The sequence below is a fragment of the Salvelinus namaycush genome, chromosome 25 (assembly GCF_016432855.1).
Source record: "Salvelinus namaycush isolate Seneca chromosome 25, SaNama_1.0, whole genome shotgun sequence".
NCBI classification, from domain to species: Eukaryota; Metazoa; Chordata; class Actinopteri; order Salmoniformes; family Salmonidae; genus Salvelinus; species Salvelinus namaycush.
In genome coordinates, this window is record NC_052331.1 from 40,065,040 (window position 1) to 40,201,436 (window position 136,397).

The 136,397-nt window shown below is 42.7% G+C and overlaps 5 protein-coding genes across 8 annotated transcripts; 3 read left to right on the plus strand and 2 right to left on the minus strand.

Moving 5' to 3' along the window:
• Window positions 1-2,524: 2,524 nt before the first annotated feature.
• On the plus strand, window positions 2,525-31,956 carry LOC120020727 (ATP-dependent zinc metalloprotease YME1L1-like). 2 transcript variants are annotated; one of them, XM_038964457.1, is made up of 18 exons: window positions 2,525-2,687; window positions 14,494-14,622; window positions 16,707-16,887; window positions 18,936-19,034; window positions 19,397-19,503; window positions 19,742-19,892; window positions 20,260-20,343; window positions 20,883-21,056; window positions 21,589-21,741; window positions 21,931-22,063; window positions 22,491-22,553; window positions 22,712-22,824; window positions 23,323-23,478; window positions 24,417-24,568; window positions 27,763-27,889; window positions 30,921-30,994; window positions 31,258-31,344; window positions 31,591-31,956. In XM_038964457.1, exons 1-18 carry the CDS (start codon window positions 2,655-2,657, stop codon window positions 31,732-31,734), a joined length of 2,160 nt encoding a protein of 719 aa, XP_038820385.1. In that variant the 5' UTR covers window positions 2,525-2,654; the 3' UTR covers window positions 31,735-31,956. The 2 variants fall into 2 exon arrangements, with proteins under 2 accessions (XP_038820385.1, XP_038820386.1); XM_038964458.1 differs by having other exon boundaries at window positions 20,904-21,056.
• LOC120020726 (serine/arginine repetitive matrix protein 2-like) lies at window positions 5,135-13,422 on the minus strand. 2 transcript variants are annotated; one of them, XM_038964456.1, is made up of 3 exons: window positions 13,293-13,422; window positions 7,607-8,662; window positions 5,135-7,501 (listed from the first exon to the last, which is right to left on the minus strand). In XM_038964456.1, exons 2-3 carry the CDS (start codon window positions 8,625-8,627, stop codon window positions 5,298-5,300), a joined length of 3,225 nt encoding a protein of 1,074 aa, XP_038820384.1. In that variant the 5' UTR covers window positions 8,628-8,662; window positions 13,293-13,422; the 3' UTR covers window positions 5,135-5,297. The 2 variants fall into 2 exon arrangements, with proteins under 2 accessions (XP_038820384.1, XP_038820383.1); XM_038964455.1 differs by having other exon boundaries at window positions 5,135-8,662.
• Window positions 31,957-44,245: 12,289 nt separating the features above from the next.
• On the plus strand, window positions 44,246-66,562 carry gk5 (glycerol kinase 5). Of its 2 annotated transcripts, XM_038964460.1 has the most exons (16): window positions 44,263-45,090; window positions 45,267-45,360; window positions 47,184-47,259; window positions 47,588-47,681; window positions 47,980-48,111; window positions 48,928-49,003; window positions 50,687-50,748; window positions 50,902-50,975; window positions 51,806-51,866; window positions 55,808-55,934; window positions 57,217-57,321; window positions 57,697-57,791; window positions 59,009-59,112; window positions 60,325-60,384; window positions 62,493-62,626; window positions 66,217-66,562. In XM_038964460.1, exons 1-16 carry the CDS (start codon window positions 44,965-44,967, stop codon window positions 66,387-66,389), a joined length of 1,593 nt encoding a protein of 530 aa, XP_038820388.1. In that variant the 5' UTR covers window positions 44,263-44,964; the 3' UTR covers window positions 66,390-66,562. The 2 variants fall into 2 exon arrangements, with proteins under 2 accessions (XP_038820389.1, XP_038820388.1); XM_038964461.1 differs by lacking the exon at window positions 62,493-62,626 and having other exon boundaries at window positions 44,246-45,090; window positions 66,217-66,372.
• Window positions 66,563-77,057: 10,495 nt separating this feature from the next.
• Window positions 77,058-91,484, plus strand: LOC120020730 (sodium/potassium-transporting ATPase subunit beta-3-like). The gene is made up of 7 exons (XM_038964462.1): window positions 77,058-77,376; window positions 82,876-83,004; window positions 84,384-84,482; window positions 84,943-85,136; window positions 85,962-86,012; window positions 87,903-87,989; window positions 89,296-91,484. The coding sequence occupies exons 1-7, from the start codon at window positions 77,259-77,261 to the stop codon at window positions 89,461-89,463; spliced, it is 846 nt and encodes a 281-aa protein (XP_038820390.1). The 5' UTR covers window positions 77,058-77,258; the 3' UTR covers window positions 89,464-91,484.
• A 13,617-nt stretch (window positions 91,485-105,101) lies between these two features.
• Window positions 105,102-113,284, minus strand: LOC120020070 (rhodopsin kinase grk7a-like). Its single transcript, XM_038963508.1, has 4 exons — window positions 112,688-113,284; window positions 111,718-112,161; window positions 106,920-107,200; window positions 105,102-106,360 (listed from the first exon to the last, which is right to left on the minus strand). The coding sequence occupies exons 1-4, from the start codon at window positions 113,282-113,284 to the stop codon at window positions 106,021-106,023; spliced, it is 1,662 nt and encodes a 553-aa protein (XP_038819436.1). The 3' UTR covers window positions 105,102-106,020.
• Between the last annotated feature and the right edge of the window lie 23,113 nt (window positions 113,285-136,397).

Here is a 136,397-nt window from a genome sequence, read left to right on the forward strand (position 1 = left end):
ATATATATATATATATATATATATATATCACATTTACATAAATATTCAGACCCTTTACTCAGTACTTTGTTGAAGCACCTTTGGCAGTGATTACAGCTTTGAGTCTTCTTGAGTATAATGCTACAAGCTTGGCACACCTATATTTGGGGAGTTACTCCCATTCTTCTCTGCAGATCCTCTCAAGCTCTGTCAGGTTGGATGGGGAGCGTTGCTGCACAGCTATTTTCAGGTCTCTCCAGAGATGTTGAATATGGTTGAAGTCTGGGCTCTGGCTGGGCCAATCAAGGACATTCAAAGACTTATCCCGAAACCACTCCTGCGTTGTCTTGGCTGTGTGCTTAGGGTTGTTGTCCCTTTGGAAGGTGAACCTTCGCCCCAGTCTGAGGTCCTGAGCGCTCTGGAGCTTCACCGTAGGGATGGTGCCAGGTTTCCTCCAGACGTGACGCTTGGCATTCAGGCCAAAGAGTTCAAACATGGTTTCATCAGACCAGAGATTCTTGTTTCTCACAGTCTGAGAGTCTTTAGGTGCCTTTTGGCAAATGCCAAGCGGGCTGTCATGTGCCTTTTACTGAGGAGTCATTTCCATCTGGCCACTCTACCATAAAGGCCTGATTGGTGGAGTGCTGCAGAGATGGTTGTCCTTCTGGAAGGTTCTCCCATCTCCACAGAAGAACTCTAGAGCTCTGTCAGAGTGACCATCAGGTTCTTTATCACCTCCCTGTCAAGGCCCTTCTCCCCCGATTGCTCAGTTTGGCCGGGCGGCCAGCTCTAGGAAGAGTCTAGGTGGTTCTAACCTTCTTCCAATTAAGAATGATGGAAGCCACAGTGTTCTTGGGGACCTTCAATGCTGCAGACATTTTTGGTACCCTTCCCCAGATCTGTGCCTCGACACAATCCTGTCTCTGAGCTCTACGGACAATTCCTTCGACATCATGGCTTGGTTTTTGCTCTGACATGCACAGCCAACTGTGAGACCTTACATAGACAAGTGTGTGCCTTTCCAAATCATGTACAATCAATTGAATTTACCACAGGCGGATTCCAATCAAGTTGTAGAAACATCTCAAGGATGATCAATGGCAACAGGATGCACCTGAGCTCAATTTTAAGTCTCATAGCAAAGGGGCTGAATACTTATGTAAATAAGGTATTTCAGTTTTTTTTTTAATTTTTATTTTACAAACATTTCTAAAAACCTGTTTTCACTTTGTCATTATGGGGTATTGTGTGTACATTGAGGATTTTTATTTATATTTAATCAATTTTAGAATAATGCTAACTTACATTTTTTTGAAAAAGTCAAGGGGTCTGAATACTTTCCAAAGGCACTGTATTTAATAGCAATTAACACGTAGGAGTGACAGACAGACAGAGTGATAACAGACGAACACAAGGAGAATAAGCAAAGACAGTGACAGAGACAGACAGACAGACAGACAGACATTGTCAGCAGAGAAGATGCAGAGACAGACTGCACAACAGGAAGGCAACAGAGGCCCAGTTAGTGGTAAGTTGTATCGCCAGTGGTGCTTTTACATGTTGTATTTGTCTTAAACATGAGCTGGTTAAAAAAGGAGTGTTTCACCGTCACTGGTACAGTACAAGTTGAGAAACGCTGTACTATAGTTGCCTATGTTGTGTCAGTAGCATTACAGTCTTGTGTGAGGGGGGTGTACCTGCACGATTGTACCTGCTCATTAAAACCGAAAAATAGGAACAAGTTCAGTAATTGGCATAAGGTCAATTTGAGGTCTACCGTTTTTTAGTTCCTATTGTTAGCAGGGATATGAATTTACAGAAAGTGCGACATTAGATTCAAGAGGCATTCCCATTCATTGAGGACGAGATCTTTTTTACCTTTACTAAACTAGGCAAGTCAGTAAAGAACAAATTCTTACTTAAAATGACAGCCTAGGAACTGTGGGTTAACTGCCTTGTTCAGGGGAAGAACACAGATTTTTACCTTATCAGCTCGGGGATTCGATCTTGCGGCTTTTTGGTTACTTGCCCAATGCTCTAACCACTAGGCTACCTGCCGCACCAAAAACTTCTAGCATGTTGATACAAATCTATCAGGAGCATGAATACATTTTGAGGGATTTTTTTTAAAGGAAAGAATATTACTCTGTGTATAGTTTCCAAATGAAATGTGCTTTTGCAAGAGCCTGTGGGGACCAAAAGGTTTATATGGACAGGTCAAATATTATTATTAATATTTAGTCATATTTAGTGAGATTTATATTTTCCACAAATGTTGTGATAAGCCTAATTTGTATTTCGGCTACTATATCATTTGGATTGGTATGTCATTGATATGCAATCTTGCCCTTTTTAGATGTAGCATGCATTGGCCTAAATAATAATATAAATGATCCATTGATTCAGGCTAGCTATATAGCTTCAAAATATGATGTCTATCTCATGGAATCATTGCATTCATACGTACAGCTAAGCATTTACCCCGGTTGTCAATGTAAAATATCCGGTTGACCTTTATAATTAGCCGCTTTCATTTCGTGAACTTCACGAGCAAACTGAGTGGATGGCTGGACCGCACACTGGACAGGAGTTTCAGTGAAGGAACGAGAAACAAGGGCATATCGGAAAGGATCCTCTAAACACATTGTTGGCCTGTCTAGAGAGCGATATTGGGAATGTTTTCCTTGTCAACAACAGTCCAACCACAGGTAAAAAAAATAAAGTAGCTAGCTAGCTTACTTCAATGTGTCAGCTAGCTAGCCATTAACAGTAGTCAAGTGTTGTTTACCAGTTAGCATAACTATGGCTAGCTATTTACTGTAATGTTAAGTTAATCTTAGCTAGCTGTCAATCTTTTCTTCGCAAGTAGTGATGTCTATGTAACGGTGGGTAGTGCTGTTGAACCTAAAATATAGTTATTGTGCAGTTTGGGGGATATCTTGTACATTTCAAACGGTTTTAAAATATACTTTCACCTGCCCACGGCCGTTGCTAGCTTGATGAGTTAACGTTATCTAGCTAATGTGTGTTACTGCACAAAACTCGATGTTAAAATACTGCGTCAGTTAGTGTGGCACTAACGTTACCCAGGGTTTAATGGTCTCCTTGTGTAGTTGCAGCAATCTAGCTAATTCTCACAGCTAAATTAGCTATTTTAACGTTACGTCAAGCCAACTGCTGGCTAACGTTACTTCACAACTGAGAAGGAACTCCTGAAATGTAGCTAGCTAGTTTATTACGGAATGTCAGGTGGACAGCATGCTACATTGCAGCGAGGTCTGGACCCGACATGGATCAAGATGGAGAGGCAGCCAGGGGTCTGCAGAATAGTATCCCAAGAGCCTTTATTTTAGTGCAGTAGTGCTGTAGGGGAGGCTATAGCTAGCTGGCTGAACTTGATGACTGATTTGTGAAATAATGTAGCTAGACAGTTGTTGGTTTTGCGGCACATGTGCAGTCTGTTATGTTTTGATCCTCATGAGTAGACAGACTGTCACCTAGAGGGCTGCTGGTGTCAAATCCCAGGTACCGTCTCCTGCTGGTGTGCCCTTGAGCAAAGTATTTTACTCATACACAGCTCCAGGGGCGGCTGGATGAGCTGATATTAGCCAACTGACCACAATCTGATTTTCAAACATGTTTGATACACTCGAAAGCCATGTACTGAATAAGAACAGAAGAATGGACCTTTTTGCTTTTTATTGAGATTTAAAAACCATCAAATGTAATACGTCTGACATTTTACTGCAGTAAACTTACACAAATTAGTCACTGAAAACAACTCATTCATACTGCCCTCAGACATTAAAATATCACCGACAGACGATAACATGATTGTAGAACATTTTGACTAAAATGGTGAAGACTCAATTGAGACTAACCTAGAAAAATCTCACACAAGCTGCCCCGTTTGAAATGTTACTCCTCTGGGTCCAGTTTTCCAAAAGCATTTCAAGGCTACGTTCATGAGAACCATAGGATCCTATGGCTCTAACTATGAACTTAGAACCTTCCCAAAAGCATCTTAATAAGGCTATCAAAAAGTAGGTTTTTGACTAACAGCCAACAAAATACAGAAGTCTAAATCCTAAAGATCTGAGTAATGTTGATAAGAAAACTACAAGGATAATATTAGTGAACAAAACCCTCAAAGTGAATATCTGTATGTCTTAATGGATACATTTTTAGGGATGTTGAATTGAAAGTTGCACAGTCCAGATAACAATAACCATTTTAACCCCATAAAAAGGGGAATGCAATATCTACACTGAACAAAAAATAAAAATTCAACAAGAGGTACAGTTAATATAAGGAAATTAGTCCAATTGAAATAAATGAATTAGACCTTTTTTATCTATGGATTTCACATGACTAGGAATAGAAATGCATCTTTTGGTCACAGATACCTTTAAAAAAAAAAAAAAGCAGGGGTGTGGCTCAGAACCAGTCAGTATTTGTCTCATGCAGCGTGACATCTCCTTCGTATAGAGTTGATCAGGCTGTTGATTGTGGCCTGTGGAATGTTGTCCCACTCCTCTTCAATGGCTGTGTGAAGTTGCTGGATATTGGCGGGACCTGGAACATGCTGTTGATCCAGAGGATCCCAAATGTGCTCAATGGGTGACATGTCTGGTGAGTATGCCGGCCATGGAATAACTGGTACAGTTACAGCTTCCAGGAATTGTGTACAGTTCTTTGCGACTTGGGGCTGTGCATTTTCATGCTGAAACATGAGGTGATGGCGGCAGATAAATGGCACGACAATGGGCCTCAGGATGTTGTCACACTATCTCTGTGCATTCAAATTACCATCGATAAAATTAAATTGTGGCAATAGCTCTGGTGAACATTGCTGCAGTCAACATGCCAATTGCACACTCAACTTGTGTGACAAAACCGCACATTTTAGTGGCCTTTTATGTCCCCAGCACAAGGTGCACCTGTGTAATGACCATGCTGTTTAATCAGCTTCTTGATATGGCACACCTGTCTGGTGGATGAATTCATCTTAGCAAAGGAGAAATGCTCACTAACAGGAATGTAAGCACACCTTTTGCACAATTTGAGTTGCTTTTTACGCGTATTTAAAATGTCTGGGATCTTTTATTTCAGCTCATGAAACATGGGACCAACACTTTACATGCTGCGTTGTATATCTTTTTTCTGTGTATGTTCATGACAGTGATCACCCTAATAGGCCACCCTCATCTGATCATGTAGTTTTCTATAAAAAATTAGGCTATATTGGCACACGCATCTTTACAAACTAGATAAAGGGGTACCGTCGCTGGCTGGGCTGTCGCCAAACATCATCCTGCTTATGGCACCGATAAAGCTATTACAGTCACTGGGGGTAACTGGCTTCTTGGTGACTTCTCTATATTCTTCCCTGTTTCATTTTCTTCATCCACCCTCCCCGTTTCATCTTCCTGATCACTTTCTTCTACTGGTGGAAATCCTGCTTCCTCTGTTTTTTCTTTGGAGTGGAAGGAGCGTTTGACTGGAGGTTCACTGTTGGCCTTATCCTGCTCTGCCTTCCTCTTAACTTTGTTTGCTGCACCAGGGGGACGGCCCCTTTTCCGTGGGGGACCATCATAAATGAGGGGCTTGGTGGCATCCTCCGTCTTGCGTGGGCGACCTCTTCCCCTAGGTTCAGTGACTGGAGGATCATCGCGTGTATAGATACGTGGCCTTCCGAGTGGCCGCCTTGGTTGGCTTTCCAGTTTCTTTCTATCCTCTTCCTCCTTGGGTGTTAGGATTTTCCTTATCGATTCAACTTTACTGGGCCGGCCACGCAGTGGCTTCCTCATCACCTTCAGCATCTTGGGTTGTGTAAACACTGATCCTTTAGGCCAACCTCCCTTAGGTGTTATGTGGCTAACGCCTAACTTGGAAACGGATCCTTTCGGCCTACCTCTGTTAGGTGTTATGGGGTTAGCCAGTAACTTGGAGACCGATCCTTTAGGCCTACCTCTGTTAGGTGTTATGGGGCTAGCCAGTAACTTGGAGACCGATCCTTTAGGGCTAGGTGTTATGTGGCTAGCCAGTAACTTGGAGACCGATCCTTTAGGCCTACCTCTCTTAGGTGTTATGTGGCTAGCCCAGAGAAAGCTAGTGGGGTCACTGGGGGTAACTGGCTTCTTGGGGTCTTCTCTATATTCCACCTTCCACTTTTCACTTTCTTGATCCACCCACCCGGTTTCATCTTCCTGATCACTTTCTTCCACTGGTGGAAATCCTGCTTCCTTGCTTTTTTCTTTGGTGTGGAAGGAGCGTTTGACTGGAGGTTCACTGTTGGCCTTATCCTGCTCTGCCTTCCTCTTAACTTTGTTTGCTGCACCAGGGGGACGGCCCCTTTTCCGTGGGGGACCATCATAGATGGGGGACTTGGTGGCAGCCTCAGTCTTGCGTGGGCGACCTCTTCCCCTGGGTTCAGTGACTGGAGAGTCCTTGCGTGGATAGATACGCGGCCTTCCGAGTGGCCTTAGTTGGCTTTCCAGTTTCTTTAGCTCTTCTTCCTCATCTGGTGTTAGTATCTTCTTTGGCCTACCCCTTTTCAATTGAACTATACTGGGCCGGCCATGCTTATCAAGGGAGAGGTCAACCACTTCTCGAGGTCGGCCTCGCAGCTGCTTGCCCGTCTCCTTCAGCATCTTGAGTTGCGTAAACACGGATCCTTTCGGCCGACCTCTCTTAGGTGTTGTGGGGCTATCCCCTAACTTGGAGACCGATCCTTTAGGCCTACCTCTGTTAGCTGTTATGGGGCTATCCCCTAACTTGGAGACCGATCCTTTAGGCCTACCTCTGTTAGCTGTTATGGGGCTATCCCCTAACTTGGAGACCGATCCTTTAGGCCTACCTCTGTTAGCTGTTATGGGGCTATCCCCTAACTTGGAGACCGATCCTTTAGGCCTACCTCTGTTTGGTGTTATGGGGCTAGCCAGTAACTTGGAGACCGATCCTTTAGGCCTACCTCTATTAGGTGTTATGGGGCTACCCAGTAACTTGGAGACCGATCCTTTAGGCCTACCTCTGTTTGGTGTTATGGGGCTACCCAGTAACTTGGAGACCGATCCTTTAGGCCTACCTCTGTTTGGTGTTATGGGGCTACCCAGTAACTTGGAGACCGATCCTTTAGGCCTACCTCTGTTGGGTGTTATGGGGCTACCCAGTAACTTGGAGACCGATCCTTTAGGCCTACCTCTGTTTGGTGTTATGGGGCTACCCAGTAACTTGGAGACCGATCCTTTAGGCCTACCTCTGTTTGGTGTTATGGGGCTACCCAGTAACTTGGAGACCGATCCTTTAGGCCTACCTCTCTTAGGTGTTATGGGGCTAGCCAGTAACTTGGAGACCGATCCTTTAGGCCTACCTCTCTTAGGTGTTATAGGGCTACCCAGTAACTTGGAGACCGATCCTTTAGGCCTACCTCTCTTAGGTGTTATGGGGCTACCCACTAACTTGGAGACCGATCCTTTAGGGCTAGGTGTTATGTGGCTAGCCAGTAACTTGGAGACCGATCCTTTAGGCCTACCTCTCTTAGGTGTTATGGGGCTACCCAGTAACTTGGAAACCGATCCTTTAGGGCTAGGTGTTATGTGGCTAGCCAGTAACTTGGAGACCGATCCTTTAGGCCTACCTCTCTTAGGTGTTATGTGGCTAGCCCAGAGAAAGCTAGTGGGGTCACTGGGGGTAACTGGCTTCTTGGGGTCTTCTCTATATTCCACCTTCCACTTTTCACTTTCTTGATCCACCCACCCGGTTTCATCTTCCTGATCACTTTCTTCCACTGGTGGAAATCCTGCTTCCTTGCTTTTTTCTTTGGCGTGGAAGGAGCGTTTGACTGGAGGTTCACTGTTGGCCTTATCCTGCTCTGCCTTCCTCTTAACTTTGTTTGCTGCACCAGGGGGACGGCCCCTTTTCCGTGGGGGACCATCATAGATGGGGGACTTGGTGGCAGCCTCAGTCTTGCGTGGGCGACCTCTTCCCCTGGGTTCAGTGACTGGAGAATCCTTGCGTGGATAGATACGCGGCCTTCCGAGTGGCCTTAGTTGGCTTTCCAGTTTCTTTAGCTCTTCTTCCTCATCTGGTGTTAGTATCTTCCTTATCGATTCAACTTTACTGGGCCGGCCACGCTTCTTTGGGGAGGGGTCAACTGGTTTTCGGGGTAGGCAAGCCGCTGCGAGGCCGATCACCTTCAGCATCTTGGTTTTCATAAACACTGATCCTTTAGGCCTACCTCTCTTAGGTGTTACGGGGTTACAATTAGACAAAGCATTATCTGACTTGGAGACAGATCCAATTTTGGGCGGCCTACCCCTTCCCCTTTTAGGTGTTACGGGGTTACCATTAGACAAGGATTTATCTGACTTGGAGACTGATCCCTTTTTGGGCGGCCTACCCCTTCCCCTTTTAGGTGTTACGGGGTTACCATTAGACAAGGATTTATCTGACTTGGAGACTGATCCCTTTTTGGGCGGCCTACCCCTTCCCCTTTTAGGTGTTGGGGGGTTACTATTGGACAAGGCTTTATCTGACTCCTCTTCACTGCCAGCAACATCTACCTGCACTTCAGAATTGGTTGCCTCTTCTTCCACTTCCATTTTAATCTCCATTCCTTCTATTATTTCATCCTGGTTCAGTGCCATTCTCCGATAGACCTGTGATCTTCAGGTGCAATCCACTGTAAAAGACATTGACATGGTTACTTATAAATAAAAAGATGTAAATTGCCCTGAAACGAAAGACAAATCTACCCAAAGATTTTTTTCTTCTCTGATTCCATGCAATTCTATTAGGACAGCAATAACATCAGTGATTTGAAATCGGATATCATTAAGATGGTCGACCGATACGGTTTGTGGTAAAGGCTTACCTAACCATAGTTAGGTTAAATAACTACACTTTTTATAGGGTTAGGGTTCCCACACGGCCATATTTCCATGTTACAGAGCTTGTTTGCGGAAAACAGGCAGACATGTACCTGTGCTAATTGGCTATCTACGTCTCCGAACACCTGTGTGTAAATGGAAGACTGATGCCACAATCGTGTTGTCACTGAAAAATGTGTTAACAGTGTACAGTAACTGTATATTTAGCATTTGATTATTTTGTGGTATGAAAATAGAGGGCTTTATTTCTAGAACCGTACCGCAATTGAGAATCGATTCACGTTTAGATGGGAGTATTTGGTTGTTTTGGCTGCCAGAGCTAATTTGCCTCTAAACAGAACGTGTAAGGTGTTTGGACTATAAGGTGTAATGTTCAGGGTGGACTCAGCTCCCCCGAATGCAACAAAAGTCAAACTTGAGGGGGCTCTAAATAATGCTAATTTTAACCATTCTACTTGTTTAAAATAGTGGTAAATGTTTGCTGTAAATATGGAGAGGGGGGGGGGGAACTGGTTTTAAACCATTTATATCCACGTGGCTGCACAAAGTCTTCCTGTCCATGAATGGTACTGTAGAATTCTATCGCTGGCTAGAAAGCGGCACTGTCCACTTGGCGCTGAGTTTCAGCCCAAGCTGAGCTCCTTTTAAAAACGCATAGATTTTCCTTTACTTCCTAATTTACCATTTGTTTGCCATGCGTCACTGATTTAAAAAAATTTAAAAAAAAGTTTATTCCAATGCATTAGATTAATCCGTTGATTCATCATTGTTTGCTTTTGTCAGTCAGCTGTTTTAGAGCACTCATTGCTTTGTTATTCAGGTGCTCCATGGATATTAATGTTCAGAAGTAGATATTTAGACAACTAGACTCCCAACGCTGATCCAATCCATTCAACAAGTATATGTTAATGACAGTAGGCCTATAGTAGGTGACTCTTTCTGTTAGAACCATTCGATTTTGCAATGGCAAGGCCTTCATTATTTTGGATGATGAAATGTTACATGGGTATAGTTACACAGTGCACTTTCCGAGATCTCCAAGATCCAGAATTTGTACAGGGTTTAAGTTCAGTTGTTAAATGCTTAATAATGACATAACACTCATTAATGTAAGGAAACAAAGGTAGCATTCAATGAATGAATTATGGACAACTTATGAACTAGGGTGTAAACTTGTTTTTATTCAACTGTTGTAGGCCTTTTATATTGAATGTAGGCTACCGGTTTGTGTAAAATTGTCTAGTCTGAGGGTAGGCAGTGGGTGTAGGACTAGTGGAGGGTAAACTCCATTTACCCACCTTTTTCAGAAAAATGCATTGAAAGTATAGGGAGTGTTACTTTTTCCCCCCACCACGACCAGTATTCAGTTTACCCACCAATGTTCCCTCATTTTTTCCGGCACTGAGCAAATTTCAGGTCTGCTGAGAGCAAACCTGAACATTGAAAATTCTGCACATTTTACTGTGAACAACTGAGGTTGTACCCGCGTTAAGTTACAACTAACAGTGGCCAAGTAGGCTACTGTGGCTATTTGATCGTAATGTAGGCCTACCATCAAAAACAATGGAGAAAAATGCATCCCATAACATTTTAACATAGAACAGCTATTTATCATTCAGCCTACAGTAGCAGCCAATGTGTGGTGTTCAATGAGGCCTACATTACATGAGACTGAAATTAACATTTTAAAAAAACATGCAGGGCTTGACATTAATCCTTCAGACAAGGTGACTGAAAATGTTGTTAAGATGCAAGAAACTACTTTACATATTAAAATGCATTTAGTATTCCTATACCATTAGAGAATCAGACAAATTATGCTACCCTCTGTCTATTGGCTACTTAGCTTATTCAAGCATGTCTCAAAATTCAAAACTGCCCCTTTTTAAGACAAAAGTATTTTATCTGACTCGATTTTTCAAAGATGTCTTAATGTATAGGTTTTGTGCACTTGTAAGAAGCAATCACTGCCCTATTGCTGACTACAAATGATCGTTAACTGGGCTAATAACTCACCAACTAGCAAAGGATATGAACAAAATGTGCACACATGGCTACATGCAGATCTCACTTTGATCTCAAAACAAGTGCATCTACTCACGACCGCTCATGCTGTAAACCCAGTCCAGTTCAATGCAAATGGCACAGACCCATATGGCTATGGTCTATTTGCAAATAGGCCTACTGCAGCTCTGGTGGTTTTTGCCGCACCAGTCTACGGGCTAGTCGTGCATATCAATGCAATAGAATCATACTCCGATATGTTCTGCCAACAACATCTCTTGCATAGTTTTGTTTCAGTCTGTTGCATTGAAAGTGGCTAATATTGCGTTGATTCGACAGGGAAAACTCTAGAAAAGTGGTCACCGACCTTTGAGTTAAGATCACGGAGTCAAAATGCAAGCCAAGATCTACCCCTCAGATTTTCTTTTAAACATTACTTAATGTAAGCCCATGCAACATTAACCAATTAAAAATAATACTGTATCAGGGCCTCCCGGGTCGCCCCACCAGAGACTCTGGGTTCGAGCCCAGGCTCTGTCGCAGCCGGCCGCGACCGGGAGGTCCATGGGGCGACGCACAATTGGCCTAGCGTCGTCCGGGTTAGGGAGGGTTTGGCCGGTAGGGATATCCTTGTCACCTCAACCTCCCTTACCAAAAAGGGACACATCTTCCAGATGGCGACACTCGAGTCGCACAGCATTATGTCTGCCTCATGCACAAATTAATCTTGTTACTCCTATGAACCAAGAAAGTGAAATATATATCCTCTTAAAAAACACCCAAGCCGCTAATAATAACAGAAGCATATAAATATACTTTTCTACTCATTCATTACTGCTGCACTGCTTGTTGTAGAGCTGAATGGAAATAGGAAGAACGCAACTTGTGGCTTATAAAAGTGTTGAATACAATGTTGACAGTGCTGAGTAAGAACTTAAACATGAACTCACTCAAACAGCACACCTTTGCTGTATTCGTTGAGTCTCTAGTCATAGTTTTGAAATCCCACAGTATCAACTTTGCCTTAGCTTTCTTTTATGCCTGCTACGTTACTGCAGACACTCATCTGAGCCATCCGTTTGGCCAGCGGTAGGCCTATAGTGCATCTGATTTGCTCTCTGGGCCCACCGGGAAGGCAGAGTTTGTACCTTCAGACACATGAAATGTTTCAAAATGGCAACAGTTCGCTGAATCGGATGCACCTACCGAAAACAGCCCGAGATGAATAAAATAAGTAAATAGGAACAAGGCTTTATCGGCTGTTTTTTACAGAAATGTTTGGCAATCGATTAGGAATGCATTGGAGATCGACCGCTGCTCTGAGTGAAGTTACATCTTCGTGTTTCTCTGCGGGATAATATTCGTGCGCGGCAGTCCCGGGGCTACAGTTTAGAAATTGTTACCCACCAAAAAAAAAACGTTTAACCACTACGTCACCTTCTACCAGTAGGCATGTTTGACGTTCATGGTAATACACATTATAATCTAGTCTAATACATTTTCCCGGGACAGTTTCAGTCCCATTTCAGGTCGCCCGACTTTACAAGTAACATTTGTAAACAAAACTGATCCATTGATGTAGACTTAAACAATATGAGCATAATCAATGGCAATCGCCGAGAATGTCATTGGGGACACTTCTTTGTGTTTTGTAAACAGATGTCTTTCTATTCATATGAAATGGCGCGAATATACATACAATGCACTGATTTGATGCTGGGGTTATTTGAGTGGACGAACATGCAGTTAGTTTACTTTAAGTGTTTTGTTTGACAAACATTAAAGAAGACTGGTTGTGTTTATGCCATTTTTTTTATATATAAAGTAATTGTTGACGTCTTTTATTATTAGGCCCATGAGATCACGAATTGCACGATGTAATTCGCACTGAACATTAGCATGATAGCTAACGTTACACCATGTTGACGTTAATTATGATTTCAAATGCCTTTGCATGGCATAAATGTCCACATTGTGTTATTCTACCCATACAACACACGTATTCCACAAGCAACAAAGCAGTATGATGAGAAAAGGCTTATGCATAAGCCCGGTTTGCCAAACGTAAGTTTCTCCAACGTTAACGCTACTGATGTTAGCGAGCAGCTAACGTTCGCTAGCAAGACCACATATGCAAGGGGAAACATATGTGACCGACGTTAGCAGGCTAGCCAGCTCGTAGCGTTTTTAACCTCAGTGCCGCCAGAATTGTAGGTTACACAAAAGTGTATGGTAGTAAAGCTAGCTGTAGTCAGGTTGGATAATCAATTATGCTAGCTTGCGTTAGCTAGCTGGCTACGTTTGCTAGTAACACGTTAGTTACATTAACTCCTTGATTGCAATTTTTTTTGTAACCTTTATTTAGCTCCTTGATTGCTAACGTTAGTTGAGTAAAAATACACGGCATTCATGCATTACCTTGGGAAAATCCTTCGTTTCACCACACGAAGCTCTATAAATGGTTCTCTGTCGTTGTTGTTAGCTACCACGTCTGAGGGAAAATATAGCCTAAAAAATCTTTACAACCGTATTTGAATTTGCAACCGCTTCCGGTCCACCCAAGGTTCATTGAACTAAGTGCAAATTATACATTTTTTTCCATTTCCGATTCTACTACAGACAAAAGGGGTTCGTTATCAGTATCTTTGCTGCTACTTTGTTCTTCTGTGGGGTTTCATGACGATTGGCGTGATTTTGTTCTGCTCACAGTATTTACTATAGGATACTGGCCATTATTACTTTATATGAGATATATATACCATAATCACTGATGGGAAAAGTACCCAATTGTCTGAAATTGTCATACTTGAGTAAAAGTAATGATACCTTAATAGAAAATGACTCAAGTGAAAGTCACCCAGAAAGGTACTACTTGAGAAAAGTCTAAAATTATTTGGTTTTAAATATACTTTAGTATCAAAAGTATACATCATTTTAAATTCCTTATATGAAGCAAACCAGAAGGCACCATTTTCAAAACTTAAAAAAAAAATGTACGGCTAGTCGGGGCACATTCCAACACTTTGACATAATTTACAAATGAAGCATTTGTGTTTAGTGAGCCCGCCAGATCAGAGGCAGTAGGGATGACCAGGGGATGTTATCTTGATAATAAGTGCATGAATTGGACCATATTCCTGTCCTCCTAAGCCTTCGAAATGTAACAAGTACTTTTGAGTGTCAGGGAAAATGTATGGAGTAAAAAAAAAAAAAAAAATGTTTAGGAATGTAGTGAAGTAATAGTTTTCAACAATATAAATAGTAAAGTACAGATTCCAAATCTGTGACTTATGTAGTACTTTGAAGTATTTTTACTTAAGTACTTTACACCACTGACCATAATTTAAAAAAAACATGTATTTTCATAAATAACTTGTCGATGCTTTCTGCTTATTCAACCTAATATGTAAGCTATGTGTCCTTACTTCTCCCTTTTTTCCTTCCTTACTTCCATCCTTACTTGTTTCCCTACTTTCCTACAATAAGATACTTTGGGAGAGTCCCACCATTGCATGAATGTGTGTTGTGGGACACCGTTTTAAATTGGTCTTGTAGTTTCATACTAAACAGCAAATAGCGTGTTTGAGCTGATGTCTTCCTGTTGTGTGTTGCCTGGCAGGTCACTGTCCCCCTGAGTCACCTGATCAATGCCCTCCAATACCTGAAGACCGCAGTGGGCAGCAGCAGTGCCGCTGCTAAACCTCAGCATAGAGAGCATGCCTCGGAACAGGACTTGCAGAGCACAGAGGTAAATGCACATGTACACGGCCTACAGCTTGCAGATCTGCAAAGCAGCTGGCAATACTGTTCTCTTCAACTGTCATGGGCAGCCTAGCTATATGGAAAACAAGTGGATTTCTGTATCCATAAGTGGCCATATACAGTGCTTTCGGGAAGTATTCAGACCTCTTGACTATTCCACATTTTGTTACGTTACAGCCTTATTCTAAAATTGATCAAATATTTTTTTCCCTCAATCGACACACAATACCCCAGAATGACGAATCCAAGCAGGTTTTTAGACATTTTTGCTAATTTATTACAAATAAAAAAAGCAAATGCCTTATTTACATAAGTATTCAGACCCTTTGCTATGAGACTCGAAATTGAGCTCAGGTGCATCCTTGAGTTGTTTCTACAACTTGGAGTCCACCAGGAGTCCAATTAAATTGATTGGACATGATTTGGAAAGGTACGCATCTGTCTATATAATGTCCCACAGTTGACAGTGCATGTCAGAGCAAAAACCAAGCCATGAGGTCAAAGGAATTTTCCGTAGAGCTCCAAGACAGGATTGTGTTGAGGCACAGATCTGGGGAAGGGTACCAAAACATTTCTGCAGCATTGAAGGTCCCCAAGAACACAGTGACCTCCATCATTCTTAAATGGAAGAAATTTGGAACCACCAAGACTCTTCCAAGAACTGGCCGGCCAGCCAAACTGAGCAATCGGGGGAGAAGGGCCTTGGTTGGGGAGGTGATCAAGAACCTGATGGTCACTCTAACAGAGCTCTAGTGTTCCTCTGGTGGAGTGCTGCAGAGATGGTTGTCCTTCTGGAAGGTTCTCCCATCTCCACAATCAGGTCTTTATGGTAGAGTGACCAGATGGAATCCATACCTCAGTAAAAGGCACATGACAGCCCCCTTGGAGTTTGCCAAAAGGCACCTGAAGACTCTCAGACGATGAGAAACAAGATTCTCTGGTCTGATGAAACCCAGATTGAACTCTTTGCCATGAATGCCAAGCGTCGCATCTGGAGGAAACCTGGCACCATCCCTACAGTGAAGCTTGGTGGCATCATGCTGTGGGGATGTTTTTCAGGGACTGGGAGACTAGTCGGGATCGAGGGAAAGATGAACGGAGCAAAGTACAGAGATCCTTGATGCAAACCTGCTCCAGAGCACTCAAACTTGGGCGAAGGAAACTCCCCAAATACAGGTGTGCCAAGCTTGTAGCGTCATACCCAAGAAGACTTGAGGCTGTAATCGCTGCCAAAGGTGCTTTAACAAGGTACTGAGTGAAGGGTCTGAATACTTACATAGATGTGATATTTCAGTGTTTTATTTGTAGTAAATTTGCTAAAATTTACTACAACTATTTAAACTATTTAATCCATTTTCGAATAAGGCTAACGTAACAAAATGTGTTAAAAATCAAGGGGTCCGAATGCACTGTGTCTGTAACCTTTGAAATGTTTGAATCCTTTTAAAATGTAATATCATTTGTGGATTCAAATAAAGCATTTTAAAGTGTGTTCCTGTATTTTATATATACCAGTACTATATTGTTATCCTTTTGTGTATATATATATATTTTTGACCTTTTATTTAACTTGGCAGGTCAGTTAAGAACAAATTCTTATTTTCAATGACGGCCTAGGAACAGTGGGTTAACTGCCTTGTTCAGGGGCAGAACGACAGATTTTTGCTTCAACTCGGGGATTCGATCTTGCAACCTTTCAGTTACTAGTCCAACACTCTAACCACTAGGCTACCTGCCGTGTGTGTGTGTGTGTGCGTGTGTGCGTGCGTGCGTGCGTGCGTGCGTGCGTGCGTGCGTCCGTCCGTCCGTCCGTGCGTGCGTGCGTGCGTCCGTCCGTCCGTCCGTCCGTGTGTACCTGTACTTTATATATACCAGTACTATACTGGTACCCTGTGTGTGTATATAGCCAAGTTATCATGTGGATTTATTCCTTATTATTTTTCTATTATTTCAACAAACAAAAAAAATCTCTACATTGTTGGAAAGGACTCATAAGTAAATATTTCACGGTTAGTCTACACCTGTTGTTTATGAAGCATGTGACAAATAACATTTGATTTGTATGCGTAGCCCACGTGGAGCCTGAGGGACCTGGGCCTGTCTGACCTGGGCGTGGGGCAGCTGGACGAGCTTATAAGCGCTATATTACCACGTCTGAGTCAACAGGGGGCGCTGTCCTCATCCAGCCCCAGCCAACAGGCCTGGAGGACCTCTCACCTCTCCTCACATTCCTTCTTCCACAACAAGCATGGTGAGGCGAAGGACACTTCTACAGTTGAAGTCGGAAGTTTACATACACTTTGGTTGGAGTCATTAAATCTCGTTTTTCAACCACTCCACAAATTTCTTGTTAACAAACTATAGTTTGGCAAGTCGGTTAGGACATCTACTTTGTGCATGACACAAGTAATTTTTCCAACAATTGTTTAGACAGATTATTTCACTTATAATTCACTGTATCACAATTCCAGTGGGTCAGAAGTTTACATACACTAAGTTGACTGTGCCTGTAACAGCTTGGAAAATTCCAGAAAATTATGTCATGGCTTTAGAAGCTTCTGATAGGCTAATTGACATAATTTGAGTCAATTGGAGGTGTACCTGTGGATGTATTTCAAGGCCTACCTTCAAACTCAGTGCCTCTTTGCTTAACATCATGGGAAAATCAAAAGAAATCAGCCAAGACCTCAGAAAATAAAAATGTAGACCTCCACAAGTCTGGTTCATCCATGGGAGCAATTTCCAAACGCCTGAAGGTACCACGTTCATCTGTACAAGCAATAGTACGCAAGTATGTACACCATGGGACCACGCAGCTGTCATACTGCTCAGGAAGGAGATGCATTCTGTCTCCTAGAGATGAACGTACTTTGGTGGGAGAAGTGCAAATCAATCCCAGAACAACAGCAAAGGACCTTGTGAAGATGCTGGAGGAAATGGGTACAAAAGTGTCTTATCTACATAACCTGAAAGGCCGCTCAGCAAGGAAGAAGCCACTGCTCTAAAACCACCATACAAAAGCCAGACTACGGTTTGCAACTGCACATGGGGACAAAGATCGTACTTTTTGGAGAAATGTCCTCTGGTCTAATGAAATAGAACTGTTTGGCCATAAGGACCATTGTTATGTTTGGAGGAAAAAGGGGGATGCTTGCAAGCTGAAGAACACTATCCCAACCGTGAAGCACGGGGGTGGCAGCATTATGTTGTGGGGGTGCTTTGCTTCAGGAGGGACTAGTACACTTCACAAAATAGATGGCTTCATGAGGGAGGAAAATGATATGGATATATTGAAGCAACATCTCACGACATCAGTCAGGAAGTTAAAGCTTGGTCGCAAATGGGTCTTCCAAATGGACAATGACCCCAAGCATACTTCCAAAGTTGTGGCAAAATGGCTTAAGGACAACAAAGTCAAGGTGTTGGAGTGGCCATCACAAAGCCCTGACCTCAATCCTATAGAAAATCTGTGGGCAGAACTGACAAAGTGTGTGCGAGGAAGGAGGCCTACAAACCTGACTCAGTTAAACCAGCTCTGTCAGGAGAAATGGGCCAAAATTCACCCAATTTATTGTGGGAAGCTTGTGGAAGGCTACCTGAAACATTTGACCCAAGTTAAGCAATTTAAAGGCAATGCTACCAAATACTAATTGAGTGTATGTAAACTTCTGACCCACTGGGAATGTGATGAAAGAAATAAAAGCTGAAATATATCATTCTCTCTATTATTCTGATTATTTCATTTTTTTTTAAATAAAGTGGTGATCCTAACTGACCTAAGACAGGGAATTTTTCCCAGGATTAAATGTCAGGAATTGTGAAAAACTGAGTTTAAATGTATTTGGCTAAGGTGTATATAAACGTCCTACTTCAACTGTATATAGATAATGACTATAGTAACCCTACTGCTAGTTGGTGTGTTTCCCAAAAACGAAATTAATCTTGTACGAATTATGAGCTTAATGCTAAACATGATCTTTGTTTTTGGGAAACTCACCCGGTAATTGAATAATTAACTGTAACCCGATTTCAGATTTATTTGAGTTTAAATCGCCTTTTGTGTAGGGCCCATATCAAAGGGTGTGTGGGGTTTGACTGCATGCAGTATAGAATACATATGATTCGCTTATGATAAGTGTGTTTTTTTTTTTTGTATACCACTGATTGATGTCTATTATAGAATTAATTTAGTATCGTATTTCTATGAACTAGTTGATTTTTGAGACACAGAATCACTAATTAAATCCTAACCATTGGGTTGAATGTGCACATCCAACTCTCCTTCCATTGTCCTTGTAGGGTTCTCTGGTGGTAAAATGGGCACCTCCTACCCTGTTTTCTGCAAACAGATCCCTTCCCCTCTTCAGGCCGTTTGTACAGAGCTCCGCTATTGGCCAGGTAATCAAAGATCATTTTATTTATATTATTTTGTAATTAAGTGACTAATAAATATCCAGAAAAAATCCCAGCGCAGTTCTCCTGCAAATGCAAGTCGACGTCAACAGTGGCATATGCTTGTGACAGACATTTTAAATGGGAGCCTATTCTACCGTTGCTATTGGTCTATTTTAGAGGAAGAGTTCATTCAATGAAATGGAGGGCAGGGTGTTTGTCTGCTGTTTTGACAATCACTCACCCATATTTGAGTGTGATCATGAACACCTAAAGTGCATTCATATTTACCAAAAATCTTTCTACTTAGAAATGTGTCGTTTTGATTTTGTATGTGTTGAACATACAGTATGTGTCCTTGTTTCCAGTGTGGATCCAGAACAGAGGCTTTAAAACTCTAGGGAAACACAAGCGACTGCAGGCAGGCTTTGAGCGTCCCATGGAATCAGATGGCTTTACACCCTCCTTTATGAAGGTGAGTCCCCCGGTTTGTCTGTACTCTGGTCATCCTCCGGAGAGAGTACCTGGGTCTTGTTCATTAGGCCACACCATAGAAAAATGTTAGAAAATGTTATACAACGGAAAATGGGGGAGGGGGAGCGTATTTTTATTTCTTATTTGACAAAGACGAATGTTATCTCCCAGATGTTTTCCTACTGAACATGCCCCTGGTTGCATTGTAAACATATCTGACTGTTTGTTGTCTCGTGCAGGGCCTCCTGACGCGTGATAAGGGGATGGAGGTGGAAACCTTGGACACGCTTATGAAGAACAAGAATATTCCCGATGGGCAGCAAGATTCTTTCAAGACCGGGTTTGCTGAGGGCTTCCTGAAATCCCAAGCTCTGACACAGCGCACGCAAGGCAAGTGTACACTATTCAACACTACACTACAAGACCAGGGTCATGCTCAGTAAGACACATGGCTAAACGGTTTGAAACAGAAAACCAAAACGGGTGTTCTTAATGGAACAGCTCAGGTAGTACCTCCTTCGTTTCACAACATTGTCTCATGTTTCTACTGCCTACTAAACATTACCTAGGTGTACGTTATCTTCCAGAAAAATGAAAGTCACCAGCTCTACTCTTTTTGCAGTGAGCATTTAAATGACCACGGTTTCAGCGTGTAGGCCCTGAAGGCTCACTGCAACAAGAGATGCATGCCTGCCTTTCATTTTTTTTCTTTTTCGTATTGAATGAAGGTGGATTGAAACTCCCATCTTCTCTGCAGACTCTCTGAGGAGGACGAGGCTGGTCCTGCTGGTCCTGCTGCTCCTGGGACTCTACGGCCTCTCCAAGACCCCCTTCCTATCGGGTAAAGGCTCCTTTTCATTTTGTCCTTCTCTCTAATCAAGCTTGCAGTCCCTTGCTCTAGCATGCAGCTTGGTGTGTACTTTTTAAACCCACAATATGTAGCTTGCATTTTTAGTCAAACTACACTCTTCGCTGCAGAGGGTCAGGCCAGGAGAAACGTAAACCAGTGTTCAATTCATACACAGTCCATGAGTGACAGTTTTTGAAGCTGTATATTGTCTGGTTGAAGTAACATCCTTTAAGTTAATGGGTAGCCTATGTAATTCATTCATTCAAATGACAGTTGAACAGCATCCCAGATTGAGCCTTTAGCGCTTTGCTGATGCGTTCAGAATTTACACACAAAAAGCATGTACACCAAGTTTGATGAGTAATCAAGATAACTTGATGATAATAATAACATTTTTTTTTTTTTGTTTACCGAATGCTTCTAAAAGACGGTGATTTGTTGCCAAACTAAAATATATCTAACCATAACTAAGAATGCTTTTTGCATCCGAGCAGTGTGATTTCGAACCTTAATCTAACCGTTCTGGACAGTACGATTCCGAACCACATCAGGCCTGGACTCAGCGGTGGACCCTGTCCACATGAAGAATGTGACGTTTGAGCACGTAAAAGGGGTGGAGGAGGCCAAGAATGAGTTGCAGGAGGTGGTGGAGTTCCTCCGGAGCCCAGAGAAGTTCACCGTCCTCGGAGGGAAACTGCCAAGAGGTGCAGTAGAGCGTCAAGCTCTTTTATGGCCTTTAGTTGATCAGGGTTGTGTTCATTAGGCACCAAATAGAACAAAAAAACTGACTGGAACAAGAAGGACTACGTAGATTTGTCCAGTAAGAAACGCTCATTTTTGTTTTCTGTTGCAAAACGTTAAAAAGAAAATTAAACTGTTTTCGTGCCCTAATGAACACAACCCAGGTGTAGACTGACTGAACAATTCTGAATTAAAGAAGTTTAGGCAGGAACACAATCTTCCCCTGATGGAAGATGAAAATGGTGCCATTAACTTTGTTGCCACTTTAATTGGCTATTTCTTACAGTTAGTTACATATCTTATTGTTTACTTCCACATTGGATTTCAATCTAATATTTTAGAGTCAATATTCATAAAAAACGGTCTACTTTGTTAGGTGAATATTGTATTACTGTATATTACCTATTACAGTTTTTCTTAGCTCTCTGTCTCTGTCTCTGTCTCTCTCTGTCTCTCTCTGTCTCTCTCTGTCTCTCTCTGTGTGTGTGTGTGCAGGGATCTTGCTGGTTGGCCCTCCTGGTACTGGGAAGACTCTGTTGGCCAGAGCCGTGGCTGGAGAAGCCAACGTCCCATTTTATTATGCCTCTGGCTCTGAGTTTGATGAGATGTTCGTGGGGGTTGGAGCCAGTCGCATCAGGAACCTCTTCAGTGAGTCTCCTCTTCAAGTCTCCCCTTATTCCTGGCTTCTAACCCTGTACCTAATATTGTAATTTTCAGTCTTTAAAAAAAATAAAAAAAACCTGGTTGCAACGATGGTATTGTCATAATTTATCAACCGTATATCTGAGACCCCAGCCCTAGACTTCAACCCACCCTCTCTATACATTACATCTGCAGAGGAAGCCAAAGCAAATGCGCCGTGCGTGATCTTCATTGACGAGTTGGACAGCGTCGGCGGGAAGAGGATCGAGTCTCCCATGCACCCCTACTCCAGACAGACCATCAACCAGCTACTGGCTGAGATGGACGGGTATGTTTCCAACGGGTTCTTCTGGGTTGTGTTCAGTGAGGAGAAACATTTTATAAAACAAAGCCAAATCGAGGATCTACGCGAGATTGTCCAACAAGAACACTGTTTCTTTTTAGTTGCAAAATGTTTCCCGTACGAAACACGACCCTACTTTCTGTGTGGAGAAACGTGACATCCCACTGGGCACAGATGTCATTTCAACGTCTAGTTCAACAACAAATGTCAGTCATTGGATTTCGGTTAAATGTTGGGAGAAAAAAATCCCAGAATTCCTGTTGACTTTATGCAAATCCAATCAGTTTTCCACGTTGATTCAACTTCAACTCATTTTTAATGACGTGGAAACAACGTTGATTCAATCAGTTTTTTTACCCCAGTAGGATGGATACACCGACTTCCCTGAACGTGTCACAATTGTCGCCCGCAGGTTCAAACCAAACGAAGGGGTCATTATCATTGGAGCGACAAACTTCCCTGAGGCTTTGGATAAGTATGTTAAGCTTTATTCATCTCATAATGTTGCTCAATGAAATGTATTTTTTTTCATCTTTTTTTTTTTTCATTAGTTGACATGAGTACATATTTAGACTTGCCATGTTAAAACAAACCTAAAGTCAGTGAAGCTCTGTCGCTCCCTTCCCTCCCTAGTGCTCTGATTCGACCGGGACGTTTCGACATGCAGGTCACCGTCCCCAAGCCAGATGTGAAGGGGCGCACAGAGATCCTCAACTGGTACCTTAGGAAGATCAAAGTAGACCCTGGTACGTGAGCAACATACATGTGTGACCTATGTTGATCATAGCTTGAGTCTATTGCTGATGAGCAATAGCTTCACACAAGGGAATCTGCTGGGCTAATAAACTATGGCTATATGAGAATCTACAGTGGCAACATGCTAATGGTTGTATGCTAATAGACTATGGCTACTTGCTAATGGATACATGCTAATAGCTACATGCTAATGGCTGCATACTTGTAGACAATGGCTATATGAGAATCTACAGTGGCAACATGCTAATGGTTGTATGCTAATAGACTATGGCTACTTGCTAATGGATACATGCTAATAGCTACATGCTAATGGCTGCATACTTGTAGACAATGGCTATATGAGAATCTGCAGTGGCAACATGCTAATCGCTGCATGCTAATAGTATATGGTTAGATACTGAAAGAGAAGAACATGTTAGTAAGACACACCATAGTTGACCTAGCTTAGCTGTACCTATTCCTGCTAACGACCTGGCTTCCTCATGCAGATGTGGAGGCTGGGATCATCGCCAGGGGAACAGTGGGCTTCACCGGGGCCGACCTGGAGAACCTGGTCAACCAAGCGGCTCTGAAGGCGGCGGTGGATGGCAAAGACATGGTGACCCTCAAAGAGCTGGAGTTCGCCAAGGACAAGATCCTCATGGGTGAGCTCTGCTGTAGGAATGGGGACGAAATAGATATATACTCCTGTATCACATCATGCCCCAGCCCCAACCTCCTAGCCACCTGTTTAGATCTGAGTGGATTAGATGGGTGTAAGCAATAGGGTGGTAGCCCATCTTGCTCTCTGATAGGCCAAGTGGAATTGCCACCATGTTGCTTATACCTGAGCCTCATATACCCAGACTTCTCACAGTAGTTCGAAAGCCTGGGTAAGTAACTCGGAAAGTACTATCGTGTAGGTGGAGTTCGGAGTCCAGGTAGAAACTAGTGACGCCTTGCCGCTATCAAACTGATCAAATTTTTAATATGGGTGGAGTTCCAAAGAGACATTTCAACAACAAAAAATCTGACTTGCAACAAGCTAGCATGCATTAAGATACAGAACGAATGCTGCATAAACCGAGTCGCAAGGAAATGCCTCTCCTGAGGGGAAACATAATTTCTACTTATAGACAATCAAATGCCAGTGCTGAATGCCACAGGCTCTCTGACCGCTCTCATTCAAACAACAACAAAAGTCCCTCCAAGTTTTCTGAGCAAAAAATGTATACATGTAAAAAACAATATGGTATTTTTGGGAGGTGGGGGCATAAAAGACTAAAAACACCAGGAAATCATCTCCCAAGAATTCCCAAGCATTAGAGAGAGACACGTGATCGTATACAAATGTAAGCAAGGTTTGAAATGATTATGTTTTAGTCAAATATTATATCTGTTTGGGCTTATTGCCGTCAATTTGCAGTTTTATTTTTTAATTATGTTCCGGCCCACCGTCAATCCACTCGAGAAAAAAACCGTCACGCTGCTGAATCTAGTTGATAATCCCTGACGTAAGGGTTAGGAGTTTATTTTTGTGATTCGGGGATCTTTGAGCACGTTTTTGAAATCGACTTCTAGCGCTCTCGCTTCCCTCCCACAGGCCCAGAGAGGAGGAGTGTGGAGATAGACAAAAAGAACAAGGAGATCACAGCGTACCACGAGTCTGGCCACGCTGTCGTGGCGTACTACACCAAGGATGCCATGCCCATCAACAAGGCCACCATCATGCCCAGAGGACCTACGCTGGGTCATGTAAGTAGGACTTGAAATGTAAAATCTATATAAAACAAGATGGGTAGGGAGGGCTACAGACCAGTAGCACTTCTCTGTACCACTGTACTGTAAGCATTTCACTGTACTGTTTACACCGTGTCCTGTGCACTAAGGTTATTATACACACACACACACTCACACATCTCCCATCCTCTCACCTCACCGTTTTCCCTCAATCCCAACAGGCTGTTGTGACTTGGATTTAAAAGGAATAGCACAGAGACTGGTGCAAAGAATATGGTTGAAGGAAACTCTCTCACCCATGTTTATACCAATCCAATGCTTTTTTACTTTAGTAGTACATACCTGTAAGAAGAATCAAGTTAGCTAGCTGATTTTTTGTTGTTAGGCCTAGCTTGTGTATCACTATCACTAGCTATTTGAAACATTGCCATCTCTTGGCTGAATTTACCTGCCACAGTAGCTTGAAAATCAATGGTGTAAAACCTTAGCATCAGCAATCTATCTATGTATTGGCCATTGAGAGGCTTTGAATACTTTCAGGATAAAAAAAGAAAATATTTATAATTTTAAATTTGGTTTGTTTTTCTAACATAATATTATTTAAAAGTATACATTAAGGTGTAATAGAATAAAATAATTTCTTTAGCTTCCAAAATCTTTTTTACAACCGAGGACCAAGATGTGTATAAAGCCATCCAGGGTTTATATACATCATTGTTGAAAACGCCCCAAAAGCTTGAAAACCCGATTACATTTTTGCCCTAAGTTCAGAAAAACGGAACATAATTTATGCTGTTTTTTTATGTTTTTTGAGATTCTTATACCACATTGTGTTACAGCCTAAATTAAAAATGTATTACATTTATATTTTTTTCTCAACCTTCTGCACACAATAACCAATAATGACAAACTAAAAACATGTTTTTAGAAATTTTTGCAAATTTATAAAAAAATGTAATACAAAAATATCTCATTTACATAAGTATTCACACCAATGACTCAATACTTTGTAGAAGCACCTTTGGTGAATACAGCTTTAAGTCATCTGGGATATGTCTGTATCAGCTTTGCACATCTGGATTTGGGGATTTTCTCTCATTCTTCCTTGTGGATTTTTCTCAAGCTCTGTTAAGTTAGATGGGGAGTGGTGGTGAAGAGCAATCTTCAAGTCTTTCCACAGAGTTTCAATGGGATTCAAGTCTGGGCTTAGGCTGGGTCACTCAAGGACTTTCACATTTTTGTTCTGAAGCCATTCCAGCATTGCTTTGGCTGTATGCTTGGGGTCATTGTCCTGTTGGAATGTAAATCTTCACCCCAGTCTAAGGTCATTTGCACTCTGAAGCAGGTTCTCATCAATGATGACTCAATGATGAAGACAGCTTGCCTGTCGAAACGTTGGACATTACATTTTTGCATCTGAGCTCTTAGTGTGCGGCTCTTCTTTATTTTCAAGTTTTCTACTCCGCTAGCCAGCGCCTCGCCTAAATAGGTGTGCGTTTCTTTTTCCTCTAGATCTCATCAATGATTTACCTGTATTTGGCTTCATTCATTGTTCCCTCCATCCTTACCAGTCTCCCAGTCCCTGGTGCTGAAAAGCATCCCCGTAGCATGATGCTGCCACCACCATGCTTCACAGTAGGGATGGTGTTAGACAGGTGATGAGCTGTGCCTGGTTTTCTCCATACATAACATTTTGCATTCAGTGCAAATACTTACATTTTTGTCTCATCAGACCACAATCTTTTGTCTTATGATCTGTCTTTCACGTGACTTTTTGCAAACTCCAGGCCTGCTGTCATGTGCCTTTTTCTCAGGAGTGCCTTTTTCTCAGGAGTGACTTCTATCTGGCCAGTCTCCCATAAAGTCCAGATTCTGGCAGGTTCTCCCATCTCAGGCAAGGAACTTTGTAGTTCTGTCAGTGGTCATTGGGTTCTTGGTCACATCCCTGACCGAGGTCCTTCTTGCCCGGCTGCTCAGTTTGGTCGGACGGACAGCTCTAGGCGGAGTCTTTCAACACTCAAGAAATTGTTTTATACCCTTCCCTCATCACAATTATATTTTGGCGATCTACGGACAGTTCCTTGGACTTCATGGTATAGCTTCTGCTCTGACATGCACTGTCAACTGTGGGACACGGAGTGTACAAAACATTATGAACACCTATTTCCATGACACTGACCAGGTGAATCCAGGTGGAAGCTATGATCCCTTATTAATGTCACCTGTTAAGTCCACTTCAGTGTAGATAAAGTGGAGGAGACAGGTTAAATAATAATTTTTAAGCCTTGACATGGATTGTGTATGTGTGCCATTCAGAGGGTGATTGAGGAAGACAATATTTAAGTGGCGTTGAACGAAGTATGGTAGTAGGTGCCAGGCGCACCGGTTCGAGTGTGTCATGAACTGCAACGCTGCTGGGTTTTTCAAGCTCAACAGTTTCCAGTGTGTATCAAGAATGGTCCACCACCCAAAGGACATCCAGGCAACTTGACACAACTGTGGGAAGTATTGGAGTCAACATGGGCCAGCATCCCTGTGGAATGCTTTCGACACCTTGTGGAGTCCATGCCCCGTTTGAATTGAGGCTGTTCTGAGGGCAAAATGGGGTGCAACTCAATATTAGGAAGGTGTTCTTTTATGTTTTGTACACTCAGTGTATATAGACAGGTGTTTTTCTTTCACAGGTGGAATCCAATCAAGTTGTAGTGTCATCGGAAGGACGATCAAAGGAAATTGGATGCACATTAGGCTGAATTTGGAGTGTCATGGCAAAGGGGTGTAAATACTTATGTAGATATTTATTTCATTTGCAATAAATTTGCCAAGTTTTGTATAAACATGTTTTCAATTTGTCATTTTGGGGTATTGTGTGAGGGGGGGGGGGGGGTGTCTATTTAATCAAGTTTGAATTCAGACTGCCTGTAACGCAACAAAATGTGGTATAAGTCGAGGGGTATGAATACTTTCTGAAGGAGCTGTAGGTTATCTGTACCTCTGTGTTTTTTAGGTATCCATTCCACTGAGCATGCCAATACCATAAGGCCTCATTTTGATATAATGAAAAGTGCCTTAGTCCTCCTGGGGTTTTGTCTGGCAAATTTAAATAGTTGTTTTTGATGTTTTTCCGAAAACCATCAAGTGTGAAATGGTTGGTTCCATTTTCTGCCAGGCCTCACTCCTTCCCCCCCCCCCCCCCCACTGTCTTCCAGGTGTCCATGCTCCCAGATGATGACCGCTGGAGCGAGACTCGTGCTCAGCTGCTGGCCCAGATGGACGTCAGCATGGGAGGCCGTGTGGCAGAGGAGATCATATTTGGCAATGAGTTCATCACCACTGGTATGCAGGGGGATGTAGGGTGTAGGAGAGTAATTTGACTACAGAATTACAGTATACACCTTGTGCAGTAGTGTAATAAGAATATTCCTCAAACAGAATGGTGCTTCTCAAGGGGTGTAATCCTGTCATTCAAATTTAGAATATTCAATATAAATGTTGGATTTATTTTTTTGAGGCCACGTCATTAGTGTTGCCGGCACCGTGCTGATGACTAACCCACATCATTAGTGTTGCCGGCACCGTGCTGATGACTAACCCACGTCATTAGTGTTGCCGGCACCGTGCTGATGACTAACCCACGTCATTAGTGTTGCCGGCACCGTGCTGATGACTAATCCACATCATTAGTGTTGCCGGCACCGTGCTGATGACTAACCCACGTCATTAGTGTTGCCGGCACCGTGCTGATGACTAACCCACGTCATTAGTGTTGCCGGCACCGTGCTGATGACACATCATTAGTGTTGCCGGCTGATGACTAACCCACGTCATTAGTGTTGCCGGTACCGTGCTGATGACTAACCCACATCATTAGTGTTGCCAGTACCGTGCTGATGACTAACCCACGTCATTAGTGTTGCCGGCACCGTGCTGATGACTAACCCACATCATTAGTGTTGCCGGTACCGTGCTGATGACTAACCCACGTCATTAGTGTTGCCGGCACCGTGCTGATGACTAACCCACATCATTAGTGTTGCCAGTACCGTGCTGATGACTAACCCACATCATTAGTGTTGCCGGCTGATGACTAACCCACGTCATTAGTGTTGCCGGCACCGTGCTGATGACTAACCCACATCATTCGTGTTGCCGGTACCGTGCTGATGACTAACCCACGTCATTAGTGTTGCCGGCACCGTGCTGATGACTAACCCACATCATTAGTGTTGCCGGCACCGTGCTGATGACTAACCCACGTCATTAGTGTTGCCGGCACCGTGCTGATGACTAACCCACGTCATTAGTGTTGCCGGCACCGTGCTGATGACTAACCCACGTCATTAGTGTTGCCAGTACCGTGCTGATGACTAACCCACGTCATTAGTGTTGCCAGTACCGTGCTGATGACTAACCCACGTCATTAGTGTTGCCGGCACCGTGCTGATGACTAACCCACGTCATTAGTGTTGCCGGCACCGTGCTGATGACTAACCCACGTCATTAGTGTTGCCGGTACCGTGCTGATGACTAACCCACGTCATTAGTGTTGCCGGCACCGTGCTGATGACTAACCCACGTCATTAGTGTTGCCGGCACCGTGCTGATGACTAACCCACGTCATTAGTGTTGCCGGCACCGTGCTGATGACTAACCCACGTCATTAGTGTTGCCGGCACCGTGCTGATGACTAACCCACGTCATTAGTGTTGCCGGCACCGTGCTGATGACTAACCCACGTCATTAGTGTTGCCGGCACCGTGCTGATGACTAACCCACGTCATTAGTGTTGCCAGTACCGTGCTGATGACTAACCCACATCATTAGTGTTGCCAGTACCGTGCTGATGACTAACCCACGTCATTAGTGTTGCCAGTACCGTGCTGATGACACGTCATTAGTGTTGCCGGCACCGTGCTGATGACTAACCCACATCATTAGTGTTGCCGGCAGCGTGCTGATGACTAACCCACGTCATTAGTGTTGCCAGTACCGTGCTGATGACACGTCATTAGTGTTGCCGGCACCGTGCTGATGACTAACCCACGTCATTAGTGTTGCCGGCACCGTGCTGATGACACGTCATTAGTGTTGCCAGTACCGTGCTGATGACTAACCCACATCATTAGTGTTGCCGGTACCGTGCTGATGACTAACCCACATCATTAGTGTTGCCGGTACCGTGCTGATGACTAACCCACGTCATTAGTGTTGCCGGCACCGTGCTGATGACTAACCCACATCATTAGTGTTGCCGGTACCGTGCTGATGACTAACCCACGTCATTAGTGTTGCCGGTACCGTGCTGATGACTAACCCACGTCATTAGTGTTGCCAGTACCGTGCTGATGACTAACCCACGTCATTAGTGTTGCCGGCACCGTGCTGATGACTAACCCACATCATTAGTGTTGCCAGTACCGTGCTGATGACTAACCCACGTCATTAGTGTTGCCAGTACCGTGCTGATGACTAACCCACATCATTAGTGTTGCCGGGTACCGTGCTGATGACTAACCCACGTCATTAGTGTTGCCGGTACCGTGCTGATGACTAACCCACGTCATTAGTGTTGCCGGTACCGTGCTGATGACTAACCCACGTCATTAGTGTTGCCGGTACCGTGCTGATGACTAACCCACGTCATTAGTGTTGCCGGTACCGTGCTGATGACTAACCCACATCATTAGTGTTGCCGGCACCGTGCTGATGACTAACCCACGTCATTAGTGTTGCCAGTACCGTGCTGATGACACGTCATTAGTGTTGCCAGTACCGTGCTGATGACTAACCCACATCATTAGTGTTGCCAGCTGATGACTAACCCACGTCATTAGTGTTGCCGGCACCGTGCTGATGACTAACCCACGTCATTAGTGTTGCCAGTACCGTGCTGATGACTAACCCACATCATTAGTGTTGCCAGTACCGTGCTGATGACTAACCCACGTCATTAGTGTTGCCGGCACCGTGCTGATGACACGTCATTAGTGTTGCCGGTACCGTGCTGATGACTAACCCACGTCATTAGTGTTGCCGGCACCGTGCTGATGACTAACCCACATCATTAGTGTTGCCGGTACCGTGCTGATGACTAACCCACATCATTAGTGTTGCCGGCTGATGACTAACCCACGTCATTAGTGTTGCCGGCACCGTGCTGATGACTAACCCACATCATTAGTGTTGCCGGCACCGTGCTGATGACTAACCCACGTCATTAGTGTTGCCAGTACCGTGCTGTATCTCACTGAGACATTGATATCTTTTAGCCCATTAATAATCATCTTCCATAAGTGCTTCACTTTTTGTAAAAGACGAATTAAATTCTATATAAACCACATGTTCAACTTCTTGTTGTTTTTTTCAGGTGCATCAAGTGACTTTGATGCTGCCACCAGAATTGCAAAAATGATGGTGACCAGATTTGGTATGTGTGAGAGGGTAAGTTATGGATGCTGGACGTTTGGTCGGGAGAGACAAAATGAAGTCATGTCTAATAAAGTGTCAAAGTCCTGCTGTTTTTACTGTATACCTTTCAGGACATGTGTTGGCCTTTGAACCCTGATTCTCAATTCAATTAGCTTTACTGGCATGAATGGGAACCACCCAATTTTGTAGCACTACATATATATTATATTCTCTCTCTCGCTTTCTCTCACTCACACACACACACACACACACACACACACCTACCTGTGTTGTAGCTGGGTGTCATGACCTACACTGACCAAACCAAGCAGAGCCCAGAGACACAGGCTGCCATCGAACACGAAGTCAGGAAACTTTTAAAGGTACGTTTCCACCTCCATCATCCTTCCAAGCCCCTGACCCAGTGCTCTTTGGCTTGTGTGTTTTGTTTTTTATCTTCCCCATTTCTCAAACCGAGCTTATTCAGAGTATCACAGTTTAGGGAAATAACATGCACAATTTACAGGTGTGTGTGTAAGCCCTAATTGCATTGTAATATATACAAGCCCTTTTCAGAAATTCACTCAACCCCTACATGTGTTAACTCCTCTGGTTTGTGTGGTCCCCAGGATTCGTACGAGCGGGCCAGGGCTCTCCTCAAGTCTCATGCCAAAGAACACCAGAACCTAGCCAACGCCCTGTTGCAATACGAGACGCTGGATGCCAGAGAGATCAAGATGGTCCTGGAGGGCAAGGGCCTGGAGACAAGATGAGACTTCCAAGGGTGGAGCTGTCACTCTGTTTAATTTGGGAGATCGGGTGAGGGGTGGGAAGACAATAAATCGCTGTCCACAGTGATTTCAGTCTACGCAAACAGAGCTACGGAGCTGTACGTGTGTATGTACAGTGCCTTCAGGAAGTATTCACAGCCTGAATTTAAAACGGATTAAATAAAGTTTTTTTGTCACTGGCCTACACACAATACCCCATAATATATAAAAGTGGAATTAGGTTTTTACAAATGTTTACAAATGTTATGAAAAGCTGAAATGTCTTGACTCAATAAGTAATCATTCCAAAATATTCCAAAACATGCATCCTTTTGGCAAACAAAGCACTCAAGTAATACTGAAAAAAATGTGGCCAAGAAATTCACTTTATTTCCTGAATACAAAGCATCATGTTTGTGGCAAATCCAACACAGCACATCACAGAGTACCACTCTTCACATTTTCAAGCATGGTGGTGGCTATATCATGTTATGGGTATGCTTGGCATCGGCAAGGACTAGAGTTTTTATCCAAAAAAAAAAAAAAAGAAACTGAAGTGAGCTAAGCACAGGCAAAATCTTAGAGGAAAACCCGGTTCAGTCTGCTTTCCAACAGACACTGGAGACAAATTCACATTTCAGCAGGACAATAACCTCAAACACAAGGCCAAATATTTGCTGGAGTTGCTTACCAAGACGACATTGAATGTTCCTGAGTAGCCTAGTTACAGTTTTAGCTTAAATCTGCTTGAAAAGCTATGGCAAGAAAATGGCTGTCTAGCAATGATCAACAACCAACTTGAAAGAACTTTAATAATTTAAAAAAGATTAATGTGCAAATATTGTACAATCCAGGTGTGCAAAGCTGTTCGAGATTTACCCAGAAAGACTCGGCTGTAATCGCTGCCAAAGGTGATTCTAACATGTATTGATGTGAATACTTATACAAATTAGATTTTTTTTTTAACATGTTTTAACTTTGTCATTATGGGGCTATTGTTTTGAAGATGGGTGAGGAAAAAATTATATTTAATCCATTTTGAATTCAGACTGTAACACAACAAGATGTGGAATAAGTCAAAGGGTGTGATGAATACTTCCTGAAGGCACTGTGTATATGTAAATATGTGTTAAATGTTTTATGCTCAGTAAAAGTCCACGTCCATTGATTCAATGTCTTGCTCTAGACCTCCAGAATCACAATGAAACCATCTATCCTCCATAAAAATACATTTGTTTCTACCTGAGACTTAAGTCATGGAATCGGATTCTCCCTAAGTAGTCTACCAATATTCCCAGGTTAGTCTGAGCCGTGTGTGTAACAGTTGCTGTTTCAAAGGTGGCCTTTTGGGAATGTACATGGATTAGGGACTGTTTTGGACTTAATCCAAAATTCTAATGTCTCTTAGTCTGAAAATGTACTTGATGTATTTATGTGATAAAATATGTAAATGCCGTGTGTGTGTGTATATAGTTGGAAGGGAAAGCTGCTGTTCTTTGAAAAAATGCTTTGTTACTTCAAACCCAACTTTGGTGTATTAAGCCGTAACGGGCCATTAAATCCTCGTCGTTTTTGGTTTCAATTCAGCCAACGTTCGTTCATCCATTTAATTACGAAATAGCTCAATAGCTCAAGTTCTGGTTTTTAGGTCTAAACAATTGTTAAAGTAACAATGAAACCTAGAAGAACTTACAACCCCTCATCCCTAATACCCCTCACCCCACTTCTGCTGTGTATTCACATCTGAACACCAGCTGTCTCTACCGTTACCTCAGTAGATCTGTGAATCTCTTTACATGTCCTCACGTTGTATGTTTTTAAACACAGAAGCACAGAACCTTGTGGTGTAAGCAAGGACCATCATAGTAATTTGCTGGTGTGTAAGCCTTTAAGGGAAACGGTCAAATGCATTTGTAGACAATACTCAATAACTTCAACAATCTAGTATCTCTGTCTTTGGTTAGCATGAACGCTTTAGCCAAGAACGTTGAAATCTTTTGAAACATCTTCTAATGTCGAGTTGGAAATGTTAAGATTGCGATACAATGGAGGTTTAAAGACCATACCTTTTTAGCATTTAAGAATAAACTTTTCTTTAGAGGAAAATATTATTATGATGATACACTGTGCAATTGGGTATATAACCAGCGTAACTTATTGGTATGCTTTGTACATTTTAGTGTTTTACTTGCCTAAGTGACATTTTGAGCTCCTGTTTTTGGCCCCTTTTACCCACCTTTTAGTTGTATATATGAATGGGGTTTAACGGAAACACTGTATTTAGAAGGCTTTTGGGCTGCGTATGCATTGACTGGCTCTACAATTGGCTGACACGCGTTTTATTCTCTCAATGATATGACGACAGACGTTGGGAGGAGATTTATGTGCAGCTGAAGTAAATAAATGAAACCCTATTATTATAATCTTAACCCCTGTGGCTGTCTTCGGTGTTATTTATGTTGTTGATGGTCAGTTTGATATGCACACCTTTCCTGAACATCAGAATGTATGCATGTTGAACTACAGTGTAGTTGATATATATTCACAGATGCTTGCCAGGAGATTCTAGACGTTGATCAATAACATCAGCTAACGATTTGGGTTAAACGACAACACCCAAGGCAAGTCGAAAATGAACTAAACTTGATAAAGAAATTATCTATGTGTGTGTATATATATATATTTTTTTTTTTAAAGAAGAAAATGATCTTAACTTTAACCAGATGTTAAAATATACTAACCATAGTGTAACAGTACAGCTTCCTTCGCTCTCCTCGCCCCTACCTGGGTTCGAACCAGGGACCCTCTGCACACATCGACAACAGCCACCCTCGAAGCATCGTTACCCATCGCGCCACAAAAGCCACCGCGAACAACTACTTCAAGGTCTCAGAGCAAGTGACGTCACCGATTGAAACGCTGTTAGCGCGCACCACCGCTAACTAGCAAGCCATTTAACATCGGTTACAATTGCAAACATTTGCACCTGTGTAAATACACTGACAGAATCAAATGTGTAAAATAACTTTTTTTTAAATGTATTTACAATACAGTATGCAACTTTTATAGAACACAAGTTTTGCCAATGCAGCTTAAAGTCTACAGTTTAAGTACATAAAATGTCAAATTATAGCAAAGAGAAACATAGATATATAAGAAAATCAGACCAATCAATCGCAGATGAAGGGAAACCATACTGGGTAATAACCAAAAAGGTTGACGCTGTAATGTTAACAGGTGTGGTTTCACGTCAATATCCAATGACTATGTCCGAAGATGAATAGCTAGTGGCGTGAGTTGGTTTTAACCTATTTTACGTTCCTTAATTCATTCACACTAACATCTAAAAAAAAAAAAAAAAAGTATTGTATGTTTTATTTACATGATGTATTTAGTGTTGCATATCTACATCATCCATTTCTGCACATCCCAACGAATGTCAAAAACACAGGAAGGAAAGCAACACCGTGAACCAGCCCGAACGTAATAACCAAAAAAATGAGTTTGAAAAAAGTCCTGAAGATGTAGCTTTCTGAGAAAGACAGTGCCACCACCCCTAAAAGGGTGGAGACAGCTCCTTGCACTATGGGAAACCCCAGGTGGGCCAGTGCATCCACAGCCTTTTCGTTCGAGTCAGCCTTGGTGCTCGAGACAAAGGCGTACGAGACATGGGCGGAAAAGTTGACGGAGAAACCGATACAGATGATCAGATTTATCATGGAGATTGAGTCCAGGGACACGTCCCATAGTGCCATGAATCCAGCTACACCCACAATTACCGACCCAATGGAGAACGCCACCCACAGCGAACAGAGCGGGTTGGGTATCAGGAGTAAGGAGATCGCCAGCATCAACACTGTGGCAACCACGATAGTCTGGATGGTGTTATCCACAATAACAGTGTACTGGTCTAAGTAGATAAACGATGGATGATAAACCAGTAATTTGATGGGGCATTTTTTAGCAGTTTTTCTGAGGCTTATCAGCATGTCCTTCTGTTTCTTTGTCGTGTTGATGTTTAGCGTCTGAAGAAAGAAGCGAGATGAACGGATCTTGTTATCTGCATCGAAATGAATGTCCTGCCTGGTCATTGGACGTTTTTCCAAGAAGGGAAGCAGGTTTCTTTTGAAGGTATTTTCAGAGTTTATATCAAAATAATTTTCATTTGCATAGCTTTGGAAAGAATCTAGCCAGGAAAGAGAGAAGTTTTTGTCAACATAGTCCAACTTTTTAAAATCTGTAATGCAGGAGCTGAGATTTTTGCGCTGGTCTTCTTCCCAGTAGGCAAGTGACGTATTAACAGCCACCATAACGTTTGGACCATTGTGAGAGAAGTGCGCATTTATGTCGTTGTAATTTTTGGAAATGTAGGAATCATCTGAAGCCAGGTTCCTTAGGTCAATACCCTCCTTCAGTTCAAGACATCCATAGACGCTGACAGCCAGATACGCGGTGTAGAGAACCACAATGGACGCTTTGGTCCATTTCTTGGTCAGAAATGGACCGTAATACTTCCCAAAGAAGCCGCTAATTGGTTGCTCCTCCTCTGTCCCGGTGTCATGATCATAGGCCCCACCAACGCAGCAGATTGCATACCTTCTCGACTTCCCAGGAGGACAATCCACTGGAATCTTCACACAGGTCAACCAGTGCCGGTTGCTAGTTTCCCTCTGGCCATTCAGTGCTAAGAACGCACCAAGGAATATGATGTTGTAGAAGTAACAGAAAAGGATAGCTGTGCCGGCGTAAAGACAGAAGGTCTGAACAGAGCCGAAGGGTGAGCTGAAGCCCAGGTACAGCGCCAGGACATCCGTTATCGTGGTTATAGAGATGGAGATGGCGGCATCTTGGTAGGTGTCGGCCAGACGATCCACCACGCTATCATGGACATTGGTCTTCTGCCAACAGGAAATCATGATGAACATGTCGTCAATCCCAATACCTTAAACACAAAGGGTTTGTCGTTGAGCGAGGCGGTAAACATGAGCATGACTTCCCACTGGGCACACACTGGTTGAATCAATGTTGCTTCCATGTCATTTCAATTAAATTACGTGTAAGCAATTTGGGAAAGATGTTGAATTGGCGTCTGTGCCCAGTGGGTTGAGACAAGAGAAAGGCATGAACATTCATGACATTTAAGTAATTCATGACATTCAAATGAAGAATTGGTGGTATGTTAGAAGAATCTGTTCCGTGAGACACTAGAAGATGAATTTGAAGGCCTTAACCAGTGGGCAAAACTGGTTACAATAACGTCATGGTCTGGTTGTATATTGGTTGTATAAGGAAGTTATTTGCCTTCTGGGTATGAAGCTCTTTTACCTTCAATAATTACCAGATGTGTTTGTCTTTGATGAGGTGTGGAGGAATGGAAAGCAAATACTAATGAAGGTTTGGAGAGAAAGGAGGCGGAGCTTTCCCCTTACCCAGTATCAAGAATGGGCAGGTAGAAACAGTCATGACGAACGGCACACCCATTAACAACAGCATCCCGAAACTTGAAAGAACTGCTAGTCCTGTAGAAAAGACTCCAACGGTGGCCACCCACACCTTATTCCTCACGTTGTCCAACCTGAAGAAATTAAAACCATTTAAAGTGTCTTTCCATACATATTGTATGCACTGCATAAATGGAAATGACATTGACATTTTTTTAAAGGGTGTCCATGCGGCACATTGCTTCGATCCCGTCATTTTGTCATAGGCATGTGCTATGTAACTAACCCTAAATCCCCCCCCACCACCACCCCCTCACATGTACATCTACTTCATGTAACATAAAGGAGATAAATGCTTTACAAACCTTAAACATGAAACAATTGTAAAAGACATGGTAATAGTATATGTTATGGAAAAAAGAGGAACAATAGACTTTGGAACTTTCTCGAATTCCCACTGTCTTGACATGGATGTAGAATACGACACCTAGAAAAGAGACAAAAAATAAAATAAAAAGTGTTGAAAAATATATATATATTTTTTTTAAATGTACAATTATAAAACACATTTTACAAAATACTTTGCAGGTCCCAGGCATAATTTTTTTTTTTTAAATAAAACATTGATATATATAGATCGGGATGTATGGTATCTCACCTCTGTGACATTTGTTGATTCTTCTGAGAGTAACTTAATAAACTCAGTCAGCCAAATGTCGCTTCTTGTTCTGTTGGATTCTCGTAAATAGTAAAAAAGTTGTATTGCCTTGGCACTTTGAACAATTGAGTTGTTTATTTTCACACTACCAAGTGTTGACCTCAAGGAAACCTTGCCAAATGTAGAAATATGTGTTGGAAACGTCAAATTAATAAGATCAACATTGCTGGCATTGTAGCCTATAATGTCCAATATGGCATTGGAGGAACAACTTCCATTCACTGTTGCGCAAATATCCACATATTGCCACAGTTCATCCTCAAACTCCACAGTCATGTTCCGAACTTTGGTGTCCAAGACTAATATGTCCTCAAGTAGTGGCACTGTCAAAATGTTTGTCTTGGATGTGGCTATGAAACATGCATATGTTCCATCTGTGTTCAACCTCAAGCTGGAAAACATGGATTCATTTTGTGGGAAATATTCTTGAATAAAAATTCTCTCCGTCTTGGCTGGTCCCTCTCGAGGTGTAAACTCCTTTTCAATATCATTAGATGTTCTCTTTTCCAAAAAGTAAAATCCTGTTCCTAATGCTGTTGAGATAATGACAGGGATGATGAAGAACCACCACGGATGTGTTCCTATGAAGTGGCCGATTATTCTAAAACACATGCGGATCGGTTTTTCAATGCAGTCTGTGCGGTATTTCGCCATAGCTAATGTTGGTCTCTTTATAAATTCAGATGCACTAAAGCAGTCCACAGAGCAGCAGTGTTCACCTCTCTGTCTGCCTCAGTCCTCAGCATGGATAACCACAGCTTTTATTACCCCTTCATCAAGGGGGATATTTACATATATGGAGCCTGACTATCAGGTAGCAAAGAAAATTGGCCAATAACCATCTATCTCATCTTTGGATGGATAGCTAGGTTGTTATCAATGGCACCAGTGTTCCACTGTTTAAACTTTATTCCTCATGTAGGGGAAGAAATGGAGCCCTCGTCCTCACACAGTTTTCAGTATAACAGTCATGAAAAAAAATCTAATTATTTTAGAGTTTCTGTTTTGAAATAACATGATAAAGTGCATTATGAATGAAACCTTTGGCAAAAGCTTGGTCATGCCTCACAACTGAAATTCAAAACAGTCAAACTACACAACAAGATTCCAATTCAACAGTACTCATACCATAGATTCATAGACTTATAACGAAATAAAATCCTTGTTGTTCAGAGTTTTAAGATTATTTGTACTATTTGCTGTTATTGGCTCATATCAATCAGCATTGGAATCAATATATGCGTATTACTATGGAAGAAACATCAAAGAGTAATTTGATCCTCTACAGATAAGCTTTTGTTAGTCCAGGGAACAATGGGTCGTTGTAGTGTTGATCAATACTTTGTCAGTGATACATCCAGGTTGGATGGATTCCCGTCCATCCAACCTGGGGCTAAATCATTCAACCGGCTCAAGAACAATGTTAACTCACTACAGCATGCTGCTGACTGACCCTAGCTTTAAATCACACAATGCTGGCTGGGATCTTGCAAACCCGAAATTAAATCTACAAAAAGTAAATCATCTTGCATTGTGATTATGTTATACAGTGGGGCAAAAAAGTATTTAGTCAGCCACCAATTGTGCAAGTTCTCCCACTTAAAAGATGAGAGAGGCCTGTAATTTTCATCATAGGTACACTTCAACTATGACAGACAAAATGAGAAAAAAACATCCAGAAAATCACATTGTAGGATTTTTTATGGATTTATTTGCAAATTATGGTGGAAAATAAGTATTTGGTCACCTACAAACAAGCAAGATTTCTGGCTCTCACAGACCTGTAACTTCTTCTTTAAGAGGCTCCTCTGTCCTCCACTCGTTACCTGTATTAATGGCACCTGTTTGAACTTGTTATCGGTATAAAAGACACCTGTCCACAACCTCAAACAGTCACACTCCAAACTCCACTATGGCCAAGACCAAAGAGCTGTCAAAGGACACCAGAAACAAAATTGTAGACCTGCACCAGGCTGGGAAGACTGAATCTGCAATAGGTAAGCAGCTTGGTTTGAAGAAGTCAACTGTGGGAGCAATTATTAGGAAATGGAAGACATACAAGACCACTGATAATCTCCCTCGATCTGGGGCTCCACGCAAGATCTCACCCCGTGGGGTCAAAATGATCACAAGAACGGTGAGCAAAAATCCCAGAACCACACGGGGGGACCTAGTGAATGACCTGCAGAGAGCTGGGACCAAAGTAACAAAGCCTACCATCAGTAACACACTACGCCGCCAGGGACTCAAATCCTGCGGTGCCAGACGTGTCCCCCTGCTTAAGCCAGTACATGTCCAGGCCCGTCTGAAGTTTGCTAGAGAGCATTTGGATGATCCAGAAGAAGATTGGGAGAATGTCATATGGTCAGATGAAATCAAAATATAACTTTTTAGTAAAAACTCAACTCGTCGTGTTTGGAGGACAAAGAATGCTGAGTTGCATCCAAAGAACACCATACCTACTGTGAAGCATGGGGGTGGAAACATCATGCTTTGGGGCTGTTTTTCTGCAAAGGGACCAGGACGACTGATCCGTGTAAAGGACAGAATGAATGGTGCCATGTATCGTGAGATTTTGAGTGAAAACCTCCTTCCATCAGCAAGGGCATTGAAGATGAAACGTGGCTGGGTCTTTCAGCATGACAATGATCCCAAACACACCGCCCGGGCAACGAAGGAGTGGCTGCGTAAGAAGCATTTCAAGGTCCTGGAGTGGCCTAGCCAGTCTCCAGATCTCAACCCCATAGAAAATCTTTGGAGCGAGTTGAAAGTCCGTGTTGCCCAGCAACAGCCCCAAAACATCACTGCTCTAGAGGAGATCTGCATGGAGGAATGGGCCAAAATACCAGCAACAGTGTGTGAAAACCTTGTGAAGACTTACAGAAAACGTTTGACCTCTGTCATTGCCAACAAAGGGTATATAACAAAGTATTGAGATAAACTTTTGTTATTGACCAAATACTTATTTTCCACCATAATTTGCAAATAAATTCATTAAAAATCCTACAATGTGATTTTCTGGATTTTTTTTCGTCTCATTTTGTCTGTCATAGTTGAAGTGTACCTATGATGAAAATTACAGGCCTCTCTCATCTTTTTAAGTGGGAGAACTTGCACAATTGGTGGCTGACTAAATACTTTTTTGCCCCACTGTATGTAGTAGTTCAACAAAATCTGTCTGCTGTGTGAGCAACAATATTAATCAAATTGTGTATATTGGCAACACAGACCTGTGTAAATTCATACTTTAATGACTTAAAGGAAACATTGATCAATTTACTAGATTTTTTAAAGGAAAATGATAGAAAGAAAACAACATTGGTCAGTGTTATTAAAATGTGCCTTTGCAACTTCTCATCAGTGGCTTCCTTATTGCCCCAGAGCACAAGAGACCAATTTACCTGGAAGCCATATTATGTAAACCTCCACTCAACATAAGGAAGTAAAACTCATGTAAAGACAGGAAGCTATACGTAGCACCAGGATAAACTGTGTTGTCTTTCAAGGAACCAAAATACACATGCAAACAAATGAATGGCATATGCTTTAATACAGTATACTCACTGTTTACTTTTTAGAGTATATATTCTCATGGTTGAGAGTTCATTATTTTGACTGAGAGATGATCATACTGTATGATTAAATATTAGAGGTTGAGATGAAGTCGTGGTGAAGATGGTGAAGGTAGGAAATGACACCTCCACTTCGCTGATCCTCAATCCTCAACCCAGGGGCCCCACAAGGGTGTGTGCTCAGCCTCCTCCTGTACTCCCTGTTCACCAATGACTGCGTGGCCAAGCACGCCTCCAACTCAATCATCAAGTTTGCAGACAAGACAACCTACAGGGAGGAGGTGAGGGCCCTGGGAGAGTGGTGCCAGGAAAATAACCTCTCACTCAATGTCAACAAAACAAACGAGCTGATCGTGGACTTCAGGAAACAGCAGAGGGAACGCCCCCCTATCCACATCGACGGGACTGCAGTGGAGAAAGTGGAAAGCTTCAAGTTCCTCGGCGTACACATCACTGACGATCTGAAATGGTCCACACACACAGACAGTGTTGTGAAGAAGGCGCAACAGCGCCTCTTCAACCTCAGGAGGCTGAAGAAATTTGGCTTGGCCCCTAAAACCCTCACAAACTTTTACAGTTGCTCAATTGAGAGTATCCTGTCGGGCTATATCAGCGCCTGATACAGCAATTGCACCGCCCGCAACCGCAGGGTGGTGCAGTCTGCCCAATGCATCACCGGGGGAAAACGACCTGCCCTCCAGAACACCTAAAGCACCCGATGTCACAGGAAGGCCAAAAAGATCATCAAGGACATCAACCACCCGAGTCACAGTCTGTTCACCCCGTTATCATCCAGAAGGCGTGGTTACTATAGGTGTATCAAAGCTGGTACAGAGAGACTGAAAAAAATCTTCTATCTCAAGCCCATCAGAGTGTTAAATACATAGCCATCACTAGCCGGCTTCCACCCGGTTACGCAACCCTGCACCTTAGAGGCTGCTGACCTATATACATAGACTTGGAATTATTGGCCACTTTAATAATGGAACACTAGTCACTTGAATAATGTTTAAATAATGTTTACATACTGCTTTACTCATCTCATCTATTCTACTGTATTTTAGTCAATGCCACTCTGACATTGCTCAATCTCATATTTATATATTTCTTTATTCCTTTCGTTTACTTTTAGATTTGTGTGCATTGTTGTGAATTGTTAGATATTACTGCACTGTTGGAGCTTGGAACACAAAGCATTTCACTACACCCGTAATAACATCTGCTAAATATGTGTATGTGACCAATACAATTTGATTTGGAAACAATATGGCATTAGATGAGCAAAGTGGATTGGATAACAATTCGGCTCCTTTTAGGAATCTATTCATGAAGTCTGTCTTTAGTCATCTGAGTCTCGATAGCTCTGATCACTAGGGTACATAAGCAAGCAATTGGCCAGACAGCTGTAATGGAGTCACTATTTAAGTTGTCTGACGTGTCTCGTAATAAACTAAGTTAAACTAAAGTTGAAAACAGCATGGCCAAATCACCTCAAATTTCAGTCACTTAAAACCAACAACTTATAAAAACTTAATAGGACATTATAAAGTCTTCATACGCACTAAACAAATGGTTAAAAAATAATTTATTTAAAAAAAAGTCATAGTAAGGTTGATATAAGGGTGGCATTTTCTTTCTTTTTTCAATATAATCTCTTATCAACAAGCTTTGTTAGGACACTGAGTCATGGAGTAATGTGTACTGTCTTTTTTGTTATGGTCTGGCTGTCTGTGTTTTGTAATAGATACATAGTCAGAATGATATCAGATAAATATCAGTCGTGGTCATGTTCTATGGGAATTCGTAATACTGTCCCTTTAAATTAAAAGTCCACTCCTTCTTATCGACGGATGTGTGGCGTATACTAATTGCAAAGACAGTACAGCATGAAGATATGCCGAAACTGCTTCTTCGATAGAAATCCCCCAACACACTTGTATGTGATTTAGCTAGCATAGCGCATGCGCAGAAAACGCCATCGGGTCTAACGGACGTGTCGCACCGGACTGCAGGCCGTCAAATGAAAGCCACTCCTTCGATATAAAGTTGTTTTTGACAAAAATGAAAACGTAAGGAATATTATGGACGCGTTTGAGTGGTACGGCGAAAGCAACCGGCTGTAAACGAAAGTCGAGGAGTGAGGTGGGGAGAAGGCGCAATAGCGTCCCATGAGTCGCACACTAATGTGATTTTCCAACAGCAAGGCTCAGATCAACATGGCAGTGTTTCCATTGTTTATAGAAGTTTTTCTTTATAAATAAACTTGGCTCCAACCCTCGTATCACACACTCACAGACTGAAATCATATGTGTGGTCATTGTACAATCAATTACTGAGAGAGAGCCTCAAATATAACATTAATTTGTATATAGGCTATCCACTGTATAGCCTTCATGATGTCTGGTCTCATTCGCGTGGGGTGGGTCAAACAAAAATACTAATGATTGGTTGACAATAGAGCCTCCCACAATTTGTTTTTAAATATATTTTTATTTATTTAAACTAGGCAAGTCAGTTAAGAACATTTTCTTATTTACAATGACAGTCTACACCGGCCAAACCCAGACGACGCTGGGCCAATTGTGCGCCACCCTATGGGACTCACAATCACGGCCGGTTGTGATACAGCCTGGAGTCGAACCAGGATGTCTGTAGTGACGCGTTTAGCACCGAAATGCAGTGCCTTAGACCGCTGCGGTACTCGGGAGCCCGATGCAGGCGATGGCTGCAGGATGAAGTTGGTGAAGAGCAACTGCAGAAAACTTGCAGGCAAAACTTCATGACGTTTGATCACATGATTTCTGTGAAGTTCATGCAGTCGACACGTAGGCGCAAATCGGAATATTTTTTATAATGCAACACACTTTGAAAGGTATGTGAACAACGATGGTCACCGATTTGACAAAAGTGTTCCGCTCGAACGCACATATTGACTTGCCCCTCCCCCAAACCCCGGTCTGGTCTCGAATCTGCTTCTCGACTTGTTTCCGGAATTATCGTGATGTTGCGCCTCTCGGTTTGAAAACTGTGCTACTGCGCTTGAGAAACACACACACCCACAACATTTTTTTATTAGGCCTACACCATTATGCAATTATAAAAGTACTGTGAACTGATTAAGATGTAATTTCGCCAAAACCTTGGCAGGCTGAACGGAATTGGGTGGGTGGGTGTCTTTTAAATTGTTGTGAAATTGTCATGTATGCTGTATTTCGCAATATTCCGTGGATTGGATGGTTACCGGAATAAATGGAATTTGAACAATGAGTTACACGATAAAAAAGTGACCCTTCTCCACGAGCAGAAGGACTAAAAATGCTTTCAGTTTTTCACATATCTACATTGTCGAAAGGATTCAACTAGGACAGGTGCCTTCTCCAGCCCACCCTGTGCTACTGCCTAGGGCGAGGAGACATTTGTGACAATCGCTTTCACGATATGTGAGGCAAAGGTCCGAAGGAGGAATCGGTCAAACTGTTGCTGAACACAAGCTCGTGTTACTATGGAGACTCAGAGGAACGGATTCAAAAGAGAAAGTTACATTCTCTCTGTGGACGTGGGGACAACATCGATCAGATGTCACGTTTACGACAAGGAAGCCCAGATTCGAGGATCATGCATCACCAAGGTATTGGATAGGCTAGATTCAATAGAGCTATGAGAAATTGAAATTAAGTGTCACCGAATTAGGCATGCTAAATATTATGAATAAAAATGATTTAATGAATTTGGACCCTGGAAATGTTTGTTTCTGGCACTCATAATCTTCACATTGTCAATTGGACTGGTATGATATGTTTATAGGTGAATCTCTTGTATCCTGAACCGGGCTTGGTCGAGTTGGACCCAGAAGAGCTGTGGAGAGAATTCGTTAAGGTAGTGAATGGTGCTGTGCAAGGTTTGTACCATTTCCCACCTCTCCATATGGATAGGCCCACCATGGCATATTTAACCCTCTTTTCATATAGTTCCAGTCGTCTAGGGTTTGCACGGGCTCTGGTTTTCGTCCTTGCCTTATAGGTGAATCAGAGACTGAGGTGTTGGAGATCTCTCTAGTCAATCATTGGCATTAACTAATAAGCGAATACCTTTTTTTTTTTTACACTACTAGGCCGAGCCAAGTCGAGCTGTCCTGGGCTGGCCAGGTTAAGCCTCCACCATAGTTGCTGGAAGTGTGTCAGAAAGGCCAGTATGATTTGGGTAGGCCCCAGAGTGTGAGTCAGGTAAAACAGTGAGGATGAAACGTGGATCTAAATTGTACAATTTTGTGATAAATTATTTACCCTTTTATGAGCACTTTATCTTCAATACTGACCATTTGACACACTATGTCTGTCTCTCACACATACGGCCTGATGGGATGTGCATGAAGTGGACTGAAATGGGTGCTGTAACTTATTTTGGGTCCTGGTACTGTTTATATTTAGGTTCCAGAACTAAGTTTCTGTGTGTTCCTGAAGTCAAGCACTCCTGATGGGGACGATATTCCTAATCTTATGTATAGCCCGGCCTGGTCCTAAAATAACTCTTGGTTCTATAACCTTTTGGTGTTGACAAGGAACCAGATTGGTAGATCTATATACAGGGTCACTGGTTTGGATGTAACAGGAACTAGATTGGTAGATCTATAGACAGGGTCACTGGTTTGGATATAACAGGAAACAGATAGGTAGACTTATAGGCAGGGTCACTGGTTTGGATATAACAGGAACCAGTTCATCATGTCCGACAGAAACCAATCTGGTGGCGTTCTAGAGATCCAAGATGCTGTACCATTGTTGTACCCTTGAGTTAGGCCCCTTAAAACTGCTCCAGGGGCACCGCACTGTGGCTGACCCTGGCTTCCAAACCCTTGGGGTGTTATTGTGTTTCTGTGGAGGTTGGGCTAAGGCAGGGTAGCGTCAAAGATTTTTATAACTAACCCAAGATAAATCACCGGCTGTTACCAATGGAAGCAAATTAATGATAGTGAGCAGAACAAGCAAGGAGCTGGGCAGAGCCAAGTATGAGCTAGTGAGATCCTATTGGTGTGTTCTAGCATTTATTTGCATATTTACGTTCAGGAACGCAGACTCTGAAGTGCTCGTGTGCAACAACTCAATTCTCCCATGCACTCCTTCTAAACAATACTTTTTTTTGTTGACACTTTGGCAAAAGGGTGAAGTCTACAAAACGCAGTCCACTCTGTTTGTTACAGATTGTAGTTTTGGAAACAGGAAACTGTATGGAGATCGAATGTTTCATTGATGAGAAAATTAGCAGAATGTCGACCCAAATTCCATCTCGCTCCATCTTCATCCAGATTGCATTGGCCAGTTCGCTTCATCTCATCAGCATCTTTTGGTAGTGAGTGGAAACGCCAACCGGATGCTTCACATTTATACAGCCGGTGAAATATCTGGCTCATTGTTCTATCTGTGGTAGCGCATTCTGGTCCTGGGGTAGAGCTGCAGGGTCTGCTGGCTTCTGCTCAGGTTGCTGGGCCAGGGGTGGTCCATGGGTAGTCCAGGGGTGGATTTTGTTCTGGGAATCTCTCTCTCTCCCTTCTTCTGCCATATTTTTTAAGAAAAGGAAAGCCACACTACGAGGTCTGATGCTAATGTAGAGTTGATGGCAAGCTGTTTTTAGTAGGGCATCACTTCTGCCACAAACACACAAATGTTCACTTACTGATATCGTTGATGAATGATGTGTATGTTCTCTGTCTCTCCCTGGGATTAGACTCAGGTTTACAGATGCGTCAGATGGAGACCCTGGGCATCTCCACTCAGAGAGGCACCTTCACCACGTGGGACAGGTACATTTTTACATAGGCTAAAACCACAGTGTGCAGTCTAGGGAGTACGCAGAACACTAGATGTTAATGCACAGGGCAGGGGTGGGCAGTGTCACCCTGTGAGGGCCGGTGTGGTCGCAGGCTTTTGTTTCAGCGGAATAATAACACGGTTAGACTATGATTAGTAGAATCAAGCGTGCTACTGCTTAGCTAGAACAAAAGCCTGCACTCATACAGGCCCTTTGTTGATCCCCAGGACTGAACAATAGTACAGTATGTTTATATCTTTGATGATATCCCACTTACACACCTCTCTCTCTCACACACACACACACACACACATACACAGGAAAACAGGAGTTCCCTTTCACAACTTCATCAGCTGGCAGGACTTGAGGGCAGTGGAGCTGGTGAGGTCCTGGAACAACTCCTGCACCATGAAGGTTAGTCTGGGGTCACAGAGAGGTCATAGTTCAGCAGACCATGTGATAATACTGTATAGGGGCCTCTATCTTTGGGCTCCGATTATTATTAGTAATGATGATGATAACTTGCCTTGCATTTTGCTATCCCAAACAAAATGCTATTACTAGCAAAGCAAATCACATCAACACATTGATTTGGATTGTACTTTTGTGTATGCAATTTGGCTTTTAGCTTACTGTTTATACAAAATATAAAACTAAACTAAACAAAATAGGAATGATAACTGTGGCTGTGTTGTGTCCGTGACAATGGCAGGCGATCCACGGCGTTATGATGGTGCTGCACTTCCTGTCCAAAAATAAGCGCTTCCAGGCAGCCAGCCTCATAGTCTTCTCCACCCAACACGTCACCTTCCGCCTGGCCTGGGCCCTTCGACACTGGAAACAGGTGTGTGTGTGGCAGAGAGGGAGTTCAAGTGTTTGGAGGGGGGTGGCGGGGGAGGGTGTGTGTGTGTGTGTGTGTGTTGGAGGTAGGTGTGACGTGTGAGAGCTTGGCACCTGTTCAAATGGGTGTTAGTGTGTGTGAGACAGAGAGAGAGAATGTGTGGGTTGGGGAGAGAGAGAGAGAGGGAGGTTTGTGTGCACATTCTGTAGTCAGAAAATGCATTCTGCGGTCAGAAACAACGGTCTGTAGTCAGAAACGATCTTCTGTGGTCGAAGTCCTCTGCAGTTTCTATCAACGGTATGTCTGAATCACACAATAATGAGCCTCTATGCATTGGCTTTGGTATTATACCTTGACTCCTCAGCTTACTGTGTAACATGACTTCTACCCCAGTTCTCCCTGACTCAGGACACACGTCATATGAGGACTGGCCTTCATGGACTCTGATTGGACGTACTGTAACTGACTGCTATAATAATATCACTGGCACACCGGCCAATAGTAGACGGAGAGAAACTTTTCCTAGAATCGCCCTACATTGAATTGTTGTTGACCTAAATCTAACTATATAGGCTACTGATTGCAGATGTGGCGAAAGTCTACCTGGCAACACTTCAAACACTAATGGCCCAAAGACACGCTGGGCTTTTCAATAAGATCATAATACAGAAATATTGTAGTCTTTACAGAACAGTCCCTGGCCTACAGTTCTGTTAGTAGCCTTGCATGTGATTATTTAGGAACTGATTGGGAGCACGAGAACACAAGGGGGACACAGCAGGTGATATTTATTCTCCTCTATGTCCTCACCCCTCACAGTTAAGTCAAGCAGTAGCAGAGGGCAACTGCTGCTTTGGGACAATAGACACCTGGTTGCTTTATAAGCTCACAAAAGGTAGGTTGTATGATTCTCCCATTCTCGTGTGTGTGTTCGTGTACATTACGTACAGGCCCAAGCCTGTACGTGCGAGTAGTATTCATGTATCTCTCAGCTAATTGATTGTGTGTGTATCTTTAAGCTTTGTTTATGATAAGGATGGCACACACTCCAGAGGAATTCAGGTATATTCTTTATTTGAATTTTTAAAAATCTAATGTTGAACCAACAGAAACAGAAGTCCAGCTCTCCAGTTAGACACCTTTTTCTATAACTGTCCAAATCCCTATCTTCAAGCTTCCCAAAATACTGATGTGTTAAAGGGGAAATCCCCCAAACCTCATTCCTATAATTTACGGTGTTAAATAACACTAGTATGTGAGAACAATATTTTTTGTGAACAAATGTTTCATTTTGTCGTTATAATAAGGTTGGTAGCAACAAAACCCACAATGCAATGCTCTATATGCGCTGGCTGGCTAGCTAGGTAGCTTGTTGGCAAACATAGCTACACACAATAATACCAAAGTCAACATCAGCATATGAACCAGCTAATTGGCTGTAAAATTACTTAAATAAAATGTACTATCAATTTAGGAGTCTAAAATATCACCATGTTCAACCTGCAGATCGATGTGCCTCACAGAGTGGAGTCTGACATTCACAATGCAGCCTGGACTGAAGAGGCAGACAAATAGGATACATGTGGTGGACCCTCTGTTAAATTACACATTTCTCGAGTAGAGGACCCTCTGTTAAATTACACATTTCTCGAGTAGTGGACCCTCTGTTAAATTACACATTTCTCGAGTAGTGGACCCTCTGTTAAATTACACATTTCTCGAGTAGTGGACCCTCTGTTAAATTACACATTTCTCGAGTAGTGGACCCTCTGTTAAATTACACATTTCTCGAGTAGTGGACCCTCTGTTAAATTACACATTTCTCGAGTAGTGGACCCTCTGTTAAATTACACATTTCTCGAGTAGTGGACCCTCTGTTAAATTACACATTTCTCGAGTAGTGGACCCTCTGTTAAATTACACATTTCTCGAGTAGTGGACCCTCTGTTAAATTACACATTTCTCGAGGTAGGAATAATGCCAAAATATGATCAATGGCTCGTTCGAGAGACGACATCCTCCCGCATTATGACGTCGGCCAGTATTGAAATCTGACATGTATGATAGATGTTTTTGCGATTTTAAATGTCGTATTCCTATTAACTTCCAGTGTAGAGAGAGACTTTACCACAGTGCTACGTCATACCGGTCGGATTTCTGCCTGCTTGAACGCCAATTACTCAAATAAAAATGAAATGACCCTGGGAATCGATAGATCACGCAGAGATGCACCAAAACAATATAACATTGAAAATAGGTGAAATGTTCCTTTTTAAGCTTGTGTGTGTTTCCATGTTAATTATGAATTGTCACAAGGTTTTGGGTCTACACACACACACACACACACACACACGTCTCCTTGTTTTCTCAGTCCTACTGCAGTACTGTGTTCTTTGAAATCCCTCAGACATGTTGCACGACACAGTAACCAGGCAATATGAGTAAATTATTCATGTTTTTGGACAACTTGCAGCTGAAAATGAGCTGTTTTAGTTAGAATCTGGTTCAGTGTCTGTTGTCCATGGTCCCTGTTTAAATAAACAAATAAAATCTGTATCTCTTCTCTAACCGATTCCAGGATTGGTCCATGCCACAGACTACTCTAATGCCAGTGCCACTGGGATGTTTGATTCGTACCAGGTCGGTTTTTCCTTGTTCACGTGTGTAGTAACTTTGTATCAGGGTCAATTGCATTTCAATTCAGTTAATCCAGGAAGTAAACTGAAATTGCAATTCCCCCCAAAAATTCATAGAGAAGCATTGTGTCTTTGTGTGTGCCTGCATTCCCTACAGTTGTGCTGGAGTGAATTCCTCTGCTCTCTCGTCTCGCTGCCTCTCTCCATCCTCCCCAAAGTACTGAACACTGGGTGAGTCACATGATTCTGGTCACATGACTCAAATGTCTCCCCTTTTTAAATGAATAAGGTTGGTTCTCTGTCAAGATTGCAGTCAGAAATGAGAGATCTGAGGAGAATAGGCCACTTAAATGGTTGTTAGAATCCAAAAAGAAGGCCTGTATAATGTAGAGATTAGAAGATAATTTACTAAACTGTAATGTGTTTTTAATCACTTGTATAGTCCCCTCCTGTACAATGTATACTGTATATTTTCAGTTTTAACTTAAATGGTCTTTAGTTTTTATAATGCAAAGCAAATTGATGTGAAAAACAGACACTAAAATGCTGATCAGCATAGCTACGTTACAGCAGGATACAGAGGCTGCAGAGTTATGTCCGGTTGTAACTTAACCATCTTCTCTGCAAGCCATATCAGACGTTTCTATCACACCAGTGGTGGCTGCTGAAGGGGAGGATGGCTCATAATAATGGCTGTGTTAATAGTCAGTGGAATGGTATCAAACACATCAAATATGCGGTTGATACCATTCCATTGACTCCTTTCCAGCCATTATTATGAGCAAGCCTCCACTGGTGTGATAGAAACGTCTGATATGGCTTGCGGAGAAGATGGTTAAGTTACAACCGGACGTAACGCAGCAGCCTCCACTACTATCATGCATGGTCTATTTGTTCTCTTCTTCTTGATATCTTTTACATTTATTTAACTAGGCCAGTCAGTTTAACTAGGCGATATCTAGTTACAGGGATAAAGCCACATTAGATGTTGGTTTATTATTGTCATATTTAATACCTATTCATTCATACATGATCTCCTCTTCCCCCTTCTGCTTCACCAGTCACCGCTTTGGCTTGACAGATCCCTCCATCTTTGGGGTGTCGATCCCTATTATGTCTGTTGTGAGTATCTCTCACCTTTGCATCACGATCTCCACATCTTGGAATGAGTCTGTTATCTTTATGGGATTACGGTATCTTTGTTTTGTCTGCTTCACCAGCCATGCTAGGTTAGTGTGTCTTCAGGTTATTCTGCTCTCTTTGTGGGAGTATGACCTTTTCAAATTATCCACTTGCCTCATTAATTCTTAGCATCAGCCGTTTATTACATGTTTCTAGAAACACACACACACACACACACACACACACACACACACACACACACACACACACACACACACACACACACACACACACACACACACAGGTAATACAGTGCATTCAGAAAGTATTCAGACCCCTTCACTTTTTCCACATTTTGTTACGTTACAGCCTTGTTCTAAAATGTATTCAATTACATTTTTTCCTCATCAATCTCCACACAATACCTCATAATGACATCACAATACCTCATAATGACATCACAATACCTCATAATGACAAAGCAAAAACAGGTTTTTAGAATTTTTTTGCAAATATATTTAAAGCTAAAAACAGAAATACCTTATTTACAGAAATATCATATTTACATAAGTATTCTGAATCTTTGCTATGAGACTTGAAATTGAGCTCAGGTGCATCCTTTCTCCTTTGATCATTCTTGAGATGTTTCTACAACTTGATTGGAGTCCACCTGTGGTAAATTCAATTGATTGTACATGATTTGGAAAGGCACACACTTGTCTATGTAAGGTCTCACAGTTGGCCGTGCATGTCAGAGCAAAAACCAAGTCATGATGTCGAAGGAATTGTCCGTAGAGCTCAGAGACAGGATTGTGTCGAGGCACAGATCTGGGGAAGGGTACCAAAAATGTCTGCAGCATTGAAGGTCCCCAAGAACACAGTGGCCTCGATCATTCTTTAATGGAAGAAGTTTAGAACCACCAAGACTCTTCCTAGAGCTGGCCGCCCGGCCAAACTGAGCAATCGGGGGAGAAGGGCCTTGACATGGAGGTGATCAAGAACCTGATGGTCACTCTGACAGAGCTCAAGAGTTCATCTGTGGAGATGGGAGAACCTTCCAGAAGGACAACCATCTCTGCAGCACTCCACCAGTCAGGCCTTTATGGTAGAGTGGCCAGACAGAAGCCACTTCTCTGTAAAAGATACATGACAGCCCGCTTGGAGGACTCCGACCATGAGAAACAAGATTCTCTGGTCTGATGAAACCAAGATTGAACTCTTTGGCCTGAATGCAAAGCGTCACGTCTGGAGGAAACCTGGCACCATCCCTATGGTGAAGCATGGGGGTGGCAGCATCATGCTGTGGGATGTTTTTCAGCAGCAGGGACTAGGAGACTAGTCAGGATTGAGGGAAAGATGACCGGAGCAAAGTACAGAGAGATCCTTGATGAAAACCTGCTCCAGAGTGCTTAGGACTTCAGACTGGGGCGACGGTTCACCTACCAACAGGACAACGACCCTAAGCACACATCCAAGACAATGCAGGAGTAGCTTCGGGACAAGTCTCTGAATGTCCTTGAGTGACCCAGCCAGAGCCCGGACTTGAACCTGATCGAACATCTCTGGAGAGACTTAAAAGTAGCTGTGTAGCGACGCTCCACATCCAACCTGACAGAGCTTGAAAGGATCTGCAGCGAAGAATGAGAGAAACTCCCCAAATACAGGTGTGCCAAGCTTGTAGTGTCATACCCAAGAAGACTCGAGGCTGTAATCGCTTGCAAAGGTGCTTCAACAAAGTATTGAGTAAAGGGTCTGAATACTTATGTAAATGTAATATTTCAGTCTTATTTTTTTAAATAAATTAGCAAAGATTTCACACACAGGTTAAATATATATTAGGGCTCCAGGGTGGCGCAGCGGTCTAAGGCACTGCATCTCAGTGCTAGAGGCATCACTACAGACACCCTGGTTCGAATCCAGGCTGTATCACAACCGGCCGTGATTGGAAATCCCATAGGGCGGCGCACAATTGGCCCAGCGTTGTCTGGGTTTGGCCGGTGTATGCCGTCATTGTAAATAAGAATTTGTTCTTAACTGACTTGCCTTGTTTAAATAAAAAATACATGCGATAACGACTGCTACTGAGAATGAATGTAGATCGATGGGGATATTTTGAAAGCAGCATACTAGCACTTGTCTGTTTGTTTCAATGTGACTGGCCCTTGGTTTATGGACTCAAGGTAAACGTTTCACTGTTAAATACACACTGCAAATATCTTCTCTGTTTTAGTTGACCAAAGTAGGTTTTTCAATGAACACTTACATTTTCTGTAGAGATCACTGTTCGACAGATCACTGTTCGACAGATCACCCAAAAATCTTAGTAGTTTATTGGATGATGTAAATCCCGAGTTATAACATGTCTAGATAAAGACCAACAGTACCAGTCAAAAGTTTGGACACACCTACTCATTCCAGGGTTTTTCTTTATTTTACTATTTTCTATATTGCAGAATAATAGTGAAGACAAACTATGAAATAACACATATGGAATCATGTAGTAACCAAAAAAAGTGTTAAACAAATCAAAATATATTTTATATTTGAGATTCTTCGAATTAGCCACGCTTTGCCTTGACAGCTTTGCAACCTCTTGGCATTCTCTCAACCAGCTTCATGAGGTAGTCACCTGGAATGCATTTAAATTAACAGGTGTGCCTTGTTAAAAGTTAATTTGTGGAATTTATTTCCTTAATGCGTTTGAGCAAATTTGTTGTTTTTTGACAAGGTAGCGGTGGTATACAGAAGATAGCCCTATTTGGTAAAAGACCAAGTCCCTATTATGGCAAGAACAGCTCAAATAAACTAAGATAAATGATAGTCCGTCATTACTTTAAGACATGAAGGACAGTCAATTTTGAACATTTCAAGAACTTTTGAAAGTTTGTTCAAGTGCAGTCGCATAAACCATCAAACGCTATGATGAAACTGTCTCTCATGAGGACCGCCACAGGAAAGGAAGACCCAGAATTACCTCTGATGCAGAGGATACTGCTGGATTTAGTTAAAATGTAACATGTTTCAAGTTAAACTAGTTTGTTTGTATCCTGTTTAGTGAATGATTACTGTGAGTATTAATGGAGTTTAGGCCATGAAACTGTGGATGCTAATTTAGAAAGGTTGACCTAATCAGATAAGAGGAAATTGCCTAGGATCAGAGAGCAGGGTCAGGCCCAGAAGATAGATAGCATATAAAATGCAAATGAATTACTTAAATCATACAATGTGATTTTCTGGAATTTTGTTTTAGATTCCGTCTCTCACAGTTGAAGTGTGCCTATGATAAAAATTACAGACCTCTACATGCTTTGAAAGTAGGAAACACTGCCGATTTTGCAGGTTATCAAATACTTGTTCTCCCCACTGTATATATATATTTTTTACCTTTATTTAACTAGGCAAGTCAGTTAAGAACAAATTCTTATTTTACAACGACTGCCTACCCCGACAAAACCCTCCCCTAACCCGGACGGCGCTGGGCCAATTTTGCACCGCCCTATGGAACTCCCAATCACGGCTGGTTGTGATACAGCCCGGGATTAAAACAGGGTCTGTAGTGACGCCTCTAGCACTGAGATGCAGTGCCTTAGACCGCTGCGCCACTCAGGAGCGAATCAAGGCAAAGGGTGGTTACTTTGAAGAATCTGAAATATAAAATATATTTTGAATTGTTTAACAATTTTTGGGTTACTACATGATTCCATGTGTGTTATTTCATAGTTTTGATGTCTTCACTATTATTCTACAATGTAGAAAATAGTAAAAATAAAGAAAAACCCTTGAATAGGTAGGTGGGTCCAAACTTTTGACTGGTACTGTACATATTGATTTGAGTTATAACATTTCTAGATAAAGACCTACATATTGATTGGTCGGAGTAGGATGTATCCCCCTAATGGTTAGGATTTGGGGTCATAAATCTGTTACCTCTCACCCTGTAGATGGCAGACCAGCAGGCGGCCATGTTTGGTGAGTGCTGCTTCGACATCGGTGATGTGAAGATCACCATGGGAACGGGCACCTTCATGAACATCAACACTGGGAGCAAGCCACACACGTCTGTGGCCGGTACGTAGCTAATTATAGGCGTCATCACAGATCACAGAACTATGAGACAGATATTTCACCATATGTAGAAATGTGGCTGACATTCTACACATTTTTTAATCAATGAAACATTTGATCTCAATACAGTTTTCTGTTTCCAAAACTAGAATCTGTTACGAACAGAAGTGGACTAAGTTTTGTAGACTTTACCCTTTGCCAAAGTTTCCAAAAATGGTCTTGTTTAGGAGTGCAAGGGCGGATTGAGTTATTGTACACGTGCGCTTCACAGAGTAGGCGTTCCCTAATGGAATTATTTAAATACATGCTGGAACGCGCCAATAGGCTCTCGCTAGCTCATGCTTGGCTCTGCCCACCCCCTTGCTTGTTCTGCCTACTAGGATTAATTTGCTGCCATTGGAAACGGCAGGCTGTGGTCTATCTTGGGTTAGTTATTCAAATCTTTGTCTTCATCATGACTCAGATATGGACATAGTCCCACATAGCTAGCTCCCTACATCCTGACTCAGAGATGAACATGGTCTCACGTATCATCACCCTCAGTATGAGAAGTATGCTCAACGGGGAAATCTCCACTGAAATAGCTTTTTAGCCGAGGGCTAAGCTAAATCTGTGACTAGGAAAGTGGCCCTCAAAGTCAACATGCAATCAGGCCTACACACTCACTCATTCTTGGACACAAGGTCTAAGTCGGGGCTGGTAGAAATCCTCCTTAAGAGCTACTGGCTGGGCAGGCATTTGTTCCATCCCTGCTCTAACACACCAGATTCTAAACTGTAAGCAGGTTCATTCCACAGACATAAACTCAGTCCAGAGCCCTATGAAAGGGTTAAAGTTCTCCATCACATTGGATTCTGGAGAGATCAGTGTAGATCTGCAATGAAAAATAATCTGAGAGAGCTTGAGAGGATCTGCAGGGAAGAATGGGAGAAACTCCCCAAATAAAGGTGTGCCAAGCTTGTAGCGTCGTACCCAAGAAGCCTGCTAGAGTTGGCGACAGGCGGACGAGCATTATCCACCATCGTAGTACAGATGAAGCCTGAGAAGGAATCTGAAGCTAGTTAGCTTTAGAAACCCAGAGAAGATCTAACTTGCTTTTGTAGTACATACCACTCAGATTCCCAGTCTTTTCATTTTGTTTTTCTTTTCACAAATATTTTTTGTTGGGGGGTATTCCCTCTAGCTCAATAAACAGCAATATCAATGAATAAGACACTTTCATACAGAAAAAGTATGCAGTTCAGACATTGTCCCAGATTGTCATGGAAATCTGTTGTTTGTACAGGTCTCTACCCTGTTGTGGGGTGGAAGATCGGCCCAGAGGTGGTGTATCTAGCAGAGGGCAATGCAGCAGACACTGGCACAGCCATTAAGTGGGCACAGGAGCTGGGTGAGTCTGACCACTGGCATGATGCCTATTTGGAAACAATCCAGGAGCTCTGTAATTAGGATATTCTCACAAGTAAGGGGAAAGACACCAACCATGCGTAATTCATATATTGATATTGATTCATATTGATTCATATATTGATATAGATTCATATTGATTCATATATTGATATTGATTCATATATTGATTCATATATTGATTCATATTAATTCATATATTGATATTGATTCATATTGATTCATATATTGATTCATATTGATTCATATATTGATATTTGATAGAAAAGGAGCATGAAAACACAACGTGCATATAAGTTCATATTTATCCCATAGTTTGGTGATGTCAGAGGAAGTGACATCAGTTGTGTCGTTCCAGAGCTGTTCTCAGATGTACGGGAGACAGATGCCATGGCCAGCAGTGTGGACAACTCGGACGGCGTGTGCTTCGTTCCCTCGTTTAGTGGCCTGCAGGTGAGTGTGTGTGTGTGCGCACAGGAATGATTGAACTGTGTGTGTGTTCGCTTGCACAGACGCACACACAGACACACACACACACATTTACTGTGTATTGGTTTCACAGTGAGAGTGTTAATGACAGTTGGGTGTGCCATCAGACTATGAGTTTGTGGTTTTGTGGGCGTGTCTGGGTGACCTTGGTAGTAGTGTCATCATTAATGTGTCACAACAGTGTTGTCATAACGTTGTCTTTTCCTTCTCTGCCTACCTTTGTGCAACCAGCTTTTGTAAGTTTGTCTCTCGTTTCATTTCATGTGAGTCTACGCTCCCAAAACTTGCTGGAATAATGTTGTGTTTGTGTATATGCCTTTGTTTATTTGTGTGAAATGGTGTTTATATATGTTCTTGGGTTTTGTTATTTATTTATTTATTTATATATATATGTGTGTATGTATATATGTGTATATGTAGGGCCTTATAAAATCAGTACAATGTTTTGCCTGATTCCGTTTAGTGTTTTCCCAAATTCCGTTTTGTATTTACAGGTTTCCGTTTCTTCCTATTTTCTGGTTTTGCCTTACCAAAAATCACACTTTTTTTAATAGAAAAACAACCAAATTGGATGTTCTGTGTCCACAACAATGCTTAAACCATATCAGGAGACCACTTTTTGAGATCTATGCAAAAATACAATACATTTAGATTTTTCGGTGTAGTTGCCCTTTAATGGAAGTGTGTAGCAGCCAGAAACCGTTGTTTGGCTAGCTGTGTTTCTGTAGCGCTCATGTGATTGCAGAGTTTGCAAAACAAATGGCCACTGAGTTGATGCAAATAATCCTTATCTCATTCTGCCAGGTAGGCATATAGGCCACGTTGTAGTTAACGTTTAACTGAGGAGGTTTTTAGGAAAGTCTTTCTATCTCTGCTAGCAGAAGGTTATCATTAGCATCATCGCTATCGGCTACACAACGTTTAGACATACGCGTGTACCCCCCTCCCACACACACATTGCTGTGCCGTTGCAGGACAATACAAATCACTGTTGCATTTTGTTGATGTCTCATGATTAACTTGGGCAAGTTAATTAATTTTGTAATAAATTCAATACATTTAGTCTAGATTCCGTGATTCTGTCCGCGTTCTCCACATCGTAGATTTTATAGGGCCCTAGCTATGGTGTGTTAGTGTTGTGTCCTCACTATGTATGTTTAACGTGTTTGTGTGTTCACCAGGCTCCTTTAAACGATCCCAAAGCATGCGCCTCTTTCATGGGCCTAAAACCATCCACAACCAAGAGTCACCTGGTCCGAGCCATTCTGGAGTCTGTTGCATTTAGGTCAGTGTGTTTGCTTGAGAGTTTGTGCGTGCGTAGATGTGTGTTGGCGATATTGGTCAAGTTATTAATATAAATTCTGAATTTATCGATAAAGATTAATTAATTGTGAAATGAATGTGGGCACAAGGGACAAAATGGTGTTTTGAAGACCAAAATAGAAATAAGTAATCTATCTGAAGGTTCAATGCCTTCGCAAAGTATTCAGACCCCTTCACTTTTTCCACATTTTGTTAAGTTAGCCTTGTTCTAAAAATGTATTAAGTCCAACATTTTCCTCAGCAATCTACACAATACCTCAAAACAGACAAAGCAAAAAAACGCTTTGGGGAAATTTTGGCAAATGTATTACAAATAAAAAACATAAATACCTAATTTAAATAATTATTCAGACCCTGGTAAATTCAATTGATTGGACATGATTTGGAAAGGCACACACCTGTCTATATAAAGTCCCACAGTTGACAGTGCATGTCAGAGCAAAAACCAAGCCATGAGGTCAAAGGAATTGTCCGTAGAGCTCCAGATCTGGGGAAGGGTACCAAAAACTGTCTGCAGCATTGAAGCTCCCCAAGAACACAGTGGCCTCCATCATTCTTAAATTGAAGAAGTTTGGAACCACCAAGACTCTTCCTAGAGCTGGCCGCCCGCCCAAACTGAGCAATTGGGGGAGAAGGGCCTTGGTCAGGGAGGTGACCGAGAACCCGATGGTCACTCTGACAGACCTCCAGAGTTCCTCTGTGGAGATGGGAAAACCTTCCAGAAGGACAACCATCTCTGCAGCACTCCACCAATCAGGCCTTTATGGTAGAGTGGCCAGGTGGAAGCCACTCCTCAGTAAAAGACACATGACAGCCCACTTGGAGTTTGCCGAAAGGCGACGGTTCACCTTCCAACAAGACAATGACCCAACCACACAGCCAAGACAACGTAGGAGTGGCTTCGGGACAAGTCTCAATGTCTGGCAACGATGATCATACCACTCTCAAAGTAGGTCACTCGTTTTACCCATTCTAGCGTTCAATCAAACAGTAACTGAATGCCTCGATGCCTGTCTGCCTGCTTTATATAGCAAGCCACGGCCACATGACTCACGTTTGTAGGATTGATCCATTTTCGTGAACTGGGTGATGTACCTAATAATAAACTGTCCACCGTGTATATTTGAAGATAGGATACACTCTGATGTGTGTGTGTGTTTGTGCCATTTCGTAGGAACAAGCAGCTCTATGAGACGATGCTTAGAGAAACATGCATTCCCATCAGGAAGATCAGGTAGGCCTACAGTGGAGTACTCCCTATACGTTTCAGATCATCTCATCCTTTAGATGGTGTGGATGTATTGTGGTGTGGATGTATTGTGCTGTTGATGTATTGTGGTGTGGATGTATTGATGTATTGTGGTGTGGATGTATTGTGGTGTGGATGTATTGTGGGGTGGATGTATTGTGGGGTGGATGTATTGTGGTGTTGATGTATTGATGTGGTGTGGATGTATTGTGGTGTGGATGTATTGATGTATTGTGGTGTGGATGTATTGTGGTGTGGATGTATTGTGGTGTGGATGTATTGTGGTGTGGTGTGGATGTATTGTGGTGTTGATGTATTGATGTGGTGTGGTGTTGATGTATTGATGTATTGTGGTGTGGATGTATTGTGGTGTTGAGGTGTTGTGGTGTGGTTGTGGTGTGGTGTGGATCTATTGTGGTGTGGATCTATTGTGGTGTGGATCTATTGTGGTCTTGATGTATTGTGGTGTGGAGGTATTGTGGTGTGGATGTGTTGTGGTATTGTGGTGTGGATGTATTGTGGATGTATTGTGGTGTGGATGTATTGTGGTGTGGATGTATTGTGGTGTGGATGTATTGATGTATTGTGGTGTGGATGTATTGTGGTGTGGATGTATTGTGGTGTGGATGTATTGTGGTGTTGATGTATTGTGGTGTTGAGGTATTGTGGTGTGGTGTGGATCTATTGTGGTGTGGATCTATTGTGGTGTGGATCTATTGTGGTGTGGATGTATTGTGGTCTTGATGTATTGTGGTGTGGAGGTATTGTGGTGTGGATGTGTTGTGGTATTGTGGTGTGGATGTATTGTGGTGTGGATGTATTGTGGTGTGGATGTATTGATTGTTACTGATTTTACTGATCTCTCTACAGTGCTGTGAAAAAAGTATTTGCCCCCTTTCACTCAATAACTGGTTGTGCCACCTTTTATCTGTAATGACTCCAACCAAATGCTTCCTATAGTTGTTGATCAGTCTCTCACATCACTGTGAAGGAATTTTGGCCCACTCTTCAATGCAGAACTGCTTTAGCCCAGAAACATTTGTAGGTTTTCAAGCATGAACTGCTCGTTTCAAGTCCTGCTACAACATCTCAATTGAGATTAGGTCTGGACTTTGACTAGGCCGTTCCAAAGCTTCAAATGTGTTGCCTTTTAGACATTTTCATGTAGACTTTATTGTGTGCTTTGGATCATGTGTCTTGCTGCATGACCCAGCAAGACATGGTGCTTCCAGGTGCTTTTTTAGCAAACTAGAGTCCACTTTTTGAACGAGATGGGTCCCCTTATGTCTGGCTAAAACCAAACACAAACCTCAGGAAAGGGCCTTCCCCAAACTGTTGCCACAAAGTTGGAAGCACAGAAACGTTTAGAATGTCATTGAATGCTGTAGTGTTAAGATTTCCCTTCACTGGAACTAAGGGGCCCGAACCATGAAAAACAGTCCAAGACCATTATTCCTCCTCTACCAAACTTTACAGTTGGCACTATACATTGGGGCAGATAGCATTGGTATTGCACATGGTGATCTTAGGCTTGTGTTTGGCTGCTCGGCCATGGATACCCATTTCATGAAGCTCCCGACGAACAGTTATTGTGCTTACGTTGTTTCCAGAGGCAGTTTGGAACTCGATAGTGAGTGTTGCAACCGCGCTCTGCGGTCCCGTTCTGTGAGCTTGTGTGGCCTACCACTTCGCGGCTGAACCGTTGTTGCTCCTAGACGTATTCACTTCACAATAACAGTTGACCGGGGGGAGCTCTAGCAGGGCAGAAATTTGATGAAGTGACTTGTTGGAAAGGTGGCATCCAATGACGGTGCCACGTTGAAAGTCACTGAGCTTTTCAGTAAGTCCATTCTACTGCCAACGTTTGTCTATGGAGATTGCATGGCTATGTGCTCGACTTTATACACCTGTCAGCAACAGGTGTGGCTGAAATACTAATTTGAAGGGGTGTCCACATACCTTTTTGTATATATAGTGTCTATCAATCATGAATCCTCAATGTTTTGTGTGTGTGAGACAGGAGTGTGCAAAGGTATTTATATATTCTGAGGTGTGTGTGTGTGTGTCTGATTATTATTTGTGTGTGTATGCAGGGCGGACGGTGGCATTTGTACCAATGACTTTGTCATGCAGCTGACGGCGGACCTGTTTGGCAGGAAGGTCGCTCGGCCGATCCAACACGAAATGTCCTGCCTGGGGGCAGCCTTCGTTGCTGGACTGGGAGTTGGTACGACCCACAGCCACATGCATACACACGCTCACACACACACATTTGACATGAACACACACTCACATACACATTCGACATGAACACACACACACAAGGATACACGGACATTGGACATGATACACACATACACGCCACATATACAAACAACCATACACATCCTTATCTTAACCATTAGAGGTATGAAGGAATATCTGATACCTGTATCAGAGAATAGTGATATCTTCTATGTACTCTATTCTATAGAACCTGCAGTGCAGGTAGATCTTCCAGAATGGTATTAAGTCCTGCTGCTTATACAGGTAGGACTAGGTAGACTGAGGCTTGCAGAATAAGGGATATGTTTGCTTGGGCAGTCGTTTTTACAGACAGACAGTGTAAATGTTGCTCGCTCTCGAGTAGATCAAATACATTGAACGACTGGAGTCTAGAGGAGAGGTTTGGAATCACTGCAATAGAAACTTAGTCTCCCCCTGTTCACTCTGTGTCTCTCTCTCGCTCTCTCTCTCGCTGCCTTTCTCTCTCTCTCGCTGCCTTTCTCTCTCTCTCGCTGCCTCTCTCTCTCTCTCTCTCTCTCGCTGCATCTCTCTCTCTCTCTCTCGCTATCTCTCTCTCTCTCTCGCTGCCTCTCTCTCTCTCTCTCTCTCTCGCTGCCTCTCTCTCTCTCTCTCTCTCTCTCTGCCTCTCTCAATTCAATTCAATTCAATTCAATTGACTTTATTGACATGGCAAGTTCGTTATTACTTACATTGTCAAAGTATACATATCGAAAATCAAAATCAAATATATATGTATATATATACAAAATATATATATATTTATATATAAATAAATGGTGGGACCAACAGCAATAATAACAGTAGTAGTGGACATGGGATTACCATTAACAACAACTACAACAACAATATTAATCAGAACAACAATAAATTAAAGCAACAGTAGTAGACCAGTGTCAATATGACTTGAGAAGACATATGACCTGGTATGAAAGACAAAACAAAACTAAGCTAAATGGGAAATATTATCAACATTACTTTGCATTTTTCACTGGCTGTCCCTCAGGTTGTGGCAGGAGGACACATATTTGGCTGCCAAAACTGCACATTTTGGCTTTTCACCCAATAAATATTTGATTTTTTCTTCATCTTTTATAGTTTCAAATTCTTTGTATTGAGTTATAATTTTGGGAAAGAAATATGCTCTTAGGTCTGAGTATTTGTCACAGTGTAGTAGGAAATGCACCTCTGTCTCTACCTCTCCTCTGGAGCAGAGTGAGCACAGCCTGTCCTCTCTGGGCAGCCAGGTTTGTCTGTGACGACCGGTCTCTATAGCCAGACGGTGCTCACTGAGTCTGTACCTAGTCAATGTTTTCCTCAGTTTTCTATCAGTCACAGTGGTCAGATAGTCTGCCACCATGTACTGTCTGTTTAGAGCCAAATAGCATTGAAGTTTACTTTGATTTTTTGTGGTGTCTTTCCAATAGGTTATATATTTTTCTTTTTGTTTTGTGATGATTTGGTTGGGCCAGATTTTCTGAGGGCTGTCCCGAGGCTCTATGGGGTTGGTTTGGGTTGGTGAACTGAGCCTCAGAACCAGCTGGCTGAGGGGACTCTTCTCTGGTTTCATCTCTTGACATTGTAGAGCTGTGTGATGGAATGTTTTAGGGTCACTTGTTTTTAGATGGTTGTAAAATTTGATGGCTCTTTTTTCTATTCGAATGAGGAGGGGGTATTGGCCCAATTCTGCCCTACATGCGTTATTTGGAGTTTTTCTTTGTACTTGCAATACAGTCTTGCAAAACTCTGCATGCAATATTTCAGTTGGATGTTTGTCCCATTTAGTAAATTCATTATTAGAGAGTGGACCCCATACTTCACTGCCATATAGAGCAATTGGTTCTATAACTGATTGAAAAATTTTGAGCCAGATTCTAATTGGAATTTCAATTTTGATGTTCCTTTTAATGGCATAAAATGCTCTTCTTGCTTTGTCTCTCAGCTCATTCACAGCCATGTGAAAGCTACCTGTGTTGCTCATATTTAGTCCTAGATATGTGTAGTTTTTGGTGTGTTCTAATAGAACTGTGTCCAAATAGAATTTATATTTGTCATCCTTATTTCCCGACCTTTTTTGGAATATCATTATATTTGGTTTTTTTAGGTTAACGGTCAGAGCCCAGGTCTGACAGAACCTGTGAAGACGATCTAGGTGCTGCTGTAACCCCTCTTTAGTGGGAGACAGCAGCACCAGGTCATCTGCGTACAGCAGACACTTGATTTCAGTGTTGTGTAGGGTGATACCAGGTGCTGCCGATTCTTCTAATGTTTTTGCCAATTCATTAATGTAGATGTTAAATAATGTTGGGCTTATTGGGCAGCCCTGTTTCACTCCCCGCCCCTGAGAGAAGAAGTCTGTTTGCTTGTTGCCAATTTTAACCGCACATTTGTTTTTAGTGTACATTGATTTAATAAAATCATATGTTTTCCCTCCAATACCACTTTCTATTAGTTTATAAAAAAGACCTTCGTGCCAAATTGAATCAAATGCTTTCTTGAAATCTACAAAACACGAGTAGATTTTGCCTTTGTTTTGGTTAACTTGTTTATCAATTAGAGTGTGGAGGGTGTAAATGTGGTCTGTTGTACGATAATTTTTTAGAAATCCAATCTGGCTTCTGCTCAGGACGTTGTGTTCGTCAAGGAAATGATGTAGTCTGCTATTTATAATACTGCTTTATAATACTACTACTATACTACTATAATACTACTACTTTATAATATACTTTATAATACTACTCTCTCTCTCTCTCTCTCTCTCTCGCTGCCTCTCTCTCTCTCTCTCTCTCTCGCTGCCTCTCTCTCTCTCTCTCTCTCTCGCTGCCTCTCTCTCTCGCTGCCTCTCTCTCTCGCTGCCTCTCTCTCTCTCTCTCGCTGCCTCTCTCTCTCTCTCTCGCTGCCTCTCTCTCTCTCTCTCGCTGCCTCTCTCTCTCTCTCTCTCTCTCTCTCTCTCTCGCTGTCTCTCTCTCTCTCTCTCGCTGCCTCTCTCTCGCTGCCTCTCTCTCTCTCTCGCTGCCTCTCTCTCTCTCTCTCGCTGCCTCTCTCTCTCTCTCTCGCTGCCTCTCTCTCGCTGCCTCTCTCGCTGCCTCTCTCGCTGCCTCTCTCTCTCTCGCTGCCTCTCTCTCTCTCGCTGCCTCTCTCTCTCTCGCTGCCTCTCTCTCTCTCGCTGCCTCTCTCTCTCTCGCTGCCTCTCTCTCTCTCGCTGCCTCTCTCTCTCTCGCTGCCTCTCTCTCTCTCGCTGCCTCTCTCTCTCTCTCTCTCGCTGTCTCTCTCTCGCTGCCTCTCTCTCTCTCGCTGCCTCTCTCTCTCTCGCTGCCTCTCTCTCTCTCTCTCTCGCTGCCTCTCTCTCTCTCTCTCTCGCTGCCTCTCTCTCTCTCTCTCTCGCTGCCTCTCTCTCTCTCTCTCTCTCTCTCTCTCTCTCTCTCTCTCTCTCGCTGCCTCTCTCTCTCTCTCTCTCTCTCTCTCTCTCTCTCTCGCTGCCTCTCTCTCTCTCTCTCTCTCTCTCTCTCTCTCTCTCTCGCTGCCTCTCTCTAGGCTTCTGGAAGAGTCAGGAGGAGCTGAAGAAACTACAGCGCACTGACCGAGTCTTCCTACCCCGGAATTTGTACGGAATGAGTGATGAGCGCACGGAGAGCGAGTACACACCCATTCTGCAGAGCTGGGAACAGGCGCTGAAACGCTCCATGAACTGGTACGGCAATCGCTAAGGCTCGTAGGACAGCGAGACGGACGTAGGCTTACAGTTGGGTGGGCGCACAGACGGGACCTCTGGTGCTGCTAACAAAAGCCTTATGACTGCCTCTATGATGTCAATAGTATCTCATTCTCTCTGTCATGGGGTTGGACAGATGGGCAAATAAAGTTTTTTTTCTAAATCGTATTATATGAAAGTAAACACTTATCTGACATGACTAGATCTGTAAGATGTAGTATAATCCAATTGTGTTATATTAGTGACTATGTCAAGGAAGGAAGGTTGGAACGAAGGAGGATGCATTTGAAAAATATTGGAACTGGGTTTTAGGACCGAGTGGACCTCTAATGCTGCTGAAACTTATGACCTTTTTACTTGAGCCCCTGACCATGAGCTCAAGATTATTTTGACCCCATACAACCTTACCTAACTCATTACAGCACACAAGGAAAACATTTTTTTGAACGTTTCACGACTCTGAACTAAACTGTCTTTCTCATAGTTGTCTCTCCCTGTTCCAGTGTTATCATTGTGTCTGATGAACACCACCCAGGTGTCTAGTACTGGAATAGATCAAATATGTAGAATGGCTGGAGTTGAGCTGCTAGAGGAAACTGAACCAAACCATGTGACCTCTGGTGGTTACTATCCAGCCATGCTAGAACCAATATATTCCCATTGAGACCAATACTCTGTATTTCCAGTGAGACCATAAATACACGGTTTATGAGATAAAAGATTGGCTTACCTTGTGTAGTCCTTGGAATCACAAACTATAAGCAAATTATATTCATTCTTATGATCATAAATTGAATGAATGGTCCCTTCTCAGAAATCAGCAGTAGCTGCTCTCTACAGTGTACTATCTCCATTACCTGGTTGGCAACCCAGACTCCTTGCTCTGGCCAAACGCTTACGCCTCGCCGGCTGACGTTAGATTCTTCTCCGAGTCTGGATCTGAGTACCTCCCCGACAATTTCTAGAACGGAAACGCATTTGAACTGTTCTGACCCTGAATAAAAACCTACGTGGACCTTAAAGTGGCAGGTAGCCTAGTGGTTAGAGAGTTTGGCCAGTAACCCAAAGGTTGCTAGATCAAATCTATGAGCTGACAAGGTAAAAATCTAGACAGTTTTATCTCAGTCTCTTCATTCAAAGACTCAATCCTGGACACTCTTACTGACAGTTGTGGCTGATTTGTGTGATGTATTGTTGTCTCTATCTTGCCCTTTGTGCTGTTGTCTGTGACCAATAATGTTTGTACCGTGTTTTGTGTTGCTACCATGTTGTTGTCATGTTGTGTTGCTACCATGCTGTGTTGTCATGTGTTGCTGCCTTGCTATGTTGTTGTCTTAGGTCTCTCTTTATGTAGTGTTGTGTTGTCTCTCTTGTCGTGATATGTGTTTTGTCCTATATTTCTTTTTTATAAAAAAATATATTTTGAATCCCAGCCCGTCCCCAGCCTTTTGCTTTTTGGTAGGCCGTCATTGTAAATAAGAATTTGTTCTTGACTGACTTGCCTAATTAAATAAAGAATAAATAAATAAAATAAAGCAACATAGAGAGAAATAACATATAGGAAGTCATCTTAAGGCATTATAAAGGCTCATACATACTTCTAAAAAGATATAAAGCATTATACTGAAGGCATGAAGTAAATTATTACACAATCTTTTAATCAGTCAGTGTTGGTAGCCAGTGTCAGTTCCTCATTCCAGTGGCCCCCCTTGTCCAGGATAGGGGGGTGGTCACTGCTTTTCAACAGGGTTCTGGAACACCATGGACAATTCTAGACATAGGATGCATATACTGTACGCAGGGTTGGCTCTCAAAAGGCTTCCTCTCCTTGTCTACTCTCCTCTGTCTCTGCACTAATATGAGGGTCGTGTATGGCGGTAGGCCACTGGGACACTTGTTTTCACTAATCCAGAAGTATTTCAGAGCAGCGTAATGAAGGACAGGTGACAAGGAGACTATAGGATTTGATAGAATTACATAAATGTTTAATATTCTTACAGACACTGATTATTGTGATTGTGGTTTACATAAATTGGAAGACTAACTGTTATTGGAAAGGAATATTGTACAGTGTTACTTTAGCCCCGTGTTCACTTATGAACTAAGAGAAAGTATCTGTTGTGCAACGTCCATGTTTCTGGCATTTCAATGGACTGAGTGCTTCGAACAGCCTACATGGAGATTGTGCTGCTTAATTCTGGCCCTTATGGGCCACCATACCCTAACATACTATTGGATATTTGTGACATTTTTACAAATGTATTTTGTATTGCTATCCATCTCTCTCCAATTCTGTTGCCTGACTCCCTTTTTCCCCCAGAGAACATCAAATGCAGGAGATTACATGTTAACAAATAGGATGCTGATGTTTTAACACTTGAACAAGACTATTTGAAACCCTACTCTTTATGTATAACTGTTGTTAAAATAGTTGCGAAGTACTTACTTGTAAGCACGATACATTTTGATTTGTCTATACATCGTTAACCATTTTGTCTGTGGATAAAATTGAGAGAGAGTGTTGTGTAATAATGGTTACACGGTTAACAATAACATTAAAAACTTACATGATCTAAATGATTGTACTTTGTGGTCAATTACTAGCCTGTGCTAAATCACTGTCTCTTTCTGCTTTAACTAACTTTTTTGTTGATGTCCTGCTAAACATTGGCATATTGGCATGGAACACATTGAAAATGCACTACCCAGAGGAGACTGTCAGCCCCTAAAAACATGGGAAATGCAGTTCCTACAGAAAGTTGGTCAATTGGCTTAGAGCAGTGGTTTATGGGAAAATAAGTTTTCAACCGACATTCACCTGCACCCAGTGACTTGTGGGAAATACAGCCCTCAGGTGCCATTTTAATGATTGGCTCTCGTCAGCGGCAGTGATGCTGTCACTGTTGCCACGGCAACAGACGGATGAATTGAGAGAAAAAATTAACTGTATTCTTGCTCATTGTGCTGGTATGAGAGAGAGCGGGGGGAAACTAATTGGGCACACAGAGAAGGGCTCTGCAGACAACGAGAGGAGTGTGAGTGTGTATGATCTCCCTCTTGCTGACACACACTCACACAGGTCCTGTTTTGCCTGTGGGCTGATGTCGCAGGGTAAATGTGTTAGAGTCAGATGGAGACCTGGGCCATGAATCAATGCACTAATCCCAATATGGCAAAACATATTTACTCTGTGTGCCAGAGAATCAATTTACTTAAGTGTGTGAGTGGTGCTTGAGTGAGGAGCGCCAGGTAACCTAGTGGTTAGAGTGTTGGGGTGGCAGGTAGCCTAGTGGTTAGAGTGTTGGGGTGGCAGGTAACCTAGTGGTTAGAGTGTTGGGGTGGCAGGTAACCTAGTGGTTAGAGTGTTGGGGTGGCAGGTAACCTAGTGGTTAGAGTGTTGGGGTGGCAGGTAACCTAGTGGTTAGAGTGTTGGGGTGGCAGGTAGCCTAGTGGTTAGAGTGTTGGGGTGGCAGGTAACCTAGTGGTTAGAGTGTTGGGGTGGCAGGTAACCTAGTGGTTAGAGTGTTGGGGTGGCAGGTAACCTAGTGGTTAGAGTGTTGGGGTGGCAGGTAGCCTAGTGGTTAGAGTGTTGGGGTGGCAGGTAACCTAGTGGTTAGAGTGTTGGGGTGGCAGGTAACCTAGTGGTTAGAGTGTTGGGGTGGCAGGTAACCTAGTGGTTAGAGTGTTGGGGTGGCAGGTAACCTAGTGGTTAGAGTGTTGGGGTGGCAGGTAACCTAGTGGTTAGAGTGTTGGGGTGGCAGGTAACCTAGTGGTTAGCGTGTTGGGGTGGCAGGTAACCTAGTGGTTAGAGTGTTGGGGTGGCAGGTAACCTAGTGGTTAGAGTGTTGGGGTGGCAGGTAACCTAGTGGTTAGAGTGTTGGGGTGGCAGGTAACCTAGTGGTTAGAGTGTTGGGGTGGCAGGTAACCTAGTGGTTAGAGTGTTGGGGTGGCAGGTAGCCTAGTGGTTAGAGTGTTGGGGTGGCAGGTAGCCTAGTGGTTAGAGTGTTGGGGTGGCAGGTAACCTAGTGGTTAGAGTGTTGGGGTGGCAGGTAACCTAGTGGTTAGAGTGTTGGGGTGGCAGGTAACCTAGTGGTTAGAGTGTTGGGGTGGCAGGTAACCTAGTGGTTAGAGTGTTGGGGTGGCAGGTAACCTAGTGGTTAGAGTGTTGGGCTGGCAGGTAACCTAGTGGTTAGAGTGTTGGGGTGGCAGGTAACCTAGTGGTTAGAGTGAGGAGCGTCAGGTAGCCTAGTGGTTAGAGTGTTGGGGTGGCACGTAACCTAGTGGTTAGAGTGTTGGGGTGGCAGGTAACCTAGTGGTTAGAGTGTTGGGGTGACAGGTAACCTAGTGGTTAGAGTGTTGGGGTGGCAGGTAACCTAGTGGTTAGAGTGTTGGGGTGGCAGGTAACCTAGTGGTTAGAGTGTTGGGGTGGCAGGTAACCTAGTGGTTAGAGTGTTGGGGTGGCAGGTAACCTAGTGGTTAGAGTGAGGAGCGTCAGGTAGCCTAGTGGTTAGAGTGTTGGGGTGGCAGGTAACCTAGTGGTTAGAGTGTTGGGGTGGCAGGTAATCTAGTGGTTAGAGTGTTGGGGTGGCAGGTAACCTAGTGGTTAGAGTGTTGGGGTGGCAGGTAACCTAGTGGTTAGAGCATTGGACTAGTAACCGAATGGTTGCTGCATCGAATCCCCGAGCTGACAAGGTCAAAATCTGTCATTCTGCCGCTGAATAAGGCAGTTAACCCACTGTTCCCCTGGGCCGCCGTGGATGTCGATGAAGAGGGGATGGGTTAAATGCGGAAGACACAGTTCAAATGTGGAAGATTCAGTTGTACATTAGACTTATTATCTTTCCCTAATAATTTGGTGGTTGCTTATATTTGTGATGATTTCCAAATCAACCCTGTAGAAATTAGGATTAAGTGCCTTGCTCAAGGGCACATCAACACACCCGCATGTGGGTTGGAGTGTAGTGAGGTTGGAGTGTGGCCTTGGTGGTAATTATTTTCGATAGCTGTACTTCACTCTCCCTTGGGTCCACAAATCCTACTGTGATAGGATTCTGTGCTATCTTTATCTCTTTCTCTCCCCCTCTCTCTCTCTTTCTCTCTCTTACTCAGCCTGCTGACATTGTATTTCAGTTATTCTGTATTTCCATGGCAACGGCAATTGTTAAAAGCACCAAATATTTAAGTAGGCCACAGATGCATAGTATGTAGGCTACAGTAGCATAGTATGTAGTCCACAGTAGCATAGTATGTAGTCCACAGTAACATAGTATGTAGTCCACAGTAGCATGGGCCTACATCTGGCCCAAATGTCCTCGCCTTACATGGGCCACTGCAACTGTGTGTGTGTGTGTGTGTGTGTGTGTGTGTGTGTGCGTGTGCGTGCGTGCGAGCGCGCGCGCGAGAGAGAGGCAGCGAGAGAGAGAGAGAGACTGGCAACCATAAGGTGTTTGTTTGGTTCACTTGCCCCAGTATTGCAGTGAGAGACACACATTCCTTCCAGCATGATATGTTTTTTCAAATCAGTTTTTACTAGGCAAAAGTTTGTTTTTCTTCATTTTTACTATTTTCTACATTATAGAATAATAGTGAAGACATCAAAACTATAAAATAACATATATGGAATCATGTAGTAACCAAAAAGGTGTTAATCAAATCTAAATATATTTTATATTTGAGATTCTTCAAAGTAGCCACCCTTTGCCTTGACAACAGCTTTGCACACTCTTGGCATTCTCTCAACCAGCTTCATGAGGTAGTCACCTGGAATGCATTTAAATGAACAGGTGTGCCTTGTTAAAAGTTAGTTTGTGGAATTTCTTTCCTTCTTTTAATGCGTTTGAGCCAATCAGTTGTGTTATGACAAGGTAGGGGGAGTATACAGAAAATAGCCCTATTTGGTAAAAGACAAAGTCCATATTATGGCAAGAACAGCTCAAATAAGCAATGAGAAAAAACCATTAAGCGCTATGATGAAACCTTCTCTCATGAGGACAGTCACAGGAAAGGAAGTCCCAGAATTACCTCTGATGCAGAGAATACGTTTATTAGAGTTACCAGCCTCAGAAATTGCAGCCCAAATACAGTTGAAGTTTGACGTTTACATACACCTTAGCCAAATACATTTAAACTCAGTTTTTCACAATTCCTGACATTTAATCCTAGCAAAAAGTCTCTGTCTTAGGTCAGTTAGGATCACCACTTTATTTTTAAGAATGTGAAATGTCAGAATAATAGTAGAGAGAAAGATTTATTTCAGCTTTTATTTCTTTCATCACGTTCCCAGTAGGTCAGAAGTTTACATACACTCAATTAGTATTTGGTAGCATTGCCTTTAAATTGTTTAACTTCGGTCAAACCCATCAGACCCATTTGCGACCAAGCTTTAACTTCCTGACTGAGGTCTTGAGATGTTGCTTCAATATATCCACATCATTTTCCTTCCTCATGATGTTATCTATTTTGTGAAGTGCACCAGTCCCTCCTGCAGCAAAGCACCCCACAACATGATGCTGCCACCCCCGTGCTTCACGGTTGGGATTGTGTTCTTCGGCTTGCAAGCCTCCCCCTTTTTCCTCCAAACATAACGATGGTCATTATGGCAAACAGTTACATTTTTTGTTTCATCAGACCAGAGGACATTTCTCCAAAAAGTACAATCTTTGTCCCCATGTGCAGCTGCAAACCGTAATCTGGCTTTTTTATGGCGGTTTTAGAGCAGTGGCTTCTTCCTTGCTGAGTGGCCTTTCAGGTTATGTCGATATAGGACTCGTTTTACTGTGGATATACACTGCTCAAAAAAATAAAGGGAACACTTAAACAACACAATGTAACTCCAAGTCAATCACACTTCTGTGACATCAAACTGTCCACTTAGGAAGCAACACTGATTGACAATAAATTTCACATGCTGTTGTGCAAATGGAATAGACAAAAGGTGGAAATTATAGGCAATTAGCAAGACACCCCCAATAAAGGAGTGATTCTGCAGGTGGTGACCACAGACCACTTCTCAGTTCCTATGCTTCCTGGCTGATGTTTTGGTCACTTTTGAATGCTGGCGGTGCTCTCACTCTAGTGGTAGCATGAGACGGAGTCTACAACCCACACAAGTGGCTCAGGTAGTGCAGCTCATCCAGGATGGCACATCAATGCGAGCTGTGGCAAGAAGGTTTGCTGTGTCTGTCAGCGTAGTGCCCAGAGTATGGAGGCGCTACCAGGAGACAGGCCAGTACATCAGGAGACGTGGAGGAGGCCGTAGGAGGGCAACAACCCAGCAGCAGGACCGCTACCTCCGCCTTTGAGCAGGAGGAGCACTGCCAGAGCCCTGCAAAATGACCTCCAGCAGGCCACAAATGTGCATGTGTCTGCTCAAACGGTCAGAAACAGACTCCATGAGGGTGGTATGAGGGCCCGACGTCCACAGGTGGGGGTTGTGCTTACAGCCCAACACCGTGCAGGACGTTTGGCATTTGCCAGAGAACACCAAGATTGGCAAATTCGCCACTGGCGCCCTGTGCTCTTCACAGATGAAAGCAGGTTCACACTGAGCACATGAGCACATGTGACAGACGTGACAGAGTCTGGAGACGCCGTGGAGAATGTTCTGCTGCCTGCAACATCCTCCAGCATGACCGGTTGGCGGTGGGTCAGTCATGGTGTGGGGTGGCATTTCTTTGTGGGGCCGCACAGCCCTCCATGTGCTCGCCAGAGGTAGCCTGACTGCCATTAGGTACCGAGATGAGATCCTCAGAGCCCTTGTGAGACCATATGCTGACACATGCACATTTGTGGCCTGCTGTAGGTCATTTTGCAGGGCTCTGGTAGTGCTCCTCCTTGCACAAAGGCGGAGGTAGCGGTCCTGCTGCTGGGTTGTTGCCCTCCTACGGCCTCTTCCACGTCTCCTGATGTACTGGCCTGTCTCCTGGTAGCGCCTCCATGCTCTGGACACTACGCTGACAGACACAGCAAACCTTCTTGCCACAGCTCGCATTGATGTGCCATCCTGGATGAGCTGCACTACCTGAGCCACTTGTGTGGGTTGTAGACTCCGTCTCATGCTACCACTAGAGTGAGAGCACTGCCAGCATTCAAAAGTGACCAAAACATCAGCCAGGAAGCATAGGAACTGAGATGTGGTCTGTGGTCACCACCTGCAGAATCACTCCTTTATTTGGGGGTGTCTTGCTAATTGCCTATAATTTTCACCTTTTGTCTATTCCATTTGCACAACAGCATGTGAAATTTATTGTCAATCAGTGTTGCTTCCTAAGTGGACAGTTTGATTTCACAGAAGTGTGATTGACTTGGAGTTACATTTTGTTATTAAAGTGTTCCCTTTATTTTTTTGAGCAGTGTAGATACTTTTGTACCTGTTTCCTCCAGCATCTTCACAAGCTCCTTTGCTGTTGTTCTGGGATTGATTTGCACTTTTCGCACCACAGTACGTGCATCTCTAGGAGACAAAACACGTCTCTTTCCTGAGCGGTATGACGACTGCGTGGTCCCATGGTGTTTATACTTGCATACTATTGTTTGTACAGATGAACGTGGCACCTTCAGGCGTTGGGAAATTGGTTTGGAGGTCTTGGCTGATATCTTTAGATTTTCCCATGATGTCAAGCAAAGAGGCACTGAGTTTGAAGGTAGTCCTTTAAATACATCCACAGGTACACCTCCAATTGACTCAAATGATGTCAATTAGCATTTCAGAAGCTTCTAAATCCATGACATAATTTTCTGGAATTTTTCAAGCTGTTTAAAGGCACAGTCAATTTAGTGAATGTAAACGTCTGACCCACTGGAATTGTGATACAGTGAATTATATGTCACGACTTCCGCCGAAGTCGGTCCCTCTCCTTGTTCGGGCGGCATTCGGCGGTCGACGTCACCGGCCTTCTAGCCATCGCCGATCCACTTTTCATTTTCCATTTGTTTTGTCTTTGTTTTACACACCTGGTTTCACTTCCCCAATTACTTGTTCATTATTTAACCCTCTGTTCCCCCATGTTTTTTTGTGAGTGATTGTTTGTAAGTTATGCGGTCCGTTATGTGGGCTTGCTTTATTGTATTGTATTTGCCTATTTTGAGTAAATTACGTTTATTTACTCATATCTGATGTCCTGCGCCTGACTCCTCTACACAAGCTGCACACAGACCTCTTAACATTATAAGTGAAAAGTATCTGTCTGTAAACAATTGTTGGAAAATTACTTGTGTCATGCACAAAGTAGATGTCCTATCCGACTTGCCAAAACTATAGTTTGTTAACAAGAAATTTGTGGAGTGGTTGAAAAATGAGTTTTCATGACTTCAACCAAAGTGTATGTAAACTTCCGACTTCAACTGTAAATGCTTCAGAGAGTTCAAGTAACAGACACATCTCAACATCAACTGTTCAGAGGAGACTGCATGAATCAGGCCTTTATGGTCGAATTCCTGCAAAGAAACCACTACTAAAGGACACCAATAATAAGAAGAGACTTGCTTGGGCCAAGAAACGCGAGCAATGGACAATATACTGGTAGAAATCTGTCCTATGGTCTGATGAGTCCAAATGTGAGATTCTTGTCTTTGTGAGACGCAGAGTAGGTGAACGGATGATCTCCGCATGTGTGGTTCCCACCTTGAAGCATGGAGGAGGACGTGTGGGGGTGATTTGTTGGTGACACTGTCAGTGATTTATTTAGACTTCAAGGCACACTTAACCAGCATGGCTACCACAGCATTCTGCAGCAATACGCCATCCCATCTGGTTTGCTCTTAGTGGGACTATCATTTGATTTTCAACAGGAAAATGACCCAACACACCTCCAGCCTGTGTAAGGGCTATTTGACCAAGAAGGAGAGTGATGGAGTACTGCATCAGATGACCTGGCCTCCACAGTCACCCGAACCTCAACCCAATTGAGATGGTTTGGGATGAGTTGGACCGTGGAGTGAAGGAAAAGCAGCCAACAAGTGCTCAGCATATATGGGAACTCCATCCCACATATGTTGGAAAAGCTGGTTAAGAAAATGCCAAGAGTGTGCAACGTTGTCATCAAGGCAAAGGGTGTCTACTTTGAAGAATCTAAAATATATTTTGATTTGTTTAACACTTTGTTGGTTACTACATGATTCCGAACGTGTTATTTCATAGTTTTGATGTCTTCACTATTATTCTACAATGTAGAAAATAGTAAAAATAAAGAAAAACCCTTGAATGTGTAGGTCTGTCCAAACTTTTGACTGGTACTGTATGTCAACCATTGTGGTGTTAAGGGGTCCTCACATACACACATACACACACCATAGCAGATTGATCCCCTATGTGTTGCTCATCCTCAACACATCACACACATTTTGACCTGTAGCAAAATGAATGCATGTTCAGGTGTGCTAAGCTATTTTAACCACAGGCAGAATCATATGAATAGCCTATTTAATGTATAGGAAGCATAGGTCTACTGTCTACATATCATTGGCATCATCATAATCTGTACAGTTTTCGTCTCATTTGTTAGGTACGCCATTCTCTCATTTTCTCAGGCAATGATAACTGGATAAATACCGCGTTATTCTAGCGTTTTTGTTAGTGTCTACAAATCTAGGCTACACTGTCCAAGCCGTTCTTCTATCGAGGCTCTTCTATTGTAACCGTACCCGTACCGCATTGAGTGGCGGAGCGAGGCTGACGCTAGTTGCAGAAAACGTCACAGATTTTTCGCTTTTTAATTTATTTTTTTAAACAGAGCAATCTTGCCTCACTCTGCCGCTGGACTCCATTCCAACCACTGATTCAATCACATCCCTGATTTCGCCTCATCCTATCGCCCGCTGTTCCTCATATTTTTAATAAGGAAAAATACATCCTCAAATTTCCACCATGGCAAGCAACGAAGTCAAATCGACGGCGAAAGAGGATGAGAATGCTGGAAACTGGAAAGATTCCATCTTCAACCCAAGGACCGGGGAGTTTTGCGGGCGCACAGCGAAGAGCTGGGGTAAGAAAACCTGGACCGGGTCTGAGTCATAGCCCACAGTCGAAAACCACATTTTTATGATGTATCATATTGCAGGCTATTCCGTTTTGATGTGCATGTTGTCACATATAGCCTAATAACGGATAGTAATATTATATAATATCCACCTATGCATTCATGGTCTCAATCATCACAATCTATTTATGTCTAGTTGGTTTTGTATGTATGTATGTGTGTGTGTGTGTGTGTGTGTGTGTGTGTGTGTGTGTGTGTGTGTGTGTGACAGCTTGTCCATTTCAGCTCCGATTAGCTCAAGACAAATAAATGAGACTAGCCCACCTGTATGAATAATAATTAGAGACCAATACTCAGTGTATTTCCAATAGAGACCACAAGTAGCCATATAGGCTACGACTGAAATATGAGATAGAAGATGGGTCTACGTAGTGTAGGCTTTGGTAAAAAAAAAAGTAAATAATAATAATAATAATTAGTATGATAAACTATAAGCAAATGATATTCATTCTTAAGATCATAAATTAAATGATAGCTCCCTTCTCAGAACAATGTTATCAGAAATCAGAAATAACTGCTCTGTAGTGTACATCAGTGTAGTGTACATCAGTGTGTGTGTGTGTGTGTGTGTGTGTGTGTGTGTGTGTGTGTGTGTGTGTGTGTGTGTGTGTGTGTGTGTGTGTGTGTGTGTGTGTGCCTGTGAATTCCCTGGAACAGACCAGTTTATGACTATCTAACAGCCAGCTAGCATGATTGTGCGAAGACCTTCACTTGTGTTACAGATGAGATACACTACCGACACACAAAGAACATATGGAAATAAAATGTAGATTTCTCATTTCTGGAATTTATATATCCTCAATTTTAAAAGCAGTAGTCTATGGTGTCTTTGAAGATGGTGAGCCGAACTTGCTCTATCTGTGGTAGCTAGCAGCTAGTATTGACCCTGTGCAGTGCTGTGGGATGCTCCTCTCTCACGCTGTCAGAACTCCTCCTCCCACTGCTACGGCAGCATGGCCGCCCACATTAGCATACTTGTCAAGGTCAAATGGCTTTCCCTGCTGGTGCATGATGGGAATGTATCGGAGGAGAGTGGAAGAGAGTAGGGAGAGGGATTTTCAGTGGCTGGATGGGGGGGGGGGGGGGGCTGTGTAGACTGTAGACCTAGTGTGATGACCGACCTGACTGTGTAGACTGTAGACCTAGTGTGATGACCAACCTGACTGTGTAGACTGTAGACCTAGTGTGATGACCAACCTGACTGTGTAGAATGTAGACCTAGTGTGATGACCAACCTGACTGTGTAGAATGTAGACCTAGTGTGATGACCAACCTGACTGTGTAGAATGTAGACCTAGTGTGATGACCAACCTGACTGTGTAGACTGTAGACCTAGTGTGGTGAACAACCTGACTGTTTGCATGGTAGGTCTAGGTAAATGTTAAAGCCCACCTCGTTCAATGGAATGCTTACACCTGATATAATATTATATCGACTGTGCAATAAACATTCATATACATGAATAGACATTACAAATATAACATTTCTGCAGGGTTTGAATGATCTATTCATTATTGGGGATGGGCTGGATCGATATGTATTTGTAATGCGGCATTCACCTCATGGGAGAGTGATCGGAAGAACGACTTGGAGCGTTCGCGTGCTAGGAGCTCGGGAGGGAACGCAAGAACCATTCTGACCGTTGACAGCCGAAATCGCGGCCATGTTTGTTGCCATTTTTCAGTGGTGCCTGATGTCAAAGTTCATCATGTTGGATAGACCGGGGTCCAGAGATCATACCCCCGTTTCCTAGTCGTAACTACGAGTTGGAGGGGCGTTCATGTGTATTAGCCCCAGTAGGAAGGGCGTATTTCTGAGTTCCTGACATGACGTGAACACAGCATAAAGCTTATGCGGGTTCCCAGTTCCCAGCACCCTTGGGCAGCCCTGTCATTTGATAAGGGTTCAGACTTGGACCTGTCAATCAAATTGCTAGGCTGTTCTGTCATCTTTGATTATACTGACTATCATCGTAAGAAAACAAAATGCATACCTTTACACAACATAATGTTCAGGCTTGAAATTGTTCCTCATCTATCCTTGCTTACTTATCCACTTCTTTACATGGAAAGCTGTGCTCATTGAAATTACTCATGTTTACTTGGATGAATGATGTAAAACACCTTAATAAGGATGGATGATGTAAAACACATTACTAAGGATGAATGATGTAAAACACATTAATAAGGATGGATGATGTAAAACACATTAATAAGGATGGATGATGTAAAACACATTACTAAGGATGGATGATGTAAAACACATTAATAAGGATGGATGATGTAAAACACATTAATAAGGATGGATGATGTAAAACACATTAATAAGGATGGATGATGTAAAACACATTACTAAGGATGAATGATGTAAAACACATTAATAAGGATGGATGATGTAAAACACATTAATAAGGATGGATGATGTAAAACACATTACTAAGGATGGATGATGTAAAACACATTAATAAGGATGGATGATGTAAAACACATTAATAAGGATGGATGATGTAAAACACATTAATAAGGATGGATGATGTAAAACACATTAATAAGGATGGATGATGTAAAACACATTAATAAGGATGGATGATGTAAAACACATTAATAAGGATGGATGATGTAAAACACATTAATAAGGATGGATGATGTAAAACACATTAATAAGGATGGATGATGTAAAACACATTAATAAGGATGGATGATGTAAAACACATTAATAAGGATGGATGATGTAAAACACATTAATAAGGATGGATGATGTAAAACACATTAATAAGGATAAATTATGTAAAACACATTAATAAGGATAAATTATGTAAAACACATTAATAAGGATGGATGATGTAAAACACATTAATAAGGATGGATGATGTAAAACACATTAATAAGGATGGATGATGTAAAACACATTAATAAGGATGGATGATGTAAAACACATTAATAAGGATGGATGATGTAAAACACATTAATAAGGATGGATGATGTAAAACACATTAATAAGGATAAATGATGTAAAACACATTAATAAGGATGGATGATGTAAAACACATTAATAAGGATGGATGATGTAAAACACATTAATAAGGATAAATGATGTAAAACACATTAATTAGGATGAATGATGTAAAACACATTAATTAGGATGGATGATGTAAAACACATTACTAAGGATGGATGATGTAAAACACATTAATAAGGATGGATGATGTAAAACACATTAATAAGGATGGATGATGTAAAACACATTAATAAGGATAAATTATGTAAAACACATTAATAAGGATGGATGATGTAAAACACATTAATAAGGATGGATGATGTAAAACACATTAATAAGGATGGATGATGTAAAACACATTAATAAGGATAAATTATGTAAAACACATTAATAAGGATGGATGATGTAAAACACATTAATAAGGATGGATGATGTAAAACACATTAATAAGGATGGATGATGTAAAACACATTAATAAGGATGGATGATGTAAAACACATTAATAAGGATGGATGATGTAAAACACATTAATAAGGATGGATGATGTAAAACACATTAATAAGGATAAATGATGTAAAACACATTAATAAGGATGGATGATGTAAAACACATTAATAAGGATGGATGATGTAAAACACATTAATAAGGATAAATGATGTAAAACACATTAATTAGGATGAATGATGTAAAACACATTAATTAGGATGGATGATGTAAAACACATTAATAAGGATGGATGATGTAAAACACATTAATAAGGATGGATGATGTAAAACACATTAATAAGGATGGATGATGTAAAACACATTAATAAGGATGGATGATGTAAAACACATTAATAAGGATAAATTATGTAAAACACATTAATAAGGATGGATGATGTAAAACACATTAATAAGGATGGATGATGTAAAACACATTAATAAGGATGGATGATGTAAAACACATTAATAAGGATGGATGATGTAAAACACATTAATAAGGATGGATGATGTAAAACACATTACTAAGGATGGATGATGTAAAACACATTAATAAGGATGGATGATGTAAAACACATTAATAAGGATGGATGATGTAAAACACATTAATAAGGATGGATGATGTAAAACACATTAATAAGGATAAATGATGTAAAACACATTAATTAGGATGAATGATGTAAAACACATTAATAAGGATGGATGATGTAAAACACATTAATAAGGATGGATGATGTAAAACACATTAATAAGGATAAATGATGTAAAACACATTAATAAGGATGGATGATGTAAAACACATTAATAAGGATGGTGATGTAAAACACATTAATAAGGATAATGATGTAAAACACATTAATAGGATGAATGATGTAAAACACATTAATTAGGATGAATGATGTAAAACACATTAATTAGGATGGATGATGTAAAACACATTAATAAGGATGGATGATGTAAAACACATTACTAAGGATGGATGATGTAAAACACATTAATAAGGATGGATGATGTAAAACACATTAATAAGGATGGATGATGTAAAACACATTAATAAGGATAAATTATGTAAAACACATTAATAAGGATGGATGATGTAAAACACATTAATAAGGATAAATGATGTAAAACACATTAATTAGGATGAATGATGTAAAACACATTAATTAGGATGGATGATGTAAAACACATTACTAAGGATGGATGATGTAAAACACATTACTAAGGATGGATGATGTAAAACACATTACTAAGGATGGATGATGTAAAACACATTACTAAGGATGGATGATGTAAAACACATTAATAAGGATGGATGATGTAAAACATATTAATAAGGATGGATGATGTAAAACACATTAATAAGGATGGATGATGTAAAACATATTAATAAGGATGGATGATGTAAAACACATTAATAAGGATGGATGATGTAAAACACATTAATAAGGATGGATGATGTAAAACACATTAATAAGGATGGATGATGTAAAACACAATAAGGATGGATGATGTAAAACACATTAATAAGGATGGATGATGTAAAACACATTACTAAGGATGGATGATGTAAAACACATGAATAAGGATGGATGATGTAAAACACATGAATAAGGATGGATGATGTAAAACACATTACTAAGGATGGATGATGTAAAACACATTACTAAGGATGGATGATGTAAAACACATTACTAAGGATGGATGATGTAAAACACATTACTAAGGATGGATGATGTAAAACACATTAATAAGCCAATAGGCCAGAGGCAGTTCACCAAACGACCCTTGTATGATCAGATTTTTGTAGACCTAGATTTTAGCTCTGAGGGATAACACAGTCTGGAGTCGTGCTAATCTCTCTCTCTCTCTCTCTCTCTCTCTCTCTCTCTCTCTCTCTCTCTCTCTATCTGTCTGTCTCTCTGTCTCTCTCTCTCTGTCTCTCTCTATGTCTCTCTCTCCCCAGGCCTCATCCTCCTGTTCTACCTGGTGTTCTATGCATTCCTGGCTGGGATGTTCGTCCTCACCATTTGGGTCATGCTGCTGACGCTAGACGACTATGTGCCAAAGTACCGCGACCGGGTGCCACACCCAGGTAAGTAGCACCACAGGTAGATGATTTATTCAATCAACCAACCAATCAACCAACCAATAAATCAATCAACCAACCAACCAACCAATAAATCTAATCGCCAATCAATCAATCAGTCAGTCAGTCAATCAATAAATCATTAAATTGATCAGATTGGAAGATTATTGATTATTGGGAGATTATTAAAGCACAGGGTCATTCTGAGGGAAAACGAATATCCAAGAAGTGCTGTATTTAGTTGATTTTGAGCCCAAATTCTGTTGGTTCAGGACAGGTAGTCAACTTTTTAAAACGTGAGAAACCTGTGGACTACTATTGGTCAATATTACCCAGTAGGCACTATACTATACGGCTGCTGTTGAATAATGGGATTTCTGGTATGAACTGTCACGGTAATGGCCAAACTCTTTATACACTTTATTTAAAGGCTACCTATGCATATGTTATGAACGGGTTATGTATATGTTATGAATGTGGTATGTATGGGTAATGAATGTGTTATATACGGGTTATGAATGTGTTATGTATGGGTTAGGAATGTGTTATGTATAGGTCATGAATGTGTTATGTATGGGTTATGGATGTGTTATGTATGGTTATGAATGTGGTATGTATGGGTTATGAATGTGTTATGTATGGGTTATGAATGTGTTATGTATGGTTATGAATGTGTTATGTATGGGTTATGAATGTGTTATGTATGGTTATGAATGTGGTATGTATGGGTTATGAATGTGTTTGTATGGGTTATGAATGTGTTATGTATGGGTTATGAATGTGTTATGTATGGTTATGAATGTGGTATGTATGGGTTATGAATGTGTTATGTACGGGTTATGAATGTGTTATGTACGGGTTATGAATGTGTTATGTATGGTTATGAATTTGTTATGTATGGTTTATGAATATGTTATGTATGGTTATGAATGTGGTATGTATGGTTATGAATGTGTTATGTATGGATTATGAATGTGTTATGTATGGGTTATGAATGTGTTATGTATGGTTATGAATGTGATATGTATGGGTTATGAATGTGTTTGTATGGGTTATGAATGTGTTATGTATGGGTTATGAATGTGTAATGTATGGTTATGAATGTGGTATGTATGGGTTATGCATGTGTTTGTATGGGTTATGAATGTGTTATGTATGGTTAGGAATGTGATATGTATGGATTATGAATGTGTAATGTATGGTTATGAATGCGGTATGTATGGATTATGAATGTGTTATGAAGCCCTTATGTAGGTATATTTCAAATTAAGCGTTAATGGGTTCACCACACAACATTGGTGACCCTGATTTGTGTGTTAGTGGATTTAACGTTTTGATGACCCTGAAGGAAGTGGTGATCTCATACTGTACCCTCTGTCCCTTAGGGTTGGTCATCCGGCCAAAGCAATTGGACATGCTGTTTAACAGATCACAACCTCTCCAGTTCAGCACGTATGTCCAGACTTTAGAGTCTTACCTGCAACGTGAGTCTTTTATCTTGTCTCCTTGCAAAATCTGTGCCCCTTCTCTCTCTCTCGCTCTCTCTCTAACTCACCTTCTTTCTCTCTCTCTTTCTCTCTATCTCTCTCTCTTTCTCTCTATCTCTCAATTGTAAATGTTCTTTTCAATAAGAGATACAGAGAAACAATGTTGCCATGTAGTTCAGTGACACACAATTCAATCAAAGCATAGGGGGATGGTTAAAACTAGCATGAAATGATACGTTAACAATTACACATACAAAATATCAGCCTGGGGCGAGTTTCTCTTGTAGCCAATGTCTTATTTATCTCAACAACCCAGCTGCAGTAGAGGAACAAACATCAAAATGTTTGACTGTCAATCATCTGTGCATGAACGAACAAAATGTGTCAAATGAAGCACTTTGCCGTCTGGGTCGTCGACAGAAATGAAAACAAATCTGTCGTTATTGTCTTTTCTCAGAGTACAATGACACGGAGCAGGAGAGGAATGAGGCGTGCGCGGCAGGGGTCTACTTTGAGCAGGAGGGAGAGGTGGGCGAGCAGAGGAAGGCCTGTCAGTTCAAGAGGAGCTCTCTGAGCCGCTGCTCCGGCCTGTCCGACTCCACCTTCGGTTACGCTGAGGGGAGACCATGTGTCCTCCTCAAAATGAATAGGGTACCTCCTCCTTTTCCCTTCTTGTCTTTGGATACATGGTTGTGACCCTAATTATCTTGCCATTCCAAAGTGTGTACTTACACACTGTCATGGATTAAAGCAGTGGATTGGTGTAAATATTGGCTGGATGGAGTTTCTACCATTGTTCAATCCATGACGGGGAGTGTGCAAGTGCACATTTTGGGAAAATGGTACAGAACTGGGACGAAGCCAAGACTCTTTCCTTGGTTGCATGTAATTGAAGTCAATACAGTTGGGTCCTAATGAGGTGCACATTGGATAAGTGCAGACCACAGGAGGTTGGTAGCACCTTAATTGGGGAGGACGGGCTCGTGGTAATGACTGGAGCGGAATCAGTGGAATGGTATCAAAAATATCAAACACATGGTTTCCATGGTTTCCATGTGTTTGATGCCATTCCATTCGTTCTGTTTCGGGCCATTATTATGGGCTGTCCTCCCCTCAGCAGCCTCCACTGGTGCAGACCCAATTAAATTCAGGGCAGTGCTGTGTAGTTCACCAGTCCCATTTTTCAGTGGACACATTCACAAGAGCCTCGAGCTATTGTACGTATCAGTAGATGACATGTATCAGTAGGTGACATTAGCCCATAGTGGATTTCTTTCCATCTCCTCAATCTAGTTATTTTTATTTGCTTCTCTTTGTTGTCATTCTCTATTAGTGTGTTTTACAGTCTTATCCTTGTCTGTGTTTCTATATCATTGGATTACTCAGAGTAGACCACATAATAATGGTTTTAATGTGCCAATCATCTTATCGCGGCTCTCTGATTGGTTGATTGGTTAATTCGTTTTCAATTCACAGATCATTGGGCTGAAGCCGCGTGGAGATCCCTATGTCAACTGCACGGCAAAGGTAAATGTCATCAGGATTTCAGTATGTGTGTTTCTGAAGAACAATCTGGTTACATTTATAGCATTTGATGTTATTTATTGTTTATGTTGATATTTGTGTGTACTTTTTTTCCTGATTTGGTTGGATTTTTTGTTTTTCTGCACGCTTCCAGTTGAAGCTTTAGGGTAAGCTTAGCGATGTGTAAGTGTGTAACTTCGTCTGCTACGCGCTGTTACAACGTGGAAAGGACTTACAGGGTTGTTTTGTTATCCCAGTCTCTTTTCCATATTGTGGTCCTGTGTGATGCAGGATACCGGTTTTATTATAGGAACCTTATAGAACCTTTCAATGGCTACCCGGGCTATCTGCATTGTGTGCCCCCACCCCTCCTCCCTAACTCCTCTTTTACGCTGATGCTACTCTCTGTTTACCATATATGCATAGCCACTTTAACTATACATTCATGTACATACGACCTCAATTGGCCCGACCAACCAGTACCCCCGCACATTGGCTAACCGGGATATATGCATTGTGTCCCGCCATCCACCACCCGCCAACCCCTCTTTTTACGCTACCGCTACTCTCTGTTCATCATATATGCATAGTCACTTTAACCATATCTACATGTACATACTACCTCAATCAGCCCAACTAACCGGTGCCTGTATATAGCCTCGCTACTGTATATAGCCTCGCTGCTGTTATTTTTCACTGTCTTTTTTACTGTTGTTTTAATTTCTTTACTTACCTATTGTTCACCTAATACCTTTTTTGCACTGTTGGTTAAAGCCTGTAAGTAAGCAGTTGTTGTATTTGGCGCACGTGACAAATAAACTTTGATTTGTTATAATCGAACCGGATAGAATGTTCCAGTGTTAATATTATAAGACCTGGCCATTGAGTGTGATCTCTCACAGACCACAGAAAGAGCAGCTGTTGCTTAATGTAACAGCTATTGGCGTTACAGTACAGTGTATGCAGCATAAGGAATATTTACAATTCTTAAATAATGTATTATTCTTACATACTCATATGGACTTGTGAAGATCTGAAAACATTGGATAGGTGTGAGCAATATGGCAAAAATTGCCATATAGTAGAGCGCAAAGTCTAGCTTGTAGCTATTACCATAATACCTACTATATACACCTATCAGAGGAGGCCGTCTTCCTAACTCCTCCCACCAGGGGAGCTATTACCATAATACCTACTATATATACCTATCAGAGGAGGCCGTCTTCCTAACTCCTCCCACCAGTGGAGCTATTACCATAATACCTACTATATATACCTATCAGAGGAGGCCGTCTTCCTAACTCCTCCCACCAGTGGAGCTATTACCATAATACCTACTATATATACCTATCAGAGGAGGTCGTCTTCCTAACTCCTCCCACCAGTGGAGCTATTACCATAATACATACTATATATACCTAACTCCTCCCACCAGTGGAGCTATTACCATAATACCTACTATATACACCTATCAGAGGAGGCCGTCTTCCTAACTCCTCCCACCAGTGGAGCTATTACCATAATACCTACTATATATACCTATCAGAGGAGGCCGTCTTCCTAACTCCTCCCACCAGTGGAACTATTACCATAATACCTACTATATATACCTAACTCCTCCCACCAGTGGAGCTATTACCATAATACCTACTATATACACCTATCAGCGGAGGCCGTCTTCCTAACTCCTCCCACCAGTGGAGCTATTACCATAATACCTACTATATACACCTATCAGAGGAGGCCGTCTTCCTAAAGCTCCTCCCACCAGCCTCCTCTGATAGCTCTCCAACCTTTTCAGATGAAGTCCTTAGCCTAACGGTCCGTTTGAATAGGATGGACATATTCTTGCTTTTGACTATTGTTCTTTCTCTTCCTCCTTTCCCCGTTCAGAGGGACAACCCCATACAGATGCAGTACTTCCCCAGTGAGGGACGCTTCGATAAAATGTATTTCCCTTACTACGGCAACAAACTTCATGTAAGTTTGGGTCAAAGGTCAATATTTTGTCAATTTCTGATTTCTTGTCATACTGGTTTGTTGGTGCTTGATGGGAAAGCATTATTGTACAATGATGCAAGAATTTGGAAGACTGTTGGATGGACGTGTGAGATATTCAACCGTCCATGTTGGTGAGATATTCAACAGTCCATGTTGGTGAGATATTCAACAGTCCATGTTGGTGAGATATTCAACAGTCCATGTTGATGAGATATTCAACAGTCCATGTTGGTGATATATTCAACAGTCCATGTTGGTGAGATATTCAACAGTCCATGTTGGTGATATATTCAACAGTCCATGTTGGTGAGATATTCAACAGTCCATGTTGGTGATATATTCAACAGTCCATGTTGGTGATATATTCAACAGTCCATGTTGGTGATATATTCAACAGTCCATGTTGGTGATATATTCAACAGTCCATGTTGATGAGATATTCAACAGTCCATGTTGGTGAGATATTCAACAGTCCATGTTGGTGAGATATTCAACAGTCCATGTTGGTGAGATATTCAACAGTCCATGTTGATGAGATATTCAACAGTCCATGTTGGTGATATATTCAACAGTCCATGTTGGTGAGATATTCAACAGTCCACGTTGGTGAGATATTCAACAGTCCATGTTGGTGAGATATTCAACAGTCCATGTTGGTGAGATATTCAACAGTCCATGTTGGTAAGATATTCAACAGTCCACGTTGATGAGATATTCAACAGTCCACGTTGATGAGATATTCAACAGTCCATGTTGATGAGATATTCAACAGTCCATGTTGATGAGATATTCAACAGTCCATGTTGGTGTTGGTGAGATATTCAACAGTCCATGTTGGTGAGATATTCAACAGTCCATGTTGATGAGATATTCAACAGTCCATGTTGGTGAGATATTCAACAGTCCATGTTGGTGAGATATTCAACAGTCCATGTTTATGAGATATTCAACAGTCCATGTTGGTGAGATATTTAACAGTCCATGTTGATGAGATATTCAACAGTCCATGTTGGTGAGATATTCAACAGTCCATGTTGGTGAGATATTCAACAGTCCATGTTGGTGAGATATTCAACAGTCCATGTTGGTGAGATATTCAACAGTCCATGTTGGTCAGTGAGCTTCTTTTTTTGCTTCCACTCCTTTGTACTTATTTTCTTTCCTACACTATTCCACTCCCTATTTTCTCTCTCTCTCTCCCTTCTCCTTTCTCTCTATCTATCTCTTTCTACTCCCACCCCCCCTCCCACCTCTCTTCTTCTCACCCTTTACTCTCTGTCTACAGGAGAGGTATGTGCAGCCCGTGGTTGCTGTTAAGCTGTTGCTGAACAAGGAAGACTACAACACGGAGCTGACCATTGAATGCCGGATTGAGGGATCCGACCTGCGCAACAACGACGACCGAGACAAGTTCCTGGGCCGCGTCACCTTCCGAGTCACAGTCAAAGAGTAGTGAGGAGGAGGCTAGTGTGGAGAAATGTGGTTCTTACTCCTCCCGGAAGATTCCTGGTAGAATATGATGGGCCTAATTCCAAACCAATCCCTCCACCCTCAGTCCATATACTAGGCGAGGGACATTCAAATCTGGTATTTTTCACATCACCTTGGTAGTTCATTGATTGGCCAGATAATCTACTCACCTGTTGTTACAGGTCAGTCTCTAGTTAGGCGGGATGGGGAAGGATTAAAACCAGCAGTTCTCTGAACCCTGAATCCCGGATTTGAATACCCTTCTCTTAGGCTCTTGTTGACTCCATCTTGTATTTCTGATAGGGTTGGATATGTGTAAGCATAGCAAGAGTGCTAGATGAAGCAATTATATCATAGCTGATGCATATCCATTCCTTTCAGATCTACAGTGCATCACACCCAAAAAGGGCCTAGGCTAGTGCCTACAAATGTAGGATCTTAATTTGATCAGTCTTTCGTTGCTGAGGATTTAGCAGGAAATGTAAACAAAGGCTTCTAAAGTTTGTCATTTCCACTTTGAAATTTCCGACTTGATTTGCCCTAACAAAAAATGTATCCAGCCGTACAAAAATTCCATTAATTATAATCCACATAATAAGTCACATTTCCTGTTGCTGCAGGATTATCTCCCTGCTATAGCAAACTGGCTCAAATTAAGATCCTACATCTGTGATGGTAGGGGGTGCGAGATCGGTGTGCGATTGGATCAAAGGATAGGGTAGTGATGTCATCAATTTTCAACTATCTCCTGGAAAAAGTGTTAATCGTGCCAAATTTAATGGAACATCTAGTTCCCTTGTTTACTTCTATGTTTACTCTAGTACAGGCCTAGGCAACTCCAGTCCTCGGGGGCCTGATTGGTGGTCACACTTTTGCCCCTGACTCCAATAATCACCTAATCATGATGTTCAGTTAAAAATGAAATTAGTTTAGATCAGGTGTGTTTGCTAGGGATGGGGGGAAAAGTGTGACATCAATCAGGCCCGCGAGGACTGGAGTTGCCCAGGCCTGTACTAGAGTAAACAGTACGTATGACATAGTATGACATCATATTTGTCTTCTCTTTCATTATGTCATTCTAGCAGGAGTCTTTTCTTGACTCACCAACCTAACGGCCATCAGACCCTTCTATTAGTCCGCTTTTGTTGTCTGACCCGGTGCTCTAGTGTTGACCTAGGCTCAGATCTTATCTTCTATTCAGATGGTCTAGATTGGAGCTTAGATGTGGTAAACTGAACCTAGATCAGGGCTTAGTGCCAAGGGTTGGATCAACTGTCAGGAGTTAGCCTCAATCAGTATTTAACCATCAGTCATCTACTGTCAATACAACCATGTTTAAAGTTGACCTTCTCATCTAAAAACAGAACAAATAATTATTCCTCAACATCGAGTCAACCCCAGTGAAACACTGTCAAACCCAGATGCCCTCTACAATTACATGTAATTTAGAATCCTTTTCCTCTTTGGACCACAATTTGAACCGCGTCATATTGTAATAGGGAACTGTAGATAGGTGTGTGTGTGTGGTGTGGTCTTACCACAACCCAGTGGTGTGCCGTCTGTCCGGCTGCATGTCTGTGTGTCTGTTTACTCTACCCCTTACCTCACCACTGTAATAGCCAATGTGGATGAGGTGAGTTATCCTCCCTCCCATATACACACACACACACACACACACACACACACAAAAGCGATTGGAGACCTGCGAGGAAGCGCTGTGTAAATGCAATCCATTGTATCTATGTACTGTATATGCCTATCTTTGGGTGGAAAGCGTGTCTGTTTGTCTCTTACTCTCAAGTCTATCCCTCCCTCTGTCTTTCTCAATGTATATATTTAATGGAATCACACAGTATTTTTTTTCTGTCACAGAACACAATGTCTAAGCACTGTAAAGAAGAAACTATATAAACAAAGATTTACAGGACATGGATCATATTCAAAGCTATGTTACGGTCTAAAATGGAATCCTGAAGGAACAACTTGTTATCATCTGCATGATGCCGCAACAATTGTGGATTAAAAGGTGATTTTGGAGAAGAAGAAAAAATGGTGTCTTATCTCTTATGTGTCGTTATGTAATGATTGTCAAGGTTACACAGAACCCAAACCAGCTGCGCGCATGCGGTGTAGTCAGCCTGCTCGTCATAATGACCACAAGTAGCTTGTGGTATTCTACCTTTGCCACAAGAGGGCAGCAGCATTAAGGCAGACAGATCCGTTGAATGAAGGGTCATTCTTGCCTTGCTTTAATGACGTCTTCCAGTAATTAATTCACTTTTCCTGTTGAAAAGCGATATCCCAAGTATAAATACGGTAGAGTACATACGCACACTAAAAGGCAGCAGCTAATGCTGATCCATAATAAACACAAATACAAAAGGGTAAAAAACATTACATTTTTAGCAAAAAGGTTGTTTTTTAGAAACTGCAAACTTCAATAGGACATTCAAGGAGTTGTCAGATGTGATGTCATCAGCCTCCTCATTGCTTGAGGAACAATAGAGAACAAAAGAGGAAAGGCCCCTCCTCCACTTGTGATGTCATGAGGATACCTGGGATACCTATTGAGATGTACCTTTTGTTAATAAGTACATCAGTTGTTCAATGAGGTAAAAAGGAGAATACATTTTTTATTTAACCTTTATTTATCTATTTATCAGTTAAGAACAAATTCTTATTTACAATGACGGCCTACCTTTGGGATGGTGCTATCCAGTAGTGATATATATCATAGTAGTAGCCTAATGGTTTGCACTCAAGCAATAATTGTGTTTAAGCACCCATTTTCATGAGTAGTAGATAATATGCATCAGCTTAAATTAAAGGAGCTTGATTTGCAATTAGCTAATTACTTTGATTACCGTAAATAAACTGTGATCTTTATTCTCTACCTTTTTGCCCCTTGTGCTGTCTGTGCCTAACAATGTTGTGCTGCTACTGTGTTGTTGTCATGTTGCTATGTTGTTGTCTTAGGTCTCTCTTTATGTAGTGTTGTGGTGTCTCTCTTGTCGTGATGTGTGTTTTGTCCTACATTATTATAATATATTTTTTGCCCCTATCCTTATATAGTAGGCTTACAGTATGTTCAAAGGCTGATGCAAGGATGTGATCAGAACAACATAGAAATGTAGGAAACATATGGGGGACAGTGGAGGCTCCTCACAGGAGGAAGGGGAGGACCATCCTACTCAATGATTTTCAGAAATAAAAAAAGTAATAAAACATTAAAATACACTAAATATATTCACGTCACCAGATATCTGATTAAAACCAGTGGAGGCTGCTGAAGGGAGGACGGCTCATAATAATGGCCCCGAACGGAGCAAATGGAATGGCATTAAATACATGGAAACCATGTGTTTGATGTATTTTATGCCATTCCACTGATTCCGCTACAGCCAATACCAAGAGCCCGTCCTCCCCAATTAAGGTGCCACCAACCTCCTGTGATTAAAACACACTTTTTTTTGCAATGAAGGACTACAGTTGTCTGTAGGGTAGCACCATGGTGTAGCCAGAGGACAACTATGTTCTGTCCTCCTTTGGCTACATTGACTTCAATAAAAAACCTAGGAGGCTTGTGATCCTCACTCCCTTCCATAGACCTACATGGTAATTATGACAACTTCTGGAGGATGTTCTCCAACCAATCAAAGCTTTTGTAATATGAACTAACATGTTGTCCATCCAATCAAAGTATCGGAGAATTAACCTAGTACTACACACGTGTGATTTAGAAGCTTGGTGAGTTGGTGACATTGTTGGAGAGATTGAGATGGTGAATAGTGATGATAGTTGAGCATTTTGTAGGATGTCATTCAATTCAAATGAGGTTATTCAAACTGTAGGAGATGAAGGAGGGAGATTATATATTGTTTTCTAGGTTTTAGAACTTTATTTTTGGCTGAGGAACCATGATTGGCTGAGGGACAATGATTGGCTGAGGGACAATGATTGGCTGGGTAACAATGATTGGCTAGGGAACAATGATTGCCTGGGTAACAATGATTGGCTGGGGAACAATGCTTGTGCGCAATTGACAGGGGAATGACAGGGGAAACTTGTTTGAACCTGACTGAAAGCTGTCATATTTTGGTTCACTTATGCCCTAAAATACATTTGTTAATATAGGCAAAATATATTGTATAAAATAAATACATAACAATGTGCTGCATTCCTTGCCTTCTTTTTCGATAGAATAAATAAAACAAGGTTGGGTGAATAACTTGAAAATTTAATACATAAGCCTCATAATAAATACATAAATAAAAAAACAAAAAAACACGCACATATATAAAAAATAAAGTTTGGCTATTTCAACCTTGTAATAATTCATTTTCTTATTTTCTACATTGTAGCATAACAAGTGAAGACACGAAAACTATGAAATAACACACATGGAATCATGTAGTAACTAAAAAAGTGTTAAACAAATCAAAATCTATTTTATATTTGAGATTCTTCAAAGTAGCCACCATTGAATCAAGGTAATGAGTTCATGTTTTCATATTTTTCTGTGAGTTGGATTGGACACTGAGGTAGGCCACATGTTGTCATTAAATGTTGTGATTAATAGAAAGGAATATAACGTTAGCTTGCGTACTGCAAGCTAACGTTATATTCCTTTCTATTAATCACAACATTTAATGACAACAAATCAGATGCCTAGTGGGCTTATAAACAACATGATTTTGTGAATTTGAATGAAATAAATAGTTATAATGATGATGGTGAGAGCTCATTAACATAGCGCAGTTTTTCAGCGTCCCCGCAAAATCGGAATTTGCTCCCCCGACCCTAAATAAAATCATCGAATGTACCAGGCACTCAGCCACTACCGATCGCTGTCTATGGTTCTGAAATTGCGACGTCTTTGCGGCTACCAGAGATGACCAGTTTACAGAGAAGTTTAGAGTGCAGTGATGCGTCCTATAAGGAGCATTGTTGGCAAATCTGATGGCCAAATGGTAAAGAACATCTAGCTAGCCGCTCGAGAGCACCCTTACCTGACGAACTATAAATTACGTCTCCGTAATCCAAGTCTGGATTTAACTTTAGCCTGCAGCTTTGATATGTGCTGAGAGAAGGACAGTACTGAGAGAAGGACAGTGTACCATCTAGCCATACTCCCAAGTACTTGTATGAGGTGACTACCTCAAGCTCTAAACCCTCAGAGGTAGTAATCACACCTGTGGGGAGAGGGGCATTCTTCTTACCAAATCACATGACCGTTGTTTTGGAGGTGTTCAGAACAAGGTTAAGGGTAGAGAAAGCTTGTTGGACACTAAGAAAGCTTTGTTGTAGAGCATTTAACACAAAATCCGGGGAGGGGCCAGCTGACTATAAGACTGTATCATCTGCATATAAATGGCCGAGAGAACTTCCTACTGCCTGAGCTATGTTGTTGATGTAAATTGAGAAGAGCATGGGGCCTAGGATCGAGCCTTGGGGTACTCCCTTGGTGACAGGCAGTGGCTGAGACAGAAGATTTTCTGACTTTATACACTGATCTCTTTGAGAGAGGTAGTTAGCAAACCAGGCCAAAGACCCCTCAGAGACACCAATACTCCTTAGCCGGCCCACAAGAATGGAATGGTCTACCGTATCAAAAGCTTTGGCCAAGTCAATAAAAATAGCAGCACAACATTGCTTAGAATCAAGGGCAATGGTGACATCATTGAGGACCTTTAAGGTTGCAGTGACACATCCATAACCTGAGCGGAAACCAGATTGCATACCAGAGAGAATACTATACACATCAAGAAAGCCAGTCAGTTGATTATTGACAAGTTTTTCCAACACTTTTGATAAACAGGGCAAAATAGAAATAGGCCTATAACAGTTAGGATCAGCTTGATCTCCCCTTTAAATAAAGGACGATCCGTGGCTGCCTTCCAAGCAATGGAAACCTCCCCAGAAAGGAGAGACAAGTTAAAAAGGTTGGAGATAGGCTTGGCGATGATAGGGGCAGCAACCTAATAGAAGAAAGAGTCTAAACCATCTGACCCAAATGCTTTTTTGGGGTCAAGTTTTAGGAGCTCCTTTAGCACCTCGTACTCAGTGACCGCCTGCAGGAAGAAAGCGTTGGGGATAGTTGCGTTAGAAGGGGTAGGAGATGAGGAAATGTTGGATGGGCAGGGAGGCATGGCTGAGTCAAATAGGAATTCTGACTTAATGAAGTGGTGATTTAAGAGCATTTCGCCAAATGCAATTCTTGAGTTGGAGTAACTCTACAAGATCACAGTCGAACCAGGGGCTGAACCTGTTTTTAATTCTCATTTTCTTTATGGTGTCGTGTTTGTTAACAATACCACTGATATATCAAAAAGAATGTCCAAGAATCTTCGACAGAGCTGATTCTATACCATTTTACAGAGGCCTGTTCATGTAGGAAGACTTGGTCATTAAAGTTTTTAGCAAGCGTCTATGACAAATCAGGACAGGTCGTTTCACTGAGCAGCCATTACGAACACAGGCTGTAAAACAGTGATCACTTAGGTCATTACACTAAACACGAGACTGATACCTATCAGGATTATTTGTGAGGATAACATCGAGGAGAGTAGCCTTTTCTGGGTGTTTGGAGTCATACTTTGTGGGATTGGTAATAATCTGAGAAAGATTTAGGGAGTCCCATTGCTTTAGGACTTGGTCAGGTGGTTTAAGCTTGTCCCAGTTTAGGTCACCTAGCAGGACAAAGTCAGACTTAGTGTCAGGGGCCAGGATAGAGCTTAGGGCAGGTAGGGTACAGACTGGTGCTGATGGAGGACAGTAGCACCCAGCAACAGTCAACAAAGAGCTATTTCAAAGTTTAATGCTTAACACCAGCAAATCAAATTGTTTGGGGACAGACTTGGTGGAGACAACCGAGCACCGAAGGTGATCCTTGGTAAAGATTGCCACTCCCCCACCTTTGGAAGATCTGTCTTGCCGAAAAAGGTTATAACCAGAGAGTTTAACATCAGTATTCAAAACATTCTTCCTTAACCACATCTCATTAATGACCAACACATCTGGATTGGAGCTGTGAACCCACACTTTCAATTGATCCATTTTAGGTAATAAGCTTCTAGTGTTAACATGCAGAAAACTCAGGCTTTTACGAGAGCAGAAAACAGTGAAGCAGATATCAGAGCACAAGTCAGAATTGGGGCTAGCAACAATAAATGGGCCAGGGTGTACATGCACATTTCCAGATATCATCAACAGTAATACAATCAAGGCACGGCAGAGGACAGGGAGAGCTCTGTAGTGCTGATTTATGACATCTGAATGTGCATCAGATGGCAACAAGAGAGTCAGAGTCCCGAGTGTGGGAACAAACATAGTCTGTCCCACAGTTGGGTAAAGAAAGTTTGTAGTCAACAAAGCATACTGGAGTCATGAGGCAAATAGCAAAATGCACAAGATTTAAAAATATACATATAACAACTTGAGGCTAGCCACAGTGCGTATGTGCTGGAGGCGAGCGATACCTCGGGAGAGAGGGGGAGTGTGGTGGGGGTACCTGTACCAGACAGGGGGAGATAGTCCAGGGCAGACGGTGAACAGATCGCCAGGTGGAATCCAAGCAGCAGTGCAGCAGGCAACGGGAGTAGGTGTCACACCCACTTGGGAGAATACTTTCTTTCTGGAGTCAGATTTCTTGTAGAAAATGCCAGTGGATAGTCTTTGAACAGCAGGAGGGGGCTTCAAAGACTCCTGCCACTTGTTGGGCCCAAAGGCCTCGACACCTTTCACTTCACACCTCAGTGCTAATTGAAGTTGTATCTGGTCTGTCCTAGCAAGCCTGGCACCCTTAACTCAGTATTCAGTCTCCATAAAGTAAATTATATCATTGTAATGTACTTTATAATTTTTTTCATTTTTATTTTCTTCTTGGCTTTCAAAATAGCATCAGACCAAACACTACTCACTCAGTTCCAGGTTGGATGGTGTCCTCCGGTCTCTGCTGTTTGTTTGCCAGAGCACCCTCCGTATAGCTTGGAAAAAGGAAACCTTGGTAGCAGTAATCTCTCTGGTTAATTTTGGCCAAAATGAGGTTGTAGGTTTGGAGTTTTTATCTGGAGCGAAGGCCATGCTGTGGAGGGTAGCATCCTGCATATGTACCATGTCTCATGTGCTCTTTCATCCACTGGCGCATTGAATGTTTCCTCTCCAAGCACTGTGAGTAGCCGTGTCAATTTTCTCTCATTACTGTATGTAGAGTCAATCACATATACCAACACAATATAGAATTCCACAAAGAAGACAGAGGCTACTGGAGATCTTCTGAACACTGGAAATGTCCTGAGAAAGGTGGTGCAGCTATCCACCGAGAGCCATCCTGAGGTGTGCAATGGAGAGGCTGAGCTGTGCAGCGGAGGCCCTGAGGTCTGCAGTGGAGTGCCTGGGGTCAATCACATATACCAACACAATACAAACACAATCACAATCACATTATTACACATCAATGTGATTTTAATCCTTGCTTAGACTAACTCATTCTTAGCTCTTCTGTGTTGTGTTATTGTTTTTTGTCTTCACAGTCAAATCCTGTCCTGCCCTCATTGGAAGAGTTGAGGTCTTCTCCAACACCATCCGTCCATGATGAGCATGTACTGCACTGAAGCCTCTGCACACCTCAACCCCTGTCCTGCGCTCATGCCTCATACCTTCATTCAATCACTGTTGTGATCCCTTCCCAACACTGTGTAAGTGGCCCTTTCATTCCCTTTACCCATAATATTTAACTATAAATGTCTTCATTAAATGCTTTAGGGTAGAGCTTTCCACTCACAGCCCCTGTATATTGGTTGACAATTGCAGATTTTGTCATTGATAAACACCTAAATTGGAACACAGTGGCTGTACAGTAACATGCTATACATGAAGTCTGAGCTCAGGTTCTCGACTTTACAGTGCTGTATGGGTTTTGACTGACAGCTGTTAGAAACTTGAGAACATCCCTCCTGCTAATTGGGGCTACTTTTGCACATTTGTTGTTGTCAGTTTACTGCTGTTGTAACGGGTGTCGTCGTCGGAAGAGACCAATGCGCAGCGTTCTTTGAGTTCCACATACTCTAATAATAAAGTGAAACTTTGACAGGACAAAAACAATAAAGAATACAACGACCGAACAGCTTCAATGTGCCAACTACCTGCACACAAACAAAGAACAAGATCCCACACAGAAGGAGGGAAAAGGGCTGCCTAAGTATGATGCCCAATCAGAGACAACGATAAAAAGCTGCCTCTGATTGGGAACCACACTCAGGCAGAAACAAAGAAATACAAAACATAGAAATAAAGAACATAGAATGCCCACCCAAATCACACCCCGACCAAACCAAATAGAGACATAAAAAGGCTCTCTAAGGTCAGGGCGTGACAGCTGTAAATCGAAAGGAGTCGATGTGTTCTGAAAGATTAGACCTTGAGGATTATAATAAATACCCATTTGATGTCATACAAGCAAACCAGACACCCATGAGTCCAAATGTGCACTTCACATTTCCATGTCATAAAACTCATGCAATGTCATTTACAGTGTCAACGTTTATGATCGTTATGTTTGATCCACAGTTACAAGGATGAGATATGTTATACCCTGGGTTGTCCTGAACACGATGAGCCCATGTTTGTCATATTGTGAAGAAAATTTGCTTGGAAAATGTACTTGAAAGCACTCATGACTCCATTCTATGAGCATCACAATTACAATCTGTTTGTCTGAAGTATGTGTATGTGTGGGGTACAGAGATGAGTTAGTCATTCAAAAATCATGTTAAACACTATTATTGCACACAGAGTCCATGCCACATATTACATGACTTGTTTTTACTCCTGAACTTATTTTGGCTTGCCATAACAAATGGCTTGAATACTTATTGACTTAAAACATTTCAGCTTTAAAAAAATGTTTTTTATTAATTTGTAAAAATTTCGACAAACATAATTCCACTTTGCCATTATAAGGTATTGTGTGTAGGTCAGTGACACAAAATCTCAATTTAAGCCATTTTAAATTCTGGCTGTAACACAAAATGTGGAAAAAGTCATAAGGGTGTGAATACCTTCTGAAACCACTGTGGGCTAATTTCCATGAGTGTAAGGGGTTAAAATAATTTGTCTTTGATGGTCTTTTAAACAAGGTTTGTCGTCTCCGTGCGGTCCGCGCCTATCCCGTGGGTCTCCTATCCATCCTTCTCAATTTTTTAAGTCACCAGCTTTCACTGATGGAGGATAATGTCATGATCAGAAAAGGTTGAATTTCTGATCAATCAGGAAAATCCCTGCAACTGGCTATGCTATGTTTAACTGTAGGATCCAACAGGTTGTGGCAACGTTTTTAGGGTGCGCTGCCCTTCACCACCATTAGCTGTCAATACCTGAGTCTCACTCTTTAACAGATAATCTCTCTGCTTTTAGCTCTAGTAACTTCGTCTAGCTTCGTCACTCCCTTAACAGCCCTTAAACCATGCCCTTGGAACATCGTCTCTGCATCAAGAGAGCCAAACGTCAGGGATGTCCCCTCCGCCCATTCTGTTTCACTCCAAAACTGATTTGTAAACTAAAAACACACTGTTTTCTCTTAATACATCTCTTGCTCTGCCTCCATCTCTCTTTCATCCTGTGTTTATTCCTCTCCAGTAGACTATTGAACTTTTCACCTAAACAAACATTCCTAATGATCTATCAGGTTTGAGCTCTATTTTCCCCACACATTTTTTTCAGTAGCTAAACACCATTTTGTAAGGAACAGTAGTGTAGATATCGTCCTGAGGCTTCCCTTTAGGTCCTTGGAGATTAGAGGTTGATTTCAGTACTTTGGCGGTAAGGCCGATTATCTTCTTATCAGCTAAGAGTAGCACACTGAAATCTGCCCTGGGCCGCACAGTCTGCTTGTGATCTCTACCTAATGGGATTACTGCGGTCAATTTTTGTAGGTTTCACTCAAGACTGCCGCAGTGCTTTCCACGGGAGTTAACATGTACCCTGGAGTACGGACTACAATGAGGTGAGCCGAACTCGTCATACTCGTATTCGTAATTGTATCCGTTTTATCACACTTGATTCTCATAATCGGATTTACTTGTTATCGGAAAAACTGGAAGTGCGCTTTAAAAGCCTTTAAGCCCATACCCAGGGCTCTTCGACCAATTCGCACTTGCAACAATTTTTTGGCGCTGTGTGACTTTACATTTTATTTTGGGAGCCCCGTGCAACAAAAATATGATAAAAAAAAACTAAATATGACTCTTCTCTTCACTGCTCAAACAACACAGGCTCAAACAAGACAGGCTGATAGATTGTTTACAATTCATAACCAATCGTAATGCTACAAATGTGTAAATGTAGCTAATTAAACCAATCACACACCAGGCTCAGGCCAGGCACATAATCAATACCTTTTTTCGCAAAAACTTTCCCTCAGAACTGTGCTGCCGTTTTCTGTCAGCTAAGTATTGGCATTGGCTAGCAAGCTAGCTAGCAAGAACAACAACAGTAAAACGGGGCTGAATTTAAGCTTTCTTTAACAAAACAAAAACATTATGATGAAAATGATCAATCACAAACAGAAGAAGATTATGTTGAGGACACTGTCGGAGATGCTGCTTCTACCGATCCACATAACTTAAGCCAAAAGCACATCAAGTGCATCGGGGCAGGTGCGGGAGGGACATCACTAGGTCTACCACCAGGCAGCCGTATTTGACAGGCAACAGGTGGCAGCCCAAGCCGGTCCACAGCATAGCTGTAGGGGTGCTGAGGGTGCTGCAGCACCCCCTGACAAATGGAAATAAAATTAAAAGTATATAATAAAGGCCTTTATTACTCCTGTATGAGCGGAGAAAAATACTCGTCAACAGAGCGGAGAAAAATACTCCTCAGTCCCCCCCTCCGCCCCCTCAACAAAAATGATCTGCAGCACCTATCCTAAACCCTAGCCCTAAACGCAAGTAGAATTATTAGCAACAATTTACATCAAAGAAATGTATTAGTTATTGTGAAAGGAGACTAAACATTTATTTCATTATCCAAGTATCAGTTCACCGTCAGCATGTTGCCTGGTTACAACAACAATATTATTACATAGTTTAGTATTATTATTATTACTACTATTTCCTGGTAGCTCATTGCAGTAATGGATAACAGTTTATAGTTTGCAGTTGCACAACAAAGCTCATGTTTTAATTACCTATGTAAATATGTTTGCAGTCACACTTTTGAATACAATTATTAAACATTGTTTTTATTCCAATTTATTGTCCACTGATGTGTTCTACATCATCAAGGTAACAACTGGTGATTAAGGATGATAGGATAGTCATTTGCAGGAAATATCTGGTGCTCCTTACTTTCTGAAATTAGGAGCACCAGTGCTACGAATAAAAACAGGTCATTTAGAACCCTGCCTGTACCTCAGATGCGCAATCCAATCGTTGCAGTGGGCTTAAACCTACCCGTTTCTTTTCAGACAGCTGAACTAGTTTAGTTATTTAGAACACACATCGCTTCACACTGTCTGACTGACACCTCTAGTTCTGAGGTCGATAGGCACTGTGGGAACAAGGGGAGAACAAGGGGATCTTTTCATGTTCATGAGGCGTATCGCTTAACATGCTGACCACACCACTCGTGTTACGTGGGCTCACGTTGCAATTTTTTTTTCTCACATACATGTTATTCCATCATTTCATCCAAACTGTTCGCGCGTCAACGAGCGTCTGCGTAGCCAGGCGCTAAAATAGAACTTGGTTCTATTTTTGACGCTTGACGCACACTGCAAGTCCCGCCTCTCCCATCTCCTGATTGGTGTTTAGGAGCATTTACCCACGTGGATGATTGAAAGATGAACGGCGGTCCACACCAGTCCAGTTGGTGGTGGTAATGCACCTTAAAGTTGGTTGCCAACCGCCATATAAGGTCTACAGAAGAAGAAGACTGAAGGAGGAGAGATTACTAGAAACGAACTAGTTTTCCCTTTTTATCTGTGAATTAATTGTCGGAGAAGAGAACACACGATTTTGTGTGACTCAAAATGGATCAGAATTCTACAAAGATCCAGAAAAAAAGGACCATATGCATTTCAGGTCCTTTCAGGTAAGTTCGTTTTGATATTTCAGCCTGGGGGGTCCTGATTGCGTCTGGTGTGGATGGACAAAATAAACATGCGCGCGATGGTGGACGCACACACGTACCTGGTCTAGACAGCATGTACATCTTATGTTCAGCTGTTTGATTCCTAATGCAGCAACTTGAGCGAAATGAATGAAAAGTGCTTTTCACAAGAACAAACACACACACACACACAGGAACACACATGCACAAGTACAATAGTGAATTACCATTGGAGGTAGTAATAAAAAACAGAAGCTTTAAAAGACATATTTTTATTCAAATAATTCAAGATTGATGCAAGTCCCTGATAAATGACTGACATTCCTACAGTAGCATATGTAATGTTTTCCTCTCAAATTATATTTACAAGTATGTTTATGATATTTATATTCATAGTATAATATAATAAAGTTAGTCAATTTAAAGTTATATAATAATCATATATTATTATTATATGAAATAACTCTTAGCCCTGAGACAACAAACAAGGGAACTGTCATTTTCTTTGTTAAAAGTTTTGAAAGCTAGCTAGCTAACTAGATTCTAACTTTAGATTTGTACACGTATCTCGAACTTCAGACAAATCACATGAATGGAAGCATGGGGGGAGGGACAAATAGATATTCCTGGTACAGGAACACATTTTTGGCCTAGCCCAACTCCTCTCAATGTTCAATCTTCGAATATAGAATCCGACTGGATTTTCTCTACATTCCTCTCTCCTGAGAAACCAGGGCATAGAACCTTCACAGCCCAACGAGAGTTGAGCATTCATCCAGTCCTGACTAGCACCTAATCTGTGGATTTCTCCCGTCAATGCATAGGTATACATATTTATATTCAAAAACAACACCGTTTTAAAATAAAACTAGATGCTAGATTGGAAAGTCCATCTGCTTGGAAATTTAGTGATCGACTAAAGGTAAGTCATTATAGGTACAGTGGGGAGAACAAGTATTTGATACACTGCCGATTTTGCAGGTTTTCCTACTTACAAAGCATGTAGAGGTCGGTCATTTTTTATCATAGGTACACTTCAACTGTGAGAGACGGAATCTAAAACAAAAATCCAGAAAATCACATAGTATGATTTTTAAGTAATTCATTTGCATTTTATTACATGACATAAGTATTTGATCACCTACCAACCAGTAAGAATTCCGGATCTCACAGACCTGTTAGTTTTTCTTTAAGAAGCCCTCCTGTTCTCCACTCATTACCTGTATTAACTGCCCCTGTTTGAACTCGTTACCTGTATAAAAGACACCTGTCCACACACTCAATCAAACAGACTCCAACCTCTCCACAATGGCCAAGACCAGAGAGCTGTGTAAGGACATCGGGGATAAAATTGTAGACCTGCACAAGGCTGGGATGGGCTACAGGACAATAGGCAAACAGCTTGGTGAGAAGGCAACAACTATTGGCGCATTTATTAGAAAATGGAAGAAGTTCAAGATGATGGTCAATCACTTCGGTCACGGGGCTCCATGCAAGATCTCACCTCGTGGGGCATCAATGATCATGAGGAAGGTGAGGCATCAGCCCAGAACTACATGGCAGGACCTGGTCAATGACCTGAAGAGAGCTGGGACCACAGTCTCAAAGAAAACCATTAGTAACACACTATGCCGTCATGGATTAAAATCCTGCAGCGCACGCAAGGTCCCCCTGCTCAAGCCAGCGCATGTCCAGGCCCGTCTGAAGTTTGCCAATGACCTTCTGGATGATCCAGAGGAGGAATGGGAGAAGGTCATGTGGTCTGATGAGACAAGAATAGAGCTTTTTGATCTAAACTCCACTCGCCGTGTTTGGAGGAAGAAGAAGGATGAGTACAACCCCAAGAACACCATCCCAACCGTGAAGCATGGAGGTGGAAACATCATTATTTGGGGATGCTTTTCTGCAAAGGGGACAGGACGACTGCACCGTATTGAGGGGAGGATGGATGGGGCCATGTATCGCGAGATCTTGGCCAACAACCTCCTTCCCTCAGTAAGAGCATTGAATATGGGTCGTGGCTGGGTCTTCCAGCATGACAACGACCCGAAACACACAGCCATGGCAACTAAGGAGTGGCTCTGTAAGAAGCATCTCAAGGTCCTGGAATGGCCTAGCCAGTCTCCAGACCTGAACCCAATAGAAAATCTTTGGAGGGAGCTGAAAGTCCGTATTGCCCAGCGACAGCCCCGAAACCTGAAGGATCTGGAGAAGGTCTGTATGGAGGAGTGGGCCAAAATCCCTGCTGCAGTGTGTGCAAACCTAGTCAAGAACTACAGGAAACGTATGATCTCTGTAATTGCAAACAAAGGTTTCTGTACCAAATATTAAGTTCTGCTTTTCTGATGTATCAAATACTTATGTCAAGCAATAAAATGCAAATTAATTACTTAAAAATCATACAATGTGATTTTCTGTATTTTTGTTTTAGATTCCGTCTCTCACAGTTGAAGTGTACCTATGATAAAAAATTACAGACCTCTACATGCTTTGTAAGTAGGAAAACCTGCAAAATCGGCAGTGTATCAAATACTTGTTCTCCCCACTGTAAGTAAATCTCTGCCACATTTTGTTTTGAAATAACTTCTGATGGTAGAAATATTATTGATTCGCTTTTGATCGCTTCCAGGTGGAATTTCTAAAAAGGTGATGTGTCCATACAGACATTGATCTCTTGAAATATTTGACCCCAAAAAAGTTATCACCTCTGCCTTTCGAGAGACAAAATTAATCTTGGTGACGGGGACGGGACGGGACGGGACGGGACGGGACGGGGACGGGACAGTGACGGGACGGGGACGGTGACGAGACCGGGACGGGGACGGGGACGGGGGGTGTTGAAAAAACGTGGCCTCTATCAAATTCAATTAATGGAACACAATCAAGAATGAGATCCCAACCATATTCCCAAACTAGTAAATTCAGCATACCGTGCTCCATTGTGGCCAATGCCTAGGTTTCAGGCCTAGGGCTAGCACTGCAGTCTACATACACAAATCTTTCGGATGCAAGCTGTATGTAAACAGAGGCCTGTGTTTATCCATTAATCATAAAAAAAATGTTTTATCCACAATATGAATTTGTTATATTTTAATCTTACGACCCCTGTTGGCCAGAAGAGCACTAAACATCACGAGAAACATCTGGGAGTAGCTGCAATCTGAAGAGACTACCAATACCAGTCTTGGTAAAGCCACCTTTACTCTCCTATGTGTTCGGAAGCTCAGGGAACTTTCAACACATATTACTAAAATCAATGTCAATCGACCCAGTCCAGTGAAGGATACCTCATCTCTGTCTCCTGCTGTTCTCCAGTGCATTGTGTTCAATTATTTCTGTGTGTAATGTTTTACAAGAATTTTACAGAACATGAGCGAATCAGTTGATGTATTGGTGCCATGTTTTGGTGTATATGTGTGCCAGGTTTGACTGCTCACAGCAATGTGCACGTGCCAGACTTCCCCTCCCCGTCATCACCCCCAGCACACTCTTTCCTGTTGGGGTCGTTCAGCTCGTCAAACAGGTTCGTATCGATCATCTCCTGTTGCCACGGAATGGCCACGGCTCCCGTGCCAATCTCCTTGAAGAACTTCTCATCGTTGGCGTCGAACACAATGCCCTTGATCTCGGAGAACTCAGCAATGTCGCCAGTGTCCTTGGCATAGACCACGTTGGGCTTGGGCACCCAAGGGGGGTCGATCAAACCAGCCTCCAGACGAGGAAAGTTGATGGACTTGAACCACTCGTGCTTACGGGGGTCCTCACCTCCTCCCCTGTGGAGGAAAGTTTGTTGACACATCCGTATGAGCATCATACTGACAGGTGAAGGCTAACTAGCTAACTAGGCTAATGTCACAGATAACTCAGCAAGAAATACAGTTGAACAAACAAACTTAAATACTGTGTACTGAAAAATGAATTCAACCAGTTGTTTGCAGAGTACATCGGATACTTTTGATACTGCCCTTGATCAATTGTACTGTAGGTAGTTGACTGACAACTGAGTTGAACATCTATGTTGCATCAGCATGCTCACATGTTAGCCAACAACAGGTTTAGGGTCAATTTCATTATAATTCCTGTCTATTCAGAAAGTACGCTAACATTCACATTCCAATTCTCTGCCATGCTTTTCAATGAGGAAAATGTAGAATTGTAATTTGGTTTATTTTCTGAATTGACTGTAATTGAAAAATGAATGCTATTATGCCAGCTATGGTGAGCTACCTGACTTGATAGGGCTGTTTCTTCATAAATGACAACATCAGTAGAGAAGAGATAATTGTTATGATTGCGTATATTAATGGTAGCCTGGACAGCTGATTCTCTTACTTGCAGCCCAGGCGTTCATCAGTCTTCTTCTTGAGGAACTCCTGGATGATGGCCTTGGTGGGCGCGTCAAAGTTCTTGTGTTCCCATGGGGGTTCCTCTTTGCAGATGCGCCGTTGCACCTCCTCCTTCTCCACCTTCTGCTTCCCGGATTCGGGACCTTTGAATGGGGTGTAGGCAGCCACCATCTCGTAAATACTGCAGCCCAGCGCCCACCAGTCGACCGATGTCCTGTAGGGAACTTCGTTCAGGATCTCAGGGGCCATGTACGCTCCGGTTCCAGCCTGGGGCGGTGTAGGGGAGGCAGGAGGAGAGATTCAGGAAGAATGGAAGCAAGATGGAGACAATTAGAGGACAACTCATTATCGTAGGGTATATTTGAAATATCAGCTCATTTGTTCCTGTCATGATATCAGATCCATCACATGGCATGGGTCACATGGTTTTAGAAGTGATTTTAACCCTCCTTACAGTTCCTTCTCTACTGAATCTGTGTCCTGTTTCTCAAAAGTCAACATTTCTCTTGACAGATAATGAGAGCATGCCGATGCCAGTTATAATGGGTTATCGGAAAGCTGATCAACATGATGAGGATGGAACAGCCTGGGTGATATTCTACTTGCCAAGGGTCTGTACCATGAGATATGATTAGACAAAAATTATGTTTTAGTGTTAGTTTGGAACATTTTCTACTAGCCTGGTCTAAGAAGTACTAGCCTCGGGCTAGCGAAGATGACACCAATGAGACCTAGTGAGGATGAGACCAGGTGAGACCTAGTGAGGCTGAGACCAGGAACATAAGGTTAGGCTGGATCTTAGGAATGACTATAAAGGGACAGAGAGAGAGGGAAAGGGAGAAGAGGGCTTATATAAAACAGGACATGGCTATGAACACAGCCATGTGGGACAGGAAGAAGAGGGCTTATATAAAACAGGACATGGCTATGAACACAGCCATGTGGGACAGGAAGAAGAGGGCTTATATAAAACAGGACATGGCTTTGAACACAACCATGTGGGACAGGAAGAAGAGGGCTTATATAAAACAGGACATGGCTATGAACACAGCCATGTGGGACAGGAAGAAGAGGGCTTATATAAAACAGGACATGGCTTTGAACACAGCCATGTGTGACAGGAAGAAGAGGGCTTATATAAAACAGGACATGGCTTTGAACACAACCATGTGGGACAGGAAGAAGAGGGCTTATATAAAACAGGACATGGTTATGAACACAGCCATGTGGGACAGGAAGAAGAGGGCTTATATAAAACAGGACATGGTTATGAACACAGCCATGTGTGACAGGAAGAAGAGGGCTTATATAAAACAGGACATGGTTATGAACACAGCCATGTGTGACAGGAAGAAGAGGGCTTACATAAAACAGGACATGGTTATGAACACAGCCATGTGGGACAGGAAGAAGAGGGCTTACATAAAACAGGACATGGCTATGAACACAGCCATGTGATGTTTTATATAAGCCCTCTATTTCCTGTCCCTCTCTCTCTGCCCCTCTCTAGTCCCTCCTATGCTCCTTCCTGACTTCAGCCATAGCATGGGACAAGTAGCTTAATGCTAATGCTAATCTCTCTCTCTCTCCTGTCAAGAGTCATGTGCACATCCAGGGTGACGTACCTCTCCTTCTGCTTCCATAAAGGATGTCCATCCATGGACTCTAGTGAGCGACCACATGCACCATATACTGCAAGACACACACACACACACACACACACACACACACACACACACACACACACACACACACACACACACACACACACACACACACACACACACACACACACACACACACACACACACACACACACACACACACACACACACGCACAGACACACACACACCACACACACACGTGTACATCTATATGTATAACCATGCACAAGTATAGCATTACAAATGTGCTTAGCAATACGTCCTGGAGAGCCCTGTGGCCCTGTATTCTAGAGGACGACACTACCACAGCACTGCACATTGGACCTATAGCATGAATTCAAGAGCTTTTCACCTTGGTTGACTGGTATCAGGCTTCTATTTAAGCAATAAGGCCCGAGGGGGTGTGGTATTTGGCCAATATACCACGGCTAAGGGCTATTGTTCTTAGGCACCACTCAACGCGGAGTCTCGAGTACCAGGTGTCTATTTAAGCAATAAGGCCCGAGGCAGTGTGGTATATGACCAATATACCACGGGGCTGTTGTTCTTAGGCACGACTCAACACGGAGTCTCTGGTACCAGGTGTCTATTAGCTTTTATTCTGCATGAGCTAAAGCAGGACTGCTTGCCAGGTTTCTCCTTTTACACAAAAATGGACATGCCACTCCCATCTTTCGGTTGACTTTTGACCCGCGCTTAATTGCTAACCACATTGAAAACACCTTTCCAAAAGAGGACAGCGATGGACTACTTACTCCCTGTGACTGGTCAAATCAAAGCTCTCCAAACACCTGATTGGTCCAGCCATTGGCCAAACAGCTGGGGCAAACTTTGGCCTCTAATTCCTCAAACTTTTTTGTAGATCTAAGGCCTCACTAAATACACTGCATAGTCAAGAAATTGTAAGTAGACCATCAAAATGGTCTAGTTCATTAATACACACAAACTGTGCCTAAGGTTAACCTGGTTTTGCTAGTCTGATCAGGGGACTGATTTGTGTAATGCCTGCTAAGTAAGAGGCTTACCAGGCCAAAGCCAGCCAAGCCTATGGGGGGTTAGTCAAGGCTCCCCGGTCTGCCGAGGAGGACCAGAGAAGAGCTCTGGATAATGAGCTTACTGGGCTTCTACAGAGCCTGCATCTTACTCTTCATTGACCTGTAGAGATGCCCCAATCTGTAAAACTCTGTGACAAATCATTTGACTGAAAAGCTAATGGTTGACTGGTTCACAGGATTGATAAACATACACACAGCATCTTAAGAACTAGTACAGGCAGAAGTCTTCCGAAGATGCATTTTTCATCAAGTATCAGTCAAAACACCCAGGTAACAACACAATTTGCACAATTAACACAATTAGCCTTGTCATCCATGAATGAAATGGTTGACTTAACCAAGGGAGATGCTTCTAAACCATCCGTTTCTCTTGTTCATTGACTTGCAAACTCCTGTCCTGTGTCTTTGATTGGTCAGATCGGTATTGATGACCTCATTTTTTTGTATCCTGGTTGTGCAAACAGACACCCCACAAAGAGACCTTATAATAGACCATTCTATAGTCTCAAGAGGCTACATAAATCTTGCCTATCTTTATATTGCACAAAGGTGCTGTACCCATGAGTTTACGCAATATCCAAGGAGTTTAGGGGCCGAACATAATAATACCCTTTTCACTGTAGAGGACACCCCTGACACACCAAACCCAACCCCCAACTCTACTTACAATGTCCCCAAAATGGTCGTCCTATAGTTGTCTGGGATACAATAACCACCCACTAAGGATAAAATCGGTTATATCAAGGATGGGCAAATGACAATTTCCAAATAAATATTTTTTTTAAATGGGGGGGGGATTCAGTCGGTAGTTAGAATTGTAGAATACACTAAATGAAATTTTGACATGTGGTTTGTGCATCAGCAGGTTTTTTTATTGTTAAGTCAGTCACTGATAGTCACTCAATTAGCATATGTCAGCAAAACATTTTTAGATTGGTAAATTAGTCTGGCCAGCTATCTTGTAGTAATCATGGTCGAATTACCATCTGAGGGACACCTATTGATTTTGTTTGTCACTCTCTCTCAAAGTTATTAGTAGAATTGCAGGAAATTAGCTGTAAAACGGCAAATGTTTCTCTCTGGCCCATGGCAAAATGAGTAGAATTGCATGAAATGTGTTATAAAATGGGTAAAGCTTCTCTATGCCCCATGGCAAAATGTGTAGCATTACAGGATTTGTTTTATTCTCTCCTCTGTCAAGAGGGGGGGCTAAAATGTTTTGCTCACAAGGTGAGTAGGGCCCCCTAACAAAATGTAACTTAAGTTCCCCCCAAAAGGCTAGGGCCGGCTCTGACTGCATGTGTAGGTACTGATGTGAGTACGCAGACCCGCAAGCCCCTCATGATGAGTTCCGATTTTTCGTGGTCCCCACACCAATCAAAGTTGCCCATCCCTGGTGTAGATCAATCATTTATATGTACACTAGATGACTGGAGGGGCACTGTTTTGAAGCCACCGTGCCTCCATCTTGCGCATCCCTGGGTTATATAATGGAGGCAGAGACTCCTCTTGGACAGATCCTGAACGATCCAGTAATCCCTCCAGATTTACAGCAAAAGCTTCAGAGACAGAGAGAGGGTCCAGAGAATATATATATGAGACTCTGAGGTCAAACGTCATCAACCCTAACCCTAGCCCCATCATCTAATAGGCAGGGAAAGGACAATAGCATGTCATAAACTCACCCACTCCCTCCCATATTAAGTTACTCCTCATTTTTTTAGTGAGACATAGCACGTCGCTTCTGATCCCATATAAAACCCTTTAGCCTGGCTTTTGACCTAAAGCTGTTGCTGACACATCATTGCCAATTCACCAGAAAATGCATTAGAAGCCACAGGCACTTTTAACCATCCAAATTGTCACACTATGATGAAAAGGTCAATTCTGGAAGCTTGCTATCAGATCGCAACCATAAAGGAACCTTATTGCCTTCATTGTCATGACATCATCATCATCTCTTCATACTCATTCTCCACCATCCCTACTGCTCCCGACTTTCGATAGTTTCCCAAAGCCACAGTCAACTACAAGTTTTTGAAAATCCAACTTCAACAGGCTTACCTTCTGGGAGATGGTCTTTCCAGCAGGTAGCTCCACGGCCAGACCCAGATCAGAGAGTCGGCACTGGCCAAAGCTGTCCAGCAGCACGTTCTCTGGCTTCATGTCACGATATATGATATCCATTTCATGCAGATGAAGAATGCCTGTGCAGATCTGCGCTGTGTAGTAGATGATGCGTGCCATCTCAATACCCTTGGTCTTCTCACTGACGTAATAGATGTGGTACCTGAGGTCACCGCCGTTCATCAGGGTCATGACAAGGCACAGGTGGGTCTTGGTGTCATAGGCGTAGGCCAGGTTGACAAGAAACAGACTGTTGACCTTTTCCAGGATCTGCTTCTCCAGCAGGGCCATCTTCTCACCATGTTTCTTCTTCAGGCGCTTCTTGCACAGCTTCTTGGAGGCATACATCTGGCCTGTGTTCTTCACCTGTACGGCACATACCTGGACAGAGGGAGACCGTGGGTTAGAAGGACTCTTGAATACGTCAGCAGAGTTCCCTAAGGGCTGGATAAAGGGCACCTTGTGACACTCAGATTTGATACTGACACATGACGCTTGAACAGGGAGACATTTGGGGTCTCTCATCTTGTAGAACAACTTGATAATGATACAGGCTTGAAAGTAAGCATAGAGTAGTAGTGTGTGGTGAAACTGATTCTGTACTTTAGGAATTAAGAACCGTGGGTTATCTCTTGTGGGGGATTAATGAGAGATTAGCTCTTTGCAAGTTAACTGAGGTGTACTTTGTACTGATAGTCGCTACATCAGTGAAACTATGGGAACGACTACATGGGATTAATCATTGATTCTGTGCATAATTCTTTATTTTGTGAATTGTCCTGTTGCCACACATTTGTTTTACATTCATTAAAGAGAGATAATATTGCAGAGACATATTACTGACACGTAGTCATTTTGCCAGTGTTGCAAAGACAAGATTCTGCTGTATTGGTTTCTGCATGCTTACCTCTCCGAAACCTCCCTTACCCAGAGTTCTGAACTCATAAAAGGTTTTATCACTGATGGGCTGCTTCTCGTACTCCTTCCACTGCAGGAATTTGTCAAAGAAGGGGCTAGTTTGGTAGTCCGTGAAGGGCTTGTCTTTCAGAAACTCCCGTGTGGCTTCCTTCACCTTGACATTCATCACTTCGTCAAAGTCATTGTCCGTCACTGCCTTACACTTGTCGGCTACCTCCCCGGTGAGGTAGGTCAGAAAGTTATTGGAGTCGGCCTTGCAAAACTTTTTCATCATGTTCGCCCTCTGCTTGTCCTTGTCAGCGCCTTCCGCCAGATCCCAGTCATTCAGCTCGTCCAGGTACTCAGTGGCATTGATGTACTCTGGGGTAGCAGTCAGGAACTGCCGAAAGAACTTCTTGCCGATTGGCTGCCTCTCACAGAGCGACTCAAAGTTCTTATCAATGGTAGTCCGGATGGTGGCACACTGCTCGGCTGGGGGCAGTGACAAACTCCGACGACGCTTTTTCATCTCCTTGTCGTCGCCACCCTGGGCTTTCAGGTAGGCCGTGTTGGCCACCAGGTTATCCAATCCCCCCATGTCACACATCTTGGTGGCTTTGTCTGGTCTGTCCCCCCTACGTGACTGGGTTCTTCAGCAGTTCCTTAGGATCCCTTACTCTGTGCAGTGTGTTTCTGAGTGTGCGTGTCTGTGTGAGTGTGCAACTCGCTCCAAAGACTGGACGCGAATGAGCGGCAACAACACACGTACCTGCAGACCTAAGACACACCCAGTAATTACTCCTTTAGAATTAAATACCTGGGAGGGATTTTGGCTTAAGGATCTTTGTGTTGTCTATTCGCAGATGCTGTTCACGGAAAGGGAACTGTAAGAAGGTTCTCTCCTAAGAGGCTTTATGGCTCGCTATTTTTGGCCCGGTGTCGACCTGTGACTATTGGAGGCTCATTGGGTTCTGTTGACTAAACACTTAGGTTGAGATGATGAGAAGAGAGAAGAGGATCTGTCTGCACATACTCATACAACACATATACTCATACAACACATATACTCACTCAAACATACCCTCATACCTTTTGTTTTCATTATTACAAACCCCAAATTATTGAAAACAATTACATCTACAATTCCCATCTACTATGAAGTCCTAGAGATCTCTGAAGCACTCAGATTAGCCGGGTATAGATTTTATTGGATTATGGGGCAGAGCCGTAAATTGGCAGATAACTTGTTGATATATATCAAATCAAATCAAATGTATTTATAAAGCCCTTCTTACATCAGCTGATATCTCAAAGTGCTGTACAGAAACCCAGCCTAAAACCCCAATGCAGGTGTAGAAGCACGGTGGCTAGGAAAAACTCCCATGAAAGGCCAGAACCTAGGAAGAAACCTAGAGAGGAACCAGGCTATGAGGGCTGGCCAGTCCTCTTCTGGCTGTGCCGGGTCAAGCTTTATCCCATGTCTGAATGGTTTCTGAACATTTGATGAACAAGTTGTTTTTTTGCATAATTCAGATATAACTGATTCATGCATTATGCTGCATGCGCCTGAATGTTTGTAAACGTAAGACAGCGCTTAGAGGTTGGAGGTTATTGGAGGCTGGACAAGTGGTAAATTTGCCTTACGTTGGCTCCCGAGTGGCGCAGCGGTCTAAGGCACTGCATCTCAGTGCAAGAGGTGTCACTGCAGTCCCTGGTTTGAATTCAGGCTGCATCACACTACGGCACTTATATACCAAGTCCTAGACTGTTTTCTAATGATAATCATGAACGTTGAGTTGATGAATGAGATCTTTCCCAGTGGTTTCCCATAGAGCGGCTCACAATTGGCCCAGCGTTGTCCGGGTTTGGCCGGGGTAGGCCGTCATTGTAAATAAAAATGTGTTCTTAACTGACTTGCCTTGTTTAAATAAAAGTTCAATAAAAAAAAAGAAAGAGTTGTAAGCAGTCGAGTAAACAATGATCTTACAGTGAGCCAGGGCCCAGTTTCCCAAAAGCATATTAAGGCTAAGATCATCGTTAGAACCATAAGAACTCTCTCTCTCAATTAAATTTCAATTTAATGGGCTTTATTGGCATGGGAATCATATGTTTACATTGCCAAAGCAAGTTAAATAGAAAAGTGGAATAAATAAAAATAAAAAGTGGAAAAAAAATAAAAATACAATTAACATTACACTCTCAAATGTTCAGGACTGATTGCTGAGTTAAGGCTGCCAGGCTTGATAGGACAGACCAGATACAACACACCTACTCCCGTTGCATGCTGCTTGGATTCCACTTGGTGATCTGTTCACTGTCTGCCCTATCTGGTACTGTCTGCCCTATCTGGTACTGTCTGCCCTGTCTGGTACAGGTACCCCCACTACACTCCCCCCTCTCTCCCAAGCTTTCACTTGGTGATCTGTTCACTGTCTGCCCTATCTGGTACAGGTACCCCCACTACACTCCCCCCCCAAGCTTTCACTTGGTGATCTGTTCACTGTCTGCCCTATCTGGTACAGGTACCCCCACTACACTCCCCCCCCAAGCTTTCACTTGCCTCCAGCACACACACACACAGATTTTTATTTGACCTTTATTTAACTTGGAAAGTCAGTTAAGAACAAATTCTTATTTACAATGACAGCCTAGGAACAGTAGGTTTAACTGCCTTGTTCAGGGGCAGAATGAAAGATTTTTACCTTGTCAGTTCAGGGATTCGATCTAGCAATCTTTCGGTTACTGGTCCAACGCTCTAACCACTAGTCTACCTGCCTCCCCACACTAGTCCACCTGCCGCCCCCCACCTGCTGCCCCGGCAAGTGACTCTGAACTTACAATGGCTAGCCCCAAGTCGTTATATATTTTATTTTTTTCTTGTGCATTTTGCTATTTGCCTCATGACTCCTGCTTGCTTTGTTGACTATGAACTTTCTTGTTTACCCAACCGTGGGACAGACTATATTTGTTCCCAGAATCCGGACTCTGACTCTCTATTGGTTACAGACTTTTGGCCTCCCATCCTATTCTTACCACCTCATGCCGGCTTTGTAGTTCATGTGGTTTGGTAAGAAGAATGCCCCTCTCCCCACAGGTGGGATTACTGCCTCTGAGGTAGTCTGAGGTAGTCACCTCATACAAGTACTTGGGAGTATGGCTAGACGGTACACTGTCCTTCTCTCAGCACATATCAAAGCTGCAGGCTAAAGTTAAATCTAGACTTGGTTTCTTCTATCGTAATCGCTCCTCTTTCACCCCAGCTGCCAAAATAACCCTGATTCAGATGACCATCCTACCCATGCTAAATTACGAAGACATAATTTATAGATCGGAAAGGTAAGGGTGCTCTCGAGTGGCTAGATGTTCTTTACCATTCGGCCATCAGATTTGTCAACAATGCTCCTTATAGGACACATCACTGCACTCTATACTCCTCTGTAAACTGGTCATCTCTGTATACCCATCGCAAGACCCACTGGATGATGCTTATTTATAAAACCCTCTTAGGCCTCACTCCCCCCTATCTGAGATATCTACTGCAGCCCTCATCCTCCACATACAACACCCGTTCTGCCAGTCACATTCTGTTAAAAGTCCTCAAAGCACACACATCCCAGGGTTGCTCGTCTTTTCAGTTCGCTGCAGCTAGCGACTAGAACGAGCTGCAACAAACACTCAAACTGGACAGTTTTATCTCAATCTCTTCATTCCAAGACTCAATCATGGACACTCACCGACAGTTGTGGCTGCTTTGCGTGATGTATTGTTGTCTCTACGTTCTTGCCCTTTGTGCTGTTGTCTGTGCCCAATCGCATTTGTACCACATTTGAGATGGCCGCCTCGCTTCGCGTTCCTAGGAAACTATGCAGTATTTTATTTTTTTATGTGTTATTTCTTACATTGGTACCCCAGGTAATCTTAGGTTTCATTACATAGTCGGGAGGAACTACTGAATATAAGAGCAACGTCAACTCACCATCATCACAACCAGGAATATGACTCTCCCGAAGCGGATCCTGTGTTTTGCCTTCCACCCAGTACAATGGATCTGATCCCAGCCGGCGACCCTAAACAACCATGCCGTAAAAGGGGCAAACGAAGCGGTCTTCTGGTCAGGCTTCGGAGACGGGCACATCGCGCTCCACTCCCTAGCATACTACTCGCCAATGTCCAGTCTCTTGACAACAAGGTTGATGAAATCCGAGCAAGGGTAACATTCCAGAGAGACATCAGAGACTGTAACGTTCTTTGCTTCACGGAAACATGGCTCACTCGAGAGACGCTAACGGAGTCGGTGCAGCCAGCTGGTTTCTTCACGCATCGCGCCAACAGAAACAAACATCTTTCTGGTAAGAAGAGGGGCGGGGGTGTATGCCTTATGATTAACGAGACGTGGTGTGATCATAACAACATACAGGAACTCAAGTCATTCTGTTCACCTGATTTAGAATTCCTCACAATCAAATGTCGACCGCATTATCTAACCAAGGGAATTCTCTTCGATTATAATCACAGCCGTATATATTCCCCCCCAAGCAGACACATCGATGGCCCTGAACGAACTTTATCTGACTTTATGTAAACTGGAAACCACACACCCTGAGGCTGCATTCATCGTAGCTGGGGATTTTAACAAGGCTAATCTGAAAACAAAACTCCCTAAATTCTATCAGCATATCGATTGTGCTACCAGGGCTGGTAAAACCTTGGATCATTGTTATACTAACTTCCACGACGCATATAAGGCCCTCCCCCGCCCTCCTTTCGGAAAAGCTGACCACGACTCAATTTTGTTGCTTCCAGCCTACAAACAGAAACTAAAACGGCAAGCTCCCGCGCTCAGGTCTGTTCAACGCTGGTCCGACCAATCTGATTCCACGCTTCAAGACTGCTTCGATCACGTGGATTGGGATATGTTCCGCATTGCGTCCAACAACAACATTGACGAATACGCTGATTCGGTGAGCGAGTTCATTAGAAAGTGCATTGACGATGTCGTACCCACAGCAACGTTTAAAACATTCCCAAACCAGAAACCGTGGATTGATGGCAGCATTCGCGTGAAACTGAAAGCGCGAACCACTGCTTTTAACCAGGGCAAGGTGACCGGAAACATGACCGAATACAAACAGTGTAGCTATTCCCTCCGCAAGGCAATCAAACAAGCTAAGTGCCAGTATAGAGACAAAGTAGAGTCGCAATTCAACAGCTCAGACACAAGAGGTATGTGGCAGGGTCTACAGTCAATCACGGATTACAAAAAGAAAACCAGCCCCGTCGCGGACCAGGATGTCTTGCTCCCAGACAGACTAAATAACTTTTTTGCTCGCTTTGAGGACAATACAGTGCCACTGACACGGCCAGCTACCAAAACCTGCGGACTCTCCTTCACTGCAGCCGAGGTGAGTAAAACATTTAAACGTGTTAACCCTCGCAAGGCTGCAGGCCCAGACGGCATTCCCAGCCGCGTCCTCAGAGCATGTGCAGACCAGCTGGCTGGTGTGTTTAAGGACATATTCAATCAATCCTTATCCCAGTCTGCTGTTCCCACATGCTTCAAGAGGGCCACCATTGTTCCTGTTCCCAAGAAAGCTAAGGTAACTGAGCTAAACGACTACCGCCCCGTAGCACTCACTTCCGTCAACATGAAGTGCTTTGAGAGACTAGTCAAGGACCATATCACCTCCATCCTACCTGACACCCTAGACCCACTCCAATTTGCTTACCGACCCAATAGGTCCACAGACGACGCAATCGCAACCACACTGCACACTGCCCTAACCCATCTGGACAAGAGGAATACCTATGTGAGAATGCTGTTCATCGACTACAGCTCAGCATTTAACACCATAGTACCCTCCAAACTCGTCATCAAGCTCGAGACCCTGGGTCTCGACCCCGCCCTGTGCAACTGGGTCCTGGACTTCCTGACGGGCCGCCCCCAGGTGGTGAGGGTAGGTAACAACATCTCCACCCCGCTGATCCTCAACACTGGGGCCCCACAAGGGTGCGTTCTGAGCCCTCTCCTGTACTCCCTGTTCACCCACGACTGCGTGGCCATGCACGCCTCCAACTCAATCATCAAGTTTGCAGACGACACTACAGTGGTAGGCTTGATTACCAACAACGACGAGATGGCCTACAGGGAGGAGGTGAGGGCTCTCGGAGTGTGGTGTCAGGAAAATAACCTCACACTCAACGTCAACAAAACAAAGGAGATGATTGTGGACTTCAGGAAACAGCAGAGGGAGCACCCCCCTATCCACATCGACGGGACAGTAGTGGAGATGGTGGAAAGTTTTAAGTTCCTCGGTGTACACATCACGGACAAAATGAATTGGTCCACCCACACAGACAGCGTTGTGAAGAAGGCGCAGCAGCGCCTCTTCAACCTTAGGAGACTGAAGAAATTCGGCTTGTCACCAAAAGCACTCACAAACTTCTACAGATGCACAATCGAGAGCATCCTGTCGGGCTGTATCACCGCCTGGTACGGCAACTGCTCCGCCCACAACCGTAAGGCTCTCCAGAGGGTAGTGAGGTCTGCACAACGCATCACCGGGGGCAAACTACCTGCCCTCCAGGACACCTACACCACCCGATGTCACAGGAAGGCCATAAAGATCATCAAGGACAACAACCACCCGAGCCACTGCCTGTTCACCCCGCTATCATCCAGAAGGCGAGGTCAGTACAGGTGCATCAAAGCAGGGACCGAGAGACTGAAAAACAGCTTCTATCTCAAGGCCATCAGACTGTTAAACAGCCACCACTAACATTTAGTGGCCGCTGCCAACATACTGACTCAACTCCAGCCACTTTAATAATGGGAATTGATGGAAATTATGTAAAAATGTATCACTAGCCACTTTAAACAATGCCACTTAATATAATGTTTACATACCCTACATTACTCATCTCATATGTATATGTATATACAGTACTCTATATCATCTACTGCATCGTGCCATCTTTATGTAATACATGTATCACTAGCCACTTTAAACTATGCCACTTTATGTTTATATACCCTACATTACTCATCTCATATGTATAGACTGTACTCTATACCATCTACTGCATCTTGCCTATGCCGTTCTGTACCATCACTCATTCATATATCTTTATGTACATATTCTTTATCCCTTTACACTTGTGTGTATAAAGTAGTAGTTGTGGAATTGTTAGGTTAGATTACTTGTTGGTTATTACTGCATTGTCGGAACTAGAAGCACAAGCATTTCGCTACACTCGCATTAACATCTGCTAACCATGTGTATGTGACAAATAAAATTTGATTTGATGATTTGATTTGATTTGTGCTACTACCATGTTGTGTTGCTAATATGTTGTTGTCATGTTGTGTTGGTACCATGCTGTGTTGTCATGTGTTGCTGCCATGCTATGTTGTTGTCTTAGGTCTCTCTTTATGTAGTGTTGTGTTGTCTCTCTTGTCGTGCTGTGTGTTTTGTCCTATATATTTTTATTTTTAATCCCAGCCCCCGTCCCTGCAGGAGGCCTTTTGCCTTTTGGTAGGCCGTCATTGTAATTAAGAATTTTTTCTTAAAACTGACTTTCCTAGTTAAATATGGGTTCAATAAATAAAGAGTTTCCGCTCTCTAAATCCATACCATTACCAACTCCTTAATGTCATTGGTTATAAATCTTATCATTAACGCTGAATGAAATTGTCACTTCTGAGCTTGTTTTTAATTAAACTAAATGAAAAATGTTGCCACCCCTCCCACGTCAGCGCAAGTGAGCTGATGTTAGACAGGTAAATTTGCAGAATCTGGCGCATGGGGTTGAAAAATGCCAACTAACGTGCGTTTGACACTTGCGCCGCCTTAGTGCCTGCCGAAAATAGGGTCAGATAGAAATGGCCGCCACTGGCCTTTGCTGGTCTGTATATAAAAAGCCTTCTCTAACTCTCAGGGCATCCCTGACCTCAGACATGTGACGGGATTGAGGCTAAATGGGGGACATCAGATCACCAACAGATCAGAAAGATTTACATCGTTTGGGAATGATTGGATATTTTTACTGTGGAGCCAGAACAGATTGATCTCAGAATGATCCCAATTAAAACACCAGGGCCCAGGGCTGGTTCCAGGCATAAGCGTTTACTAGGGCCCCCGGACGCTAAATGGGGGGCGGATGACTCGGTCTGGGTCTCAAAATTTGGTTGCGCATCGGCAGTTTCTCTCTTGTTATGTCAGTCACTCAATTAGCCATGTCAGCTAACAATGTTTTGATTGGTAGTTAGTCTATCCAGCTATCTAAACTTAATCATGGCCGAATACCGACCGGGCATGCAGGGCACGTGCCCAGGGGCCCTGACCTCCAGGGGGCTCCCATTGAGGATGTTAGTCATTCTCACTCAGATATCATATTAAAGGGGAGTAATTCATGACAAAATGTGTAGAATTGCAGGAAATTAGCTGTAAAACTGCACATTTTTTTATCTCCGCCCCATGACAAAATGTGTAGAATTGCAGAAAATGAACTTCAAAAGTCTCCACCGTGAAGAGGGTGTTTGTGTGAAAATTCACTAGCTTTCTTTGTCATTCTCAGCATCTCAGTTCTCTCACTCTATCTGTATTCTTACAGGTGCAGCTCCATCTGTAAGTGGCCACTCAAAAGCTGACATAGCAGCATCGTAGTTACAACGGGCCCATGTTGCAATGCTTTGATTCAATGCTCTGATTCAAACTCAATCCGTTAATTAGTCATTAAGACGTCGCAGCACATTATCCACCTACAGGGGGGATATCATTTTCTTACCCCTGTGACCAGACGCAGGTGACGGTGCAAATTACATCATCCCGGGTCATTACTGGTCTCGTTGGTTGGCAGAAACCTCAACCTAAAGCTATGAAGCTATATAGGCTAATTCAGTCCGATAAACCTAAGTTAATATGAGCTTATCCAAGCCTAAAGTATCCCCGGCTCCCAGAGCAATTCGTAAGAGCAGGGGGTAAACGACTTGTCCATGGCTCGTATGCTCTAGCTAAGAGCTACGGCCCCAGTCCTCTCCAGTGTCACTTTGTACTCAAGCCAATCACTCGCCCACACTGCACTTAAGTTGGGGTAGCAGGAGGGTGTAAGGTTACACTGTTGTATCGGACATTAAAGCTGCAGTGGATGCATTCCAATTTGACGTTTGCGTAGACTTGAGCAGAAGTCCTTCTATGCTGATTTAGCATTCAACTTTTAATACATGGACGCAAATCCCTGCAGAAAATTGGATATTCTCTTAGTGGTTTATCATGTAATATTAAGTAATATTGTCACGATTGTCGAAATGAGCGGACCAAGGCGCAGCGTGATTGGAGTTATCCCACAAAGCAGGTGAGAACAGGGAACCCTTAAGTATGATCCCCAATTAGAGACAATGATAATCAGCTGCCTCTAATCGGGAACCATACTCAATCCCAAAACATAGAAACAAAATGACTAGAACACCCCCCTAGTCACGCTCTGACCTAAACATCATGGAGAACCAAAGGCTCTCCATGGTCAGGGCGTGACAGTACCCCCCCCCCCCCCCCCCCCAAAGGTGCAAAGGAGGGCTCCGGCCATGGAGCTGGGTTGGACGCCGTGCCTGGTCTGGGCACCGGCACAGAGGAAGGCTCCGGCCATGGAGCTGGGTTGGCCGCCGTGCCTGGACTGGGCACCGGGAGGCTCCGGCCTTGGAGTGGGACTGGACGCCGTGCCTGGACTGGGCGCCGGCGCAGAGGAAGGCTCCCACCATGGAGCGGGACTGGACGCCGTGCCTGGACTGGGCACCGGCGCAGAGGAAGGCTCCTGCGCTGGAGCTGGACTGGACGCTGTGCCTGGACTGGGCACCGGCGCAGAAGAAGGCTCCGGCCATGGAGCAGGAGTTTTCGGACTGTTGACCGTCGTTGGAGGTTCCGGATTGTTGACCGTCGTTGGAGGTTCCGGACTGTGATCCGTCGCCGGAAGCTCTGGACTGTGAACCGTCGCCGGAAGCTCTGGACTGTGAACCGTCGCCGGAAGCTCTGGACTGGGAACCGTCGCCGGAAGCTCTGGACTGGGAACCGTCGCCGGAAGCTCTGGACTGGGAACCGTCGCCGGAAGCTCTGGACTGTGAACCGTCGCCGGAAGCTCTGGACTGGGAACCGTCGCCGGAAGCTCTGGACTGTGAACCATCACCGGAAGCTCTGGACTGGGAACCGTCGCCGGAAGCTCTGGACTGTGAATGCGCACTGGAGGCCTAGTGCGTGGAGCCGGTACAGGTGGCACCGGACTGGTGACACGCACTTCGGGGCGAGTGCGAGGAGCAGGCTCAGGACGTACCGGACTGGGGACACGCACTTCAGGGCGAGTGCGAGGAGCAGGCACAGAACGTACCGGACTGGGGAGGCGCACTGGAGGCCTGATGCGTGGGGCCGGCACAGGTGACACCGGACTGGTGACGCATACTTCAGGGAGAGTGCGGGAAGCTGGCACAGGACGTACCGGACTGAGGAGGCGCACTGGAGGCCTGATGCGTGGGGCCGGCACAGGTTGCACCGGACTGGTGACACGCTCTTCGGGGCGAGTGCGGGGAGCAGGCTCAGGACGTACCGGACTGGGGACACGCACTTCAGGGCGAGTGCGAGGAAGAGACACAGGACGTACCGGACTGGGGAGGCGCACTGGAGGCCTGATGCGTGGAGCCGGTACAGGTGGCACCGGACTGGTGACACGCACTTCAGGGCTAGTGCGGAGAGCTGGCACAGGACGTACTGGACTGGGGAGGCGCACTGGAGGCCAGACGCGTGAAACCGGTGCAGATGGCACCGGACTGGTGTCACGCTCTTCAGCAAGCCTGTGCTGCAGCATTCTCATTGCTACCACCTCTCTCCGGAATCTTTCATCAAATTCCTCCTCCGACTCCCAAACAGGCTCTGTGGCACTCTCCGCTGCTCGACCGCCAGCTCCATGTGCCCCCCCCCCCCCAACAAATCTTGGGGTTTCTGTGGCTGTGGTCCCCGGCGTTGTCGCTGTCCTTCCCTGCTCCTTTGCGACTCCCGCCAAGGAAAGGTCTCGTGTCCTCTCATGTCCTCCCAAGTCCAAAACTTCCTTACCTCATTTTCACGCTGCTTGGTCCTTTGTTGGTGGGATATTCTGTCACGTTCTTCAAAATGAGCGGACCAAGGCGCAGCGTGATTGGAGTTCCACATCTTTATTTTTAGTGAAACTTAAAACAAACCAAACACCTCCCTAGTCACAAATATTCAGGGCGTGACAAAGTGGTATGTTATTTATGATATGAAACTATTGCTGTCATAAATATAACTACATGTGCTAAAAAAAATCTGGTATATTCTTTTCAATGCAAATGGATTGTTATAAGAAACCAGACAACAGCCTTCTGTAGTGAGGGGTGTCAACCTTCTGTAGGGAGGGGTGTCAGTCTTCTGTGGGGAGGGGTTTCAACCTTCTGTAGGGAGGGGTGTCAGTCTTCTGTGGGGAGGGGTGTCAACCTTCTGTAGGGAGGGGTGTCAGTCTTCTGTGGGGAGGGGTGTCAACCTTCTGTAGGGAGGGGTGTCAACCTTCTGTAGGGAGGGGTGTCAACCTTCTGTAGGGAGGGGTGTCACTCTTCTGTAGGGAGGGGTGTCAACCTTCTGTAGGGAGGGGTGTCAGTCTTCTGTAGGGAGGGGTGTCAACCTTCTGTAGGGAGGGGCGTCAGTCTTCTGTAGGGAGGGGTGTCAGTCTTCTGTAGGGAGGGGTGTCAGTCTTCTGTAGGGAGGGGTGTCAGTCTTCTGTAGGGAGGGGTGTCAGTCTTCTGTAGGGAGGGGTGTCAGCCTTCTGTAGGGAGGGGTGTCAGTCTTCTGTAGGGAGGGGTGTCAGTCTTCTGTAGGGAGGGGTGTTAGTCTTCTGTAGGGAGGGGTGTCAGTCTTCTGTAGGGAGGGGTGTCAGTCTTCTGTAGGGAGGGGTGTTAGTCTTCTGTAGGGAGGGATGTGGTAAGGTGGCGTGAATTAAGGTGGCGTGAGGTAAGCAGCCACTGAAAGCCACTGCAGCTGGTCACCACATGAGAATCTCATTCAGACTCCCATGGGATCCCTGTGGCGTACCACTACACTCCCTGACATGGACACCTGGCCTGACATGGCCACCTGGATCAACCTGTGTCCTCTGTGGCTTAGTTAGTAGAGCATGGTGCTTCCAACACCGAGGTTGTGAGTTTGATACCCATTTGGGCCACGTGTGATAACTGCATGATTGTAAGCCTTTTAGGATAAAAGCGTCAGCTAAAATGGCATATATTATTATATACCCACAGACACCTACACAACAAACAAATTCACGTATAGGGACTGAAATGTACTCACAGTAACACACACGTACAAAAACACACATAACTTTTCATACATTTGTGAAGTGCATGGAGACTTTTTAAATACTGTATAATAAATAAGTAATATATACTTAATAGATAACAATGTATATATAATTTAAATCCACCATGACAAATAAACTATAAACAGCACATATATCAGATCTCCCGCATACCAACCACTAACACATTGTGAGGATCATGCTCAGGTAAATGCTTTGGTTGCGCTCTCTCACACTCTTCTTAGTGCTGACCTGTCATCTTAGCTGACCTGCCATAACCTTACTTGCTGATTGGTGGCGGGATTAGTTTGGGGGTGGAGTTAAGAATCAGACCACCAATCCCCCATCTGCTTCATGTCCTGGAGTGGCCTCTAGCAACTCCTCCCAACCGTATAGTTTTGAAGAAGCACACCACTGTTTTATCTCTTTCACTCTGCACACATCACGGGAACAGGCCTCCCTATTAACATCAACAGGGCTGTAGTGGAGCCGGTCGAGAGCTTCAAGTTCCTTGGTGTCCACATCACCCACGATCTATCATGGTCCAAACACACCAAGACAGTCATGAAGAGGGCACGACAAAACCTTTTCCCCCCTCAGGAGACTGAAAAGATTTGGCATGGGTCCCCAGATCCTCAAAAAGTTCTACAGCTGCACCATCGAGAGCATACTGACCGGTTGCCTCACCGCCTGGTATGGCAACTGCTCGGCATCTGACCGTAAGGCGCTACAGAGGGTAGTGTGTACGGCCCAGCACATCACTGGGGCTAAGCTTACTGCAATCCAGGACCTATATAATAGGCGGTGTCAGAGGAAAGCCCATACAATTGTCAGACTCCAGTCACACAAGTCATAGACTGTTTTCTCTGCTACCACACGGCAATCGGTACCCGAGCGCCAAGTCTAGGACCAAGAGGCTCCTTAACAGCTTCTATCCCCAAGCCATAAGACTGCTGAACAATTAATCAAATGGCCACCGGACTATTTACATTGACCCCCCCCCCCCCCCCCCCCCTCCATTTGTTTTGTACAGTACACTGCTGCCACTAACTGTTTATTATCTATGCATAGTCACTTCACCCCTACCTACATGTACAAATGACCTCTAACCTGTACCCCCCCCCCCCCCACAGTGACGCGGTACCGGTACCCCCTGTATATAGCCTCGTTATTGTTATGTTATTGTGTTACTTTTAATTCTTTTTTACTTTAGTTTATTTGGTAAATATTTTCTTAACTCTTCTTGAACTGCACTGTTGGTTAAGGGCTTGTAAGTAAGCATTTCACGGTAAAGTCTACCCTTGTTGTATGTGACAAAAACAGTTTGATTTGATTTTTTGATTTGATTTGAAACACACACACACACCTGCACAGTCACTTTATAAGCCATGAGTGGTACCTCATCATCACAACGCTACTTTATCTGATATGTGCGTGGTGACATCACACAGCTCTCATAATGCTCTAACAACTAATCCGACTGCTGTACGACATTGCCCGTCAGAGCCGGTTACTACACTATACTGTATTGTGCCTCCCATTCGTGGCTCTAATACATTCTGACTCTGTTGTACAAACACCACGGCTATGGATCCTATAGATGCTAATAGTCTCTGGCTGAAAGGGTTTGCCCTCTACTGGCCGGTTTGCAGTCCAGGGACTTTGATTATCTGAGGTAGCAGTAATAATCCTATGTCTCAAGTGAGATAGATTAGCTAACACTAAGAGGAAAGGGAATACAGGGGTATTTATCACTAGGCTTGTAAACAGATCCAGGACATCCAAATAGAAAGTAGACGATCTGATGGACACGTTTTATGGCTGGCCTAGCTGACAGAGGTTAGTGGTACTATTAGATCACTTCAAGAGAATGATACAAGCCAGAAATGAAGCTCATTCATTCTCTCACAGACACAGTGTACATATTAGTGCCTCTGTATCAGGTTTACTTAACACTTTTAAAAGTGTTGACAAATGAACACTGAAGGCAGTGCTATTTTATTCTAGTTAACTGGATTAGTGGGACTCATATGTAACACTTTCTGAGTTAAATGTACACTGGTGAATTTGTTGTGCACGTTAGTGATCTATTTCCTGTGCCGCCTCCTTATGGCCTTCTTTACACTTTCCCAAGTTGAAATGTAACGTCCCAGCTAACACTTCTAGGGAGACAGACCATTCTTGTTATGTTATCTGTAATGTTCCCCTGATGTTTGAGTGTTCCGTTTTCTGTTAGTTAGGGGGACATTCTATATATGTTAGCAAAAAACCTCCTGAGAACCGACAGTATTTAGCATATTTTGGAGTTAGAGTTAAGAGAACATTCCCTTAACGTCAAACAGAACTTACCCAGACACATTTCATGGTACGTTGCAAGAAGATTCATGTGTCCAGGTTTCTGAAGGTTAGGAGAATATTCCATCAACGTCACACAAACAGAGCATGGTTGGTGAACCACTAATCCATTCATCACACTTTGTCTGACAGTAAGGTTAGGGATACCCACACAGTGCTGTGATGACAGTAAGGTTAGGGATACCCACACAGTGCTGTGATGACAGTAAGGTTAGGGATACCCACACAGTGCTGTGATGACAGTAAGGTTAGGGATACCCACACAGTGCTGTGATGACAGTAAGGTTAGGGATACCCACACAGTGCTGTGATGACAGTAAGGTTAGGGATACCCACACAGTGCTGTGATGACAGTAAGGTTAGGGATACCCACACAGTGCTGTGATGACAGTAAGGTTAGGGATACCCACACAGTGCTGTGATGACAGTAAGGTTAGGGATACCCACACAGTGCTGTGATGACAGTAAGGTTAGGGATACCCACACAGTGCTGTGATGACAGTAAGGTTAGGGATACCCACACAGTGCTGTGATGACAGTAAGGTTAGGGATACCCACACAGTGCTTTCAACTTCCATATTTAACATACATGATTATATTGCACATGTTTATTCATACAGTAACTATTTTTCACCATGTCTTCACCTGGGATTTGACTTCACAACCTCTTGGTTCATGGCATTCTGATCTTCCTCAAACGCCACCATGTCTGTATCAGTGACTGAACTCACCTGTATCAGTGATTGAACTCACCTGTATCAGTGGTTGAACTCACCTGTATCAGTGGTTGAACTCACCTGTATCAGTGATTGAACTCACCTGTATCAGTGATTGAACTCACCTGTATCAGTGACTGAACTCAGCTGTATCAGTGACTGAACTCACCTGTATCAGTGATTGAACTCACCTGTATCAGTGGTTGAACTCACCTGTATCAGTGGTTGAACTCACCTGTATCAGTGATTGAACTCACCTGTATCAGTGATTGAACTCACCTGTATCAGTGGTTGAACTCACCTGTATCAGTGGTTGAACTCACCTGTATCAGTGATTGAACTCACCTGTATCAGTGGTTGAACTCACCTGTATCAGTGATTGAACTCACCTGTATCAGTGATTGAACTCACCTGTATCAGTGATTGAACTCAGCTGTATCAGTGATTGAACTCACCTGTATCAGTGATTGAACTCACCTGTATCAGTGATTGAACTCACCTGTATCAGTGATTGAACTCAGCTGTATCAGTGATTGAACTCACCTGTATCAGTGATTGAACTCACCTGTATCAGTGATTGAACTCACCTGTATCAGTGATTGAACTCAGCTGTATCAGTGATTGAACTCACCTGTATCAGTGATTGAACTCACCTGTATCAGTGATTGAACTCACCTGTATCAGTGATTGAACTCACCTGTATCAGTGATTGAACTCACCTGTATCAGTGATTGAACTCACCTGTATTGCTACACCTTGCACTTCGAAGTAAATCCCAGCTCTGTTAAAAGTACACTCAAGAGAAACAATTATATTTATCATAAACCAGGTTTCCATCCAACCTTTTTCTGCAAGTAAAGTACATGTCAGATAAAATATGTAATGACAGGCCTCATGAAAACAGAAAATGTGTCGGTAAACTTTCCAAAAGTCGACAAAACAAAATACGCTAGATGAGGTGGGATCTTTTTGTGTCAGTAAAATGTATTATGTGAGAAATGGCAGTGAAATGCTTTTATGCGCAAATATTGATATAATAACCATCAAATCGAAGTAAACTTGGAGTCACGTGATGTTGTGTGGTCCTCCCTCTACGACTCGATGGGAAAGCATGCAGTGTATTAGGCTACAGATGAAATATGTTATGAAGAACTTCACAGGGAGGTGAAAGTACACGATGATGAGCTTGATGCTCCTTTCAAAATAAATATTGAGGGTCTTATTCTGGTGACATGAATCATGATCATCGATGCTTGTCTGTTTTGACAAATAAAAATATTCTTGCTCTTTTGTCCATAATCGTCTCATCATGTAGGCTATACCCACACTGTATCTTCAAGCTGTTGGCTACAGCACACGTACCAATACCAGAGTGGACACACTCACTATATAACACAAAATAAATTGTGGGAAAACCATCAGTAGAGTTGAAAATGCGATGGAAACCCATTTAACATGTATTTTTTATTCAGCCATTTATCCACAACAAGTCAGTTTGATGGAAATACATCTCAGTTGGGAAAATGCGCATATTGTTTTTATGCAGATGTTTGAATATTGACATGAAAATCTGTCACCATTTGGATGGAAACGCAGCTATGGGGATTAAGGAGTAACATTACAACAGAGTAATATACCCTACCAACATTAGACAACTATACAGAAAACCATCAACTTGCTGAAATAAGTAAATCAAATCAACGATGAGAGAATAGCGAGATTTCTGACACAGACATGGTGGCATTGCAGGAAGATCAGAATGCCATGAACTAAGAGGTTGTGAGTTCAAATCCTAGGTGAGGACACGCTAAATAATAATTCCTGTATAAAGGACCCTGAATCATGTATATCAAAGAGTCAAATATTTACGTTGATAACATTGCATGTTAAAATGTGTGGGTGTCCCTGAATTTACCAACAGACAAAGAGCTTTGAGTGGATCAGTAGTTCACCAATCATGGGCTTGGTAACACTAACAAGAGGTAGGGTGTAAAGAAACATGTTTTTTTTTTTTTTTGAGAACGTTTCTTTGGAACCCTCATGCGACGTCCTAAAAATGTAAAACTGGGAACTTAACAAAAACCTCCACGGGACCATGACAGAACGTCCTATGTTTTAAACGTCATTGGACACAATACTTTTCTTGCAATAATCCCATGAAATGTGTCTAGAAGATTCATATCTAATATCTAGAGAACATGGGAACCGTTTACCTCCCTCATCTCACCTCATTTGCACACACTGTATATAGATTTTTTCCCCCTACTGTATTATTGACTGTATGTTTGTTTATTCCATGTGTAACTCTGTGTTGTTGTTTGTGTCGGACTGCTTTGCTTTATCTTGGAAAGGTCGCCGTTGTAATTGAGAACTTGTTCTCAACCTTCCTACCTGGTTAAATAAAGGTGAAATAAAAAATAAAATAAAAGATTCTGTGTATGTTTGGTGTGACGTTATTGGAATTTTCTCCTTACCCTGAGAAACTGGACACATGAATGTTCTTGCGACATTCTCATGAAACGTGTCTAGAAGATTAATACACACACCCACTCACAACCTTTCTTACGTCAAATATTGTGTTACTCCCTTATAGAGATTGGAAGAGTGAGCCACCTGGTAAGTCCAGCCAGGACACCTGGCCACACACAGTGATGCATATAATGATGTCCAGGGAGGAGAGGGTTACTAGAGTGAATAAGGATAACAGTTGCTTTGGAAACTCAGGCCCAAGAATCTGGGACAAGCTAGTTCAATAAGTTGAAACTGGATCCAGAGCTTTTGGCATATTCACAAACCTCAAAAAGTTAATATTGAGTAATCTTTTAAACTCAAGGCTTGAGATTTATGGTTAGATAGGCTGTTCAATCGAAAGTCAAGCGTATCGAGTGTTATCTGCAGCTGTCGAGAGTTTGGGACTATAAAGTTCTGTCTGCATTTTTGTTAAAATGTAGTTATTGACATGGCTTTGTTCTGTTAAATATTCTCTACCTATTTAGTACTCTAAATACCCCAATTTATGTTGTTAAGTTCAAAAGAATACAATATAAAAATTGCTGTCACCATTCAAACCAATAAGGGTTCTGAACTTTAAAGCCAATTATCTTGGAATCCTTGTTTTGCAGATAGAACCTTCTAGTTCCAAGCTGTCGTGTTGGTGACTCAACTCACGATGAATGATGTTGTGATGTTGTGTCAGCACTATTTCACGATAGTTGCTGGTTGAAAATACAATCAATACAGGACTTTAAAAATAAAATAAAAAATACTTTTTTTGCATGGGTGTTGTTTTTGCTTCACACATGACATTACATGAGGGAATAATTTTATAGACCAATACCAAAAGCCTAGATTCAACCCTGACTGTGTAATATCTGCGTTATAGCGTGATTGAAATTTACAGGCAATGTTCTCACGTTTGCGGAGACTACATTCACGGTATTCCGTCTCAATCGGAAATTACTTTTACATTTCAAACACGCTATAATGCGGATCTTCTGCAGTCCGGATTGAATCTAGCCTAAAGAGATTTTAAAACCTCCGATAACCTTTCAGTTGACTAATCCCACCCATTGCACCACCCCCAACCCATCCATAATCCTAACTGAAATCCTTCCGATTACACCCACCCCTCCCTTAATCTTAACTGTGGTCCCCTCTCCGCTCCACTCAGACCACTCCCAGATTTTTTACCATTTTAAATTAAAACTATTGTAGTTAGTAACTTTATTGTTACCCAGAAATGATTTAATATGAAGCTCAAGATGGTTCTACTGGACCTTTAAATCACTGCAAAAAGTTATTCTACAAAGTATTGACTCAGGGGTGTGAATACTTATGTAAATGAGATACAGTATGTGTGTATTTAATTTACAATACATTTTCTATCATTCTAAATAACATGTTTTTCACTTTGTCATTATGGGGTATATTTAATGCATTTTGAATTCAGGCTGTAACACAACAAAATGTGGACTAAGTCGAAGGGTAGGAATACTTTCTGAAGGCACTGTACATAATTATATAGGCATTTATATGTACATTCATGAAAACAGTAATAATGTAATTCAGCAAGTAATATTTCATGATCAACCTTGTCAAACGCTTTGGATAACTCTAGAAAATTGCCAAGAGCGTTGTTGTCGAGGGCTGTAAAGATTTTATCCTCAGGTTGTAAAAGAGCCATATCTGTGGAGTAGTTTTTACGAAGAAACCATGTTGGTGATATCATATAAAATACGGTGTTGGTTTAAATGTTTCAACGTTCTTTTTTTACACCAGTTTCTCTGGGATTTATGAAAAACATGGTATTACAGATATAGATATAACCCGAGTGGTGTAGGAGTCTAAGGCACTGCATCTTTGTGCAAGAGGCGTCACTACAGTCCCTGGTTTGAATCCAGGCTGTATCACATCCGGCCGTGATTGGCCCAGTGTCGCCGGGGTAGGCCATCATTGTAAATAAGAAGTTGTTCTTAACTGACTTAACTAATTATAATAAATTAGTTAAGGATCTTGGATCCCCAGGTTTAAAGAGGGGGATAACTTTAAAATCTTTAGGATCAATACCAGTTGGTATAGATTTGGTGAATATTTACCTTAGAGGGTATATAATCGAGGAAGACACTGATTTCACCAAAGAGGCACCAATCTCATCATGACCTGCTGCTGATATCTTTAAGTTACCAATTACCTCCATCACCTCCATTACATCATCACCTCCATTACATCAGGAGGATCAAACTGAGGCAGAGAAGGGAAATGTCCCTTAATGTAAATCCAAAGGACTTCCGTCAGTTTTTGCCGGACCCTGGTCTTTTTGTCTTTAAATAATGGATACCGCTTTTATGTCTCTGCATCCAGTATGAAATAAGTTAGAGTTCGTTTTGCGAGCCAATGCTAACTAGCGTTAGCGGAATGACTGGAAGTCTATGGTATCTACTAGCATGATAGCAGTTACCATAGACTTCCAGTCATTGTGCTAACGCAAGTTAGCAATTGCGCTAACGCTAGTTAGCAACTTCCTTCAAACTGCATGCAGAGACATAAAAAATGGTATTCACTGCACAGGAGGTTGGTGGGACTTCAATTGGGGAGGACGGGCTCATGGTAATGGCTGGAGCGGAAGATGTGGAATGGTATCAAATACATCAAACACACGGTTTGAGGCCATTCCATTGGCTCCGTTCCAGTCATTATTATGAACCGTCCTCCCCTCAACAGCCTCCACTGATCCACTGGGTTCATCTGACTCAGGGGAAGTAGATAAAGGGCTTCATTGCTAAAATTCTGAAGTATCCCTTTAACAGCGAGGAACACACAATCACAAAAAAAAGTATTAAATACAACTAAAATAGCATAAGGATCACTATAGGATCAATGTAGGATCACTATAGGATCACTGTAGGATTATAGGATCACTGTAGAATCACTGTAGGATTACTATAGGATCACTATAGGATTATAGGATCACTACAGGATCACTATAGGATCACTATAGGATTATAGGATCACTACAGGATCACCGTAGGATCACTGTAGGATTATAGGATCACTACTGGATCACTACAGGATTATAGGATCACTACAGGATCACTGTAGGATCACTATAGGATCACTGTAGGATCATTATAGGATTATAGGATCACTATAGGATCACTCCAGGAACACTATAGGATCACTACAGGATTGTAGGATCACTACAGGATTATAGGATCACTACAGGATTATTGTAGGATTATAGGATCACTATAGGATCACTGTAGGATTATAGGATCACTGTAGGATCACTATAGGATCACTGTAGGATCACTATAGGATTACTATAGGATCAATGTAGGGTTATAGGATCACTATAGGATTAGAGGATCACTACATGATCACTATAGGATTATAGGATCACTATAGGATCCCTACAGGATTATAGGATCACTACAGGATCACTATAGGATCACTACAGGATTATTGTAGGATTATAGGATCACTATAGGATCACTGTAGGATTATAGGATCACTGTAGGATCACTATAGGATCACTGTAGGATCACTATAGGATTACTATAGGATCAATGTAGGATTATAGGATCACTTTAGGATCACTATAGGATTATAGGATCACTACAGGATCACTATAGGATTACTGTAGGATTATAGGATCACTGTAGGATTACTATAGGATAACTGTAGGATCACTACAGGATCACTATAGGATAACTGTAGGATTATAGGATCACTGTATGATTACTATAGGATAACTGTAGGATTATAGGATCACTGTAGGATCACTATAGGATAACTGTAGGATCACTATAGGATCACTATAGGATTATAGGATCACTGTAGGATCACTATAGGATCACTGTGGGATTATAGGATCACTATAGGATCACTATAGGATCACTGTAGGATTACTGTAGGATTACTATAGGATCACTATAGGTTCACTGTAGGATCACTACAGGATCACTGTAGGATCGGTATAGGATTATAGGATCACTATAGGATCACTATAGGATTATAGGATCACTATATAATCACTACAGGATCACTATAGGATATTAGGATCACTGTAGGATTACTATAGGATTATAGGGGCGGCAGGTAGCCTAGTGGTTAAAGCACTGGGCCCGTAACCAAAAGGTTGCTACATCAAATCTGTCATTCTGCCCCTGAACAAGGCAGTTAACCCACTGTTTCCTCAGTAGGCTGTCATTGTAAATAAGAATTTGTGCTTAACTGACTCGCCAAGTTAAATAAAAATATATATAGGATCACTATAGGTCTTCCAACATTAAATTGAGGCGTGAGAGCCATAGAAGCCTTTTTCCTGTTCAACAGTTGATTGCTGATTTTCCAAGTTTACTTTATATTGTTTGAAGATTCTTTGAATTTTCTAGTACATTTTTTGTGATATCCGAAGTAGATGGCTAAATCTGTTCTCATACTTTTTGTAATTGGCACAATTCCGGGTGGGATTAGTGAGAAACTTTTATATCATTTGTTTTGTTTTTAGTGAGGATTTTTGGAGAGGTCTGACTAAGGGAAAGTAGTGGTGAAATATTATGAAATATCATCAATCAACATCTTAAAGTGCTCAGTATTGTTACATATTCTACATGTAACGCTACTATCCATTTCCACCGGTTCTTTTGACAAAGAGAAGTGGAATATTGGAAAGTGGTCATAAAACGACTATTTAAATAACAAATACTTGAATACGGATATAGTTGAACCCAGGTCTAAATCAGACAACACGCAATACCAAATACAATGTGAAAACCAAACAATAACCAAGAAGTGTTTTACATTTTATCTGTTCTTTTCCCGACGATTCTACATGTTCAATCGCCACCACTGTCTACAGCGGGTTCAGTAATCATCATACAATGTCCTCATACGATTGCACTTCACTTGTCTCTATATTAGTTTCAGTCAGTCCACTGGCTTCAGTCTCTATACTAGTTTCAGTCAGTTTCAGTTACATCACTGGCTTCAGTCTCTATACTATTTTCAGTCAGTCCACTGGTTTCAGTCACGTCACTGGCTTCATTCTCTATATTGGTCGATGTGCATACTGTGGTTTCTGTATTTGCTGTGTTCTCTAGGTTTATTCCAGGTCCTTCACTTGAAGCAGACTCCATACTGGCTTTAGTCTTTATTGTAGCACAGGTTCCAATGCTGAGTGTGGTCTTTGCGCTGGTTACAGTCCCTGTACTAGTCGCGGTTCTGGAGATCATTGCAGTTCCAGTGCTGAGTGGGGGTCTCTGTACTAGAGCGGTCTGTGGTGCCGCTGCAGGTCTGGAAAACTTTTGTCCAGCAGGGGAGGAAGTGGGGAAGCTGCTCCCGGAGTTCCCGGCAACGCAGGCCGTACACCACGGGGCTGAGTGCCTGCCCCACTAGGAACACCACGAAGTTGGTCACTGTGGCGGCCATATTGTGCTTCCACCTGGTGATGATGGGCACCAGAGGGAGCAGGTACAGGATCATCTGTAGCATGTGGATCAGGATGGTGCGGCACCCGCTGCTGTTGGAGCGGGAGAAATGCCCCGCCTGGCAGCCCTCCATGTAGATGAGCACGTACCAATAACACCACCAGTGCCAGGCTGCTGAACCGAGACGCGGGACTCTCCAGCGTGGTGGAGCACACGGGGTCCAGCTCCAACACATAGGCCCAAGAGGACTGGGCGCAGGCCAGGACAGTGAACAGAACCAAGCCAGCACCATGACGGAAGACCGAATGCGACGCACTAGCGTTGGGTAGTGGAGCGGCCGCAGGATGGACAGACAGGTGTTGAGGGCCATGAG

What these genes read in the sequence shown, in the direction of transcription:
- LOC120020070 (XM_038963508.1), bottom strand. Translation starts at nt 113,284, where the DNA reads ATGTGTGACATGGGGGGATTGGATAACCTGGTGGCCAACACGGCCTAC. An exon ending in GTAAGGGAGGTTTCGGAGAG is followed by an intron (nt 112,162 to 112,687) that starts GTAAGCATGCAG and finishes CCCTCTGTCCAG; the next exon opens with GTATGTGCCGTACAGGTGAA. An exon ending in GAAAGACCATCTCCCAGAAG is followed by an intron (nt 107,201 to 111,717) that starts GTAAGCCTGTTG and finishes ACACCGCCCCAG; the next exon opens with GCTGGAACCGGAGCGTACAT.
- gk5 (XM_038964460.1), top strand. Translation starts at nt 44,965, where the DNA reads ATGGAGACTCAGAGGAACGGATTCAAAAGAGAAAGTTACATTCTCTCT. An exon ending in CCCAAAGTACTGAACACTGG is followed by an intron (nt 50,976 to 51,805) that starts GTGAGTCACATG and finishes CTGCTTCACCAG; the next exon opens with TCACCGCTTTGGCTTGACAG. An exon ending in TAAGTGGGCACAGGAGCTGG is followed by an intron (nt 57,322 to 57,696) that starts GTGAGTCTGACC and finishes GTGTCGTTCCAG; the next exon opens with AGCTGTTCTCAGATGTACGG.
- LOC120020726 (XM_038964455.1), bottom strand. Translation starts at nt 8,627, where the DNA reads ATGGCACTGAACCAGGATGAAATAATAGAAGGAATGGAGATTAAAATG.
- LOC120020727 (XM_038964457.1), top strand. Translation starts at nt 2,655, where the DNA reads ATGTTTTCCTTGTCAACAACAGTCCAACCACAG. An exon ending in AGAGCTCCGCTATTGGCCAG is followed by an intron (nt 19,035 to 19,396) that starts GTAATCAAAGAT and finishes CCTTGTTTCCAG; the next exon opens with TGTGGATCCAGAACAGAGGC. An exon ending in GATTTGGTATGTGTGAGAGG is followed by an intron (nt 30,995 to 31,257) that starts GTAAGTTATGGA and finishes CCTGTGTTGTAG; the next exon opens with CTGGGTGTCATGACCTACAC.
- LOC120020730 (XM_038964462.1), top strand. Translation starts at nt 77,259, where the DNA reads ATGGCAAGCAACGAAGTCAAATCGACGGCGAAAGAGGATGAGAATGCT. An exon ending in TCCTCCTCAAAATGAATAGG is followed by an intron (nt 85,137 to 85,961) that starts GTACCTCCTCCT and finishes TTCAATTCACAG; the next exon opens with ATCATTGGGCTGAAGCCGCG. An exon ending in ACTACGGCAACAAACTTCAT is followed by an intron (nt 87,990 to 89,295) that starts GTAAGTTTGGGT and finishes CTCTGTCTACAG; the next exon opens with GAGAGGTATGTGCAGCCCGT.